This window comes from Eutrigla gurnardus, assembly GCF_963514095.1.
Source record: "Eutrigla gurnardus genome assembly, chromosome: 8".
NCBI classification, from domain to species: domain Eukaryota; kingdom Metazoa; phylum Chordata; class Actinopteri; order Perciformes; family Triglidae; genus Eutrigla; species Eutrigla gurnardus.
Window position 1 is genome coordinate 10,084,137 of NC_139922.1, and position 117,192 is coordinate 10,201,328.

Here is a 117,192-nt window from a genome sequence, read left to right on the forward strand (position 1 = left end):
AGAATACGTTGGGTCTACATGCTAAAGAATGCACTGTTTATCAGAGCCGGAAAGTGAAATCGCCCACAGCCGCTGCAGCTAACGTTAGCATGTCTGCAGCCAGCATCTAAACGATCTAACTTGACCCCTAATACACACAAAACTCAGTATTTGTAAATTGCAGACTATTAACAGGAAACATACAACAGTATGCAACTAATTTTTTTACAAAATAAATTGCATGTTTTGTTTTTACAGACAGAGTTAAGTACATTTACATTTACATTTAGGTCATTTAGCAGACGCTTTTGTCCAAAGCGACTTACAATAAGTACATTTGTCAAAAGAAGGAAACAAGGAAACCACAACGAATCATTGCCGATAAAGTAAGAGCTAAAAGTACAACAAGTGTTAGGTCCTCATCTGAGTAAACTAGTAGTTCAAGAGCAACAGTGCTACGATCAGAGTGCTATAGGTAAGGGTGTTTTTTTTTTTTTTGGGGGGGGGGGGGGGGGGGTCATGCTAGTCGAGGTGAAGTCTGAACAGGTGAGTCTTGAGCCTTTTTCGGAAAATGGCAAATGACTCAGCTGTCCTGACATTAGTCGGGAGTTCGTTCCACCACTGAGGCGCCAGAACAGAGAAGAGTCTGGACTTTGCTGAGCGACATTTGTTTGATTTCAGCGATGGTGGTACCAGCCGGCCAGCTGAAGTAGAGGAGCGAAGTGCTCGCTTCGGGGCATGAAGTTTGACCAGTGTTTGAAGGTAGATGGGTGCCGTTCCATTGATGGCCCTGAAGGCCAGTGTCATCGTCTTAAATTGGATGCATGCTGCAACAGGGAGCCAGTGGAGGTCACGGAGGAGGGGGGTCACATGGGAGAATTTGGGTAGATTGAAGATAAGACGTGCTTCAGCGTTCTGGATACGCTGCAATGGTTTAATCGCAGAGGCCGGGAGTCCGGCCAGGAGAGAGTTGCAGTAGTCAAGGCGGGAGATGACCAGTGCTTGGACCAAGAGTTGCGTTGCGTCCTTTGTGAGGAGGGTCCGAATCCTGCGGATGTTGTAGAGGGCAAATCTGCAGGATCGGGCCACAGCAGTGATGTTGGAGGTGCAGGATAGTTGGTCATCGAGGATTACACCCAGGTTCCTCGCAGTTGACGACGGCAATACTGTGATGCCCTCGACAGTGACCGACAGGTCCATGCGAGGGCAGTCTTTCCCTGGGATGAAGAGGAGTTCGGTTTTATTCAGGTTAAGCTTGAGGTGATGTGCAGTTGTCCAGACAGAGATGTCAGCCAGACAGTCCGAGATGCGAGTTGCAATGTGGGTGTCAGAGGACGGGGGAAAAGAGAGGAACAGCTGGGTGTCATCTGCGTAGCAATGGTAGGAGAATCCATGCGATATGATAACAGAACCTAGTGATCTGGTGTATAGTGAGAACAGAAGCGGTCCTAATACTGAGCCTTGAGGGACACCCGTGTCCAGAGAACAGGGTTTGGACATAGAGCCATTCCATGTGACCTGAAAGGTGCGATTTGTCAGGTATGATGTAAACCAGGCGAGAGCAGAGTCAGTTATGCCAAGTTCAGCCAGAGTGGAGAGGAGGATTTGGTGATTGACTGTGTCGAACGCAGCAGATAGGTCGAGGAGAACGAGAACGGAGGAGTGGGACGAGGCTCTGGCGTCTCGCAGGGACTCGGTCACTGTGAGGAGGGCCGTCTCAGTGGAGTGAGCAGTCCTGAATCCTGATTGATTAGGGTCTAGGAGGTTGTTCAGCGAGAGATAGGATGACGGTTGGTTGTAGGCGGCACGTTCCAAGGTTTTAGAGAGGAATGAAAGAAGAGATACAGGTCTGTAGCTTAGGATGTCAGTAGCGTCTAGGGTGGGTTTTTTAAGGAGAGGCTTCACGGTAGCTGTCTTAAAATCCGCTGGAATGACACCTGAGGTGAGGGAGGAGTTGATCAGGGTGATGAGGAAAGTACTGAAAAAAGTACCATTAGGTACCAGAAAAATAGGAAATGCTTTCACCTTTGTAGGTCCATATATTTCACTTTCTATAAACTGTATGAAATACTGATTCATGAATGAACTGCCATGAAATTAGTGTAATTTGCTACATTATAAGATTTTACAATTAAAATATCTTAAGATATGAGCACAATGTTTTGTTCTTGTAAGGGCATTTTGCAACATTTTACTCAAAAAATAAGTCAGGCTGTACTGTAGGCCTATATAGCCTGTTTTCCCTCCTTTTTGTCTGTACCTTTTTGTCACCTGTGTCTGATTATTCTTGTCAGCCTTGCCCCCCCTGAGTCTCCCTCCAATCACCCTTCAGCCTGCCTTCATGTCTGCCCACCTGTGTCTTGTTTCCCAATTAGTTCCTTGTGTATAGACTGTGTTTTCTCTGTCTTGTCAGCTCGTCCTGTGTTATTTATTTCATGACCCAGTCTATTTACCTGCTTTTATGGTTTCCCTTTGTACCTGATTGACAGTGGACTTTTTTGTTACCTGCCTCTGTTTTTGGACTGTTCTATGCATGTTTATTTTTTGGTATTAAATCATGGTTTCTAATACCTCCTCACCTGTTTCTGCATTTGGGTCCTCACCTGCATTCCGAAGCCTCGCGTCCATACTTTCAACAATCCTTTATTAAATCCTTCTTCCAAAACTTCATGGAACTTTGCTCCATGCTCTCAAAAGCAAAATCGAGCATGTTTAATTGTTCAGAGGGTGCAGAAATATAGTGAGCTTTACAGGCTTGGAAAGAAAACATGTCTATACTGTGATGCATTTAAGCTGCACCACTTCTGAAGGAAATATCAAAACATGTATGTGTCCCTGGAAATGGAAAAGACATAAGAATGACACCAACACCATGACTTTGGCGTTCAACAAACAGACAAAGAAATCTAATAGAAAACCAAATAATAACTCTATAAAGGGGAAAAATAGGAGCCATCACAAAGGATGTTTGTGTTTTATGTTCCCTAAAGTGGATTGTTGACTTCAGAGTCAGTGGGATATATAAAACAGCAGCACCATTACATCATACTAATGGGATAACTGTCCACCATCTTACCAGGGTATTGTTTACGATCACCACCAAAGGGCAGCAACTGGTTGGCGGCTGTTCTGTACCTAATTGCTTTACCAAAAGGACCAAAACGACAGGGAAGCTTGAATCACTGTGCACGTGTCAGTATACAGTAAATTAGACTTTAATTTTTTAAGTGTGGGTCAATGAAAACTACAAAAACGTATTAAACTAGCTAATGTTACAGTTAGCTACCAAGTAATGGACCAGCTGAGTTCTAAGTTATCTCTGATTGATCAAAGATATTGATATTACTCTAATTGACCACTAAGCAGCTGAGTCCATGCCAATCAAGTGTGAAGTAAACATGGAAAAAGGAGAAGAGCTTGCCTTCACTTTTAAATCACTTTAATATCTCATTACAAATCCAGCAAGCCATGGTTACAGTAAACCGAAAGTAAAGCCCAGGCAAATCAAAACCGATGGAAACCACATCCTTGACAGCAATACTATCCAACCGCACAATCAGCCAACATTGTTATTCGAAGCCGACGGGTCGCACTTAACATTAACACCTACTTCTTGACTCCTGCAATCAGTCATCATATATTAACATCACTTGATTGCAGCTGCCTTTACTCAATTTCACTTTTAGTGAAGCAAATAAAATAGGACCCATGGCTTGATCAGGAAAAGTAATCCAGTCAGAGAAAAGCGATTTGTACTTTCAACAGTTCAGCAGTTCAACTCAAGTTTTGCAATGTGTTGTTTGATCTGTTCTCTTGGGCCTTTAATGATCCAAATCATTTGTATCTGTGGTTACATTCATTACCTTGAATTAAAAAATAAAAATAAAAAGATGATAAAAACGTCACCAGTGGTTCCAATTACAGCAAATAAAATAAAAAATAAAATGGGACCCAGGTAAGATGGCCGCCACATGGTTTCATCCCGGAACGGCAAGCTATTAGAACACGTCACATCTACTGTTTTATATCCATGGTGGGATCTTGGTGGTCAAAGGTTTAAGATTTATTGTGCCATTGGGCTCTTGATTTAGAACTTCCTTTATGTGGCACGTTAGAATTCAGAGCGGCGTACAGAAGGGGGGCAGATTGTTGAAGGTGGTTTGTGACGTCTGCTGTGCATAAGCTGTAACTCCTTTAGGTATAGAATACATTAAAGTGAAATGATGCGTGCCAGTGTTTGACCTATGGAGTGATGGGGTATAGTAGGGTGCCTCTTTTATGTGAGGGGCTCTCTTATATGCCGTCTATGTTACATTCCTATTATATCCACATTCTTGGAACCCGTCCAACACGTTTTCTGCCTTTTTGATGTCTTCCCTTCTGCAAGAGCACATACAAGACAGAAGAGTTGAATAAGTAGAAGAATGTGTACAAGGGACATAGGATGGTATATTGAAGACATGGTGTTCTGCTCACTTTTACAGAGCACACATGTGGTCTTAAATACATTCAGTAGAAGTGAAAATGTATGATATTGTCCACAATGCTTGTGCTGTATTCTCCTTATTATGTGAGGTCACATCTGGTTCACCAATTTTGTGTTTTTCACAATATAAGGGATGAAGGGATACAATCATACACTATACAACTTGTTATTTCATGGAGTTCTCCTATAAATGTCACAAAACATACATGCCATCCATACTGGAAGACACCATATAATATGAAATCAACTGAAAACAGCGCTTACTGTGGGTTCAGCAGACTGTTTGCTGTCTTGCTGAACCCATGTTCCAGTTTTGCTCAGCTATCAAATTCCCTCATGTCCGATTGGAAAGAATGCAGCAAATATGTTGTGAATACGGGTCGAGTTTATTGATGTTGGAGGCCGATGATGACATTGTCAAGGAGTTAGAGGTCGAGGCAGAGCTGAGGGGTCTGAAATATTAAATGGCCTGTAAGTGACTGAGACAACTCCCTCCCCGGACTGTGTGATCCTCTGTGTGGCCGTAGCTGCCAAAATATCCCTGAGAAACTTGTGGCAGACGAGGGTGACAGTGCTACCAATCTTCTCGCCGCACACTGAGAAGTTGATCAAAGAGTGTGTTTGCCAACTGCTGCAGCATTCCTTTAGGTTTGTGCAATTGCACTGCTCCTTGTGCTTTCTGACTGCAGCTGAAAAATCAGTGTGAGGACTGCATTCATCCAAGTAAAGGTCCAGTCATGTGTGAGAGCCAGTGGGCCAGGGCTCGGCCTGCCTGCGACTATTTGCTTTTCCAGCTGTTTCCTAGACTCACCCTGTGAGTGGGAGAGAAAGCGGAGTGTACGTGCATGTGTGTTTGGAGGTGGGGAGTGGGGGCGTAGAAGTGAGATGGAGATATTCCTGAGTCCTAGAAAGGAAGATAGTGAGGAAGAGAGCGCTACAGAGAAAGTGTGTGTGTGTGTGTGTTCAATTTAAGTGAGAGTGTCTCCTGTTCCTATTACGCCGTAGTGTGTTTGTACAGTGGAAACACCCCAGGACAACCCAGGTACCTCATACAGCATATACACTCTCTCTCTCTCTCTCTCTCTCTCTCTCTCTCTCATACACACAAACACAGAGGAAGATGAAGCCCTGTGTGCGCATGCCCCCACGCAAACACGCCCATATGCCTGGCTGCCCCTCATATAGACTGATCCGCGTTTCAGACACAAAGCCACAAGGGATGGCCTAGATTCCAGCACATGCACACACAGGCAGGCTGCAAGGGAAAATATCACACACACACACACACACACTCACACACATAGCCTACACATTTGAATGTCATGCATATAAACTGTACACACATAGATACGGCTTCCTTTTTTATGTTTATGCTACAACAATTAAAGAAGTGGACATTTAGTTATGATCAGCTGTAAAATCCTTGTGTTTGATGTTCATTAACACTGGAGGCGTTGAAGAAAAGCAGGTGGGCAGGTGTGATCTGTACAGAACCATGCTGTTTTACATCTGATTTATATACTTATTGGACCAAAGGTTTCTTGAAGCTACAACGGCAAACCACATATTTACCATCGACTAAAACAAACTAGCCCACGGCTATTAAGCTTTTACACTTACACTTGGCCGACAGTTGTACAAGATTAGCATCATTATAATGGCAGAAGCTGAATGAGCATCAAGGAAGTTAGGGAGCTCTGACAATATTCCTGTAATGGATGTAATGTAAACCATGTATAGTATAGTATGGTATAGTATAGTATAGTATAGTATAGCATGGTGTAATACAGTACAGTATAGTTCTGTATAGTATAGCACTGACTGCGCTGTGTATAACAGTTTAGTATAATAGAATAGTAGATAGAATAGTATAGTATGGTGTATAGTGCAGCATGGTATAGTGTCGTATAGTATAGTATAGTACAGTATAGTTTAGTATAGAATAGCTGTAAAGCAATATAGTATATTATAGTAAAGTATACCACATAATTTAGTACAGGATAAATGCATAATGTGTGTATATATATATATATATATTGATATATATTAACAGTACAGTACACTATAGTGTAGCACACTGTACATTACTTTATAACATAATTATTGTTATATAATAAGTAGAATATATAATGTCATAGTATATAGAACAGCACACCCATCTATTCTAGCAATACACAGCATTTGAAGAAAATTGGATTACAACAACATTACAGCTGTTTGCCAGCATACATGTTCCATGCAGCCAACTGGGATAATCTTGTTGATCTAACTGTAACAACATCAAACTCCCTCCATGATGACTGCATCCCCACTGTCTTACAACAGCCAGCAAAACGGTATTCTGCCACGGACTAATTTCTGGAATCATTCACAATGTCTCAAAGAAAGTCCAGAGCTGGACTTCCATGAAGACATTTTTTTTTCTTCCAACATGTAACATGCCATATATCACACGGTGAATGTTTTCCTTTCACACAGCACAGAAAGCAAGCTTTGAAATACCTGAATCTGTTCACAGAGAACTCAAAGCCACTGATGAGCATGCTTCATGTCGGACAGGGCTTCATATTGCCTCTCATTTGTACCATTACATGAAACGTACGGAAAGTTATGGATTGGTCACTGGAATGTTGTCAACGTGGATCTCATTGTAAGGTCATAGGTTGGATTCCAGCAACACGGCCTCCATGTAAAGTCCAGTAGGTATGTGCTTGATAAAAAAGACACCATAGTCCAACTTCTCCAGGCTGGTGCTTTGCAATACGTAGTCCACCCAGAGAAATGAAAGAAGATGGATATAAGGAGAGAATTACTCCTAATTACAGAGTGGGTAATGTAGTGATTGAATTGCTTGAATAAAACCTCCCAGGGGTGACATTGTATCACACCAGAGGGCCCTATCATTCCCTCTGAATTCTTCAACCAAGTAGACACATTAGCACCTGTCCATATACACTATGGACACAGACCATGTTTGGTTAGTGGTTAAAATGCTTTTCACTGCTTGTGGGATGTGTATACTATCAGTTACCACCAGTTTCCAGGACAGAGAGATCAGAAAGAGAGAGAGCAGAGGCTGCTGGAACTTTCATATATTATGTATAGGTAAATCATAAATAATTCATAATGAGAAATCTGACGTTTCATAGGACCTTCAACATTCAAAATCTAACATTGCCAAAACACAAATTTGCACACACAAATGTAATGTATATCATTTTTTGGGTGATATTTCTCACCTTTTCTCCAAACTTTATAAATGAAGACACGTAAATGCCCTGGACATTACACAAATCCAGAGAGCAGATTTGATCTTTCTTGTATTGAACATGTTTTTACTTGTTTTATAAACTATTATTTTTGTTTTAACGAAATCGTTTACTACCTATCGGGCTGCCTGCTACGTCACGACACACCCCTATATGGTAAGGAGACAGCTGGGGACTAGGCTGGAGACTGATACGCTTCTCGACCAATGGGAGCAGACACTGCTCCAGAGTGAAGAGCTGTGATTGGACGCCAGAGGTATTATATATATGTATAGATATGCCTGACTGTTAAACCGCGAGGGGGCGGGGCTATGGAGAAGTGCTACCCGTCTATGTTGATACAGATCTAAAAAACTGGACTAACAGAGTGTTTGCTTACGTCGCCCTTCGCATGGACTAATGTAAGTTATTTTTGCACTTTCCTGTACCTTTGGGGAACTACTCGCTGGGGCGAAAGGCGGCGTAACATGAAATTGCCATTGTAGTTTTGCTCTTTCTCGTTTCGTTTGGGCGAGAAGTGCTTTCAGGCCGAGTGGCACACGCTCTTCCCAGGCCAGCGAAGTGTGCGTTGCCTGTTGTTATTGCTCTCTAACGGCCTGCAATATTTTGACATGCCGCTGACACAACGTACTTAGTGAGCCTGGGCGTACTGTCATCGTAGAGAGCCCGTTGTACACAGCACGTAACGCAGTGATATATGTTGCCACTTTTGCTAGCCAGCGTCCGAGCCCCGTTAACGTTCTTGTCCACTCATGTGTGGAGAAACGGGACAACGAGAGACGTTTTTTTTTTTTTAATGCGGCAGTTGAATATGGCCGTGCACGTTGGCAAATGTACAGAACCAGTAACGTACATTCGCGGACATTGACATATATTGATAAGAGCCACTCTTCAATTCTTTATAAACCATAACGAGCTCTCCCAACGACACGTTAAATGACGGCTTTGCCTCTCGTCCCGCGTCGGAGGCGAGCGCCAGAACAAACCGCAAAACTTTCAAGATGTTTGGATGACGTGCCGCATCGCGTCTAACTTTTGTGCCGAACAGACCAGAAAACTGTTTCGCGAAATGTCTAAAGTCCCGTTGTCAGGAGTGTTTACCACGAGATTACGCGAGGCATTAATTGCCAGATTTATTGAATGACGTTTAGCGTAACGGTGTGTCCGTGCATGAAAAAACGGGACGTCACCAGGGTCTCTAACGTCCCCCCCCCGGCTGACCGTTAGATAGCCCTGCCTAATCACTCCTCCTTTTTTCTCTGTTGACAGTTTTGTTTTATACGGAGGAAAAGTTTTCCAGCGTGGGGGGAAATTGTTAAAAAAGCTGCCTTCAACTCCACTGGCTCGGAACATTTGGCGACCTGGCTCGACATTTGGGGCCCCCCCTTTGCTTCTGCACAAAGTGAAGGTTGATATGCCACATCAGGTAAGGGAGCGTTCACAATACTGTTTATGTGTGTGTGTGGCAGAAACGCACCAAAAATAATCCGGTTAGCATGTTATGTTGTGGGCTAACCGCTGCACATAGGCTGACCAGAAAACAGCAGCTTTTCTCTTTGTTTCCTCGCTGTTGCCGCGTCTACGTGCGTCGAAGCCGCATGGCACCTCCGTGTCGCAGATTCATTTCGCATCTCTCAACTTCTCCCCGAAGCCTGGTCCTGGTTATGTTTTGTGTGTGGTGTTATTGTTATAGGCGGGTGCTTCCCTCCACATTCCACATGTGTGTGTGCCTGCCTGCCTGCAGCAGGGCCAGTGCGCAAATCCCTGCAAATACAAAAAAAAAAAAAAGAAAGAAAGAAAGAAAAAGGAAATGCCGATCGGAAAATCAACCGAATTGGATGTTATTGCACCGCGTTCGATGACTGTTCTGACTTTGTGCGTAAAGCGCACCGAGGTTGTGATGTGGTTTGGGGAGTGCTCTCGCCTGGAGGTTGTCAGCGTCTGATGTGCAGGAGGCTGCTGCTCCTCTTTGCAGGGAAGACAAAGGGACAGATCAGCATGGAGCAGAGAGGAGTAGAAGGGACTTCGGTCAGTTACTGCACTTGGAGAAAATGCTGCTGTGTGACTCTGAGGAGCCATAGACAGTACTGGAGGGTGTTGATGAGTTATCCAATTTTATTATATTCTTTATTGCATCCTTAAGGTGCATTATTAGACACAAGCAACTATAAGTCATGAGAAAATCTATCGTCTTAGTTGGCTTAACTGTCTTTTGGTTATTGAATTTTGTATCTGTGTATAATTCATGAAATCAACTAATTTCTCATCATCAACACTGATCATGATGTCATCTCTGAACGTTTTTTTAAACAAAACTTCCAGTCCTTTAAATGCAATTTGGTATTGATAGTAAATTTTATTGAAAGAGGAGTGTTATGTTTACTATGTAGAGTGGATTTCCCTCTCAGGCTTTGGCCCACTTGACTGAAGATAAATTATACTGCATTTCAATTATACTCCAAAGTCCGGGTTAAAATGTGATATTTGTTTCTTAACACATTGTACATGTTAGGAACATGTTGGCCTACGCCGTTGCTCCTGTTGCAGCTGGTAAACGGTCATCATCATTGAGCATCAAAACCCTCACAAAACGACTCGTTTCACTACCAGAATTGGATGAATTCCGTCTGATAACCTTTTATATAGTCTGGAAGAGCTGCAGGAAGTATTTTATCCCTATTCAAGTTAGCATAAGACTAACTGCTTATTTTTGTCATGATTTGTTTTTAAACCTTTTCATTATGGCTGGTTAATAGAACATTATCCTTTGTTATGACAGTCTCTGAATCCATATTTATTTTTGTATTACCCAGATTTTAAGAGGAATGTTATTTCATGAGATTAATTTTCCTTTTCTCTAGGATTTACTATTTGGACTTTCTTTTTTAAGCGTAGCATGTAAACACACTAGCTATTCTGCTCTGTGTGAAGTGCTCAGCTGAGCTTCCATTACATTTTTTTCTAGCAATGATCATGATAAAAAGACAATGTACCCATAAGTTCCCTGCAATGACAACTGTGATTGGAAAGTTAATGTTTTGTTTTGTCAGGAACATGTTGTGCTATTCTTAGAACGGCTCTCCTACATTGTGAGTAAATGCACCACATTGCAATAACATGATTCACTGACCACCTACCTCCCACTGCTGTTGGACCTCGTATCTCCAAGAGTGCATGGTATCATGTCGGAGTGATATGCTGATGTTTCTCAGCATCACCTGCTCCACGTTGCCAGCAGAGCAGTAGTTATTTCAGTTTTATGAACGTGGAAAAGGCTGAGCAGTTCACTCATGAAAGGAATGATCACTCAATCACTTGGTCGTGTTGATTCCTTCATCTAAAGGTTCCTCCCACCCACCTATTACCTCAGTGGTGTACAAAGGGTCTTTTTCTGTAATGAGGTGCTTAGTGGAGCACATTGTGCTCAGGAGGCTTTTACTCCGCTGGGTTTCAGGCAGGTTGTAAAATGAGAACAGATGCACAGGGGGCCTCAAGGTGCAGCACACTATTTTGAAACATAAGCTAGTTCCAGACAATATGGAATGCATGTGTGCATAAGTGCGCTTACACACGCACACACATACACACACACACACACACTCGTGCAAATACTGTACCTCCAGGTCCGCATACTCACACACTTTGTTGCTGTGAGTTTTCCAGTGACTTTGTTCAGTTCATGGAGTTTAAAGTCAGTGCCTCTTGTTTGCTTTTAAAGATTTTTGTACAGGGACGTCTCACTACAACACAAATACAGACTGTTTGTTCAAGTTTTTGCTACAAGTAGTTCTATCAAAACCTGAGAGAGTAGGAGGATGTTTTGATAATTTCAGAAAGCAGAGGGCTGCATCTAACAATTATTTTCCTGTTGAATTAATCTGGTGATCATTTTCTCCAGTAATTGATTATTAGTTTGGTCTTTTTTTTTTTCAACCAACAATCAAAACAACAACAAAATCTGACAAAATCAACAATTTGAGAAGTTAAACCATAGAATCAAAACAATTGTTAATGGATGAAATAACCTCACACTTTGAATGGGACTTTCACTTTACATTTTGTTAAGAAATAAATCTCTTTGTTGTGTTACAGATGAGCCGCATACAATATTAAAATAATCTCAAATAAGATTATCATAAATCATAAGGTCTCCCTGTATAAACAAGGGTACATGTATTTTTTCCCCTGTATTTTTAAAATCAGCCTCTATGTTTCACTTGTCAACCATGATAGCGAACTAGATAGCTGTTTCAAGTCATTCGTTATGATATTTACGTTTATCACAATGATGGAAATTCACCGCGATCAATTGTGAGTTTTTTTATGGAGATTCCTGATAAAATCCAGGCGTAACGGCGAGACTGTCTGTCAACTGTCTTAATTTGTCTGAGGGCATATTGGTGTCCATCAGGGATTTTTTTTTATATTTTGCAAACTGTGAAGCAGGTTTGCCTCGGTGTTGTCCTGAATGTACGCTGTAGTTGGGTTTTTCAACGTTAAAACAAATCTGTGCTGCTCTCAGATTTAGATGATCCCTTGTTACGACCCCTTGTCAGAGACGGAGGCTCAGGCTTAGTGGAAGAATGCTTTGAACTAACAGGAAATGTGTAAGGATGTCCAGATCAAGTTTTCTTTTGGAGTTCCTTCTGAATAATAATGATCATGATGCTTCTCTTCATTTAAATGTTGTCGATAGCTGACACTGGTAAACAGTGGTAAACAGTGGCATGTAATCATAACATGTTATCTAACTGAAGCATGTTGGCTTACAGGTAAGCAACACTATAGCATACAGCCTTCACTTATGTCAGTTTTCTTTCAATACTGTAGATAAACAAATATAGACAGTATGATAACCTTCAGTTTGAATACACCTGTATACCATTTTCAACCTTATTTATTTGCTAATCTCTTTATATGATGAAACTAAATTTTAGCTTGGCGAATGCAGCCCCTGGAATTCACTGTCATGCAAACACAGGAGATAAAATTAAAGTAGAGTGACAACAGCAATAATCTCACTCTTGGATAAAACACATAAACATATTATGTTTGTGTGTTTTTTTTTCTTTTTGCCTCCATCTTTTGTTGTAAGTTGCTGCAGTATTTCTGCTCTGCACCACTGTCTGTCATTCAAACAGCTCACTACTCACTACTACTGTTATCTTTTCTCTTGAATTTTCCCCATTGTCTGTCAAACCATGGTGTTCGTTCTAACCAGTTTCTCTTCTGCACATTTCAAACAAAACCCATCCCTCCCGTAGGAAAGACCCACCAGACACCAGGTGTTCGCTGTGGCAAAATGTGTAAGGCTTTCATGAGCAGGCCAGAGGTCGAATCACCGTTGTGAACAGTAAGTCGGTAACGGACAGGAGGAACTGTTTTACATTTGTCTGCTTTGTGACATTTACAGGGATTACTCCTTTTTTGTAATTATTCCTTCATTCCTACACCCCAGTCTCCTCCTCTCCTCCTCCCTCTTTATTGTGGACGTGCTAAACGGGGGCTAATGGATTCCTTATGAGGCGTAATTGTGTAGCTACAACAAATATAATAGAGGCTCTGGTGTGATTAGGTCTCATTTGAAGCCCCCTGAGGGGCTTGGTGAGATAAATGTCAAAAACAGCCACAACAGCTGGAAAAAAACCCTGATCTCTCTCTCTATGCCTATATCTTTGTGTACAGAGACATCAGGGTTCAACGTGTTTTTCTTTTTGTCACTTGCACAGTTGGGTCAGAAGTCGATTTTGACTTGCCCTTGTACACATTGCTTTATTTATTAGCGGTTATCAAATAACAAAGACCAGTGTTAATTATAGAGCCAGACTATAATATCTAAATCTGTGATACTGACCTATCCCAGATTTAGACGGCGAATATGCCGTCTGATATGCAGCGATACCAACGTGTTCATTTCAGAATGTAGTTCAATAACAATGCTTCTGTCGAGCGTACATGTTTACCCTGCTGCCGTTATGGCCTTCCCTCATAGTGAGTGCACATGCACTATGGTCACAAGTATGTGTTCATGACAAGGAATTCACAGCAATAATATCACTAATGGTGAAAACTATGTTACATTACAAACACTGATGAATGTAAAATGTATATTTTGGAACATAAATCAGCAAATTTAACAAACAAAGTGGTCCAGCACTCGGGCCTTGTTGGCATGATGGGAGATGTGGTCCGTCCCTATTGCAGCAATACTCATTCACTCACTGCAGCTGAGCAGACCCGGTGTCTTCAGTCTAAGATTCTATTGTGAAATACAATAGGAAGTTTAATGAACACTGAACAATGACCACATCATTTTCCTAATACAATCCTGTCCCTGACAACAGTCAGGTTACTCATGCTTATCACATCTGTTTGCTGTGTTGGAAAATGGCGAGGTAGTTGGCCAGCCAGTAACGTAGCAGATTGAACTCGACAGCGTGGTGGCGGTTGAGGCAGAAGGCTCAAACGCACTGAAAGATATTGATGCTCCTACGGCGCACTGCAGGCATCACATTTGAAATGGAAACCTCACAGAGACGGCAGTATTTTAGGATGAGGTTGCTATTCGAGTAACATTTGTATATTATAGATAGTCAGACACCCCTTAACGGCTCATCTTTTAAATGATTAAAATGAGTGATGTAGAATTGCTGACACGCTATCCACGAGTGTGTGAACCGGTGAAAGTGACAGAAATAGTTTATTTTATAAAACATCGTCCTCTGGGCAAATATCTGTAGCTTTTCATTCATTTGAGTTCTCTCCAAAGAGCTACGGCGGCTGCAGAAAGAACGGCTTTGGTCCTCATTTGACGCTCCAAAATCTGGACAAGGTCAAAGAGGAGGAATCAGAGCAGTTTGATAAAGTTTGTAGTTTGTGTTTAGTAATTAAAACAATAGCTCATAACCTAACTATAAAGATAAATTCATAATTTGTAAAGAAAATGGAGCTATTCAGAATTAAATGCAAGCTTTACAGAAATGTTACAGATAGACAGACTATGCAGATAAGCTGTGTTTCCTGCATTATAACTTACCCCTGATGGATTGGTAGTATTTAGGATTGTAGAACTGAGGGGGGCTTGTGAAGAAGAATGTGTTTTATGTTGTATAGACTTGCCCCACACCACCCATTACCACATTCTTTGCAGTTAAATCTGGCTTTATTGTTATTACATTACATCACTTCCAGCAAACGTCACAGAGAACAACTAGAATCTGTTTTAACTGAATACTCTCAGGTCTAACTCGGCTAAAAACACACAATCCATTGGCGCGTTAACGTGTCGTTGACTATCGAGTCTGTTTGTAAACAACATTAACCTTCACTTTACCTGTCTGTCCTCTGCTGCACTCTGTGTGTGTGTGTGTTTGTGTGTGTTTATGTGTGTGGAGAATCTCCAACGCACTCGGTGAAACACGAGAGCAGAGGATATTAATGATGTGTGAAATTTTAACAGCGGTGCATGAATATAGGGGAAACACTGGCCATACTTTAGATTACATGTTGATGGTGGTCTGGTTTTCTCTGCTTTTAAGGCAATAGCGCAACTACTGTAAAACGCAAACATACCGTTTAACGATACCCAGCCCTAACGGCTTTGAGCAATATGTTTATGATGCATTCATTCAGGGATAGCATCTATCCACGTTATACTGAAATATTAAAGTACAAATTGAATTGGCTGTTTATTGCACAGATCTGAGAGTCAGCCCTTCACATAATGCTCCTCAGCATCCATTTTGCCTGTCAGGTAGACTTGAGATAAAGCACGGGTCCACTTCTGATTTAGCACGGCCCGAGATCTGCTTAAATGCTGAACAAGTGACCAAAATCGCCATTAGTCTGTCTTTGCAGCTGTAACACTTAAAACTGTGTTTGTGTCTAAACCTTTTTTTTTTTTTTACTTTAAAGATATAGTGGATGGCTGAAAATGTATTTTTGTATGAACTATAGGACTTTGTGCTGGCACAGGGGCCGTGACAGAATCAATTGCAACATAGCCGTCCCCTTGCTACCCCTGATCCCACACAAATCACATTTTTTAGAGCTTTGTTATTTGCATCACATTTAATGGCTTGCATGCACAGTAGGCTGAAATATAATTTTGGATATTTAATGGATTCAGCCACTGATGTATTCACCCTATGGCTCCAACTGTACTCCACTAAGTAAATCTAAATATAGCCCAGTGAAATGAGACATTTGGCAAAAACAACCCGGTAACATTTAGTTCATGCAACCTGTGCTGTATGACGTGATGGAATAGTCTTGGGAAAAAGCTTTGAAATCTTACCGTCAAAAACATTTCCCATGTCATACAAGCGCAGGCCTTTTAACAAGAAGCAATCAAAGTCTGCCCGTGTTTTTGAAAATGCACAGCTCATTCATTGACTTTGATTTGGTTTAACTGGAATCAGACTACCAAACTCCAGGCTAAAGATATTTCCATAAGAAGCCAGAAGTGTATTGCAACAAACGGTGCCTTCTGTGTTTCCATTGATTTAAAGTGAGGCTTTTTAATTAGACTGATGTTAGGTGAGAGCTTACTTGGACGTGTTTTACTGCCACACCAAAAGCACGACTGGCTCATTAGTGCAGCACTCATTAAACCTGGGAGGGAGGGAGGGAGAGAGAGGGGGAGAGAGAGAGAGGGAGAATATGTATGAGGTTGGTTAATTTCAGTATTTCCACATGCTTGTTGTCCATGCTTTGTCTTGGCTGACAGTAGTCCAACACACCTACCGCCTCACACTTAGCTTCTGTAACACAAACTCCTTTAACTGCCTGTGACGTGAAATGTTCGATTCAATTTAAAGTTTTGTATTTTCAACCTTTAGAGTGAACCAGACAAGCTCTTTTCCTCCGTTTCAACACGGTGACAAATGGGAAAGAAATCACTTTTGCTCTTTTAATAATATTCTCCAAATAGGCAGTGTTCACATTTCTTGACATTGCAGAGAATAACGCCAGAGTGAGAAGGAAACATAAAACACAAGTAAATGAAATTCAGCTTCTGTCTCCTTCTAGCTCACTCTTTCTGCGTCTGTCTGTGGAGGCCCAGTTTAAGGGGCTCACACTGAGCTACTAACCCTTCACAACCTCTTTTTTTCCCTCTTTCATTCCTCATTCTCTCTTTCCCGATGCTACTGTAGCACAGAGAGGGAGAGACAAGCCCACACAGGGGGATTGGTTGTACCTCAACAGGCCCCCCACAGAAGGCTCCGCCCCTCTCATCCTGTCATCCTGTTTGTGGGACAATTAGTCATCCTAAAATGTGTGTGCAAGCAGCGTGTTCTGCTGCTTGCACACACACGCTCTAAATGCAGTCGATATCCTTTTATTACTATTGGCATAAATATTTCATGCCTCGCTCACTGTCCTTCTCTCACTTCTTCTCGCTGCCTGCATCCGTTTGACACGTGTACATATTACACACACCACGGATCCAGTGTAAATGCAGAACAGCAGGCCCAAGCCGACAGGACAGAGCATGTTTTAGCTTAGAGCTATAACATTTTCAGTCTCGCTCGCTCCCTCTTTCAGTGTTTGGACCTCAGACTTGGAAAGGAGTAAATGATATCTGACATTTACTCATTGTGTAAATGTCTCTCTTTTTTTATTATTTCTTTTGCACTTTTAAAAACTCCAAATTGTATCTAAAATGGATAAAGATGTGACAAAATGGTGGCAGCCTGGAGATCTGTTCACACATTTTCGCCTTTTTTCTCATGCTGTTTGTTTATGTTTCATCATTTACTGCAGATGAGCTAGATTTGACAGCTTTATGTCTGGTTTTGGATTCATAATAGGTCTTCAAGCCTGGCCAAATGTCCTCTTTGTCAATCTATTAAACCAGGAGAAGGCCTGGCTCAGTCTTAATGTCTCTTTTTGTGCTTTTATGTATTGCAGCTCTTCTACTCTGCTCGACCTACCAGTGCTTTAATTCGTTACAAATACAAAACAAAATGATTCATCCAGTTTACACCACAATATTCCCTCTTTCCCTCACTTTATCTTGTCTCTTTTCAACCGTGTGTGTGTGTGTGTGTGTGTGTGTGCTGTTACCTCCTCCTCTGCTTATTGGTTAACGTGTCATGTCTTTCTCCACTTTGCATTATCAGGAAACACAGGTACAGCATATGAAAAATGCAGGGAAATTCGGCTTTACTGACTTGATAATCCTGCTCAGATTCATGTCCTGGTTGATTTGAGGATTTGGTGCTGAGGGCACATGGCGAGTTTATTTCTGTGCAGAATGCAGTCTGTACATACTGTACATACTGTGGCATGTACAGTAGTGTTACATAAAGGTTCAGTTCAACAAGCTCTCCTATATTTACTAAAACCACAGTTTAGGTGATGTCAAAGTCCGTATCATTGATTATATTGTAACTTAATACAATGATGTATAAAAATGTGTAATATTTTTAGGTTTGTTGAAACGCTGAATCTACACTGCATTGTTAGCTATAAGCTGTATGATAACAGGTGAATATAAATTGCTTTGTCATGTAATAACACATCCTAATTTAGCTGAACGTTTTCATTTTTGAATGAAGTTTCTACGTTGAAAAATGCAGGAGGAGTAACATGATGAAAAAACTGCCGGATGAATAATATTAATAAATGGCATGTTTGAGCGAAGAAGAAGTATGTTGTGAATGCGTCCAGTATTCACCCCAATTCTATTGATGATACTGTTATTTCACGTCAAAGCCATGATTATATCTAGGTTATAATACCAGGTCTGTTTAAGACATAAATGGGATTATTGATTTAATTTAATCTTGATCAAAATACAACAAATTGCAGCATGGATATTTATTTGTAATTAAGTTCAAATGAAATGAGGCTGAATTTTCAGAAAAACATGAGAAATGGACATGCAGCAATGTTGGTCTTATTTTCTGACTTAGATTTATCTTGACATTCTTCTTGCCTTTATGACATAAGCCTCAGGTGGTCAAAGTAAGTGTTATTTGCATGCTCATCAAGATTTTAATTGATACACAATGGGTTTAATGCAACACAGATTTTCCTGGTTTTTCTTTTTTCGTTTGCTTTTTGTTACTAAATTGGTCTAAAATCTAATTCCTGGTAGCAGTAAAGCCTTAATTTGCCTTTAAACATTCTGTCTCGTTCTTCTTACGGTCTGTGTCTGCCTCATTTCCTTCTGTTGTCGTTCGCCCTTCTTCCTCTCCTCCACTGACAGCATTTTGCTCTTGTTATTCTCTTCCCCCTCCTTTTTTCTTTTTGCATACTAGGTTTTTTCCCTTGTTATGGTTTTTCTGTGTTTTTTTTAGTTTATTTTTTTACTTCTGCTGTGCGCGGTATTATGTAGCCTTTAAGACGGTTTGCTTTTGGCAGGAGCTGGAAACTGTTTGGGTCAGATTTGTTGTAGTGCTACACTGATCGTGGCTTGTGTATACCCCAGAGAAGGAAAAACACTGCGATACACATGCGCACACACACACACACACACACACACACACGGAGCCCATGACCATGCTTTCCTTTCTTTAGACTAGACATGGCATCTTTTACACACCAACGTAGTTTGCTAGGTTGCATGATGAATTTATGAATACTAATGAATAATTTTGCCGTGGCAAACCTTCAATCATCGTTATAAAGATAGACGATGTGGGCGAAATCTTTGTGGTCCCGGGAACCAGCTGTTTTCTGTTTATTTCCCACCACGAAACGTATGTCTTGTTCTTCAGTGTGCCGATTTTCACTTTGTTGCCATTTTAAGAGTTTAAGCATATTATAATGATTATCAGGGTAATATAAATGGTCATGTCGTCACATATCTAAATGCAACACTATCCGCTATACTATTCATTCATCCGTTCCTTCCAAATAATCCAGCCACGTAACCTTTCATGAAATGAAATCACACTCTTTAGCATCCTCCTTACCCCTGAATATAAAACATATTACAAAAGTGCCATTTAAAAATGTAGTGAGATGAACAACAGAAGTAATCCTGTCCAATTGTAAACCACAGGACAAATGTGCATATCACACTTCAGGATATTCTCTTCATAATGATAAATCATAGAGATACAAAATGGGGTATATTGATATTATGCAAAAGTAGCACATTTAAAGCCATATGTCATATCTCCTTTTAAAAAAACTTTACTTTATGCTTACTTTGATGTTCAGTGTCAGATGTATTTAATTACTTTGAGTTTGATTCATTTCCAGATTTATGCATTTATTTAAATATGTATGACTTAGACTCCGTTCTAAAGTTATCCCGTTCGTAATAATGTCAAAGGTTAATTTAGCATGAAGTAGAATTTTTGTTCCCTGTGATATGGACCCCCCCCCCCCCCCCCCCCCAAACTATCGTTATTGTATTTGGCTTTAAAAATCTGTTATCAATCAACTTCTAATCCAAAGATCAGATATGTTCATTCCACAGGCTATCAAACAACAAAAAATATCCCTATAATTTAAAAGGATTACCAAAGGTTTGAAAGATACAAATGTTGATCACAAGCGAGGCTTCAAAGGTAATCTGCACATCTAATCAACTAATCTAATTGAATCAAATCTGAAACAAGTGTGCTGTGGAGTTGTTTTGTTTCCGAAGCTGTTTGGCCGGGGTAACGAGGCTGGATAGAGAACAGAGCCACAGAAGCAAACACACACATGCACACGCAGGGTTTCCAGGGAGCGATGCACACCACTGTTAACACCAGGAGTTAAAGGAATCTCAGATCACCAAGGCTGATCCCATAAACTAAAATTCATACTGACCAAAATCCTAAAAGTCTAAGAAAACTCTGCAGACAAGCTGCCGGTGTGTAGCTGGCAGACTAGTGACTCCAGCCACATCCAAAGGAAATAAACTGTCATCATTTCTAATTACTTCTTAGTTGCGGCTGCGACTGAGCACTTTCATAAGCACCGGTCCTCTCCTGGCCCACACAAACAAAGACAAAAATGAACAGCAGGAAAAGAAACCAACTCCCAGAGAGAATTTAATCTTTCTTAACCTGGCCTCTACCTCACAGGGACGATTATTCGACCTACGCCCAGGGGCCCAACGGGTACAACCACAGGTTCTGCTATCGTTGAATCTCTGGCTAGAACAGTGGCAACACTGGTTTACTATTTAGGCTGCAAGGCAATGCAATTTAGGAAACTTCAATAAGTGTTTCGACGGTTGTTGTGACAGTGGAAACGTCTTATGTTCACGTCTGTCTGGATGAAGTTGAGAACTAAAGCAGATGATTATTAATACTTAGTTTTGCTTGATAGCTCATGCAGATTGACATCTAATTTACATTTGTGTTTATCATCAATCCACTTGATTCAATCGCACGTGCTTTCGTTTGTCATTGAGATAGAATGTCTCTCTTTTCCCCGTCATGATTTCAATATGCTTGCAGCACCAGCCTCAGTTATACAGCAGGAAAGCAGTATTACCTAAAATAAAGTTTAGAAAAAAATTGAATCAATTTAGCCTACTGTGGTTTCTCTACAGAAAACATATGGTTTTCCCATGTGACTGTAAGCAAATAATTCAGACAGCATTAGTTTGGGAACGATTCTGTCCAAGACCCTTATGAGCGGTTGACCACTGTAACCGGGATCACTATAAACGGTGTCCACTGTATTTGCCATATGTTAACAGTAATATATATTTATTTTTTCCACCTCATATTTTTGTCAGTTTATATTTCGGTGGGACAGACTAGCTCATCTCTCTGGCTACAAACAGGAGTTTTGACACCAGTCGTTTCAACGAATTCCCTGCCTTTCCAAAATTAGACCCGAGCAGTACAGATGGCCTATTTCCGGGGCTGGTACTCACAACACATACTTTGACCGGTCCATCCATTCATCCTTTGTTTATATGAACATTTCTGAGTTTTAGGTATGCTTTGGATGAATGTATTTTGCAGACTTGACGTTGACCTTGACGTGTGTGTGTGTGTGTGTGTGTGTGTGTGTGTGTGTGTGTGTGTGTGTGTGTGTGTGTGTGTGTGTGTGTGTGTGTGTGTGTGTGTGTGTGTGTGTGTGTGTGTGTGTGTGTGTGTGTGTGTGTGTGTGTGTGTGTGTGTGTGTGTGTGTGTGTGTGTGTGTGTGTGTGTGTGTGTGTGTGTGTGTGTGTGTGTGTGTGTGTGTGTGTGTGTGTGTGTGTGTGTAGTGTATGTGTGTAGTGTATGTGGACGACATTTATGTCAATGTTAGCGGCTGTGTGATTGTGAAAGATGTCACATGACTGGACTTGGCAGCCACCCTACATCGAGTGTCCGTGGATGTCAGTCACTCTATGTCCATAGCTGTACGAGATGGAATTGACTTCATCCATGCTCTTAGTGCGTGTGCGTGTGTGTGTGTGTGTGTGTGCGCTGAAAGCTGACACAGCTGTTTCACAGTAACCACACTGTGTTCTCCACACTATCTACTGTTTCACTCCATGGCTCTCCTCCAATCAGCCCCTGCCACTTCCCTCTACCATTAGTTTTTTCTCCATCTCACTTTCTCTCATTTTCTCTTCCTGTCCATCCTCCCAGTCCTCCACCTCTTACAATGTTTCCCATTAATTAACTGGAATGTGGCACACTGTCAAAGTTTTCCCCGTACCACACTTTCATAATGAACCGAGAATGTTTTTACACTTCTCAATGGGTGGGCACGTTTCCTACGCAGCGGTGCTCAGCGACAGGCTCTAGTTCGGCTCGGAAAGTGGAAGTGCTCCATCCGTGTCGGCTTCAGTACACCCCTCTGCTGGACTTTGCTGCTTCCCGGGGCCGTGAACACAGTGCTCCAGCACCCTGTTTCAAGTAAAGGCCCTGCATTCGAAATGTTGCACCAAAATATACTCATTATACAGAATGGCTTATTTTAAATAATACATTTGCAGAGGCTTATGCCATCGGATTATAATGATTAATGCAATGAATCTAAATCTAAATCTAAATCAATTTAATGTTGCAGCTGGTTCAGGTGGAGCTCCTTTGAACGACTTTATATACATATCATATTATCAGGCTATATACTACAAAATACATAGGCTATTATATAATTCATATTTCATATTAAGAATCTGAAGGTACAAGGTCTTGTCATTGTAGAACAGGGTTGTTGGTAGTCCCCTTTTTCTAGAAAAACAAACAACAACAAGACTATATGGTATGTATGTATGTATGAGAATGATTTTACAGTTTAGAGTCTCACAGATTGAGGAGAGAAGCTGCTCTAAAGTCTGGTGGTACGACAGCTGATACTGCTGTGTTTCTTGCCAGAGGGCAGTAGGGTGAACAGGCTGTTCCGTCTTTTAGTATCCTTTGGGCTCTTCGCAGGCACCTCTTCTCACCAATCTCACTGATGTAAGTGGATACCATTGAGTACTAACTAGTAAAAAATATTGTCAAATATATAAAGTGAACGTTTTTTTTAATTTTAAGTAAATTAAATACAACGTTATACAGTAAATTAAAGCACCCAACAGTATAAAAATAAAATGAGCTTTACCTCAATCAGCTACAACATTAAAATGCCTCTTACATTTTACTGCATCAATAAAAATAAATGAATGCAACTATGATATATAATGTGACAAACCCCTTATGGCCGGACAATGAGTACATTTATCCTTTAAGTAGACATTGTCTTGATGTACTGTAATACTTTAACCAAAGAAACATTTTGAATGCAGTAGTAGTTTTAATTAAGTAAAAGATCTCAGTAATTACTAACACCACTGGTATTAATCAATGGCACTAGGTCAGTCTACTCTCTCCCTGCTGTACTTTGATCATCCGTAGTGTTGAAACCTCTCGTTGTCTCTCCCTCCCCACCAACATGCTACTCTCTCTCTGTATTTTGCTTTTTTTTAAGCCCAGTTCAAAACAGCTAAGTGGATCGTTTTCGTAAAGTTTTCCGCCACTGCGTACATGTGAATCATGCATTTTGCGTTTACTTAGTCTAAGCTCCCGCGCAAACCAGGTGCGTGCCCGTGATACAAGTGAACGGAACGAGCAGAAAACCATCCTCATGAGGGAGCATTTCAGCACTGCATGTACACATATGGTCCAACGAGCACAGGGTTGCGACAAGTGCGACTCTCCTTACGCACTCACAGCTGCTCAACGCTCACTGGTCGAGTTCGCCTTTGAGGTGACGATGGATAGGCGGTGGGCGGCTGATGTCTCCATTCCATATGATGATCATGCACTCTCATGAATACGACCACGTGCAATTATAACTTGCATACTTTAAAAAAAACAGACTCATACCATGTGGTCGCAGTCTTTAACGTACTTTGTTACATTCTACCACTGCTTGAACAAGAACACAGCGTTCTTCATAGAACAAGCCCCTTGATTTTGCTCCCAAAGTGCATCAGTTCCATTCGTTTAACTACAAAATGCTACTCCTACTGCAAAAATTGTCTTGGTTGTAATGCTGTGCATTATAGCCCCGGGCTTAAATATCACCCTTGTCTGACACCTTGCTTTCAGGTGAGTCACCGAAATGGGTAACCTAAGCCACAGAAACACAAGAGCACGGTGACCCACATGAATTTCAAACATAGTGGCACAGTTTGCTCCAGTATTAGTTTCAATGGGTAGTTTGGTTGTGACAGGGATGGAAACATGAGGAGAAAAGCCCAGCATCTCACTGTGTGTTTCACTGCCCAGGAAGACGGCAGTCATTTGTAACCAAACCTTCCGTTTTCAATTCATCTACATCTTCGAGCTGAAGGCCTCCGGCTATCATCAGCTCCAGGGTGCCAGGAGACTGTGCTGCTGTTGATCCTCTGTGAAACATACTGTTGAGTATCTAGGCTATAAAACTGTCAACGACATTTCTGTCCAACTTTCTGTGGCAGACATTACAATTTGTTTGTCAGCCAGACATGAAAAAGAAATGTTTTTTGATTAGATAGGGCAGGTTTTGCTGTGTGATGGCATGTCTTTCATTGTTTTTGTCTATTTGCTCGAGCATATTAGTTTTGAATTGATATGGACTAATCAGCGTTATATCACAAACCGGGGTTGTGATATCACATCCATATTGGGTTAATGGTAAAGGACTTGTTATCCTTTAATTATGTATAGTTTTATGAATTTTATGACAATGCAGCAGGACAATGATACTCAACACACAGCAAAAACCAGCCAGTGACCTTTTATTTCTATTGTGGCCAAACAGTGGAATGTTTTTGACTGGTCAAGTTGGGTCACCTGACCTCAGTACAACAGAATGTGTTTTCACTCACTGCAAAGCAAAGCTGAAAAAACAGGGAGTTAAGGTACCTGGTAGAGTGTTACATGGAAGGATTAACACATTTCGGAGAGGATGCATTATACAGACTTATAAAAATACATTGACACAAAATGTCTGTGTCTATATATATATTCTTTATTCGTTACCTTTCTAAGGTACTGCACAAATCTTGTTGGAAGGAAACCCAGTGATATGCAGTCAGGGTAAGATAGTGGCTTTCAGCCGCCATCATCCAGGCTTAGAGGCCCCTTGGCTGGCTGGGAGCCAGGGGCAGCAGGGAGGTGAGTTATTTTAATTCACCTTAGCCGGGAAAGGAAATTGTTTGCACCAGAGTGGGGCAAACAATGGAAACAACTTTTGTGACTGTGCATATGCCATCGGACAGAACTAATCCAGCAGAGGACAACTAAAACAATCCGCGTTGTATCATAAAGCCTGTGTGGTCTGAGAAGCTGCAAAAAACACAGAAACAGAGTTGCAAATTAAAAGACGCTAAATGCTTTGGAGAAATTACAGTATTGTAAATGAAGTGCCTAATATTGACACAGGAAATTATGACTTGATGGCAAATGCATCACTATGACCAGTCCAAAAAAACCTTGATGGTACCTGGTATCCCCTTTCACTGTGATGTTTTCTGTCATTGACTCAGGGGCTTCTACATAGATATTTCCAAGCATTGATGGTTTCCCTTGTCACCACTTTCTTTTTAAAAAAGACTTCTCTAGTTCGTCCGGAGGCCTGTACTATGAAGCGAGTTCAACATACCCAGGGTATCTTTCAGTTATTCAGCTTAAGTAACCCTAACAAAGGCAATCGGAGATAAGCGGTCACATGATGCTGGTTATCAACTCGTTAAGTCAACCCAGGGTTTCCCTTTCCAACTATGAGCGCGTGCACATAAAAGAGGCGGGGTTTGCAGCATTTGACCAATCACAAACATGGATCAGCAGAGCGGCATATTTCACTTACGAGGAGCAAACCATAATCTTACAGAAATACAAAGTTAAACATATAATACAGGTAAAATGCAACAGTTTCATCTGCCAAATGCAGGAAAGACAGCTGGCAAAAACTCACCGACTGTGTGAATGCATTAATTAATAGACGTGTAATATGACTGCCCCATCATAAGGGAACTACTAGATCTGACTGATTAAATCAATGTTTTAAGTGCGCTGATAGCTCAGTGGTAGAGTTACCGCCCCGTGCACCGAGGCTCCCTGCAGCGGCCCAAGGTACTCTCTCTTGCCCTTTTCTCTCATGCTGTCCTCCCGCAATAAAAGGCCAAAAGGCTAAATGAATGTGTTGTTATGGCGTGGTGTCACAATATCAGCCTAATTCTTCAGGCTGTAATCCCGGCGGTGTAAAACGGACTTGGAAGCAAATAAAATAACTAGAAAAACATAATTCAAAGTGGTAAGTAGGCTGTATGCTGACACAGATAAGTCATTCCCTCCGATGAGAATCTGGATCTCTCATATAAACATCGGTTTCAACACTAGCTCTCCTAAGAGACCTCACGATTTGCGCATTAAGCGTTTTTTTTTTCTTCTTTTCTCCAAGCACAGAGCCCCATGGGATCTTTTACAAATGCTGATACCGTTTTCCAAGAGAGCTGATTGGTCAATAGGCGGTGCTTTTCTACACGTTGATCTCTTATCGGGAACATAACCTGCTCTGGAACAGGTTAGCTCTGCGGTGTAAATTTCCAATGCTGCTGTACCGCGGTAACGGTAAGGTACAGCCCTCCGATCACTCCATTTATATGATTCTAATGATTTTAGATTCTGCAATAAATAAATACTGAAAAAGTCAAATTAACAGCACCTACACCTTCTGAGTTTAAGTGTCCTCCAAGATGTTGAGATAACGGCGATTATAACAGACAGGTTATGTACCACTTTGGTGAAAAAGCAATTGGCAGTCACGATTCCACCATTTTCATTTCCTCGAAGATGTGCATTCAAATCCACAATGAAAAACGTAAAGTGTCTCAGTACTGATGCCATTAAATTGGTTTGGATGCTGTCTGGATTGTTGTCTCCCAACGGCTTAACATGTAACAGGCTTTCTTTTTGGTAATCTGACAATTAAAAATTAAGGTGTGCAGATAAATTGGGTTTCTAAGGTTTCCCTCTGATGCTGCTTTGCAACAGCTGTTCTGTTGAGTTTATGTGCCTAATATGGTGCTGACATTGGAGTCCATGCCAACATGAGGAATTTCTGATTAGATATGGAGCGGTTGAAACATGGTATTTCCTCAGTTCTGCTAAATGTGCAGGGTGTGTTAAAGTAAGCAATGTGGTTAGACATGTTAAGTTATAGTTTATGGAAATTATATTCACGTCAACAGCGTCGCTATATGCTAACAAGTGCTGAACTGATAAAGGTCCAGCTGTTCCGACTGTTGCTATGGGTGAGCTATGAAAAGTGTGCAGTATCACGCAAACCATTTTACTTTCCTATATTTTACTATACTATCATTTATAATGCCAATACTTTTTTGTTATTTATATATTTTTATCACAATGGAATTAGACTTTTTTTCATCCATGATCAGAAATGAAGGTAAAGGAAGTTAAATAAAATTTAAACCCTTTTTTTTGGAAATTAGTTTTCTATCCAGGCTCCCTGCTGGCAGCTTTTACTGGATTCAGCATCATTAAAATAACACTGTCAATCCACAAATAATATAACTATAATAATATATTACAAAAAACAAAGTGTGTGATGTATGTATGCAATTTGTTAGCTTGTAATATAGTCACTGACTACATCCCATGTAGCACAATCCGCAAAACAAATTATATTCAATTTATCGTTCTCTAACCGAGTACTGAATGAATTCAGCTGTAATGCAGATGTCATGCCTAAGACAACATGTCGTTTCATTCCAGTGAACATAATTCTGGGTGTGTATGTTTGTGTAAATGTGTGTATACGCAGCGGCCGAAACCAGGAGTGGAGTGGTTATGTTTTCCGAGGACGTATGCTTGTTACACAGAGAGGAGAAACCGAGCAACAAACAACAGCCACAACTCTAAACATAGATAATGATTTATACTCCTCCAGCATCCCCCCTCTTTTCTCCTCACCCTCTTTCTTTGCTCTCCATGTGGTGTCGGTTGGTTGTGGTTTTTGTTTTCTTTAACTCTGATTTGGCGAAGCCTGGCTGGGAAATCCTGAGCACTCAGTCTTTATTGTACGAGCACGCACACACGGCGCTCAGTCTTTATTGTACGAGCACACACACACACACACACACACACACACACACACACACACACACACACACACACACACACACACACACACACACACACACACACATAATTAAACCCATAAATCCATGAATTCAGGCACATTTGCAGAAGAAAAGTGGCTAAACGTCTGCACACTTAACTCAGCCTGATCCCTCCCTTATCCCACTTATATACAGCTGTGCAGGTCACTGCAGAGTTGAAACTGTCACTCGGAATCAGATTCTGCTTTCACATGTGTTTGAAAAAAAAGCAGCCATCATGTTTGACAATTGTACACTTTATAGCTGCACAAGATATTCACAAATCCTATTTTCACTGTTGCTTTTACTTGTGATTTTGTGTTTTGTGTTCTCATAGTGAATATGTGAACCTTTTTGTTGGTGAGGGTCTCATATTACTTTAAGGGTGAGTCATTCATCTACAGTAAAACCATTACTTGAAACACATTTTAAAATCTTCAATACCCAGAAACCCCACAATGTGGTATCAGTCAACCTACTGTGCTTTGCCAACCAGGCCCAAAACTTTGAACACGTTCCATACCATTTTTACTTTAATATTATATATATTAAATTCTATTACATTATATTACATATAAAGAGTCCGTGTAATTCTCAGCACCTAAACGCAGCAGTGCATGTAACCACTGACCGCGAGGCCCAATGTAATTGACATTTTCACCCGCTCTCACACCACGTCCATTTTCATGGCAGAGAAAACCATTTCTCACTGATAATGTTGAGGCGAGTTAAGAGGATGGTGAAAGTGCACTGAACGACAACACAGAGCAGCATAATGCAATGGCAGCACGTAAAGAATTCATCCATACGGTTATGGTAGCATCTCTCGGAGAGGCTAAGAAGGATTAAGAAAGACACATTTCAGAAATAATTTCTCATATTTTAGAGACCAAATAAAAGCATCATCAAATAATTCCTGATTGTAAATAACTGTTTCCTGAATAACTTTTGTGAGAAGCACATTGGTTTTCTCCTCAAAATGTCAATTTGAAGCAGTTTCATATATTAATACATTTTAATCTTTCACATCAATGCAGTCTTGTTGAGGATATTCGCTATAACCAGATTCTGTATCATATGCAACGGGACAGAAAGATTTAGGTATCGGAAGAGTTCTGGTTTCCTTTTGTAGTCTGGGCAGTATTGACGAAACACTTTCGAGCAGGCTGTCATTGAATGCAGGTAAATAGTTATTATGGAAATTAAAGAGTGGAATGCATTCGCCGAAATACAATCTGGAAAGCAACCGGTTTTCTTGTAACAATATCTTTCTATTGGTTTTGTTGGATTATCTTATAAACCGGCTACTTGTTGTCTCATAACCCCGGTTTTGTACTTTAGTTGCTAACCAGATTGTAAACAATGAGCAGATAATCCCAGAAATATAGTCCCTTGCCCCAAGAATCTTATCCATCATCAGACCAATAGTGTTCTGGATGACTATGATCATGAAACATTTGTTTACAGTGACATTTTTGAGATAATTAGTGGGGAAGTTGGCTCATGTAAAATCTGAAGTGATTTTATAATTTCACTCTAAACTAAATTGAAAAGTTGGCACCCCCGTGTAACTTTTTCCCAAGAATTTATTGAAGCCTGAAATAGGCCCTGGTCGTGGTGTTGCACAGTCAAACTGGAACTCAACTCCTAGGTTTTGCCTACAACCCCTGTGAAGAGGTTCCCAGACAATTCATGCGACATGATATAATCTTTTACATTAGTAAAACATCTGATACTCATCACACAATCTTTTAGAGCAGTGCACCTCTGAGAACATTTGTCACACAAATATTATCTTTTAGATTGGAAAACATTGGCTCTTATAACATGCTTGGAAACTTTTGCTCACATGGTGAAGGACAAATAGAACAAATGGTGCAGTAAAAAAAAAAAAAAAAGAAAAGAAGTTGGGTGCAGGTAAAAAACCATGTGATGCATGTAAATTTAAAAGATGTGCCAGTGCACAGAAAAACATATCTTGAGCCAAGCGTCTGTCATGTTCCTTTTAAAATTTTGCCCCACTCACATAGATGCTGATCCAAAATCTAGAAATCTGTGGAACAATTCCTGTTTCTTTCCCATTTTCCATCCAAGGACAAAGTGGAAGTTATCAAACCAGCCAAGGCTGGAGTCATGTCGCTGGGCTGCTTTCTCTACAGAGGCCTCTCACACATCCATGCGCTTGTAAACGCACACACGTCACACACACATTCAGCAATTTCCTGCTGCTTGCAATCTGCGGGAACTCCTCTAATCTAAGTGGTGTATCAAGGTCAACAAGCATCTCGCGAGTGTTGTGAAGAGGAAGAGGAGAGGGATATTTTTTTATTTATTAATGTCATATACAAATACTTTTTATAGCATTCCTCATACAACAGTAATTTGCCAAATAAGTCAGAATATTATTTATGAAAGTTACATGATATGCTTTTTCTCCTCTTATTAGCTGTTCAGTGCCGCTTGACTTTTTTTAAACACAATCTTTAATTAATACTAAAAAAGTGTCTTCTTAATTCAGAGCTAAGAAGTCCATGTAGACCCAGCCTTATAGAAATGTGCTGCCACCATGACTACCCGTACCAGTATGGTGCAAGGGATTCATGCAATCCCTTCTGATGAGCCCGGCGTGTTTACCTACTAAGCCTGCCTGAACTCATTTTCTTATTGAAAGCAGAGATTTCGGCTTCTCTATCAAGAGTGGAAATAAATGTGGCTGCTTTTGACAGACTGACTTGCCCTCGGCACTGATGTCAGCAATCACCTCCAGCAGAACTTGTGAAAATCACTGTAGCTTTGTGCTAGTAATGGAGCTCAAGCTTTATCAGCATAGCTAGGTTGGACAGAGCAGCCTGAGCCTCTCTTTGTATCAAGTCTTCACCGATGACAACTGGCAACAGGTATTATTGTCAGCATGTATCTGTTGTCTTTGTAGTTCAAAATGTGGTGGATCTTCAACAGGAGGCTGGGCTTCAATCGCTTCTGTGATAGAGAGGAAATTACTCTGTCAAACTCACCCTGTAGTTCTACACCATCGATTATTGACAACAGGAAGCAAACTAGGCTGCTGCAGCCACATAGAGATCTTTGGTAAATCTGACATGATAGAAATCCCACCCTTGTGATTTAATGCGTGGAACTAATTTCCTTTCTCTTATTCTATTTCTAAATTTGAAACTTTTGAAACAACTCATTTGTGTTTTGCCTGTCGTATGGGCACAGTGTTTATTTCCTTAACTTTTGTCAGCCTGCCCCACCAGTTCCTGGAACAGAGGGGTAAACGTGTTGTGCACAGTACTGGTGTCTATGTTCTCATTTAAGTTCAGCTATGTTTTTATGTACAGGATGTTCTGGAGCTGGTAACTAGAAAAGAGGAAGGCAGAGAGCGAGAGATGCAGCGATGAAGAGATGAGTCATTTTCTCTGTCAGACACTGTTGTTTTCCACTAAGCCCTGTTATTTTCGCTCATAAATGGATGCCAGGTAGTGGGTGGAAAGACTCTCTTTTTTTTTGTTTTCACATTTGGTGTAATTTTACAATGGGGTCCGACTGTGGTTAAACTTGAAACGTTTGCATGGACTTGTCCCAATGTAACCGTCTTCTCCCTTTTTTTGAAGACCAAAAATGGTATTGTGAAATGACTTGGCATAAGATGAAAATGTGTTCATAGTTTTTATAATGCTTCAGTGATTAGTGACTCACTAAGAGTTTGTTGTCTTACAATAAAAAAGGAGACAAAGTCCCTGTCTCTTGCCGTTTTGGCCATTTTCTGTCTACTAAAACAGTTCAGTTGAGGGCTGTCTAACCAAAACGATGACCTGAAAGATGCTACTGTGGTCCACTGAGCTGGGGATAATTCTCTGAGATCATTCCTATAAGTGGCCCCTTTCACTTGCAATTTAGTTAAAAACATTACTAAGTACTTGACTAATTATGGTATTTTTCAGGCTTATTATAGCATTATACCAACTGCAGCATTTGTCACTCTGGATTAAGCCGTCAGTTGGGTATCTACAAGGTAAAGTCATGAGTAAAGTTAGAGATGCACAGAGTGCTGTTATTCTTGTTCTTTTGCCAATATGATATCCTTTAACTTTGTTATTATCATCTATAGTTGATATTTGCATTAAAAACAGAATTCAGATGACATGGTTGTATTTCTATTTAAATACTTGGTTTGGTAAAAAAAAAGAGCAGAATTCTTGGCATTAGTAGTTTTAATAATTTATGATAAGCTGCTTGGAGCTGGTGTTGGGAAGTTAACAGGTCATAATTCCCTGTCTCCGATATCATTGTTATATTGCTGTGAAAACATCCCCTTCCAATAACTGTATTGAGGCTATTTAAATTTTCTAGTGGCTAAGAGTGCTGACAGCGCAAACAAAGGCAGCGATTAGATGTTGAAAATTACACAAATGCACAGGCTCAAGTTGATGTCATGTACGGAAAGTCAAAACAGATTTTTACTCTAAAGGCCCTACAAATAACGCTGAATCTCAACCAGCTGATAATCAAAGGCAGCAGTCAGTGGAGATGCTGTGTTAAACTTCATAGGTTTTAAGTGTTGGCAGGGACACAGTATTGTCATTTTCTTTAATGTTTACAATACTGCATGTGACGTTGCTGGACAGAGCCATTGATCCACCTTTATATAAGCACCATGTGCTATGCGTGTGCCAAATTGAATTGGAGTAGAAATCACACCCTAAGCACGCCCTAAGGTAATCAAAATCCATCATAGTCCCGATAAGGTGCAAGTTGCCCTACAGGTGCAACGGCAGAGTGAGGGCAGGTGACATGAACGAGGCACCAACTGCTCACACCCACACAGTCTGGAAGTAAGTAAAAATTCTGACTTTCGGTTTTTCCATCTTGTATTTTATGATGTGCACCTCATTTGGAAGTTAACTTGGAAAGGTATCACTTACACCAGTGGTTGTATGTGAATATGCAAGTACAGATGAGAAGTCAGGGATGAATTTGTCGGAAAGAGATCATCATTATCATGTCAACATAACAGATGGATCAAGTTTCATGAGCCCTCAGTCCATAAAACCCATTCATAATATATGTAGTGACATGTCGTCATACAGGATACTCTCACATTTGTTATTTCACAGTAATAAGTTAAAACGGAGCTCTGGGTTAACACCAGAAAAGTAAACTACATGATGTCATGGAAGAAGTGAATAATTAATTTACAAAGGACCTGCAGGTTTGTGCTTGATTGACAGACTATGGCACTGAAGATGCCAGCCCTGAAAACTCTTTCTCATACTTCTCTGACAGTGAATAGGAAAGAATTGAGTAGTATTAGATCAGTGGCACAATGTATTAAACTGAGTGAAAAGACAGACGGGATGGAATAGAATTGGATAATAGGCGTTTGAATGGAAGCTTATGTCTGTGTTTTGGATCTGAAGGATCTCTTTCAAGAGGCCATTTGCACTCTGTTAATCTGCCTGTGAGAGTTTCTCCTTTTATCACAGTGGCTAATCTCTGCCCTGGCCGCTGCACTATAACCACTTCTTTCCCGCCATGACTCGTCTAAGATTATTTGCCAGCCTTTTTACAGTGGACTCCATTGTAGAGAAGGGCATTGGTCCTTTTCGTGTAGTACTACGTCCCTGTTGGCAGCACACTACTGCTGTCAGTTATTCTGCATTTGCCAGGCAAAAGCACACATTTAAAGAACCACACATGTCGAGGCTCACAGTCATGAATGACATTCTCTAATGTGTATACGGTATGTACACTACACAAAAAACAGGCTATACTTTATGGGGCTGATCTTTGATGTTTCTCCAACATACAGCCATGCTCACCACACACACACACGCACACACACACACACACACACACACACACACACACACACACAATGTATAGCGTCATTTTTGTACTTTTATTGTAGCAATTGTTACTTGTTTTCACAAATATAAAGCAGCTGGCATCAAATTTAGCAATCCTAAATCATGTTTTAATGTCCTTGTATTTGTCTCTTCCCAGTCAACTAATGAGTCATGTTAGTCTCACTATTAAAGGGGCAAGATACGGGATGGGGAGAATGACAGAGTGATGAAGTAATGACAGACCTAGGATATGAAAAATCTGATTGGTTGCCGTCATGCCTCTTATGCTGTCAGCGTACGCTCACAGCGTCATGCAGCGCAACTCATGCAGCTCATTAACATTCAACAAGCATGATTGAAACCAAACATGGCTGAAAGCAATACTTCAGAAGAAATAATTCCCAAAAAAGGAGCTACTTCAAAACCCTCTGAGACCCGTTGTAGCGTATACACTACAAAAGACGACACTGTTCCAGCGTCATTACTCTTTAATGGTTTGTGCTAGAAACATGCGTTTTTTCCCTTTTAAACTAGAAAAACGTGGCTAAACAACGGTACCCTGCTTGTCCATGTGAGCCATTTATTTCCGACAACAAAATGAATGCGCAAAGTTGTAAAAGATGTGACTAGATGTCTCCTCGTCTCCGTGGCGCATTTCTCCATTTTGTATACATATATCGATCAGTTCTAATCCACCATCTTGCTAGTGACGTATAGAGTTACGTTTATGCATCGGACAGTCGTATTGGCTCCCGTAGGAGCTTTTACTGCCAATCGGAGCCTAATTTACTCTTGGCCGTGAGTTGTTGTGTTTGCGCAAACGGGAGACACGGAGGAGTTCAAAGCAGAGAAAATGACAGTCAAAGAGTTATTGTAGTGAAAGAGAAAGTTAAAAACATAAATGGCACAGAAGAAGTACACTGAGTACACTATAAAAACACCCATGGACACTACCCAAAAGACTGTCCATATTTCATAAACAGAAGGAGCTTGAAGCTTCAAATAACTTAAGCGCAATCCAAACAAGTGTGTGCAACTTTCTATGTTGAGCTTTTCTTTCGTTATAATGGTTTGCAGTGCTTTTTTTAATAAAATGTGTAAAAGTTCAAGGTCCGTTTTTTATTTATTTTTAATTTATGGGCTAAAATCCCTCATTATAGTGTATAGAAGTATGAAATGAATAACAACCTGTTTTGCAGTATTTTGTCATATCGTCAAATGTATCATTATCGCCTAAATACCCTGAAATATCGTGATTTTCTTTTATATTGCCCACCCCTAGTCTTGATTAGTGATGATTATACGATTATAACATTGTATAAAGAATATAACAAAATGCCTTACATAGTTTTACTTCAGATAGATGTAAACTATAAGCAAAGGGGGAAATTCAGTTTAAAAGATTTCAACAGAGGTTTTCACATTCAGGAGATAAACATCGACCCAGTTCAAATGAAGGTACAGTGCATACATTCTCTTCCTGTATTGTTTTTCTTTGAGAAAGAAGCTACTCGGGTGTCCATGTGCTTAGCTGTGATACCTTGCTTGATTGAGAGGCATTACAAATGGAGGCCCTTGTGGTTACACATCAGTGTTGTTGTGACACCTGACACTTGCCGAACGTGACTGCAGTCTTTTATTTCCAGAACTAGTTAAGAAGTTTCCTGTAACACATGAAAGTAGCACGTCTTCATAGCGCTCACCCTCTGCAGTACACCTCCATCTGAACTACGTCATAGAACCTATATTCTGTGTCCCACATTCCTGCGTCCCATTTAAAGCATCCATTGTCCACGTCCCTGTCCTACATTCTATTAAAGGCTTCATTATGTGTTTTGCACTTGCCAGCTGATGGTTGGACCGCAAACGTTCTTTTGAGACTATTATTCATCCTTCCTTAACCCACTGCATCACAGAGTCCGTGATGACAAACATGCAGACAAACTGTAGGTAATACTGACAAATCTCTGAAATTATGGCAAAGTGTGGCTGAATTTTGAACACTTAACTTGAAAAAGTCACTCTCTCCTCGTTTAATAAGAGGGCCCTTCTGCTTCACTGAGTGCAGGCCGTTCTCCTTCAGAGCTCTTCTTCCTTTAACAGCTTGCCAAGCCACATCAGGGAATGTGAAGGAGCCAGTTTTCAAGTACAAGTCTCCAGATCCATTTGATGGGTGATGTATTGATTTACACCTGCATACTTGGCAGTCTAGACGACCTGGAAAGATTCCCCCGCACAATACTGCAGAGAAGATAAACTGATACTTGGCTTAATGTTGTTGTTCTAACTAATGTTACCTGCTCGACAAAGGCGCTGGCAGCTGTACGCTGTGCCCAGTCTGCCAACTCCCAGAGTGACAGGAAACTGGAATCAGACGTGGGTAGTATGTTTTGGTTTAGCATACACGTCATGTGTGTGAACGAAGGTGAGGCTGTTACGGAGGATTGTACCGAGTTTGACACCATTTGGGTGTATCTCTTTCTCCTCGAACCACTGCCGGCTCCTGTTTAACACGTGGGAATGATACACAAAGCAATTCACCTTTCTGCCTTCTAGAGAGGATGAAGGCAGCTATGAATTAGAGTTGCATACCAGGCAGGCTTATCCTGTTCTTTTGGCTGTTAGTGATGCCAGCCCCCCCCCCCCCCCCCCCCCCCCCCCCCCCCCCCCCCACACACACACACACACACACACACACACACACACACACACACACACACACACACACACACACACACACACAAGCACAGCACACTAAGCTTTCAACTTAGGAAAGAACAGTGTTGGATTTCCCTCCAAAGTCCAAGTTAAAAACAGAAAATAAAATCTCCCTTCTAGTAAGTCCTTCAAGTTATCCAAAGCTTGCAAATAGTGCTCCATAGAGATAGCATTGTTTTGATTCCAAGAGCAGAGCAATATTTTTCTTTCTCTGCTTCCTCGCTGTGGTTCTTAATGGTGGTTTTAACGTATCCCATCACAGCAGAGAACATTTAGGAATGTAAAATACAACCTCTGAGAGCTTTGCAATGTTTTTTCTTATGGCAGTTATCACCACCTTGTTATTTAAAGTCAAGCTGAAATGGTATTTCAAGAGTATCTAGCTACTCTAGCTCTAGCTCTAGCTAGTATGGTGAAACAGGATCGACAGGCGGGATGCAGCGTTGGTAAGGAATTTGATTTGATTGCTGAAAAGATTAGCTCACAACCTTCTCTAGCTCTGCTGAGCTGTAGTTGCAGATTAATTGGTGAATAGATGTCATGATATTATTGGATGAAATTGGTTGGTACTAGCTGATGTAAGAAATTGATTTTATATTTGAAATTGGTTAGTACTAGCTGATGTAAGCAATTGATTTTATACACACACACACACACACACACACACACACACACACACACACACACACACACACACACAGATATACACACTACCGTTCAAAAGTTTGGGGTCACCCAGACAATTTCATGTTTTCCATGAAAACGTACACTTTTATTCACCAAATGAGTAACAAATTAATACAAAATATAGTCAAAACATTGACGAGGTTAGAAATCATGATTTTTCCTTCAAACTTTGCTTTCATCAAAGTATTCTCCATTTGCAGCAATTACAGCCTTGCAGGCCTTTGGCATTCTAGCTGTCACCCCATGCTTCCTGAAGCACCTCCCACAAGTTGGATTGGCTTGTTGGGCACTTCTCACATACCATACGGTCAACCTGCTCCCACAACAGCTTAATAGGGTTGAGATCTGGTGACTGCGCTGGCCACTCCATTACAGACAGGATACCAGCTGATTGCTTCTTCCCTAAATAATTCTTGTATAGTTTGGAGGTACTTGGAGGAAATTGTCTCCAATCAAGCGGTGTCCACAGGGTATGGCATGGCGTTGCAAAATGGAGAGATAGCCTTCCTTATTCAAAATCCCTTTTACCGTGTACAAATCTCCCACTTTACCAGCACCAAAGCAGCCCCAGAACATCACATTTCCTCCACCATGCTTGACAGATGGCGTCAGGCACTCCTCCAGCATCTTTTCACTTGTTCTGCGTCTCACAAATGTTCTTCTGTGTGATCCAGACACCTCAAACTTAGATTCTTCTGTCCATAACACTTTTTTCCAATCTTCCTCTGTCCAATGCATGGTTCTTTTACACATCTAAACCTTTTCCTTTTATTGGCCAGTCACAGATATGGCTTTTTCTTTGCCACTCTGCCTATAAGGCCAGCATCCCGGAGTCGCCTCTTCACTGTGGACACTGAGACTGGTGTTTTGCGGGTACCGTTTAATGAAACCGCCAGTTTCTATTTCACAAACTAGAGACTCTAATGTACTTGTCCTCTTGTTTAGTTGTGCACCGGGGCCTCCCACTCCTTGGTTTTTATTTTGGCGCCTGTTTAGTGCTGTTCTCTGAAGGGAGTAGTACACACCGTTGTAGGAAATCTTCAGTTTCTTGGCAATTTCTCGTATGGAATAGCCTTCATTTCTCACAACAATAATAATAGACTGTCGAGTTTCAGAAGAAAGTTCTCTTTTTCTGGCTATTTTGAGACTAAAATCGAACCCACAAATGGTGATGCTCAACGAGCTCAAAGGAAGGCCAGTTTTATAGCTTCTCTAATCAGCACATTTTTCAGCTGTGCTAACATAATTGCACAAGGGTTTTCTAATCATCAATTAGCCTTTTAACACGATAAGCTAACACAATGTACCATTAGAACACAGGAGTCATGGTTGCTGGAAATGGGCCTCTGTACATCTATGTAGATATTCCATTGAAAATCAGCCATTTGCAGCTAGAATAGTCATTTACCAAATTAACAATGTTTAGACTGTATTCGTGATTCATTTAATGGTATCTTCATTGAACTAAACAGTGCTTCTCTTTCAAAAATAGGGACATTTCTAAGTGACCCCAAACTTTTGAACGGTAGTATATATACAGTATATATATATATATATATATATATATATATATATATATATATATATATATATATTGTTAAACAGGTGCACAAAAGGGTGATGTGATCTAAAATGGCATTTTTCATTTCAACTCGACTTTAACATTGTCACTGTTTTTATGTTGACAGATAGACTTATTAAAAACATGTTTTCTAGGGCTATTGAATAAATAAATTAATGTAAAACAAGCCTGCATAGTATCTGTCCTAGCCAAAGTGAACATAACTAAGCATACGATGCTCATGCGTTGTCACTATAGGTCATCAAGATAACTGGTTCTAGCGCTACAATGCTGCCACATCTCTTAACAGAGCGCATAATCTGGTAATTTATTGAACTGTCAAACACGAGTAAACCTTTTTCCAGTTTTGTTTCTAAAAGGAGATTAACAGAAGATACAATTGCAGACATTTTGGGTATGCCACACTAACCTCAGTGAATGGAGTAATAAAGATTTGATATTACTGAAAGGAAACTTATTTCTGATGAGTTTGTTTCAGATGCTCGAAAGAGGGTTGTTTTGCCGGTAAAGTGAGAGAAATTTCCTTCAGAGTTCTGTCTGACCACATTAAGCACCTTACATTTCAGTGAGCTAATATGTTAGTCTTGGCCTGATGCCTTTTTCCTGTGACATGGAGATTTTGGCAGAGGGCAAAGAAGGCCTCACATTTTTCTTTTTTCCTTTTTTTCTCCTCCTCTTTTTTTGGCCACTTCAATGAGGTGATGAAATCACAGGGACTCTGGCTTTGTGGACTTTGTTGCAAATTTGATCAGCTAATGTGGTTTGATTTTGCAGCGCCATACTTTTATCAGTGTAAGGGGGTCTGGGTATTGTTTGAATTATGATGCCAATACCAATATCTCTACACTTAAATTCATACCAATACCACTCGAGTACAATTAAATGATTATCATGTGAGATGTGGGTGTTTTTTTTGGTGTGGGCAAGGATTGATTGAAGGTATTTTTGGAATGGATACGTTTCGATACTAACTAAAACTGGGATATTTTGCTGGATACTTAGAAAGGTATCGAGTGCATATTATAGGTTTTATTGAATATGAATATTTTCATCCTCTTAAACGTGAGCACCTTGAAAGCAAATGTGTTTGTAAACTCAATAAAGAAATTACCTTTTAGATAGATTTGTCAGGTTTTCTTTAATAAAACGTAATCTTCCATGCAGTCTCTCTCCGTCAAAAGCCACTTTGATGTATAATGTATAGTACATTAGCTTTCCTAAAAAAGCAACACACTTAAGTTTCTACTGACTTCGCTGTCATGTCAACTGTCATCATGTCAGGTTTTGGCATACTTAACCCTTCCATTAACCAAATCAGTGTAAACTCATTTAATATACAGTCGTCACTGTATTATAATGCAGTATTTTTAGACATACATTTCTCTTGAGGGTATCTTTTATCAGACTGACCTCTAGCTTAGTGCATCACTGCATCTGAATGAATTCATCCCATAATTCACTACGGCAGGTCTTGGACAAGCTGTTCAAATAAATATTACTATAATATGTGCTCAAATGCTGCTTAAAGCACTGTGAAATGGATGGTTGGATTTTGACGACCACACAGTAGTGAAATGTTTGAATTTAAACCAGTCAATTAGGGAGTTGTTTAATTATTCAAATCCGATTTCTTCTTAAGTAGAGAAAGATGCACCAGAGCATTCTGTTGGAATCTGTCCATTGCCCCGAGATAAAGCCAGAAGTATAACTCTGTTATGTTATCCCCCACATGCCTTTTGTCATCAGTACATCTTAATTAAAAATGTATAATCTTAGCTTGGACTTCCTTAGGCTACTTGAGGCTTAAGACATTCACCAAAATTCCATCGCCCTAAAGCATTCCAATGTCATGTGGCTTGCACCCTTAGCTTAGGCCACTTAACCTAAACGAGTCACCAGACCTGTCATCCACCTCATTGAGGTTATATGGCTCTAAAGACGTGTTGCCACAGCAACCCAGCTTGTAGTGTTGCGAGTATTTATGACTTATTATTGCTGAGAATTAGGGGTGTGAATATTTGGCTTCACTTCGATTCAGATTCAGTAGTTGTCGATTCGATTCAGTAACTTTTAACCAGAATTCTATATCCATGAATTAAACATGCAATAGTGCAATTGAGACTGATCTGTATTCTTCTGAAAGGTGAACAAATAAACGGACAACAGAATTACTTTTTAAACATATTTATTCAATAATAAGAAGTATTCCTGCATAATATTTTATGCTGAATAAAAAATGTAATTAAATGTTGCTCAGTTATTTTGAACATTTTTCAACAGGCTACATGCTGGCAGGGTGGGTGAATGAGTGAGTTAAGAGTGAGTGGGTGGCATTTTCTACCACGCCGTAAGTACGTAAGTCCGTGCAAATAAATTTTGCAATTGACGCGCTTTCGCTTAAAAAGGTTAACAGCAAGGTTACCGCTAGCAGAAGGGTTAACTGTGCTAGCTGCAGCTACTGACGCTTCTGTGATACCGTGTCGCCTTAAAAGGTGGCTGGCTAGATGTGTAGTGTACCCGTGGTATTTCATTGCACTTTTACAAATTCAACACACTGTAGACGTTTTGTCAATTTCACCATTTTTCTTTGCGTGGTGTATGCTTATTTCCGAGCTGCACCAAAAAATGTGTAAACTCAGTCTTAAAACATCAATCATAATAAGAATTGCGATTCATAAGATTTAATGCATCTATATCGATTATTCGTGAAGCCAAAGCGATTCATTCTATTTATTTTTTTTATCAGATCAATTTAGTTCAATCGGTAGGACTGACAATCGATTCATTGATGCATCGCATGAATCGTTACACTACTACTGAGAATCATATAGTCTACTAATATTGTATCCTGTTATGCGTGTTATCCAACCCACAATGGAGTGTTATATATATATATATGTGTATATATATATATATATATATATATATATATATATATATGTATGTATGTATCAGAAGAAATACCAACAAAGATTATGCTAACCCAAATACTTGAACTTGAAATGAGAATTTGTTACATCATATATTTACCTGTTGGACCAGGCTACATACCAGATTGTTTTGAAGTTGGTTTATGTGCGGCAGAGATGAAAGCAAGAGATGAGTGCTGTTTTATTACCGGTCATTATAAACTGGCATGTATTTCTTGCTTCAATCAATGTGGTGTGGTATTGCCAAGATGCAGCAGTTGTTTATTTCTTATTTATCTAAATGAAATGAAATAAAAATGGCTGTAATAAATGAAACATCAAAGACCTTCAGCTAAGCATCTGAATTATATTAAATTAAAACCATTATATTGATGTCTCACACATTTTTGTAATTTGACATTCTTGGAAAATTAACCAAATTATGGGTTACAAAGCAGATTGCCAACAGTCTCATTTAACTTTTAGAACCTTTCTTTTATCACACTCCTTCGATTTAATGGCATCATGCAGAGTCCCTTTCCTTTCCCTTTAAACTATTTCCTCATGTCAGTGATGGCTTGTGCTATATTTGTGGAGTTTGCCCTCACCCTGCTGACCCCAATTATCAGGTTATCCATTAACTTTAAGGCTTCACCTTGTTGGCCCTTTGCCCCTCACTCTTCGTCAACACTGACATAGCTTCAGGCTAGTGTGTTTTATTTTTGCCGCATCAAATGAACACGCTTCAGGCAGAAAGAGAGAGGCAGAGAAATAAGAGGAGGAGGCGTTATTGGTGTGGTGGCAGTAGCAGGAGGAAATCGTCAAGTTGGCAATGAAGAGACCAAGCATGGGAGTGTCAATAAATATCCAAATCATTATACCAGCTAGAGAGTTAAGCGAGAGGACGCTAGGAAGAGGGAGAGCCTGAAGTGGGAGTTATCGCTCTGGACCTAGGGAGGTTTTGTCTGTAGGAGTGTCGGCTGTAAGCTACCGTGTTTGGCTGCTGGGAGGAAAATGGAGTAAAAGGTCAGTGGTAGCTGCAAATGCTGCCTGGTGTCCTTTTTATGAATCTTTATTTATTCCTGGCTTGTCTGTTCATTCAACTAAAAGGCAACTGGACGTTTGATCACAGTCATTGTCGATGTTATTTTGCATTAATATTTTGGTTCATATTAACATCGACCCTGTGTACTTGCCAGATAAGACAGAGCGGGTGAAGTAAAAGGGTAATGGTCTGTGAAGAGAAACTCATTTCTTCACTGATAGTTTTGTTGAACGATGTCTGCTTTAATGCCCATGTTCTGTTATGTTATGAAATGATTAAATATGCATGCATTTTGAAGAAATAAATTGAATTCATCAAAGAAAATAGAGGTGGGTAGAAACCAACAAACACACAGACAGCATTTACTTTGGTTTGGACTTCATTTTGACAGGTAGTAGTCATATCTGTTTAATTTTATTTGTTTTTTTTATTTTATATATATATATATATATATATATATATATATATATATATATATATATATATATATAATACATTTCTTTTGATAATACGAAATAAGCAGTTTGACCCCCTCCTTTTAATTCAACCGGCATTTGCCTTTTAGTCATTAGCATATTTGTTATGGAGTCACCTATGAATTTATTATTTGATCAATAGCCTGACGAGGAAAGCACTAGGCATGGGATGACACGAAAATGTCATGGCATGATTATCCTGGCAAAAATAATAGCAATTTATGATATCCTGATAATCATAATATGCTTAAACCTCTTAATCATACTAGAATCACTGTATGCGTTGTTAAGAAACATAATATTTTTCTATGGGATCACATACCAATATAATGAGCTAGGCAGCTGTTTCAAGTTACTCCAGATGATATTTATGATCAACTTATTGTGAGTGTTGTTTTTTTTGTCCCAATCCCATATATTCCAATTCCCTAAAGACCACCTTTGTAAACCTTTTACATGATACTGTATGTATTAATAGGAGAAAAACAATGTTTAAAAAAACAAACACAACAAGAACAGTGTAATGTTATCGTGGTATTCAACAGCTATACTCCTCAAAGCAAGCATCAGAGGGTTTCAGCAGAAAACGCTGTCTGATCCAGCCAATGAGGTCCATGATGGCCTTCTTTTTATTCAGGATTACTATACCAGACTTCCTTCAGTCACCCCGTCACCAGGGCCTCTCCTAGTCCACAGGTCTGGCAGGTTGGAGACTTGGCGTTCCAAGTCATTACCTTCATGGAATTTGTCATTCTGTAAACAGAGTAAGCATTAAATCATTAAAATTTCTAGTGGCTAATGATGGTATTCTTAAATGTTATTAGAATCAATAAAACAACAACAATAATAATAATAACATAATAAAACACCTCCTTTGAAGCTATCATTGCATGTTGAGCAAACAACACAAACGTCTATAAAACAAACAGATGAGCTCCAACCGATTTGTTTCACCAGTTAAAATGCAGCATTTTTCTATGCGGGTAAGTGTTGCTCCTGAGACTGATGCCAGACTTTGGGTGTGACATTGTAGAAAACAAGCTTTTCTCTTTCCCTCATTTGGTTATCCTTCAGTGTAATTAGAGCAGGCCAATAGTGCATACTAGTTAGAGTAATACACATTACTTTGTGTGGTTTGTTATTTAGTTGTCCCTCCTGAAGTGAATGAACACACACAGAGACCACACAGAAACTCCCTGTCCTGACAGCTGGATGAATGCTCAGGCAGCTTTTTCTCTTGCCTGAATAAGGCTGCCACGACCGTCGCCTTTCCCTTCGGTTGTTAACAAGTTGAAGCAGGAAATGGGGAAACCTTTAGGGGAAAAAAACGTACAATTTATCTTTATGTTGTCAGAGAATATTAAGCTTGGAGTTTTTTGGAGCTTGGTCCTGTTTCTCTGGAAATATTGAGTGGCCATCTAAGGAAGGAGGACAAGGTCATAGTTGGTGTTGTTTTGTAATATATTTAAAAGATCAATATACACAATTCAGAGCATCAATGTAGCAGCAAATCACTATTGTCTATGTAAAGATGTAGTGGAGTGATGTCTACCTGAGTGGAGAATGAAGCCACACTCCCTCTGTGTGTGTTGTTATCTGATCTTCTTCTTGGTTTGTTGGCTGGCCACGCAAGCTTTTAGTGCATGTTTATGTGAGCGAGCCCCACTGGCTAGCTCATGGCTGCCTCTCTGCACTGCTCTCCTTTGGCGACAGCATTGTGGCAGAAGCATAGCACCCACCCTGCAAGCAGGTTTGCACAAATGTTGTACATTTAGTACTGTTAGCACAGTTGGCAACGAGCCATTGGGCTCAGGCATCACTGTGTGGAGAACAGTTGATGAGCAATTTAAATGCTGCTTCTTCTTTTAACTAGAAACAGAAAAAAATAATTAATTGTATAATTGTATTTGAATTAGCTCAGAAACGTGTACAAATCTGACATCAGAATTATGAGTGTCATTACAAACCTGCCTGTACAGTCTGATTTCATGAGTAATTTCTTGTACTTGAGCTGTCTGAGTAGTCATTTAACGTTTTAGCCTTGTCAACAAGCAAAAGTAATGTGCTATATACTTTTCTTAAACCTTTATTCATAGGAAAACACATATGTTTAGTTGCTGTATTGTTGGATTGGAGGAAAAGTAAATCGGCCATGTTGTAGTAAGGTTTCTAGTGATGTAGCATTGTGAGATACATCTCAATGAATAACGCGTTGGCAGTGAACACAAGATATAGTATAGGAAAAGTTGAACTTTGACTGAAATCTGAAAATCATGAATCTCTTACTTTTCAGCCTGGAGCAAACATATTTTTCAACTTGTGTTGAATCATCATCAGCATGTTTTGTGTGGTTCAGTTGCAGCAGCTGAGGCTGTTTTCATGTTTTAACGCTGCATGACATGATTTTCAGTCAATCTGCTGGTGCCCTTTTGCCCTTATTCACATATTCTAGGTCACATATTGATCACCCATGATGAGTGAGCCTCAGCTCATCTGATTTGGCCCTCAGTCTTGTCAAGCTATTGATTTTTTTGTTTTCCTTACAATTAGAATAACAAAAGATAATGTAAACATGTTCTACAAATAATGTATAAACAGGGGGCGGCCAGTAGCGCAGTGGTTAGGTCAGCCGCCCCATGTACGGAGTCAACGTCAACGTCGTCGACGCGGCGATCCCGGGTTCGACTCCCGGCCCGGGATCAGTTTCCCACAATGTCTTCTCCCTCTCTCTCCCTGTTTCCACACTGTCTGTATAAAAATATTAAAAGGCTTGAAAGACGCTCTAGACGAAAAAATAATCGTAAAAAAAAACAGGTAGGCCTGTTGGCTTTCTAGCCTGTTGTACACATTAATAAACTCTCCCGTGGTTGGGCTTCTGCCCAGAACACTTCAGTGTACACCTCACATGCTTCTAGTAACACTGAAAAACCAAAACAAAATGAAACACACTTAGAAGATGAATCAGCTTGCTGGGAATACGCTGTCTGTCTCTCAGTGTGTATACTTTGTACTCCATACATTACAGCCTTTGTTCTTAAGGCATCGTATTTAAGCTGTCAGCAACACGCTGTGCAGATCACGTGACACCCTAGGGCCCAAAAAAGACTTCTTCCACGTCCATCACAAAGAAAACCCTGTAAATCATGACATTTGAAAACGTGTAAATTGTCTGCAAGTTTCTCATATTTGGCCCAAGGGAGGCAATAGAAGGAAAAAGCCCTGTAGTGTATAATTATAATCTTCATAATGTTCTTCCCTTTTATTCTCATTTACTTGGCTTTTTATTTTGTTATGCCTGCATTTCTTCAACCGTGTTTCCCTTTTTGGTTTCCTCCAGCAGTGTCCCCCCCCCCCCCCCCCCCCCCCCCTCCCTTGCCTCTTTTTCTTTCCTCCTTCTTCCTCTTCAATCTCTCTGTCATTCAATTTCTCCTTTCATTCCTCAGTTCCCGTCTTATTTTCTTCATTACTTTCTTTACAAGCTATTCTCTCTCTCTCTCTCTCTCTCTCTCTCTCTCTCTCTCTCTCTCTCTCTCTCTGTCTGTCTCTCTCTCTCTCTCTCTCTCTCTCTCTCTCTCTCTTCCTTTCCGCTCCTCCCTCTCCTGTCTCCTTGTCAGTCTGCCAACAAGCCGACGGCCTGTTATTTTTCATCCTCTGCCTAGAAAACAAGGTCTAAAGTTCAAAGCTGCTGTTGTGGATTGGCGGCAGGAGAGGGAACACAGAAGGAGGCCAGGCCTGCTGGGTCAAAACAACTGAATATCATCTAAAATGGAAGGAATTTTAATCTAATCAGACACCACATTTCATTTTCAGTACAGGCAATCACTTGTGAATTAGCTGGATAAAATAGATTGATTACTCATACTTTTACCTGTTTCATGACTGAAACGATCGAAAAAACTGTGCAGGTGGTTTTTGTTTGTATGACGACCTTTGGACTGTCATGGCACACTGATTATTATTATTTTATTCTATTTTAGTGTAATCTTGATTAATGCTCTTATTTATTACCATATAGTTTTGTAGTCTTCTGTCGTGCACTGAATTACTGATTGGTGGATGTGTGAAACACGTTTCATTTTTATGTGGGGCATAAACATGATATCAAGAAATCTGATCTGATATTGATAATTTACACAACTTATTTTATTGCCAACCAGTGTGTCCTACAACAATGCAGTTGTCAGGGAAATAAAACCTCTTCAGGACACCTTGTCCGGTGATTGTAATGCATTCAGAAGTTGTTAAAATGCAACACTAAGCTGGGGGGAAAAGACGCTTGGAGAAGTCAAGGTGATATTGAAGGGGATAGGGAGCACAAATCAAGTGTGTTCTGACATGTTTTTTGGCCTAAAGCCTTAAAAGAGGACACTTGTGGTATGCCAGAAATATAACCTGTGTGTGTGTGTGTGTGTGTGTGTGTGTGTGTGTGTGTGTGTGTGTGTGTGTGTGTGTGTGTGTGTGTGTGTGTGTGTGTGTGTGTGTGTGTGTGTGTGTGTGTGTGTGTGTGTTGCTTTTAATCTGATTAGCAAGAGAAATGCAGCACACTTTGACGGGCTAGTTTTCATACTCTCTTGTGCTGCCATTACTGACTGTACACCCACAGTGCTTGTGTATATGTTTGAGATACAATGCCATTAACACATTATTCATTTGCACAGCTGGGCTCTTCCCATGTTGGGAATTGCTTGAGCTTGAGACAGAGGTGTGTGTGCCTCCACCTGCCAGAGAGAGAGACAGAGACAGAGAGAGAGAGAGAGCCCACCTGCATTTATCCCAGCTCAGCTTTCTTCAGCCCCTGTTATTAGAGTGCCTGTATAAAACACACCACCACACACACACACACACACACACACACACACACACACACACACACACACACACACACACACACACATTTGTAGATACATCATACAAGCAATTAGCAGCACCTTCAGCAGTTTTCCTGCTGGTCTGGTTGAAAAGATAAAAACCTGTTTTAGTTTAGTTTAGTTTAGTTTAGTTTAGTTTAGTGTGTGTGTGTGTGTGTGTGTGTGTGTGTGTGTGTGTGTGTGTGTGTGTGTGTGTGTTGTGTGTGTGTGTGTGTGTGTGTGTGTGTGTGTGTGTGTTAGGGCTGAACGATTTATCGTTTTCTGACCGAAATTGCGATTTCAGACAACGCGATCATGTGATCGCCAAAGCTGCGGTTTTTGCAGCGCTCCTGACTCACCCAGGATCTGTTGTCAACTGTTTTACACATGCCGTCTCCCGACCATCCTGCCAAGCTCACCAATCAGACTACTCGTGAACAGGTCACGCTAACCAATCAGTATTAACCTGCTCCGTATTCGTAATTAGTCAGAAATTACTTCAACTGGACCAGAAGCGGAGTTAGGGGATTTAATCGCCAAGAAAAACAGCACGTCCGTCATTTGGGAGTATTTCGGGTTTGAGGCTGCAGACGTGCACCAGAAACGGGTACTGTGCAAAACCTGTCGCGCTAAAGTTGCAACATCCAGCGGAAACACAACCAATATATACCGGTGATATAATCTCCCGCGAGAGGGTGCATTTCACGGCAGGGGCGCTGATTACGGCACAACACCGACACTTGAAAAATCACCACAGACATTTGCATGACGCGTGCATGACGAAAAAGTCCGGTAAAAAGTCCGGTGACTATGATGATCAGGCCCACTGTAGCAAACAGACTACAATTACAGCATCTTTTGCCAGTGTAACTCCGTACGCTAAGAGCAGCGGAAGACACCGGAAAGACGGATTTAAAAACCTCCTCCGCACGCTGGACAGATATACAATTCCCTCCCGCACCGACTTCTAACAGGTTGCCGTCCCACAGCTATACGCGGAGTGTAAAGAAAAAGTGGTAAGCCATAAATGAATGACCCACCTATTTTAATGTCTGACATATTTTTTAGAAGGGTCATTTTATTTCAATAACAGTTTTTGTATTTGATTTACAATTAAATTATTACAGTTAAGGATTTTTGCACATTTTAAGACAGTCAAAGATGGCTCTTTTAGTTCATTTGTAATAACTGCCATTGGTCAAGGACTTTAAAGAATGAACATGCATGTTTCTTGTTAATAAATTCATTTGGAAGCAATTTTTAACTTTAGTCCTTGCATTAGAGTAATAGCATTCAATGTTTTAATGTTACTGTACATTGTGAATATTGCACTCAAGCTTGATTTGAAGGAAATCGTGAATCAAATCGAAATCGCAATATCTGTCAGAAAAATCGCAATTAGATCTTTTCCCAAAATCGTTCAGCCCTAGTGTGTGTGTGTGTGGTGAGCATGGCTGTATGTTGGAGAAACATTAAAGATCAGCCCCATAAAAAGCCTGTTTTTTCTACTAATGCAACGTATGCCACATGTGCATTAGAGCAGGGGTTTCCCAAACATTGCCATGCCAAGGACCTCTGTACAGCATTATCTTCTGGCAGGGACAAATGACATTTACATTATGATACCAAAAATCAAATGTACCACTTCTTAATATATTGTTTTTTTATTTAACTTGATCTATTAAATTAAGTCGTTCTTCTGTTAAAACATTCCATGTCAATATTATAATATGATATTTAATATATAATATTAATGGTAAACAAAAAAATGTCAACCTTTTTCTGCCTATTTATTCATCACATTAAATTTCTTCAGTTAAACATCGTGTCATTTTTGTCTAAACAATATCAAACAGTAAACATTTTTTCGGCAGATGCTGCTGGGACGATTAAAACACTTCACATTCGCCCCACTACAGTAGTAGCCTAATGCCCATACAGCATTTGTTACACAATTTAACAACAGATTTATTTAATATTGCACCAACAGAAAAAGCCAAGAATAAGGGCGACATAAAGAGGTCAGGTTTCGCCAGACAATTATGACCTAAGGCAGTGATTAATACCCCCATTATGAAAAACTCTAATGCTCAGTGCATTAGAGAATGTTAGGAATTTTAATAATTGAATGACCATTGATTACACACTGTTAAGATTCAGATAGATTGGAAGTATATTAGGAACTGTCATGACCTGGCTCAAAGGTAGGACAAAATATGGAGACCACGCATGACTTTTAAAGTTGTAAACATAAATGTATTTAAATAAACTAAATTAACTATGTCAATCAGTTCATTAGTAATGCTTGTAGTGTGTGGGTGTGTGTAGGTATAAGAGAACAAAAAAGCTAAATAACCCAAGATCAAACCAAACCAGCAACTCAGAGAAGAGAGAGCGAGAATGAATGCTCAGGCATCCAAAGATGTAGGTGAGCATTCACACCAACTCAGGTGTTAGCCATCTCTCCTAATTAGCCACTCCCAAGATCCCAAGTAGGGTTGGGTATCGTTTGAATTTGAACGATTCTGATTCCGATTCCTTGTTTCGATTCCGGTTCAAAACGATTCTCGATTCCAATTCTTTTAAGAGGCAGGGTAAAAACAGTTTAGGATATTTTAAATGAGCTAGCTAACCAATGGTCTTTCTGAATGAAATAGTCTGACCTTCTCCATCAATTTTAATTCTATGAACTTTTTACTTTGAATTTCTCACAGGGCTGTTTTCAACTACAATATAAATATAAAATCTATGAACTTGAATATAAATATTATAAATTATGAATACATTTTCACAGGGGTACACTTTCCTCAAGAGAGCTTTATTTTTGAAAACCTCATGAAAACACATTTACACGAGTGTGTGATGCTGCAGGTACTTTAACATGTGCTCCCACTGATGGGCTAACCTGGTGCACAATAGCAAACAAACAATAAGAAACAACTTGTAAAACCTTCCTTTTGTTGCACAACATCTTCCCCTTTGCTGCTAAGATGAACGGAGTAGGCTCAGCACATCGCGGAGTCATGGAACATTAGCAATCTCAGGTCGTAAATTGTCTATGAAAAAATATGTGGGCTAATTTGTTAGCTGCCTCAATGTTGGCGCAAGACATTATATATTGTTTCACTTTCCGGATTCGGAATGCAGTACAGTCACTGCGGTGCCACACTTGGGGTCGGACCCGGATCCAGAGCCAGAGGAAGACGCAGCGGTGTTGCATTTTGCCAAGATTTAGTTGTTTTTAGAAAAATTAAGCCACACTTTGGACCGTCGACACACACTATCCATGCTTGACTCGCTTGCTTACGCAAACACTTCTGTTGGACCCTTGTTAGTTGGTGTTCAGCGGCTTCTTCTCCCGGTCGGCGGACTGGGTATCGCAACTAGGAATCGAAATTTAAACTTTTGAACCAATCGATACTCGATTCTCGATATCCAACCCTAATCCGAGGCAACCAAATGGAAGATAGGTCAGAGGCCAAGGAGCTGTCACATCCCCCTCCTCAAGAGCGAGGACCCACCTCAGACACTTTTCTCTCCTAGTTCTCATGACTCAGCAACCTGGATCCGAGGGAAGCACTTTTACAGTAAAGAAAACTGGGACAGAAGAAATACAAAAGAGGAAGGGGCAACTTTATCAAAGGCAAATCTTAAGTCCAAGGCACACGTGACAATGCATCAGCAACTACATTTTTTTTGCCCTTAATATGACGCATGTCCAAATGATAGGGTTGCAACAACAAGGCCCATCGCATCAATCATTGATTTTAATTTTGAAGCGAACGCAAAAAGGTTAACCGGTTGTGGTCAGTATACCTCCAGAATAAAACCTGACCGAACATAAACATTGAAATGTTGGAGGGTCCAAACAAGAGCAAGTGCTTCTTTTTCTATGACAACGTAAGGTCACTTTGATACACTTTGGTACACTTTGAACTTCTTAGAGAAATAACTAATGGGCCTTTCTTCCCCCTTTTCATCCATCTCTAACAAAACTGCCCCAGCCCCAACATCACTTGTATCTACTTGCAACTGGAAAGGCAAAACCAGCCGGGGAGCTGCGAGCACGAGAGCGGACGACAACAGACTCTTCACTTGGTCAAATGCCTGCTGACAAAGGGGAGACTAAACATATTTAATGTCGGCCTTCAACAACTCAAAAACCCAGATAATAGCCCGCCATCCCCAAGAAATGCAACAACTCCCGCTTTGTGGACGGACCAGGAAATGCTTGTATTGCTAAAACTTTTGAATGGGATGAATTTCCCCTTGCTAACCAAGAGACAAGGAAAGGCCCAGCTAGATGAGGAGGGTTCGGCAATACCATTGTTCAACATGTATGACACTTCTGAGTCTAATATTTTCCGCTTTACTGGGGAAACCCGATAGAACCGCTGAGTGATGGGCAACGTCATGTTCAATTAAAAGTTTGAGTAGTAGTATCCGAAAACAGACCTGGGTTACTTTGAATAAGCTCAACCAGCTGTTTATGGTCAAGGCAAAATGGCCTCCCTTACCATCGTGTGCTTCAGCATTTTTTCTGGCCGCATGTAAAACTTGATGTTTCTGCATACTTAAAGACGTGTCACACCTGCCAGGTTACAAACAAACCCAATCAGACCATAAAAACCTGATGGCTCCATTTCAAATGCAGGTTAAGCCAATAGACACCTCTGACATTGACTTGGGTTATGCTCCATTCATGTCTGATGGTTTTGTACTGTTAACTGGGAGTGATGAGACAGTTCCAGTCAAAATATTGAGGGAGTCAGGAGTTTTGCACACCTTTGTGAGGGAGGCCATTTTGCTCTTTTCTCCAAGTTCCGACACAGGGAGCTGTGTTCCTGTTAGAGGGATGGGTATGTAAACCATTTTTGTGCCTGTGCATAAAATGTTCTTGTCCTGTGATTTGGTACAGGGGGATGCCGAGGTTGATGTTCACCCTGAACTTCCAGTTGAAGGAGTTGACATCATTCTGGGAAATGACCTGGCAGGGGGTCGGGTATGGCCAGATATTGTAAGACCAGACCAAATACCTGATGTGTCAATGCAACCAAATAATACATGTGTTACATTTCTTGAACCTCCAGAGTTCCCTGAACCAGAGCACGCAGTTTCTGCAGCCTGTGCTCTGGTTCAGGGACCTCTTGAGGTTACAATATCTGGCCATACCCGACCCCCTGCCAGGTCATTTTGTTCCCAAAAGTGGGAGAATGAATAGTTGCATCCAAACCAGCTGACTTCACATGGTATCCTTTGCTTTTGTCTTTTAACAAAGGACATTCTTTTTTCCAATGACCCTTTAGATGGCAATAATACAGAATACAGAACAGAACTTATACATGTTTTTCCTTTTGTATTATACTTACTATAATATATATCTTAAAGCTATGGTCTACGATTTGAAAGGTTTGAAAAAAGCATCCTCCCCCCCCCCACACACACACACCCCTCCCCTCCGAGCTCGTATCGTCCTCCCCTTGGAGCCTCCCACGAAGCACTTACCCCCTCCAGGCTAACGTCTCCGTCGAACAAATTAACAATACTGCAGAGACCGAAATAGTCTCGACACCAGGGCTCTCAAACACACGCATTTCAACCTGTTCACACGCTCACATGCCACGTCTAGTATTTCTCACGCAGACTTATTAGCGAAAATAGTTCACCGAAATGAGTTTTTGAAGACATTTTATGCAAGAAATAAGCTATGCAGAATCTGTCTTTATTTTAGATCGACAACGGTCAGTTTAAAAGATTTTCGAAGGTTGCGGGAGGCAGTGCGCTCTCGAAACTCGCCGCAACGTGAAGGCATTGCACGGCTTCTTACATAGAAAATGAATGGGAACGTCCCCCTCCGGGTAAAGGTATGTACTCAGACAGGACGCCATTTTATTTCCCGGTGTGTCTGGGACTTCCACAACATGTACAAAGCAGTAATAGTGTTTATTACGGCCATGAATGATGACACATTATTAGCGTGCCGGATGGCTACTATTGGATCAATTTTGGCTCAATTGACAAATCTTTCAAATCGTAGACCAGAGCTTTAATAGCTTCAAAGCCTGGCATTATCAGAGTGTTTTTAATATATTGATTATTTCATAATGGCATTGTTGTAAAACATCCATAAATTACACTATCAGTGTGTTGATAAATGCGGACGAATCAGCTGATATACAGCAGCTACAGTTATCGACCAGTCACGCCCACGCTGAGCCACTGAAGTTCACAAACAGCATCTGGACATTTTATGGAGCACACACTGAATCTGAGAACCATTCATGCGTCTATTAATAGACAGTATAAGACTTCCTGGATAACTAAAGATGTTTCTGTTTTATTTGAAGAGACTAGGGGAAAAAAGTAGAACGGCATGGAATTGAAATATTTTGTGTAGATTGCAGACTATAATCGAGGGCTACTTCATTGTTATGTGCATGTGTCGGGGGTGCGCCACATACCGACCAATCACATTAGTCCCTCTGTGCAGCATACCTCTGCAGCCAATTGGGACTCTCCATTTGTGTCTTTCAAACAGACATGGCATTCACACACACACATGCGCGCGCACACACACACATGCGCGCACGCACACACACACATACACACACACACACACACACACACACACACACACACACACACACACACACACACACACACACACACACACAGGCTCAGAGCTCCCCTTTCTTTAATGGCCTCAGGCTCATTTGTTAGATGTGTTTGGATAAAGCTCCTTCTCTCTCCATGTTTCATGTCTTTAGACTCCACTGTCTCACGTGGTACTGTACTGACACTCACATTGTAGCCTATTGATACTGACCTTCATTTCGTGTTTTGCTGCCTGCTTGATAATGAGTTTACATCCAGCAAACATATGTTTTAGATTGAAATACATTTTTCTATATGCACCAAAACCACATTACTGTATGTTTATTTTAGTTTACTTAATGATTCCATTAGCGCATAAATATCTTAATGTGTCCATATATTCCTAATATGTTCCAGTCCTTATAATGTTGTGTATAATGTAAACACATTGGCCAGTTTATATAGTTTTCACCATGTCGTTTGCAGAGACACCAGCACACATGCACACACATTTGGTTAAAGTGTTTTAGAGAGTTGTTGGGGGATGTGGTTTATCTTACCTTATGTAGAGAGGTTTTCTGTTCCGGTGGATCCATTTTAATTTGTTTCTCAATAACTTTCTGTAAAATAAACTGAAAAATACCCTCTGTCTTTGATCTTTGTGTCCCAAATTGAAGTCTGAACCAAAAGTAGATTGTTTGGGTGCAGTTTTTCCCCTGTGATTTCTTAACTTACCTTAAATGATGATTTAAGGAGCCAAACAGGAATCAAATACCAGACCTTTTTTTATGTTGAATTTGACTCATTGTACTGTCTACATCAGTAAACAAGTCCAACCCAAAGATGACAGAGCTAGAAGCCTCTGTGTAAGATCATCGTGAGGAAACATAAGAAGTGGCCGCTGGGCTTTCGAGGTGTGGATCGAGTGGATTTCTAGTTTTTGTGTGTGTGTTAATCTCCGGCCCGGCTGGCGTTTTGTTGTATTGTACTGGCCTGGAGTTTATGGCAGTTAGCTGTTAGGGAGGCCCACTATGAGGCAGCTGGTGGTAAAAGTAGGCCATGCGCCCTGTTGTGCCGCCTATAGAGTGAACCTCTCTATACGAAACAGATTCCATTTCCTATGGTACCCTCCTATACTGAGCCTTATACAGGACTGGGCTGTACTGGGTTACTGCTGAGCTTTGAAGAGAAACTATGTGGAAGGAGAGAGTATCACAGCTCTTTGTAGGAAATGTAAGATATTGTGTGGGACTACTCGGCTTGGCATATTTAGTGTATGTGAAACAAAAGTCAAAAGGTTCCTTTTTATAAGCTGGCCGCAATTTAAACAAAGGGGGTCCTATTTCAGAAAGTGGTGTGACTTAATTGATCCCTGTGGGGAAATTGTCTTTTCTCTTGCCACCTCCACTTGGGGGTCAGAGGTCAGGGTCAACCACAGAGCAGCAGTCAGGGTTGGCAGGGACACTTTAGCAGTGTTGATGCTTGTGAACCCAGGTCCTCAGTTTAGGGACAATCTCTTTAACCTTTTATGCTTCCCTGTCGCCAAGTTCAAATCACTTCAGCAGCACTTGGTCACTCTGTAAACATGTGATCTGAAAGGTGGGAGTCAAACAAGAATGCTAAATGCTGCACTTATGATGGAGTCTAAAGATCTTGACAAACACCCTTCGACATGTTTAACTTTTCCCCTCTGCTGTAGATCAGCAAATAACACTTTTCTTCTACTTCCCATACCATTTTGACAGTACTGAAATACAGGTAAATCCAAAACAAATAGAAATGTTTCCATACAGGGTAGATTTGAAAAGGAGTTGTGGCACTGGACACAAACCTCCCTTCTACATCCACGGCCAATTTCTCTAGATATTGAGACACAATTGTAATTATTTTATTCACCCAAATATTGCTTACACCATGCTGGTTTGACCTTATTTGTTGTTCAGAAACGTCAAGCTTTTCTCCTCAACAAAATCCCCAATGATCAGTTTTATCAGCCTGTGGTTTCTGAAAGCATTTCTCAGTGTGTGCGTTAACCCAGGTAAAGGCCACCAGATGCTCATTAATTATCAGGCTCGACCTCAGAGTTGTAGTGATAGAATGCTCAATCATTGTGATGATATTTGAAGGTACTGCTGCTGGTTAATCAATACATTGAGTCCATGTCATGCTCAATTTAACAGAAAGCCTAACACTAGCTGGAAGTCCAAACATACACAAAGTTTATTACATAACATATAGAGTACATACTGTTTATTATAAAGCATGGGGCATTCCTCTTTCCTCCTACACAGTCAGGTGGCCTTGTTGTTTTAGAGGCTTGTGGGCTGTACAGGTTCTGTAAACTGGAACATCAGATTTATGATAGGAGGGAAGCCAAACAAACGCAGCTCAGTAGTTTGACTGGCCTCCGAGGGGCACAGAAGGGGCTGGAGTGAAAGAGAAAAGAAAAGCAGACAGAAAGTCACCAGAGAGCAACATGAAGCTTTTGAAGGAGGTACAACTATTTCTGCACTTTTATAAATTGGCATGTGGTGGGATTTGTCTATGTTGAGAGGGTACTCTGGATGTGGTAGATATTGATATAATACTAATTGATATTTTTGCTTTTTAGTACACATTTTAACAGTTCTACCAGTCCTGATGGTGTCAGTCTGTATGTGCTTCAAAACAGAGTGTGGTTTTGAGATACCTATAGTGGGAACTACCACAGAGGCCGGATTGAGCAGCCAGGTGTTTATCTCTCTGTGCGTTGATCGATTTTGCCATCAGGATATTGTCAAAGATGCAAAGATGCTGTCGGAAAACGTTACGCTAAGATTTAAAATGAAGGTCAAGTTTGAGGATGGGTGTAGTTGGAGAAATGGTGCTGGAAGTAGGTGAATAGGAAGATCAAAAGAGGCCATTTACCACCCATCCCACTTCTTATCACTGGCCCGATCGGGTGTTGTGACTTGTATGATCCATTTGCAAGATTGTGTTTCTTTTGATCTGTTGTTTTTTGGTTGGGCTGAGGTGGTGTCTAAACAGTCTGCATCATGGGACCAAGTGTTTACATGCTATGAGGGATTTTATGAATTTAAACACGACTGAATGGCACTCAGCTGCCGCACTGCTCAGTGTTCACTGCTTCGGAGGGGAAATAACATCAGCATCAGCAAAAACAGACAGAGCAAGCTCCGCTGTAATTTGACCTGATTATCCCTCTCACTAAATTTTTCATCTGTTGACTTTAGATGGCACGTATAGCCGACTATGCATTGCTCTCAGAAGCAACATGGACAAATGTGTTTACAGCTACAGGGGATTTAGCAAGACATTAATGAAAAGGGAGGGAGAAAGACAAGCAAAACAGTAGAAAGAATGAAAGATGAAATGGATATTTGGGATGGGAAGACAGGCAAGGACGCAAGGACTGTTGTTGCCATGGCACCAGAAATTTGTCATGGGTACCAGGCATGTCACAATAACCAATTCTGTCTGATGCTATATTGTCCCAGAGATAATTTAAATAAATCATATTATTTGTTTTGACCACCATTTCTTGTGTTTAACCTTCTTGCTGTGTTCTACATACAACCCTCTGTGTGATTGGTACCCAGATGCCTAATCTCTTTCCCTCTTCATTGTTCCATCCCATCTCTAAAAGATACAAGAAGCCCTACTGCATCCGGTCTCATTCTGCCGTATACAAGCATGCTTTTCTGGATATTCTGACTCTCAATCCTTTGCATAGCAGATATGAGCAAGATAGTCGAAGTTCAAGGTGCCCTGTTATTGAATGAATATTGCATACAACTGTTCTTACTTCATAACGGCAGCTGCAGTTTGTCATTTGGAATTCAGCCCATGTCTAACCTTTTGCGTCAAGCCTATTGGATATATTAGGGATTTGCTTTTGCTTTAGATTAAGTTAGTGTAGTAGGGCTTTTTTTTAAAGAGTCCTCTTTTGTTTATATTAGTTTATTGGATTTCAACCCACTGAGCCTTTTTCTCCTTTGTAGATTAACTCTTTATTTGTGTTTTGTGGCAGTATTAGTTCCTTGTCAACAAATAACTTAATGTAACCAATGTCAACTGGTTTAATGTTGTTTCCCCTTCCCTCTTGTGAGCTGGATCATAACAGACCATTTGATGCACTAATATAATCGGCTAATTATTCAAATACACCCTTTACAGGAGCAATGAACTTTTAATTCTTATGAATATTCAGACATTATTCAGACATCAAATTAGCAACTGGACTTGCTTTTGGTTTTCGAAGACATTATGCCTCTCATCCAAGAGGCTTCTTCAGTTCTTACTGAGCAGTGGAGAGTGTACAGACATTGCGTATCAAAAAATATGCAATACCCAGAACTTATATTGTACGGAGAACTCTGTTGTTAGTCAGGGCATCTTGTTGGCTAAATTGTATGTGATATTCTTATGTTAACAATCACAGATGTTGACAACATAAAAGTTATTGAGCGCATGTCCAAATATCGTATGATAAGTCTAAAGTTTGTGACATTGTCCATTATTGTGACTGAGTACCATGGTTTCATAGCTAAATGTCAATACTACTGCAGTACAATGGTTAACAAGTAAAAAATTTGGCACTGCAGTCAAAAATTGGGAGTGTTTGACGCTTTTGTTATGTTTTTTCAAGATCCAGACTGTGTGTATTGAAGCCTTTTCTGTTTTACTTCCTGTACCAGTCTGCACAACACACCCTCAGGACATGGATTTGAAGTGGGAATTAATCTTGTACATTTAATTAAGGCAAAGTTAATAAAACTCTGAAAGTTTGTTGTTTATCTGTTATCAGTGTTCAGTCTTTCGCAACACTATTGACGTGGCATTGGATTTTGTTATTGTGTCAATACCAGCAAGGACTGTTGGTGCAGTGAGTGATGGGAGCACAAGGCTGTAACGGGCTATGAGGTGAACGGCGGTTTGGCAGAAGCAACAAAAACAACACAGTTCCACTTCTATGTTGTTAAGAAACCATCCTGGGACGGTCAGCTGGCTAACTATTGGAGGTTCTGTATGAAGGATGGCTTCTGTAATGTTGGGACCCATTAAATGGATTTGTACAACCTTAATTTAGTTCAGGTAGTTCTTTAAATTAAACATAAATATCATCTTAAGTGTAGGCTATATAAGAATAGTAAAATAGAATATTTCCCCCACTGTATCTTGTTGTCTGACAGCCTGTTTCTACGGGAACTGAAGCCATTCTTTCAAAGCCACCAGAATCCTTTGACAAAAGCAGTAATTTGAACTCGCACAACAAGGAAGTTGCTGGTCTACCACTTGATCACAGGCTGGCCTGATCAGGCCGGAGGGTAGTGGCAGGAAATATTGGCCCGTGGGTCGGGCCAGGCTAGGGTCGGGCTCGGGCAGAGATTCTAAACTCTACCAGTGGCAGCATATACAGAATAACAAACCCAAAATCCAATACTACGGTTATGCAGATGACACAAATATTTGTTGCATTAAAAACCGGTGAATAAGGCAAATTTAATTATCTTTTATCTTGTTTGTCAGATAGAAAGTCGTGGATGGCCCCAAACCTTCTCTACCTAAATGAAAATAAATCAGAAATAATTAAATTATGTTCTCATCCCTATTTTACAGAACCATCTTGGGTCCTTGTCTTCAAATATCAAACCTGCAGACAGAAACATGGGTGTGACATTTTATTTGACAGTGACCTTTCTTTTCAAAAACAAATTAAAATGTTTTTCATTTAAGGAGCATCTCAAAGATCAGGTCTTTTCTCTGCCTGATATCCAGAAGGTCATCCCTGCTATTATCTCTGTTTAAATTGTAACTCGTACTCGGGGTTGAGCCAAAAAGGTATCTTGTGCGTCCAGCTGGTACAAAATGCAGCTGCTCGGCTTTTAACAAATGCTCGAAGACATGATCATGTCAGCCCCATTTTAGTCCATTTTAATGGTTACCAGAAAGTTTTAGAATATATTTTACTGATCACCTTTAGAGCAGTTTATGGCTCTGCCTCTTGCTGCATTCCTGCTCCCTGGACGCAGACTCAGATCCTCAGACCGGGCTGTTTCTGAGGCCTGACTCGAGACCAAAGAAAACTTAACTTTACTGTCAAAGGCCCTCTGGTCTGGAGCTCCCTGCCTGAGGGTCTGAGGCCTGCACAATCTTTTTAAATACATTTTCAAAAAAGCCAAAATGAATTTTAGCTCAGTTTTTCTGTTTATTTGCCTGCTTCTATTTGAAATGTTGTTTGTTACTTTGTTTTGATAAAGTTAATAAAGTTATTATTATTGATACGGATGAATATGGATAAGTAGCCTGTCTAATGCAACACCACTTCAAAACGATCCCTATTTAAGGGCAGACCTGACAATAATAAAACACGTTTTTTGTATTTTCTAACCCATGATGTTTGCATTTAAAAAGCAAAGGATGTCCTGTGTTATTATTATTATTATAAATAACTGGCAACCATTAATGTTTGTGCTTTTAATTTTGCCAAAGGGGAAAGAAAACTTACAAGTAATACTACAAACGTAATACAGCTCTGCGTGTGCGTGTGCGTGTGTGTGTGCGCGTGTGTGTGTGTGTGTGTGTGTGTGCGCGCGCGGACAGTATAAATTGTTGTCTTCCTCAGACATGATCTGACCGTAGCTGTGTAACACATTTAATAAATCAGTTCTCCAGTGTCGACACAAACGCTGACGCTGAGAATGGATCCATGAAGAATGCATTATACATAGCTGAGATCTGATGTCTTGCAACATTACCTCTCTCCTATCTGCCAATTTGTTCGGTTGGCATGGATGTCATATTAACTGGTACACAAGCATCTACATAAGCTTGAAAATGGAAGAAACTAATAGAAATGAACAGCACAACACAGGATTGGCTCCAATGCCAATTTTAGGACTGACTTGGGACATCCCTAGTTCTAGCGCTTGTGTGAATTAATTTTATCATCTCTATAACCTCTTTAGAGATTACTTTTCTACATCAGTATCACCAAGTAATGAAAACAAACTTATCAAAGTATGTGAAATAATTTCATCATTAACCAGGTTGACGCGCTCTTTTATTGTGAGTACACCGTATATCCACACCTGAGTGCTGCCTATTAAAGAGGGGGAAAAAGATGGTGATGAGTTGCTAATTGATTTGTTCATTTAAGGCCTTATTTTTGACTTAACACATTGGCGTACCGGAAAGATCTGGTCCGCTTTATTGAGACCTCTGTTGAAAGCCGCGCCCCCCAGAACGCGTGAACGCGCACTGCCCTACTACAACATGAATGATCGGTCGGAAGAGGAGCACAACATGTAAGAAAACATAAAATATTATCATAATGAACGTAAACAACATGGTTGTTTTTGCTAGGCACATATGTCAAGCTAGCATGTTAGTTTTAGGAAATGTCTTTGAAAAGGGAGTTAGGATGCAGCAACTTATTGCTGGCTAGTTAGCAACAGCTGGTGATGCTAACCGCTAATGAGGCAATGCTAAAATAGCAAAAAGGTTAGCAATACTACACAGCTAATGTTTTCTTTTTTAGTTTTATTTACTTCAGTGCATCTCAGCCATATCATCTGCAACAGCTGCAGAACCTCCATGGCTTTCTGCTGATATACTGATCAGTGGTCCTCTGTGTAGTCTACCTGACATGTACAGTGGATGAAAGGCCTTGTTCAGGACAATAAAGCTCTCTTCAATAAAAACGTCTTATCAAGTCTGTTCCTTTACAGACTAGAATTCCAGGACTGAGCTTGGAGCAGTCACATCAGCTGTTGGACCTCTGGCTGACACACAAACACCAAGCCAACTTACTCTGTGGCAGCATGGAGCACTAGGACAGGCTCACAGTTATGATATCTGTGTCTGGAAGATAAGTGGTCACTACCCACAGATCCACAATGACAATATAAAGGGTTCATCCCTAGGAGTATAGCAGTGAGTGTAGTGTGTTAAGCAATAGCAATGTTTATTTCTTTACCATTTATGTTCTGCATAACCTGTTCTAAATTGTTTGAATAAAAGCCATGGAATTACCTTCGTCTGGCAGCTAAAAAGTCTCCCCCCTTTTCTTTACACACTAATCATGCCGACTATAAATAAATAACAAAGCTAATTATCAAGTCAGCGTTACAAATGAGAAACAAGTGAGAGAAAGCACATAATGGGTAGAGAAGTGATTAAATGAGAAATAACACTGGAGTTGTTAATTACAGAGCCGACTCCTACTGTTGTTTATCATCACAACTAATGAAACGGCGGGTTGTTTTTGGTGTTGTTTTGGCAGATCCGTTCGGCTGTTTGACATGCCATCTCATTTCACCCGCTCCATCTTTTTCATTATTCAAGCTGTTCTCGTGACATGATGACTAATGGCGCGTGTCTTGTTTTTGTGTCCGTCAGTGTGGTCCTCGTCCGCCACAGCGCACTTACAGGTGCACAAAAAATGTTAGAGCGTGTCCTGCTTCTCCCGTGTCTGGTGCATTCTGGGTAATGGGACTGATGCTTCACGGCCAGTAGTTCGTATGCGTGCTCGTGTTTTGAAACTTCCACGAACTAAGACGTAATGCGAGCTAATGGAGTCCGACTATGTTTGTCTCCATCATTCACTTTCACCTGCCTCAACCTCTTTCATCATTTCTCTCCCGCCATGCACCACTCCTCCGCGTCCAATTCCTCCTATCCCTTTGTCCTCATTTAACACTGTCCAAGTCCCACTTCTCTGCATGTCAACTCCCCACAGGGCATACAACCACCACGTGACTGTTCTTTCACGCTGGGCCTAAGTTCATTGCATGCACCCCCTCCTCTCTTTGTCCTCGTTTTGCTGTCTTCGCCTCATATGACCTTTTCCTCTCTCACATAGGGATTTCTCTGTAGTGTTCGTCCACAAGCTGAGATCTTTCTGCTTAAGCATAAGCATATGTTAAGCCCTAGCATAACGAAAGCAAAAACCTTCTAATCATGTGTTTGACGCAATGGACACTTCCCTCCCTTTGTTACATTTTGAGTCTTTTCTTTGTATTTTCAAGTACATGGACGTACGTGCATTCACCCCCTTTCAGATGTTAGTATTTACTTGTATTATAATAAATTGTGTTTACTAGTCCCTGGTGTTGCATATGTCAGAAAAGATATGCAACATTTGTTTTTCAGCTGACAGCTTTGGCTGCGTCTGGTTGCTATGATTCTGAATATCCGCGCAAGTAAAAATGTTGGAACGCGGTCGAGTACTTGCTCCGGATGAAGGGGAGGCCGAAGCTCGTAGAGACAGACCCACCGATCGATGTAGGTTCTTGAGATATTGGTTCAGTGCTCTGCGTCTCGTCATGCTGCTGGCATTCCCATTGTGAAGAATAAAAAAATACACTGGCTCAAACTCTACCGGTGCTATCTTCAGAACCTGCAACACATTGTGTTCTTTTCATTCTGCATCATGTATCTCCTCTCTTTTCATGAAGTATCCTCGTCCCTTCAATAAGACTTCAAACAGATTATCTTTCTGTACAGATTGATTTGGATTAGTTTGTTCAAAGTTGGCCCGCCGGTGTGTGTTACTCTACTGCTGTTTATTTCATAGGGGACGGCCAGATGGTGCGAGTGTGGAAAAATGAGCCCTTCCATCTTGGCTGTATTAAATGTATCAGTCATGTCTTAGCCTTTGGCAAATACCCTTCTTTCTGTCATTAATTCTCTTTTCTATTAACATTGCAATTTCATCGTGATTCTTAATATTTTGTGTGTGTGTGTGTGTGTGTGTGTGTGACTGCTGAGTCATTCAGCCAATAGCTGTGAGAGTTTGAGCGTGGCTGTCAATGCCTTTTGCTGAATATGCTAATAGCCCGACACCTGTTTGTATAAGAAGAGGAAAACACACACCTCCCATCAAACACACTCTAACACTCCCACACAACACACGAGCAGAGGACACAAACTGATTTTACAGCTTTCGGGCGAGGTTTGTGAAATTCTCATATGCACACAGCCAGTACCTCGCCTATTTAAAAATCGTTTTGTCTTTGAGTGTTTCACTCGTAAACAAATAGCAGGCGAGCTCTAACGCCTTCTCCTTCTTTTTTTTTTGTTCTTGTCTCAGCAGTGATGGAGCCCATGACGGTCACCACGTCTGTGGTCGGACCAGATGAGTTCGACCGCAATGCCCCGCGGATCTGTGGCGTGTGCGGGGACAAGGCCACCGGCTTCCACTTTAACGCGATGACGTGCGAGGGCTGCAAGGGATTCTTCAGGTGGGTGCTGTCCCTGAGTTGAGCCTTGTGTTCACCTTGTGAATTTTGTTCTCTGTGCTGTGTGAGTGTTTAAGTGCGTCAGATGATGGGGTGATGGCAAGTGCATGGGTCTCTGTTTGGGAAGTTATTGTGAGCTGGCTTTCCATGTGGAGGAGGTGTTCTCAGTGTGCATCCTATTTGCTTTGTAGTGGGCATCATGATGAGGTAAATATTTTAGTTGAACATTCAATTATGCAGTTGTTTTAGCACACCGGCTGCTGTATGACAGTCTGATGTTGGTATACACTGTCTTTGATGTTATGGTACAATACATGCTTTTATGTATGGTTGCATAAACTCTATATATTATTCATGAGAGTCCACAATAGCTTTTTTTTTTTCTTCTTTCGCTTGCTCTCTCACGTTCCCTTACACAAGGATGCACACAACACATGCATACTTTTTCTTCTTACATCAAGGGTTCTAAGTAGGATTCACTAACGGAGTACTGTAATTAATTTTTAATCCCACCGCCTTAAGGGAAAGACGCAATCTCTTCAAAGCTTCTTTTTTTTCATCATGACTTTAATGAGCTAGTTCAGGTAGGAATTAACTGTTGTAATCGTTATAAACGCATGTCATTGTCAAGTATATGTACAATGTATATACATTTGGCAGTGCATAACTTGCTTTTTTTCTTAAATCATGTATCACTCTCTATAAAATATTCCTTCAAAGGAGCATCCATGTTGACTTGACTGCTTATTTTGGTATAGTTTGCAGGCCACTTTTTGGTTTTAAAATACATTTGTTGCACCTATAAGTGTTAAAAGTCCTTTAAATGAAAGTTGCATTCACATCAGTATAAGAACCACCACAGAGAATAAACAATGCTTAATGAGTAATCGATTCGCTCTCCTATAGGCGCAGCATGAAGCGCAAAGCCGCCTTCACCTGTCCATTCAACGGGAGCTGCACCATCACCAAGGACAACCGGCGCCACTGCCAGGCCTGTCGTCTCAAACGCTGCATTGACATCGGCATGATGAAAGAGTGTGAGTAGACTTTTTCTCACGTCTGACGTTCCAGCAATGGTGCATTGATTTTGAGGTCATAGCTTGAGATGGAGCTGTGAAGTTAAGCTGCACTATTCTAGTTCCAACAGTTTTTCACTGTTTGGATCTCATATTGGTCATTAGCTGTACACTAAACACAAATTTAGTTCAAACATAGACTGAAGAGATGATCTGACTTATTTGTAGTGCAGTTCCAGTTTTTTTTTACGCAAATGACGAGACGGTTCTAGCATTTTCTCGGTTACATCAAATTCACATCTTACCCTGTAGAAGGATGTTTTAAATTGTTTATTGAAATCTTAGATCTAAAGACTACTAACCAGATTACATGACTACATAAAAACTGCTAATGACAGTTGCAACGTTCAGTAAGTAAGATTCCTATATTTCTAAATTGAGTAATAATTAAGCAGGATGTTGCATCTTTGACTTTAATGTAATATTCATTAAGGCATCTGGATCTGCTCCTGGTGCTTTTTCAGGATCAGTGCTTAGCGTTAAACTAATGGTGTGTTTCATTGCTAATTTTCTATTTTGTTGCACTTGAGCAGACGTTTTAGTTTAGCCATTGCCATATTTTCCGATCTTATTATAACGCCAGTGAGAGCAAGGCAGCCTACAGTCCTATTTAATGAGTTGTTGTGACTGGCTCACCGAATAGCTGCCTTTTTCACCCATGTCTCAACATATCTGCTTGCAATTAGACAGAATTAGACAAGATTCAAAACCAAGAATTAAACCTCATAACTCTAATTTAAATACTGTATTGCAAACAATGTTTTGTTTTTATTTTTCTCATTATATTTTACAGTTATTGTTTAATTGGTGCTCTGCATTATGCTATCATTATCCATTATTTCAATCCTATGTAGTATTCAGTGATTATGGCTGTGTACGAATTCACTCACTACAAGTTATTAAGTATATAAATTACATTGTAGTGCTGTCTGAATGTATAGTGAGAATTATTATACTCTATATTTTAACCTATATAGTGGACTTTAAAGTAGTGTACAACCCATGGTCACCCATGGATGGCTCAGCCCAGAGGGAAAAGGATAAAAAAAAATGTTGTATGCTCTATTGCGCATGCATGTAGACTACAGAAGAAAATAATGAATATAGTAGCAGACTTAATGCCTCTGATAACATTACTACAGTCACTAACGTTAGCTAACTAGCTAACATTGTAACAGCAGACAAAGTTCATGATGTACATTAACAATGCATTATATATATTTACATTAGTACATTTAGTAAGTGAGGGTTTCAAAACATTAACAGACGTTTGAATTAAGACAGTGTAATCTAGAGCTTGTGCTCACTACTAACCTGTTGTAAACACTTAATCCAACTGCTGAAGTGTACTTACTCACCTGTTGCTCTGTTGTCGAGCAGTAAACGAGGGGCGTCCAAGGACCGTCTGAAATGAAACAATGATTTTTTTTTTTTTTTTTTTTTAACAAAAAATTATATTTGGGGCTAATTAAAAAAGTATCTGGGACTTTAGCCCCGAATAAAACAGCCTAGTGACGCCACTGGATGAGAGTATAGAGAGCAGAGCGATTGAGACAAATCCATGAGTTGGGGCACTAACATAATATATTTAATGTGAGTAGAGCAGTGCATCACAACACAGACTGTCTGAAAGTACTTTGTATTTATTTATTAATTTGGGAAAATAAGCTTATTACATTACAACGGGAGATTATACTGCTCCTTTTGTTCTTATCTTTCACAATAAAAGCCCTGGACATGTCCCCAGCATCACTGCTTGCCAGGGGAACATTTGCTGACAATATGTATTTATTACAAAAAAAAATGTCTTCATTTATTCTGGATGGCCCACCAGCTGCCGTTAATCTGACAGAAAGTGTTTTTTCATTTAGCAGATGAGCTCACTAGAGAGTCCTCTACATAGTTTTCATAGAAACCCTGGATAGTGAATAGGGAGTAGTGAATGACTGAGTGATTTTGAACACAACTGATATTGTCTTTATTTGCTTTGTTATACTCTGTAACACAATAAATGCATTTTTAGATGTACCTGGAGACATGAAGTGCCAGGTTGGCTGGTGCAAGCAGAAAACAGGTTTCCTGCTTGCATGACATTTAATTCAATATTAGGAGACATTCAGGAAGAACAGCAGCCAATAGAATCAATGGCGGTGTGTAAATTGATCTGATGTGAAACAAGAAGACAGTCAATAGTGGATATACATAAGACAGGTTGTACCATATGGCAAAGTCAGGCTTGGGTCGAATACAAGCTGTAATGAATAGTTTTTGTATTTAATGGTGCTTTTCTAAGAAGCCGATGGGCTTTCCTATCATCAGTGAGTTTTTGATGGTATCAATCAAAGTGTGGTAATTTATCTTAACTGATGGAAATTGCATGCTTGTTATGTTTGAAAGGCTGTATGCCACGCTTCTGCTCTCAACCATGTTGCTTATGCATAAAGTACCAGGATGTAATACGTAATAAGTAGATAAGTAGAAGGCGTTGTGAAGAGAGACAGAGACGTCAGCTCAGCCCCATGTTCACACAAAATGACACCTTGTCACAGCTGAATCATAATTACTAATTCTTTATTTTGCATACAAATGATCATATTATCCGCTAGTTATTATGCCTTTGGCCCTGTGTCACACCTATTTAAATGTTAAAGAGGGCTTTTCTTCATAACAAGGCCTGCAAGACAGTGTGCAGTGTGAATTTCAACAAACGAATAGGAAGTAGCACCAACAGCACTGTATCAGCATAACCATGACAAGTAGTAGATGACAAGAGGAGAATGAAAGAGAGAGGGGGGGGAACGGAAGGAAGCCAGGGGGGGGGTTAAGTCCTGGACAACAATGGTTCTCTTTCTTCAAAGAGACACACGATGGTCTTGCCCACATTTCTGTGTGTGTGTGTGTGTGTGTGTGTGTGTGTGTGTGTGTGTGTGTGTGTGTGTGTGTGTGTGTGTGTGTGTGTGTGTGTGTGTGTGTGTGTGTGTGTGTGTGTGTGTGTGTGTGCGCGTGCGTGCGTGCGTGCGTGTAACAGATGATGCAGGGCAGGGTTCAGCCTTCTGATAACCACTGTGTTGACCACAAATAGCCACATGACATTGGAGTGTCTGTATTGTGAGTAGAGTGAGTGGGAGGAGCCTGGCTTATCAGTATAAAATGGTCTCTTTGTCTCAGACAGTTAGCATTCAGGTTCATGGGGCGAAGGAAGTCCACTGTACTTACAGCTGCTCCGCATGTCTGTGCTGTGTCTGTGGACTGTACTGTCTGTGGACTGCCTGTAGAAAAGCTGACCTTCGGCAGTAATAAACCGGTTTCAAGAATTCTGCCTTAATGCCAACTGCAAAGGCAGAATCGCTCCAGGGTGATGCTGAAAAGATTTGGGATGGCTGGCTAGTGATTTGTGCTTGGCATTAAAAGAGCAAATTCATATTATTGACTCTGGTTGATTCCCATCACATTCTTCTAAAGACTACAGGTATGTGTTCGTCTGCAGTCTGATTGAAGTGATAGTCAATCGGCAAAATGGTATCATACACTACAGATCCACAAGTTACGTTTATTAAAGGTCCCATATTATGAAAAACATGTTTTCTCTGGTCTCTACACCTATAAATTGGTCCTCCCTGAGGCTGTCAACTCCCAGGATGAGGAAAACAAGCGACTCCTGTATGGTCTCTGCAGCCCCCCCCCCCCCCCCCCCCCCACTGGTACAACGGCACTCCTACAGGCTGTTCAGATTCAGCTCCCGTCGTTACGTAATGAAGGGATTAATTTGCATAGGTCGACCTCCTCTGCACGATGATAGGAGATATCAGAGAGGAGGCGTTCATCACCGAGGTGAAGTTCGGTGTGTCCTGCAGTGAAATAGCAGAGAGATAGCGGCGTTTCACAATGTTGTCGCTCAGAGCTAGACATGCAAATTGCTCTGTTGTTGGTTGTACAAATCAACATAAGTGCTTATATTCTGTCCCAGCTACAGATGAACAGAAGAGACAGTTGTTGCGTTTCATTTTTAATGACAATGTGCCGGCCACGGTCCGTGTTAGCTTCTATGTGTGTGCTAACCACTTCACATCGGACTGCTTCAGTAACGAGGGTCAGTACAAAGCTGGCTTTGCCTCGAAACTGACCCTCGTAAAAGGATCTGTCCCAACCATACGGGACCCAGCAACTTCACCTGAGCCACACAGGCGAGCCATAGCGATACATCCACCATTAACATGCGCATGTTTCCACTAGCGTAAGCGGCATCGTCTCCGTCTCTCTCCAAATAGGCAATGACAGACGGAGCTCATTAGCATTTAAAGGTGCAGACACAGAAACAACCTGTTCTCAGCAGAGCTCATTTGAGCAACTTTTAGACAGCTGAAATTCAGGACCATGGATGGGTTTGGGGAAATGCATATCGAAAACAGTGTTGTTGGACGTCTGACAGCTGTGTGGAATTGAGGAAAAACAGTATAATATGGCCACCGTTTAATTGTAGTGCAACAAGCACCAGGAAGCAGCAAAATAAGCTCACATACTTGTGCACATGTTTATTATTTATTTGAAATGATTCATGTCCTGTTGTTGAACTAAATAATGAATTTAAATTCTAAAGAAGTATCGCTCAGTCTATTGCAGAAATGTGCTGGCATGGCTGAGGTGAAGTTGGTTCACTGATTCATTAAATGTGGCTTTGTGCTGATGTAAAATGGATTTACTTTACTCCATACTAACTGTAAAGATCTCCTTCTGTCCAGCATTGGTGGATGTACGCATACATAACAGCATGTACAGTTGTAAAAGAGACATGCATGTAAACAACACAGAGATGAAATATGACCAGACACAAGCTCATCTGACCAGACTAGCCACGAAGAGGGAAACATGACTTGTTTGTGCGTATCTGCATGTTGGTCTTATTAGCACGTTCCTAAACAGCCGTTACATGTTTGTGCATTTCAACGGTCCTTCTTGTTACAGCGCCGACAAATATGAGGGGCCCCGGCAGAGTCTTTATCCTTAAGAAATGAATATTGTCATTACATTTCCCTGTCTTGCTTCACTGGCAAAGAAGTGTGCTTGTACTGAAGTAATTAATCTTTCATAGGATAACCTAAACATTGTTTTGTGGCTTCTTGAAAGACATTTTGAACAAGATTTCCTAATATGAAGTTTCAGGATGTATTCATGCATTGTTTTCTCAATATGACTCTCATTTTAATGCAAGATGGTGTATTTTGTTCATAAATGCATATTTGAGGATTGATTATAAACCAGTTACCCCTTGTCTTGTGGGCAAGCATTTGCCTGCCTTTATGATATTCTCTCCTTTATGTTTGCAGCTTTATCTAAGCTTGACCAACAAGCAGTTAGAAGTGTGTGTGTGTGTGTGTGTGTGCCCTCTGTGAGCTGTGCCAGCTGAGTTTGTAGTAAACACCTCTACGCTGTCCTTGTTTGACTGAGGTTAGAGACATGCCAGGAGAAGACCTCCCCCTCTCCCCTTCCCTCCCCGAGTGAGTGAGTGAGTGAGTGAGTGTGTGCATGTGTGTGTGTGTATTTGCATGCTGTTTGCCTGTTTTTGCAGGTGTTTATTCCTCACAAGATTGGAATCACAGGAGAATTTCTGAAACGTTTTAGCCTTTCAATATTTGAATAATCACCCTCAGTGTCTTCTCCTGCAGTGCCGTCCTCTATTTGCATCTCTACTTTGTATTCTTCACCCTCTCTCTCAGTCTTTTGTATTCTGTCTCTTTGACAAGCTTTACACCTGCATTGCCATAAGTGCCAGATGCTTAATTCATTGTTGGCTCGACATGTCAAATGGAGGTGTGTTTGGCAGCTAAGTAAAATAAAAATGTCTATTTCCCCCAGTTGCTCAGCTTATCTCGGACCATTTGAAAACAGTTTTATTTGATCTCAAATACCGTGTTTTCTGCATTCTCATTGGCTGTAGCTCCCCAACAGGTCAGCTATTTAGCCGACGAGGTGATGCATCAGCGACGGCGAGCCAGTACCAAATTTACCATGTAGTTTATTTTTCTGTTCTACCTGGTTTAGGTGCTTTGAAAAGAAAAGACAAAAATGAACACCCATATTGGTAGGGAAAAACCCTGATTGTCTTAAATAGTATCAATTATTTAGTATAATAATAAAATATGATGATGATGATGATGATATTTTTCAAATATAATATATTTTGACAAATTCCACAGGATAACGTTTTACAGCTGATTCAATTTCAATAAGATCCACAATTTTGTCAGTGTTCTCCATATAGAATAAATCATAGGGCCTTAAGCGATTTTTTCAAACTTGAATCTTTGTTTTCATATTTGTAAGAAACCAGAAAGTTCATAAGCTCATGCATTCCTTGCTTACTGCACCGTTGAAATATAGCACATCTGTTTCAGCAATAAGTCAACCAAAACAAGTCAACAGGGACTAAACTGGACTAAAGCCCACATGAAGGCATTTTATAAAAATGGCTAAGTAGTATCTGCTGCTTATAGCCCATGTCTTCCTGTCACCATGCACATGTCCACTGAGAGTTATTGGTAAGCCATTAAGCATGACACCCTGCATGTGTGGCTGCCTGACCTGAATTTACCTCTCGGAGCATCACGCTCCCAGGGCAGCTGTAGAACAAATATCGGCCACACACTAAATCCAGCTTGGCGTATATAACACCAAACCTGAGCAGCATCCACAGTGTTTAACTGGTCACTCAGCTGGTTAATGAGTAAACCCGCTGAGAACCTCTGGCCTCCACTACAAGGAGACTTTGCCATTCTCTCTTTGTCAGGGTCTCTGGCATTACTGGTGTTGACTAAACACCCCCTTCTCTGCCTCACTGTTTGCCTTTCTTTCTGCCTTTCTTTTCTTTGCCAAGCAGAGCACCACATCACCGCATCTAATCAGTCACTTTTTCAAACAGCCAACTTTCTTTTGGTTTCTTTTGGTGTGTCTGCCAAGCGCAGTGGGGTGGTCAAGATGTTCCTTTGATGGTCCGTTGTTTTTTTTTTGTAAACTCCTGCCTTAATGATGCCATCTGGGGCTCAAACTTGGCTGGAGACTGACTAGTTCAATCATGTCCCAGGCCTTAGTATAGCTGTTTTGACAGCCTGTGCCAAAACTTTGACCAAACTGTGCCTATTCATGATCGGGCTTCTAGCAGCATACTTGGATGTCCTCACCACGAGAGGTTGTTCTCGGCAATGCGCTGCTGGCTTGGTACTGGTTGGACACTGGAGCGCAGCCAACGCCTAATTAATGACGGTGGGTAAAAGGAGATGAAAGCCAAGAAAATCCTTTGGTTAGCTAAGCAGTCGTAGTCATTCAGTTGCCTTTTTAAGCCTGTGTAGCCAAACTGTTGTTGTTGTCTGCATCGCCACATTTTGTGGTTACGTAACGCCGCTTCTCTGGTTGCAATTCAGGGTGCAATCACTGAAAATCCACTTCAAATATAGTTGTTTGCAGCTTCCAGGAAAACAACCAGTATTTAGTGTGAGGTGCATGACCTGAGCACCATTTATTTTCGAGTCATCCATGCCATCTCATTAGTCTCTTAAACGAGCAGTTACTGTTAAAATGTGCATTTATTTGGTGTATTTATACCTTTGATTCCAATATGTACAATTGTCAAGGCCAAAACATATTTCACTGACATTTTAATAACAGGTTACAGATAAACACTTTTAGGCATGGTTGTATTAACAGGGGAGGGCATTAAAAAATAAACATGTTAAGCGCAAATTTAGTTGTTTGTAGTAGTTTGCAGCAGACAAACAGAATAGTGTATGGAGCTTTTGTCTCCGTCTCTTAAAAATTCTCCCTGCCTATAAACCTAAACAAATGGCATCATATGATGGAGCTAAATTTAATGTCAAGTTAAGTATAAATAGTGAGACGCTGTCTGTGTTGCTGCCAGACCGTCGGAGCGTATGTGCGCCTGTTGTGACCTCATGGCTCTGGGCCTGTCTCTCTTTGGCAGTCATGATGTCTGTCTGTCTGCACAGTTGAGCGCTTCATGAGTAATCGGTCACTGTGGCAGAGAGTCAAAAGGATAATATGGGCCGAGGCATTCAGGGGTCAGTGCATTACTCCAGCAGTGGCCCACAGAGCTTCAGACCTGCACCACGTGGATAATAGCTGCAAATGTTGTGTATTTTTTTAGTTCAGTGGTAAATATTTTCTCTGGGTATATACAACTGCACAGTTCTAGTGTGTTGTTGGCTCTGCAATCATGGCACACTGTCCTGTATGTGCTGGAAGTTTCTTGCCATGAGCAACATTAAACACTGTCTACTAGGGGAATGCCCCCACACGGTCCTCAACACTTGAGTCAGCAGCTAGCTGCTAACAGTGCAAACAATGGCAACGATATTAAAATGTGTTTCAATTCAAGCAAAAAAGAAAACAACAGCTTTTGCTAAGTAGTTTAACAACAAATGTAACACAGAAGGATTTTTTCAGACAACCTCATTACACATGTCTCATCCACGCAGGGAACATTTCAGCCGCCTGTTTTTCATCTTTATAAAATCTCTTTAGGCACAGCTTGTATTCCAGGGTTTCCTGTTTCACACCATGAGTGACCACTCTGCAGCACACATCCAGATGTTGGTCATTCCGACTGTGCTGAGAGGCGTCTTTTAAAAGCAAATATTCTCGTGCAGGATTTGTGTGTTGGGCAAGGGTAAAGGGGATTCTGAATTCATTGAATGTTTAAAATAAACGTTCCACAACAACGGTTAAAACTGTAGCAGCGGCAGCTGGTGGAGAGTGTGTAGGTCTCAGAGGGCTGGGAGATACCAGCCACAGAAAGACCTCCAGAGATTCGGCTCTGTGAGTTAAAATTACAATTTTAGAAAGCCAATCGACCGAGGTGCTGTTGGTAGTGTGACTAACTGAGCCTTTCCACGATATCCATCCACCACAGCTGAATTTACTGTTTCTATTCTGTCATTTACCCGGTATTTTCACAGCAGCCACACAGCCAATGTTATCAGTTCTGTTCATTTATGTTCTGCAATAAGCTGATGTTGACTGATCTAACCAGATGGCTAACATTGACACAAGTTGACTGTACTTTTTTTTTTAAGTTAATGAAACTTAATTTCAAAGTATTCATTATTTATGTCTTGGAGGACGTTGGGTTTTTAAATCCAACAGAGATGGATGTAAATCTGTTGTGATTTGTATTAAAGGATGAGTGTTGTGAATGTAAGATCACAAACTAATGTAATTCTCTTAGACATGTGGAAGTGGCGTGCAAACCCAGAAATTCCCAAAAGATCCCCTTCATCCCGTCCAACCAGAGAGAGCCACTCTGAACAGTGTCTCATCCATTCTGCACCACCGTTCCACTCTGCTTGCAGTCTCTGCTCCTGCAGCATGAATAAGGCAAAAGGCACTTAAACATCCAACACCCACCGCATCAGCCGCATAAAAAGGCAGCAGACGTGACAGGCCTTTTCTCCTGGCCAAGGAGATGTATGGTTCATGTAACCTGGGATGGAAATATTTGGATCTTAAATTACAGCTTAGTTTTGAAGGCTAACTTTGTTTAACTGCTGACAAGTAGCTATTTTTTTAAACACAGTCCTGCAGCAAGACAGTTAGTTCATTTGTGTGTGGAATTGTAATGCAGATAATGTAAAGTGTTTAAAGTTTAAGGCAGGAAATGAGAAGGTGTGTTGAATGGTACTCTTCAATGATTTGGCTTTTCCCCCCCTTTGTTTCTTTAATCAGCATTGTCATCAGTATTTGTAAATGTATGTGAGTTTTTTTGTCTGATCAATGCAAGATATTTAAAAATATCCTCCATTCCATATTCTATTGCAGTCATACTGACAGACGAGGAGGTTCAGAGGAAGAAGGACATGATATTGAAGAGGAAAGAGGAGGAGGCAGCCCGAGAGGCGATGAGGCCACGTCTGAATGAGGAGCAGGCCCGGATCATCTCCAGTCTGGTGGAAGCTCACCACAAGACCTACGATGCCTCCTATTCTGACTTCTCCCGCTTCAGGGTTAGTCCTGTACAAAGATTTGTCCTTTACCAAGACCACATTCACTTTTCATTTATCCTCTCTGCCGCCAAAAGCACTTTGTTGTCCACCATAAATATGGGTGGAGCATGTCATGTCATGCAACAAAAGGGAGGGTTCCCTTAAGCATGGAATGAGGCCATAATACTTAATTTTACAGTACAAAGATATAGAAGCAAATGTTCTTTTTTCATCACGTTAGATACAGCACAATGTGCCTGATGCATTTTCAAGTTAGCAGCCTGCCATCATAGATACTCCATTCTCAAGAGGTTAAAGAGTGGCTGTACACCGGTATGTCTTTTGGAAGGTTTAAACTAAATTAAATAAGTGGTACTTTACTGCGACATGTCAATGCTTCTGACCTAATTTATATACATTTTCTGTTTGAAGATTTATATAAATAAATAAATGTGTGTCGTTACTGATTTATCTAGTAGATGAAGCTTCTTGCAAGTTGTTTCATTTTACTTAATTAGCGGCTGGCTAGCTAACATTAGCTTGCAAATTCCACCATGTTTCCATGCCAACGGACGTACTGTAATCAGCTTAACCAGGAGAGAACAGCAGACAGTCTCTCTGGAGATGGAGGCGCTTTGTGCTGGCCGAATGAAAGCGGCTACAGCCTCGGCGGTCCGTCTCCTGGCGCCCGTTCTCCTTCTGGGAAAGTAGTCTCCCAGCGGTGTGGAGTGAGCACGGGGTGTAATTATTATCCCATTTGTGGTCTGATAAACAGTAAATCCATCAAATTAAGTGCCCCGTGCCATATTGCTATTTTCCAAGATATTGAAGCTGTCATGTTGTCGACGCTGCGTCAAGACTTTTGTCATAGGGAAGAGGGCGTGGTTTCATCTCTCTTTTTGGCATTTAAAAAAAATATGCAGTGGGTGGACTAAGATGGATACGAGAGTGAAGGCTGGATTATGCTTCCGCGTAGTGATCACGCAATGGCTACGCAACGGCCACGCAGTTGCTTGGAGACCGTGATGGTTCTGCGTTGGGTTTACGTGTCGAAATGCAATTCAATGCCACACCGGTAAAGGGCGCTATGTTTTTTGTAAAGACTGACCGACCGACCGAGACTCTTGACGTATATCGTCGTTAGCCTCGTTATAGCCTATTTGTTTACTTTCCGGCTTTAAACGTCCACATTTTTTCAGAACTTGGTGTTTTATTTCTTTGTGCAAAAGCGAGAAGGTGCAAACAATAAAACGAGGTGAAAACAATAAAAGTAGCCTTTTAAAAGTTTAAATGGCGGTGTTTATGAGTGGAAACCGGATAGCGGTCTCCAGCGGATGTAGTTAGCGGACCAATCACAGCCAATGCCGCTGTGTTGGTGTTGCGTTGGTGTTGCGTCGCCTCGACGCGCGTCTAGGATTTTTGGGAGGTGCACGTCAGGCCCTTGCGTTGGACGTAAGTGGTCCGCAAGCCCCCTTGCGTTGTGTCGACGCGGAAGCATAACTCAGCCTTTACACGTTCCAAACACACACACACACACAAAAAACTAATAATAGCATATGGAGGTCATCTGGTCGGCTTCACCATAACATGACAGAGCGTTTTCTTTACGTTTTTATCCATAACTATAATTGGCAAAAGGAGTCAAAAGGAAATGTACTTGAAGCATAAAAATCTGCTTCAAAGTCGATTAACAATTCACATTTTACTTGAGATGCAGGTCAGAGCTGTTTCATGGGCTTTCTAGACGGTAGTAACACCATGCGGTATCTCCTTGGCAACGGCAGCATGTGGATTAGGGTTGTGCTGATACACATGATCTCAGGGACTGATTATTATTATTATTAGAAATTGAATTTTCAGCAGCCCGTCACTCACATGACATCGACACACAGGACCATGCACACACCTCCACTCTGGTTGTTAATATAATTTAGCCCTACAGAACATTTCACAGCTTCATTCTTTACTTAATAACTTTGGAAATATGATAAATAATGATACTGTCACAGTGAGAATCCCAGAAAAACAGGCAGAAATATAAACATCTGGCAAAGTGCTCACTACGGTCTCTCTGTAGCTCCTGTTCCAACAGGTGTCTCCAGGACCACATTATGCAACGATGACACACACGCACAAGTTGAAAACAATACTAGTGTGGCTGGTTTTATTGCATTTCTGTGCACTTGCCTGTGCTTTTATAATTTATCGCCTCTGGTCTTCATATCAGTTAAGATCACACGAGGCATAAACACATGTGAGGTGGTAGTGACAGCCAGATTTATTATTGAGCGGTTTAAATGTCTGCTGTATATGAAAGGCATTCAGCACCACTCCTGTGATCTTGACATAGCTGTAAATAGTGTCTCCAACCACAGACATATATACTTCAGGGCAACATGTCAGTCACCGTCGCTCGCCTGTGTGTGTTTTCAATTTACTCAACACACGTAACAAGAGTCACCAAAGGCGCTTAACCACCCGACGGAGGCGTCATAATTTCTTCCTCCACGTTCCGAACTTGATACTTTCAGGGGATATTCGCTCTGGCGACCGCAACAATCGGGTCGTCAAGAGTAAATGCGACAGAGGATGCAGATCGGACGGAACGTCTGAGAAAGTCTCAAAACACTTTTCTCTTCGTCTGTGATTTATTGACATCCAGTGTGCTTCCAGCACACACTGTGCAGACAGCCACAACCAACCAGATATTAAGTTGTGGGTGTCTCTTTGAACTCAGTGTGAACCTTTCAAGACCACTAAACCACCTCCAATTAGTCTAAAATGTGTGTTTTTCCAGAAGTGATGAGCAATTGTTTTCCTTAAGATAATGTGGATGCGTATTTAATAAAAACATGATGTCATGTGGCAACAAACTGATGCTTTTCAAGAAAAACATATTGTATTGCTTTTTAGAGAACTTGAATCTTCGTGTAAACATGGAAATAAGCCGGTTCTGGTTGGGTGCCTGCAGTGCATTGTGTCGTGTATTACATAGTGATATATTAATAGTGATATGACTATCTGTGTTTCTCTGTGTGTATTCACAGCCTCCTGTGCGCGAAGGCCCAGTAACACGCAGTGCCAGCAGAGCCGCCTCCCTTCATTCTTTGTCTGATGCCTCCTCTGACTCATTCAACCACTCACCTGGTGAGAGTCCTTCTACTTCTGTCCTTTTTCTTTTCATCTTCTTTTTTCTCTTCCATGCTTCAGGGTTAACTTTACAAAGGATGCAGTCATGAAGAGCTCTTACTAAGGTCTTTGCCATTGAAAGCCCATTCAACATCTACCTATTGCTATCTCACTTATCAAGGCCTCTCACCAGAGTGACAAGCACACAGGCTCCACATGCGTCAGTATTTTCAGGATTTTGTGAGACTGTGGTGGGTTGGCCTCGAACTCCCTAGGATCCCCCAGCAATAATTTATTTTTAATATGGTGAACTTTGAGAGTAAAATTAAGAGGCTAGATCTATGAAGAACTCCTGTGCTCTTGTAAACTTTGATCACCATTCATGAATATGAACAAAGCAATGGTATACGAGATGGGGTCCGTGATTGACAGGTTGAGTAGGTTAAACATTGCCACAGACCTCTGCGGGCGACCTTGACCCTGGGCCTTTCAAAGCCGACAATTGAGCATCGAGTTAAATTCCTTCTCGTTCCGGTGTAAAAATATTTTCAGTCTTGATAAAACTGTGGTGGGCCTATGCCACCGTCTTGGTAATTAATGGGAAACACTGATGCATACTTCTTCAACTAAAACTAAGTCGTTTAATATTATATTCATTGCAAAGATTGTTGTGTATTTATCTATATACAATAGCGTAATGTCCTTGATCCTCTCAAAGTTATTGTTAACTAGTTCACAGTCAGTTAGTGTGTTACTTTGCACCAAAATGCCAGGATGGGGAGTAATGCAATTTTGCAAATAGGGAAGGATTTTGTTCCAATTTATGTTGTTTACTGTCAATGTAACAGCATATCCACACGTCTGAACAGGTCTGCAATTACCAAAACAAAGGCAGTTTTGAATTTCATCAAAAGAAAAATCATATTTTATATGTTTTGTATATTTGTACTCATCTAAGTTTGGCTTTAATGTAGATTTTCCTTTTTTGCATTTTGCTAATTGTACCTTTAAAACTGTAGCTTCATTAGTCGTCCCGAGGTAAATATGAATGGGAATGCTTTAATTTGCCAGCTTTTTGTTTATATGTTTTTATTTATTTTTAGTGTTTCGTCACAATCCAAATATAGGAAAGAAAGCATCTTCTTAAAGTACTATAAAAATGATAACAGTTTACGACTAACCGTATTCAATACTCCTCATGGCTGTGGATTCCCTTGTGATATCTTTGTTTTAGTGCCACTTAATCTCTTCCTTCTTCCTTACTCATCTTGTGTCCTAATCCCCTCCTCAAACAGAGTCTCTGGACACCAAGATGAACTTCAGCAACCTGTTAATGATGTACCAGGATGGCGCCGGCAGTCCAGACTCCAGTGAGGAGGACACAAAGCTCTCTATGCTGCCCCACCTGGCTGACCTGGTCTCCTACAGCATCCAAAAGGTCATAGGCTTCGCCAAGATGATCCCAGGCTTCAGGTACAAACGGACACGTGGGAACGTAGGGGAGGGGGGTGTTGTGGAGATTTGCATACACACCATAAGTTATCACTTTTATTAGAAACAACAGATATTATCCAGTACACATCCATAGTTGAAACTTAACTGAATATTACTGAAATAAAAAAACCTTGCTGCAGCGTAGTGGCTCTAAAGCAGTGGCTGTCAGCAACACTGCAACAACCCCCAGCAGACTGGCTGCTATAAGCCACACACAAAGCATGAAGCAGTAATGGAAGTTTTATTACCATGTTTTATGCACACATACTCTTTGAAGGATGATCTTTATATTTGAAATTCCATTAAAAGCTTTTTAAAAAACATGTGTCCTTGGTGCTGAAGATTTGCTCTCAGTCTATCCAATAAAAGTTCAAACTAAGTGTTTCAAATAATTGTAATCCCTGCACACAAATCAGTACTAATGAATGCACACTGTATGTTTAATACACACAAACCTATTGCAGGATAAGCTGTCCAAGGTGTATATTTGAGGCTCCTTCCTTGAGGCTTACCATGGTAACAGTGGCCTCAGCACTGTCCTTGGTGCTGCAGATTTTCACTGAGTCATTCTATGCTTCATATCTTTCAACACAAATGAAGCATGAAACTTGATGACCTCTCTCACAAATAAGAAAATCCCTAATTTCAATGGAATGATTGGATTGATTTTTTTTATTTTTATTAATCAATAAACATGATTTTCTTAGTGCATGCCTTCCTAAGAGAGGCAAGCACAAGAGCAAACATTTAAACCACAGTGAACATGTTGAAAAGACAAATATGGATTTGAGTAGAATATTTGTGTAACCCGGTCTTTATCTGCAACCATGCAGAAATACAGGGTTTAAAAACAATGAATGGGCATGAGAACAAAGACAGGAAGTTGCACAGCATTCAAGTGTTGACATCCAATTTGAATGTCAGCATTATGAATGAAGCATGACTTCCTGTGCTGACGGATAAAGACTTTTACCTTTAACTATTGTGATGAAAGACAGAAAGACATTTGCATTTTGTCTGTTTTAAATCATTAGAATGATATGTCATTTTGGCTCTGGAAAATTGTGATGGGCACTTACTGTTTTATGACATTCACAAGACAAAAAGATGAAGCGAATTGAAGCATTAAATAAAGAAAAAATTGTCAGATTAACTGATATAAAATAACAAAGAAAGACATTGCTAGTTGCAACCCTAATCAAGACTGCTGAAGCTGACCTGTACTTTGATTGGCTCAGAAGGGCTCTGATATTGATTTGCAGTATATGCTGTTATCCTCTGGTGCCATGCGTCTGATTCTGGTCAAAATTAAACATTAGTACCCTTGCAGCTTTCTGCTGCTTTACTGGCTTCTGGTAATGATTTGTTGACTAGTAAAATTCTGCTGAATCCAACCAGAAGCACGCACAGTCAGACACGAAGGCTAGCAGGCCGAGCGAGCTCATCGCCCACACGCAGAGCACACTGATTCGCTGGCTACACGTTTGTGGGAAATTATCGGGTAAGGTGAGGTCCTATTATAACACCTTAAAAACAAGCTCTTCCAAGAATACGCTGGAACAGGCTGTAGCTTTTATCATGCTGTGCTGAGCCGTAAGTTTATAAATGTATGCACATACAGTGACCATGGGATAAAAGAATGGAGCAGAAGCATATGTAGATGCATAATGCATGTGTGTTTGCTTGTTATGAAACAGAAGAGTAATTGTTGATGTTCTAGCTTCATATTTACCTCCATTTATTCCCGCTGCTTGCCTCGTTGTTGAGCCGAGTCTCAGCTGTGTGCAGTTAGGGGGATTTCCTTTGGGAATATCGAAGAGTCTGGGATTTCTTTCTTTTCTTAGAAGATACCGCAGAACTACGATATCCGGGAGCTCTGTGCAGCTATAAGCGTTGACTCAAGGTGTTCAGACATGTTCTCGTCCTGGACCTCCGGATTATCTCCAATTAGACTCTTCAACCTCCTTCAACCTAATCCTGAGTCTTGATTTAGGAAGCACTTGCTGAATATTGTCCACCTTACCTTCTCTGATAAGAAATTATTGTAAATTCACAAAACCGTTATATATTTAATGCTCAACATTTAATAAAAAATGGTTTGAAAAGACTTAAATACTTTGTATATATGCCTCATACGCTGTAACACTGCTTCTATTGGGTTCTTCTCTGGAAAAGCTCTGCTGCAAGTTTTACAATTTCTTTAGAAGAAATACAAGAAAAAGTCATGAGTATTAGGAATCATTTTCTCCCATAGTAATGGTGAAGGTTTTTGGTCTTCCTCAAGTTACACCTGTAGTACTGTTTAAACAGTCAATATTGAATGTAACTTAGGAGTGTATGGAGTGTTGAGGACGGGGTTTTGCCAAAGACTCACTGAGTCTGCACGAGCACTTTTATGTGTGTGTGCTTTTATGGCCCCATCAAGCCTGGGGGTGGAAACTGTTGCTACAGTAACCATATAATACATGCATTGTGCTTGTTTTCCTTATACGTTTCCCAGATACACACAGACATGCACACACGTCGAGTAGAACTTCCTGACTGTTATCTGTTAGATGGAACTTGCCACATGAACAATTGCAATCAGACAAAACATGGTAAATTGCACTCATCTTTTGCGTAACGGACGTTGAGATGGAGTGATGCTTTATTATGGTGCAATCATTCTTTTTGAATTCGCTCTTGAGTGTTTATTTCCCACACACTACCAGTGGACATAACCATACATACATACATTAGCTCTGTCTACCCAAGAGCACCATGGATGTATGAAGATTTCCTTTAACCCTGCCTCCATGCTCTTGGTCCAGGCTGGCTGTCGGGCTCATTCACATGACTGGAGGAAGGACAATAACTCTGGATTCAGCTATTACTGTAGTTAACATGTTTTAGGACCTAATGGTTTAAATAAGGTCTATTCAAGTATTCATACTGTGAAGTTGATTTACCTCAAATGAAAAAAATATCTGCTTTCCCAATTTAAGTCAACAGGGAAAGTCTTTTTGGGCCCAGTGGTTGTCATTCCATCATTTAGCCACGATGTAAATTGGAGGCTTGAATGGCACAACTCCATACATTTATCATTTATTAACAATCACAAAACATACCGTTTATATTATATGTGTATTTTGCATTTGTTGAAGATGACCAAGCTTTATATTTAGTGACACATTTTACAGTTTAAAAATGTGTTTGTCAGTTCTCTCTGGTGGAGAGACAGTGTAATGGTGATTATTTTATTTTTTTTCATTTTCATATTTGTACATTTTCTTCCATGGAATATTACACTTAAAACCTCCCTCAATTATATATTTGCATTTCTGTGCTGCAATTTATTGTTATTTCTTGGCAATGTCTACAGAATACAGTGTGATACGCTGAAATTGGTCAATGAATCTGTTTACCGAAAACATTTGCACTGACTATGCAGTTTCTGTACAACTGAGGTTAAAATGAATATGAGGGTTTTTTTGAGAAGTAGATACGGTACGAAGACAGCTATTGACTGTGAAGGTTTCTGCATCTGTGACTGTTCCAGAGATCTGACGGCCGAAGACCAGATCGCTCTATTAAAGTCGAGTGCCATCGAGATCATCATGCTGCGTTCAAACCAGTCCTTCAGTCTGGAAGACATGTCCTGGAGCTGCGGAGGACCTGACTTCAAATACTGCATCAACGACGTTACAAAGGGTTCGTTGACATCTCACCGTCGTTTTGTAACTAAAGAAACAGGATCATCTGTGGAATCAGTACATAAACACTTGAGCGGCATGTTTGGATTGTGCACACATAGGGTGTTGGAGTCCTTGCTTGTTAATCACACATCGTCTCAACACACACACACACACACACACACACACACTCCTCTTCTTCCTTGTGTACCCAATGCCCTGGAAGCTTCCATCAAGGCCACAACATCGAGCGCTGCATTGGTAATGATGATTTTTTTTTTATGTTTTTATATTGTTTTTCTCCCACCTTATATAACGGAGCCTTGCATGATCACCCACATACTGCTTTTCTACGCACATTGCAAAGTTTTCAGGTATTTTCATGGAAGCAATAAAGCAGCCACAAACACACACTCAGTTTTTATTCACTCACACATGCAGAGCAGGAAGCAATTCTGTCCGCAATGTATAAATATACATAGAGAGCACTGAAGCCAACGGCTGTGAGAAGTGTGTTTTCTTCTATAAATCATTGGGAAAGCACAATACACATTCCCCCTGTCGCAGTGCCAAAGCTGACGGTGTGTTTGTGTCGTCCTCCATAGCGGGTCACACTCTGGATCTGCTGGAGCCGCTGGTGAAGTTCCAAGTCGGTCTGAAGAAACTCAACCTGCACGAGGAGGAACACGTGCTGCTCATGGCCATCTGCCTGCTCTCCCCAGGTACTGCTTGTGTATGTTCACAGTGTAGGTGTATTCCCAGCTGAGGTTGTTTTTTTTTCCTTTTTTTTCCCCTTTTCTTTACGAACAAGCCCTTGTAGGGGAAAGTACAAATAGCGTAGCACGGGGTCCGTGTTGCTCGCTGCACAACCAAGATTTAGTGTGTTTGTGACGCTGCCAGGAACATGTGAAGAATGTTTGTGAGCTTTCAGTGACAGATTGAAAATAGTGAATGAATGCAGTCATCAAGCAGCAAGGCTCACTTCCAGAATGGATGATGCAAACTCATCTAAAACATGTCAAAGGCTGTTGTGAGATTATGAGCCAATGAGCTTTAATGCATGCTTTCCAAATTTCTTATTGTGACCTTCATTTGAAATGTAAATGAATAGGCAAAGAAAATCTATGAGGGAAAGCATATAAAGAGCAGTGATGGAGTCATGAAATTTTGAAATAGTATAGTCAGTTTTTAATAGTAAGTCTCAGCATGGCCTTGTAGTCTAGGTTAATGTAAGGGTGCAAGATTAGTGACAGACCATTGGAGTATGGTAGTAACATTTTCAGTTCATTAACACACGGATGTGCCATTTCCTGCAATATAGAGCAGTAAACCTGATCTCAGTTTATACGGCACTATAAATTAAAATTGAATTATATTAAAATGTTAGTTTTTCATTACAGATGAAATCTTGTCTCAGAGTGTGCAACACATATTTTGTAGTTTGTCAAGACAAATTCCAAAGTTACGCAACCAGACAGATATTCAGAATGCTGTATCTCCGGCTATAAGAGACTGCATTGTTTTGACTGGGCGTGAACGTTGTGCTGGAAAGCTGGTGTTTATGCGAGAGAGGACTTCTTGTGATTTCTTGAAAAAAAAAAAAGTATTTTTGTGGAAGATATAAACGCAGTGCATTGTCTGAAGTTAATATGTTGTACCACTCACATGTCATTTCTGAGTCTCTTAACTTACGTAAAAAAAATACAACAACACACGTCTTTCAGCTTGTGAGTCTCTGTGTAAGTCATCATGTAGTTCTGGAGACACCTACTGTAGCAGGAAATACCACAGGACTGGTTTGGAGTACTTTGCCAGGTGTTAGTATTTCTGTCTGTCAGTTTTTGGATGGATTATGTAGTCAGCCAATATGATAACAAAGTATGATCTGTGTTACAGTAATTATTTTGTAATAAGTGTAAGAATAAGCTCCTGAGAGGGTCTGACTGATGATCTCTTTCTCTTTCCATCCATCCATCCATCCATCTCTCTCTCTCTCTCTCTCTCTCTCTCTCTCTCTCTCTCTCTCTCTCTCTCTCTCTCTCCCCACACCGCTGCCTCTCCTTTCCCTGCTGGCAGATCGTCCTGGTGTCCAAGACCACGGCCGCATCGAGCAGCTCCAGGACCACATGTCAGAGACGCTGCAGGCCTACATCCGGGTCAACCACCCGGGCGGACGCCTCCTCTACGCCAAGATGATCCAGAAGCTGGCCGACCTGCGCAGCCTGAACGAGGAGCACTCCAAGCAGTACCGCTCGCTGTCCTTCCAGCCCGAGCACAGCATGCAGCTCACCCCGCTGGTGCTGGAAGTGTTCGGCAGCGAGGTGTCATAGCAGAGGAGGAGGCGCGTTGGCATACGTACACACACTCATCACACATCACAGGATGATTAACCAACCCTTTCTGCCTTTCCCCCAAGAGAACCCCCGCCCTGATATACCTGGACACGAGGGAGAAACATGGATAATCACATAGGTAGACACTTACCTTCCCTCTCTTCATCATCTGCCCATCCTCCTCCTCCTCCCGACCTCAAGATGCCTGGACCTCTGGATTCATGGATTCAAGACACCCGATTCTGCTGTGGATTTCCTGCAGCATTTGGATCACCAGATTGTATTTTAACCTCTGGATTCGCAAACAGAGTAGCGCATTAAATGTTATTACATCAGACCGATATCCCGACTCACGCACATCTGCAACAGATGGGTATCCTGATCCTCTCCAAATCCACAAACTCACTTTTTCGCATCACCACCTTTCCCCCAGACATCACTGCTAGATTCCTGCCATTTATTTTTACAGTGAAGACAGCTTGACGGATGTGGCAGTCGCATCCCTTTTTACCATCATCCTCATAACATTGTTCCAGTGATCACATCACCGCGATGACAGACAGGAATAGATGCACGGATTTACATCTATTAGCTGGCTCTCGTGAGGTACAGATAAGTTGCTAGCAATGTTACTACTCTCGTGTTAGATAGCTATAAACTATTGTTGATTTACAGTTTGTTGACAGCAAAGACATCCAAATATATTAAACATCAACATGGCCAGCAAGCTTACAATATTGCAATATTGCAACAACAAAAAACGTTACTGGTTTAAAAATCCTTGGTTAAGTTGGGCTGCTTGGCCCTGTGTATCAGTGTATGTGCAAAGAGAGGTCTCAGACTGTCTGCTGAAGCGAAGCAAGCAGGTTTAAGTGGGAATGTTTCAGTGTGGGAATGGTGAGAAGAAAGGTGAGATTTGGAGGAACGAGTAAAGGAGGTTGGATAGATGGAGGCTGGTTGGAATTCCCTGTTCACAAGACAAAAGGGAATTTCACAAAACAAGAATGTATGTATAATGCTATAAAATATAAATGATATGTATAAGCTGATATATATATATATATATATATATATATATATATATATATATATATATATATATATATAGATAGATATATAGATATATATGTATATATATATAATTTTTTTTTCTTTTTCCCATGGAAGCAAATTGTTCTGAGTGTTGTATAATGTAGAGGACTTGAAGGCCCCTACTCAGTTGTATGTGTACGTGTCGTCTTTCAAAAGACAGATGTACACACCCATAAGGAAGCGCTGAGAAGTGTGTGGAGTCCTTCTATTGTTGTGATGTGTGTACAGTAAATGAGAATATAGATGGACCACAAGGGGGTGTATGCAGGCTCCGGCTGAGGGTTCGGTGCAGGGAAGCGCTTCTCTGTTGGATTTTGTCGTCTTTTTGGACCTGTGAAGTTTATAGACTGACATTCGCAAACATAACGTCACGTTTTTTCGTGGATAGTGATTATCCAAAAACTATTTGTACGGCTGGTTAGATTGCTGCTAAGACAGTTAGAGCTCGATAGTTGGACAGAAACCAACTACGGGCTGTCTGCCTCAGGGAAAAGTTTGTCTGATGATGTTGTGTCCTTGGTGTTTATGGTGTGTGTGGCGTAAGCTTACAATCATAAGACAGAGATTGTTTTTGAAGCTCCAGGCATCACTGTGATTTCTAATCGTACTAAATAACAGTATCAGTAAGCTAGAAGTGAAACTTTTTTGAAATAATGATTACTACAAGATTATCATTCCTAAACTTATGTTTAATATAAAAAAAACTCCTTATGGGACGGTTTGCATGAACATTAGAGATCATTGTTACACCTTAAATGGCTACATTTTAAAATCACCTCTGTTTGAACATAGTTATTAATATCAGCATTAAGTTTGTTTTTTAGGGCAAAATAATTAATCTACAAAAGGTATAGTACATATAGTACGTATCTAAACAATGGAGTGTTTTTGGAATTAAATCCTTCAGATGTTCTTAACAGCTGGGCAGAGTTATAAAACACGTTTTATATTTAATATAAAATCAAGCCTCATACTTTTTTACTTCTTTTTTTGGGTCACATTTATATCATTTCAACACCAGCCACATAAGCGAGGTTTAGGATGTTTCTTTACGACATCACTACATATCATATCACGTTTGAGTCGACAGGGTGCATGCTCACCCCTCATGCAGGCCTGGATCACCCCCTTGTGGACAAACTTTGTAAATACCACTTGCTAAGTCTGTACATAGTTAGAGATTAATGTAGGCAAAATACTAAGAATTCAATTGTTGATGGCAAAGACGCTCTGGAGATACAGCACTATATGCAATTAGGAGATGGACTCTCATGTTGTGTTGAACTGGAATGGGCAGAGGTGGCAATCCTGGTCAAGTTGCTGAGTTGTTTCAGTGTGTGCTGAAGACGACTGGCCACAGCGGCTAAATAAAAGCTGCCTGTTTATTTTTAAACCTTTTTGGCACCCAGCAAATTCAACCATTTAACCTCAAAATACTGATATTAGGTGTTTCACTTCAGGAAAGAGCCTGTTTTCATACCAAAATAGTCCCTAAAAAATGGCGGGACTTAGAAAATCTGATGTGTTATGATAAAAAAAAAAAAAAAACTTAATGTGACTGAACATTCCCAGTGGTGGCTGTGTTCAGACACTCAGCATCACTGTGAGCATCCTTTCAAAGGCTCCCGACAACTCGGCGTGTTTTCACCAGGAAGTGTCCCCTCTGTCCTTTCTAAGCTTATGGATGTACATCTTTTCTCTTTCTAAAGTCTATCGATAAGCTTTTGACAATTATACAGTATATTCATAATATTTTAATTTTGGTGAAAATCTGTTGTTTTTTTCCCCTCTATTTTTCTTTTGTTCTTTTCAAGATTGTCAATTTTAATGTGTGTCAGAGTTTGCTGTTTGGAGCTAGCGCTTGGCTTGTTGCGCTGGGCCGTCGTTTCAATGACGCAGAGAAGAGCCTGGTGGACTCCTGGAGCCTTCTCAGAGAGCAAACGGCTCCACTTTCCCTCGCTCCCTTCATTTCCAGTGAGTGAATACGGAATAGCCCTTTTCAACTAAAGATGTGGCTTCACTTCCTTGTTTGGACGGGGAAGGGACACCGGTTCCTCTTCCTTTTTCTAATGGAATAAAAAAGGACTCGTGGGAGCAGCCGTGTTGCACCTGGAGCTGCACCCTGAGGGGAAGGAACGCAGTGGAGCGAAAACCTCTTCATTGTCAGTGGAAAGGCCAGTCCCCAGGAAGCTACATCTGCTTTTCCAGAAGCAGGATGTCAAACACAGTCAAGAGATCATGAAATAACTCTGCCTCAACTGACTGACAACAGGATTTAGCCAACGGCCAGCCATCGCAGCAGCAGCATGGGCGTGCCTCTTCATCCGCCACCCATCTAACCGCCTCTTCTTCTGCAATAGCCTCTTTCAGCAGGATTACTCTTCATAGCTTTAACTCAGCAGCCCGTCAGGCTCTGCTTTTTCGGAAAACCATGGTGCACCAAGGGCTGATGGGAGCCTGAAATTTAGTGAAACCGCTGCTGTGGAATTGGACGTGTCACTTTACTGTGAAAGAAAAGAGAGGAAAAAAAAAAAAGACAACACAGAAATTGGCTCCTTTTGTCCTGTTTGACCCAGACGACTTTTGGATCGGACCTCCAGAAGACTGTGTAGAATCTGTATAGAAGATCTTAGGAGATTTAAGTATTTTTAAAATGAGAATTGCCACAGGCAGATGTAGTGACGTGCTCTACAGGCAGAGTGTGCAGTGACTGACGAGATGTCGCCTCCTGAACCCAAAGTGTGACATTACCTTACTATGTCTCGCATCGCAGCTCGTGGAATTTTAGACTTTTTTTTTTAAAAGAATAGTTGTTGAAATACATAACAAAAAAAAAAATGGACTTTTTACATTCAACATCTACATCTGTTTAAAAAGGAATGCAGGGCAGGGCGATGACGGGGGAGGGCGTCCCGAGCGTGAAACAGCAGGTTTTGACTTTGCGACGCTCTCCCCCCTCTCAGCCCTCCTCCCCTCAACCAGGTCAGCAGCTCCACCTCAGTAGCCTTACGTACAGAAACCTCACTCAGCTGGAAACATTTAACAGATACCTCAATGTTTTACAGGATGACTTTTCACAATAGCCTTTAAGGGAACCAAACATAAACTCATACACACACACACACACACACACACACCACTCTCTACTCAGCCAACCTTGCAGTGTTTTTACAGCCAATGTACAGTAAACTAGTTGCCAGTCAGTATATCAGTGGATCCCAATGTTCCTATGTGTTAACTGTCACCGTCGCTTTACTCCCGTGATCCTCATCTCTGCCTCATTCTGTGTTTTCTGTCGTTTCTCCGTCTCGTCTCTCCATGCGGATATGACATGCCGCTAAACTTTGGCGCTGCGTTTGACATAACATACTACCTCTCCCTTCCGCACATTTTATATATGTGTATGTATATATACATATATATATATATATATATATACATACATACATATACACACATACATACATACATACATACAGCATGATTGTGTTTATGGCAAAGCATCCATTTTTATTTTAACAAGTCAGGAGGGTTTTTTGTGTTTATGTAAAGTAAATTCCTTTTTATCTCCTTTTTTTCAAATGCTGGATGAGTTTTTACCTCAGATCTCAATACAAGCCTATAAAGTCAGTAACTCAGAGGCCTCTTTAGCATCACGTCACCACTGAAATGTGTAAATGCATGTCAAGAACTTAAAGGAAGCGAGCAACGTATTTTCCCAAAATGTCAAATAATTCCTAGAAATAGCCCGGCTATCAAAACAACACCGTAACTGAAGTTGTAGTCTGAAGCGTAGCAGATTTGAAATATATATAGTATTTTATTAATGGAAGCAAGTAACCTTTATTTCAGTGGTCATGAACTCGTCTTAGCATTAGGAGCAGCATGGCGGCTTGGTGTCTCGCTTAAGGACACTCCGGTGTGCAGACAGCGGAGCCGGGGATCAAACCACCAACCTTGTGGTGACGGGACGACCCGTCCTACCCGCTGAGCCACAGCTGCCTCGCCATTTGATCAAAACAGCCTTCTAGTCTGAGCATATCATGCAGGCTTCCTTGGAGGATCCACGGTCCACAGACTTCAGATATGATCAGCCAATAGGAGCCGGGCCTGAAAGCCTGCTGTGGGAATGAAGCGTTCACCCACAGGCGACGAGTGGATGAGGGTCCGCTCATCAGTGAAACGGGAGGCAGCAGTCCTGCTTGAGTTTAGCAACGCCTTCAGAATACTTTTATGCTATTAAAAGTGCTGTTTCCACCTGATTTGGCCCAAAGACTTGTTTGTCTGCCAGGACTCTGCCAGTTGTACCTTTTTTCTTTCATACTTAAAAGTGCTGGATCGGCATTTGAAAACCTCTATCAGGCTTCTGCGAGTGATTTCAGTTTTATACAAGTGTTCAGAGGCCCTTTTGGAGACGGGTTGATTTAAACCGTCTCCATACGGGCCTCGTAGTTTGACTCATAACTGAAATGTAGTGGTGGCCAGGACCTTCACTCCGCTTCGCTTTGGCACTGCAGGTTTCCTGTGCGTTTGTCTCCAGCTTTCTGATGAGGGTTTGTAACATTGGGATCCCAAATTAGATATTCTAGATACAAACAGTGTATTTAAATGTTGTTTCTCTAGTCAGCAACCAGCCAAGTTTCACACAGCCGCTGCAGGCTGACACTCTGCCTTCTTCTAACTCCCCCCTAACTCTGGTTCTGGATCCTTCCTTCATGTGCTGCATTCACTCCGCTTTCAGGAAACCAGGCCGTCTAAATGTATGCTGGAAAGCGGCGACGCACCACGCCTTTTAGCGATCACTGCTCACTGCATGGACTAATGAATCACTGCTTCAGCTCCGCGGCACGTGGGAGCGAAACGGCTCCGGGCGGACGTGGAAATTCACAGATCGAGTTTATTCAGTTCTTGAAAGTATTTTGACATTTAGGGGTGCAATTATTTTACTGCATCGACGTGTAATCTGTTTCCTGGCCTTCTGGCGGAAAAAAGGATCAAATGATAGGTTTTTAGTTCCGCACAGAAAGAGAGACGCTTTATATTTGTTGACTGAAAAAACAAAACAAAAAAAACAACACAGAAGCTTGTTTGTTGATTACATGTTTCCACTGAAGTTAGCAGCACCCTGGAAAACGAAATGGAAAATCAACAGACTCTTGGACAGGATTCTGAGCAGATCTGTGACCCGTACTGAAGTACTGATGCCCGTGTTTTGAACCCGAGGAGACCGAAGGCCGGCTTTTCTCCGGTTCTAACAAACTAATTCAAGACCGACGGTTATCTGTTGCTCTGATTGCATTTCTCTGCTACCTCTTTAAATATGCGCTTGCTCACACACACACACACACACACACTGAAACAGCTGCACTCACAGGCAAACATACACTCATGCTGACTGAAAATGACAAACACTGAACACACACACACACACACTGCACATTTTGTGTGCACTACTTTATCCTTCACCAGCAGTTTTTGCCAATGATGCACTTGTGTTTTTGTCTCTAAATGCTCTTCGAAACATGTGACGTCTAAAAATGATTAGTTGTCATCTTTGTTGTTTCTTCTTTAAAAAAAAACCAACAACTCTAATATCTATAGCAAATCCTGGGCTAGCCAGGTGGTTAGAAATGAACATTAATTCATCCAGTACATACAGAAAGCTTCATGTCTTTATAAAATGAAAAAAAAAAAAAAAATCTAAATGCACATATTGCTCAGCTCAGTTGTACCTTGGTGTGCCTAGAACCCACAGCCTTATTTTGGGACAATATCAGGGGTTAAAAAAACAGAATACAGGACGATCTGTCTTCGTATTGCTGACAGTTCCGGTTAGTTTCAGTAGCTGATTTTTAAGCTCTTCATATCCACATTTGTTAGTTTCTTCGATGGCTGTTTATGAGTCGACGGTAACTTGCTCGTGGGAGCAGCGTGTCCTAAACCAGGATGTGCTGCGTCCATGTTTTCTGCTGGTTCTTCTTTTGTTTCATTCAGTACATTAATTTATTCCCATTGGCTGGTTTGTCAGTGACAGATGCTTCTTGTAAAGCTTAGAAAACATAATTTGGTTGTCAAGATCGTATTTGTTGAGTCCTTGATTTTATTTAATTTGACTTAATTTAAGCTTTTTTTTTTTTTTTTTTGAGGAATGTCCAGCAGACTGTGGCCTCCCATAGCATGGACCTTTAGGAAAACAAAAGAGATATTTCAATTTGTCGTTGATCTCAGCCGAGTCCCAAGATAAGTACTTTTACTTTCACACATGCACACCACCATGCAGTAAAACTCACCATACCTCATTGCTTCTGGCAGAAATTTGTCCTTTCAACATGTACCGTTGCCATGGCATCGCTGCTGATGGCACCATCAATAATTCATTGATATCAGAAATAGTGTTATACATCCAGTACCTTAACCGATGTCTCTCTTCGTGGTCAAAATCACCGCCTGTTTTTTGTGTTGGTTTTCTTCTTTGCTCTTCTTGTCTTTGAAGTTGATCCATTGTACTTTGATTACATGCATTGTATGTAGTAAAATACTGATAATGTTTTTGGGAAATCACAAATAAAACAGCTGTACATAATGATGCAAAACATCAGCTGTGTTGATCCGTCTGTCTTTTTTTAAGGTCTGCTGTGTTTCTATGCTGTAAGCACCAACAAGTGACATTGTTAAAGTTCAAAGTGAGGATTTTATTTTTTTAAAGTCAGTGAGGAAAAGACACAAAACACACATGTAATACATACATGTATATTCAGACCCTCATGCTTTGTTTAATTATATAGGTAATTATAGTGACTATACATTCATACTCAGCGAAGTATGTTTAAACATGGTGTGCATACATAGCTTTAATCAGTAGAGGGCGCCAAGTTGCTGCTGTAGTCATGAGCATCGCCCTGTGTGTGTGTGTGTCTGTGTGTGTCTGTGTGTCCGTCTGGGGACATATATCTGATATCACATATCTGGGGACTCACCTTTTTTTAGACCAAGTTGAGCACTCTTTGTTTTTCAAGTTTAAACCGATGAAGTTAGATTTCTAGAGACACGTTATTCATAGTTGATGACAAAAGTGTTCAATAATACACCATTTAGTAGAAATGAATCATGGATTATTCATATTTATTATTTTCCCTCTTACCTCTGCTTTTTATCAATCTAGATTGATTTGGTATGAGTTGCCGAGTATTGGAGATATCAGCCATCGCTGCACTTAATGTCTCTGCTTGTGCTTCTCAGAACACACCAACACTGTTGGTGAAACTCGACAGCAATTTCTCTTGCCAGAAATGATGACAAGCTCCTGTTGATGCGTAAAAGCAATACAAACATTGAAGAGTGAGTCCGTAGTATAAAGAGCTCAAACAAACACAGGACTTGGATACAGGAGACAGCCCTTCATGTCATGTGCAAAACTAAAAGTCTACATTTTTGTCCCTTGTGATGTGAGACGTTAGTCAAGTTAACGGCGACCACACTCTTCTCCTAAACCTAACTAAGCCTAAATGATACGAGACTTGTAACTAGAGCCGAGTACCATCTAGTCCCATTATAGTGAGAGAAGGCAGCTCTATGGCCGACATCTCCAAAACAAGGCAACTCCAACCAAAACAATACATTGATAAATAGCACTAGAGGTAAGAGGAAAATATATACATGTATTTATTTTAGGTCTGTCCCATTTTAATGAGAGAAGAAAGTCAAAACAAAACATAGATTTGCTGCAGGTGACGTTTAGATAGTTTAGATTATATATTTTTTTTCTTCTTCTTCCCCCTTTTCCCCTTTATTTTTTCTATTATTATTATTATTACAGACCCATTTGCAGAGTATCAGTACTTGAGATTGGACAGATAAAACTTTCATTTGTCTACTTCTACATAAAACATTCCATTACTTCTTGACAATCTTTTATTGAGGTCAACTATTGTCACTTTTTTTTATGAAATATAACATTTCATTCGCAATAGTTTCTTTGATAGATGATTCACCAAAACTCAAAATCATCCACAGCTGTTTGCAGAGCCAGCAGAAATGGACAAATCCCTGCTGTCTGACTTTGAACAGCAGACGGAGAGAGACAGAAGAATTCCACAAGAGCAGGAAAGCTCAGACGACTGAACATGTAATAATCCTCTTACCTCTCCTTGATTGCAGACAAATCTGACACTTTGGGTTGTTGGTGTTACAATAAATAATGAACCCCGCCCGACCGGCCCTTCCAGCGGGATGAAACAAATGCCTGAGAGTTATTTGCAAACCCCTGCATGACCCAGGTCTGCTGAGCAGGAGGATGACAGCGTGCTTGGCCTGTCTGCGTTCAGAGTCATCCAAACATCATTAGGACAATTTCCTCCATGTGACCCCGTGAGAGGCGCCTCGCATGCAGAACTGTGGACTTCCTGTAAAGAGACGAAGCGGAGACAGTGAAAGAGGAGAGGATGGAGAGAAGACGGAGGGTTAGAGGAGGCGAAAAGGCCTCAGAGCTTTAAGTTTGACCACGACAGAAAGGCTTTGACTGCGATCTGTTTCAGCGAACGTGTTCCTCGTGTTCTCAGGCCTGGAATAAACGACGGCGAAGTGCCATCAACACTTTCACTACACTGCACTCATTGTGGTTTTCATAATAACTGCTTCTCCCGTATTAGGTTCCCTCGCCGACCGCCAACCAGATGCTAATGGCTCACGCTGCAGAGTGTTGATTGGCGATTATCTCACGGCTCATATAAAGAGTTACGGATGAGACAGAAAAGCCACACGTCTGAAGTGTTTCTGCGGCCACGTTCCTGCATAATTACTGCATGCGGCCGCGTCGGGAAACAGCTCTGACGGTGATCTTACAGTGTGTCCTAACAATGCAGCGAATCCGGACTCTGGTGAACCGCCCACACGCCCCTGAGATCATTTTTAAAAATCACATGAGAAACACGAGGGCTGTTTTCTTCCAGCAATTACTGTAGAAGTTATGCATTTTTTACAAACCCAAACTTAAAAACAAAAACATTTTGGTTTTTGAATGCCATCGATATATTATCCAGAGATTCATAAACCTTTAAATTTTACCATCTGTTCTCCCAAACCACAGCATTTCCTCCAGGATGTCTTTTGTCAGGATTGAAAAGCCTCTGGAAAGACAACTAAACTATGCACTAAAATAAAAATGTAGTTCTATATGTTATTCTGTAGCCTACGTTAATATAGCAGCAATCAGCTATTTGCAATAGCAATATAGTGGAGTAAAGTCTACTTGAGCAGAGGATTAGGTTGCTCTTGTTGTAACCTGAGCTCCTCTGTGCTTTGTTGTGTCTGTTGTTTGCACTATTGATGCTCGAGCACAGTTAGCTGCTAACCGCCAGCTCAGTCTTTGCCATGTGAGTGCTGTGTGGAGGCAATAGCTTTGGATAGATATCCTCCATAGTGAGCACCCTTAAATGACCACACCAGTGTTAAGTCATTGTCCATCGACCGCTTACATAAACCTCTACCATGTTTGACAAGATTGCGTGATTTTTGAGATTGTTTGTTTACGTTTTGTCCATATTCAATAAAGGTTACAGAATGTACCTGAAGATGTTTGTCACGGTTAGTTTAAACTCACCTCCTCATTTAAATTCTCCTTCTAGCTCAAATTCCTAGTTTGAAAATCAGTTCATGTCAGAAACTTTTTTTCAGGCATAATAAAAATCAGCCCAACTGTCTTGGTTTTGTTGTGATTGCTCAGAGGGCAGAACCGAAGTAAGACCAATGATTTTTCGTCAACTAATCCAGGAAAGCCAGTGACATATTTGTTCTTCTCTCTAGCTGTCTCTCTGTCTGTGGCACTTAGCCCAAACCTTTAAAAACTAGTTTCATTTTCAAGGTTAAATCATTTCCTTAAAAAGCTGGTCAATGTAGTTTTGAGTCACCCAGAGAATTAAAAGTACATTGGCTTTGGGACTATTTTCAGCAGTGGGTCAATACACATATGGTGCACAAGTATTTCTGGGCCCAGAACGATGTATGTAGAGAAGGGAGTCACCTCTCGAGTTTCTAACTTCTCTCATCTTCACATCCCCATTTCCCAGTGCTGAGCAGCTTTTCCCAGCGGAGGAGGAGTGTTTTACTGAATAAGATTCTTGTTTCTCCAGCCAAGCGTCTGACATCCACAGCTGTTGCGGCAGACAAATGGAGAAGGAGTTGAGTCTTCAATATTGCATTTATATTTATGCCTCCTGTTTCTCACAGTTAATCAGGCTTGTTCTCAAATAGCCTGCCATCCCGACACAATAAATGTAACGTGGTGTAAGAAACGGCGACCGCCCTGCTTCACACACACACAGCGCTCCACTCAGGACTCTCCCTCGCCGGCTCTCATTCCTCACGTTTCTCTGCTGGTGTAGTTTCAAACGGGCCGTTCGCTGAAGTTCTGTTACTGTGTGTGTTAATAATGATCACAAAGCTCTTGAAATGTTGGCAAATAGAAGAGAGCCTTTCAATGTTTCTGTCAAATTCTAACCACAAGTACAACCAGCTGAGCAGATGTCGGGTGTTATCTGCTGCAGATGCTGCCGGGTTTTGATTTTCATGAATTAAGTAGAAACGTTGATCTTTATCCGCAGCAGTAGAAACGTGATACGTTTCAGTCATTCCCAATTCCATTGGAATAGTTTCAACGTCACCTTATTAAGGTGGTTTTAGAAGTCCAATAGCCAGTATCTTTTTAGCTCTGTTTTGGTCTCCACCAACTGTTATATTTAGCCCTTTAGCCATTACATTCCCCACCAGCTAGTTGCTAAATTTCTTCAGTCTGTTGTTTCGGCAGGTAGTGTACATTGCATTTGTCGGTACTTTTTTGCTGATAACTAAATGCTCTGAAGGGGACCCACTGTTAACATAAAAATAGCCAATAGTGCAGCTTCAAGTAGTTAAAAAAAAAAAAATCATTTTTCCACACTGTATGACAATATCATGTTCTGCATGCTTTTTCCAACCTCGGATTCCAGCCCTGATACAATGTTATTATGGCTGCTGCACTAGAACGAATTGAAATATTTAGTGTTTCAACGTGACAGATTTGGGCAACTCAAATAAAGTGCTGTGGGTTTGAACTGTCATTGGCTGTACAGCGTGTACTGGGTTTGATGGACCCACTGCTGGGTTTATGATGCTTTAAACATCTTATTTGTTTTTCTGTACATGCCTGTGAAGACTTGCTCCACTTCTGAACTCATTTGTAAGTCTGAATAAGAGCTTCGGCCAAATGTTCTGAATATGAAACTGAAAGTTCAGGAGATGGGGAGGGGGACGAGGAAGAAGAGGGGGATCACAGAGGGGAAAACAAAGAGAGAGATGGAGAGGACTGAAAACAAGAGGGTGGGGTGTTTAAAACAAGAGATCATGGGGCTATAGAGAGGGAGGGAGGACGAGAGAGGCTGCGGTAACATTGCTGACGCACATGTGAAACATGGAGGGGAGGGAGAGATGGAAAGGAATCTCTGGCAGGGATCACCAAACCTCGAGACGAGGTCAGAAAGCCACTGGCGACATGACGAACGCACACACGCACACATTACACACACACACACACACACACACACACACACACACACACACACAGACTAGAGTCGTGGTAGCAATGATAACAGCAAATAGCAGTTTAATAGGTGATAATCATCGATGGGGTTGTGATTGTGAAAGCCGCGAGGGGAACGGGGCGGCGAACCCAAAACCTCTCCTAAGCCTCTCTCACACACACACACACACACACACACACACACCTTTCCACTGCGAACACGTGATTTTAACAAGTCCAGTTTCTCTACCGGGGACAGCCCCGTGTCACCATTCCTTTCCGCTGTGTGTGTGTGTGTGTGTGTGTGTGTGTGTGTTTGTGTGTTCATGCATTTTGAAATTAGCCAGTGTGTTGAATGGTTTATGTTTTGGTTGTTTGTGTAGCTGTGTTTGACAGTTTCCCTGAGCCTTTTCTGTTGTGCAGCTTTTGGCTATAAATGTCTCACACACACACACACACACACACACACACACACACACACACACACACACACACACACACACACACACAGCTTTATGTTGTATATGTTTTCTGATTTGTGTGTATACCCGTGCGGGTGTCTCTCTCTGTCTGCGAAGGCTTGCGTGACCCCGCGAGTGTTTTCATTTAGCGGGTATGTGAGTACATGCATCCGTGTGTCTGTGTGTGCTAGTATTCGTGCAAGTGAGACAGATAGAGAGTCTCGTCGGTATGTATACGGGGTACATATGTGTGTGTGTGTGTGTGTGTGGTTGCATGCTTATGTGTTCTGGCCGGTCGGAGCGTGGGAATGTGGTGAAGGATTTCTGTGGTATTTTTAATGTTTGTTATTAAATATTACCACAAGGGACCGCGACCAAACCCCAGACACTCCTCCTCCTCTCCTCCACCTCCCCCTCCTCCGGTAACAATATAAACAAAAAGACTAGCCACTTGGTTTAAATAAATCTGACACTTAAGGAAAAGGCCAAACAAATTAAGACCCAAACCATGGCAGGGGGGGTAAAAATGTAAAAATAACCAGGGTCACACAAGAAGTAGAGCAAAACTATGGAGTGCCACACAGCAGCAGCAGGTGGAGACGGTCATAGGGGACCAGAGGGCAACCTGGTAATGAAAAGTGCTATTGCAGCATCTATCTAGCATCTATCATCATCTCCGTGTCGTCTCACACACAACTAAACCCGTAGCTGCTCGTAGCTCCTGGCAGGAAGCTGATTGGTTCATGCTTTGGTTCACTGGACACAAATGCATTACTTGAAGCCTGACGAGATGGATTTTCCTGTGACGTCTTGTGATTCGGAGAATCCAGCCGCCTGCAAAGTAACCCAGTGACTACTACTATCAGTTTCATAACCCGAGTTGAAATGAAAAATCTTCATGTTTTATACCAAAATCCAATAAATTTTCTTCTGAAAAAAATGTGCATGTCTGGAACATCAGCTTGTACCAACCAATTTCAACCAACAACATCATGACATCCATCCATCAATCAATCTGCAACTGCACAGAGCTAGAGACATTTCAACCATCAAATCAAATTCCTCCCAAGGTAACGTCCCCGTAAAATACGTCAACGTACAGAAGATAATCTGGAAATGCCGTTTCAGCTCCACTTTAAATTCCTCAAAGTATAGTTTAACGAAGATATTTGGAACCAAAATTATGTGCGGCTAACATTAACCCACCTAATATGCAAAAAAAACATTCTATAAATCTCTTTCCTGCTGTCAATAGTTTAGGTTTTCTGATTGATTTCTCACATAATTTCATCCTACATTTCATCAAGTGATGGTCTACTAGCTTCAGTCCCGTGAATCACAAAGGGAGTAAAAGCCGGTTGAGAAACCAAACGCCCTGCCAATGTGTTGGTCCAGTCACGGTCATAAAAACACAAACGGGAGTACTGAGAACAGTCAGAGTGGTTTTCACAGCGATAAGCAGAGTAAACACGGAGAGTGTTTATCTGATCCTCCCTCCTCGACGCGGTCGACGCGTCCAGATACCAGCCATGTTGTAGGATCCAGTTGTTGAGTCTCTCCAGCTGAGAGTCACATCATCATCTTCTTCGTCCATCTATCCCAAATGTGAACCCATAGTCCCATAGCGGCCCTCGGTTTCCCAGAAGTTCACCAGTAATATGAAATATGACTGAAAATGACGATGAGTTATTTCTTACCGTATGTCCCACCTACTCTGGAGTCGAATCTAAAAACGAAGCAATGCTCCCCGTGGGGGTAAGCATCCTATCAACTCGGGCCTTCTGCTGAATTTAGGCTTGATATGAAATAAAGTTTATGTAAACCATAGATTTCAACTGTAGTTCTTTTGCTCCGCTGCCTCTACAGCGCTTCATTCCTCTGCAGTTTGAGTTGTCTGGCATTAAGCTCCATTATGCTCTTTTTAGGGGAGAGAAGTTCAAGTTTTGGGTGGAGCTCAGCTGACAAATGGAGGGATTCATAGCATACAGTAAACATCTTTTTCCACTTACCAAATGTCATTATTTTTCCCTTTTCCTCAGCGGAGTGCTTCTATCCTTAAACTCTCACACCATCTATATTCGGTTTGCAAAGCTTTTTTGTTTTTCCGACTGAACATTTTGAGTCACAAATTCACCCCAGCTCTTCCTCTCGGTCCCAACCGGGTTGATATGTGTGTCATTGTGGTAGAACGTGGGGTTGATTTCCTGCCAACAAACTGTATATACAGCAGTTCAGAGGCCATTTAAACAGGAATTCCGAAACACAGCAGGAGGGCTTATTCTTGGTTATATATGAAGACTTTATTTTGTTTTTGTTTTCCAGAAACAGGCGATGGAAATCTTCCAATGACACTAGGTAACCTCTGATGTTTTGGCACAATTATTGAAAGATGTATTTTTAGCTTTGGCAGGGTCTTTCCATTCCAATGTCACATTTTGTTTTGTTTTTTTACTGAATCAAGACTCTTAAAACATGTTTCATGTGATGTTCAGGACGTGTGTCAGCCTTGGGTTAGTTTCTGTTGATTATTTTCATATTGCAGTCCAAAGTGTACTTTTCCAGTCTTCTTCCCGGATATGTTTACAGTGAAGAATTGCAAACTTTCGACAGGAGTCCTCGCGTTCCCCCACCAGCCCGTTTTCCTTTTTATGTCATCCATCTGTTCCCAACTTTCTCAATTCCTGTGTTTCTTCCCCGCATCTCTGCCTCTCAGCTATCTTTCTTCATCTTCTTCTTCTTCTTTTTTAAAGAAGTATGTGAGAGCGCAATCACAGAGACTCCAAGCTTTTCCGCACAAGCAGCCAAATTTATCCTCATGGTTTTCCGCATGTTTATTTTGGGTTTTCTTGAGGGACGACATATCTGCGGGAAAACCAAACAGCCCGGAGCGGGTGCTTTCCCTCTGGGGATCATCACGGCGCAGCATAAAAATAGGAAAGTCTTTTTTGGGAAATGGAATTAAGGATTGGTGAGAGACTCCCGAGGGTCCCGTTTTCTCAAAGTTGGGACGGGCCGGGAGAGATCATCACTCATTTATTCCTTTGTATGTTTTTTATTTTTATTCTTCTCTCTCCAATCCACAGAGCATGTGAAAACAACAATTTGGGTCTTGTTTTAGACACAATAAAAAAGTACCACAGGCAGTCGTTCTCCATTTGTAATATCGCTGTAATTTCTCCGAACAATTAGCGCCAAAACATCACATAATTACTTCACACAAAACAAATTAAAATAAATCACTCCCTGTCTCCACTCTTCTTCCCTCTTCGTTCCTCTTTCTGCCACTCTGTGTAAATCTCCCCCCGTCAGCTGAGCACGATGTCTATCACTGCAGGATGTGTGTGTGGGTTGAGAGGAATTCTGGGATAGGAAAAAACCTCCTCCGCTTTGACTTCTTGGTTTGACCTGTGTTTAACATGAAGTCTGCTACTGCAATCTACTACTACTACTACTACTGATGCTGCCTTCATGGAAATCATTCTTCTGCAGGGTGGGCGACCTGCTCAGATTGCACCGAGAGGGATGGTGGCTAATTCAATTATTTTGTTCACCCGGATTTTTACTGCAGCCAACCGGCGAAAGTATTTATAATATCTCCCTTTGCTGATATTGGCCTTCCTCCAGCATCGGTGATGGAGGTTCTCCCTGCAACACATTTGACCTTCCATGATATTCCCTTTTACACTTTGTAAACCACGATGATATACATGTTAGCGCGGCAACGAAGTGCGATATCTTGTCGAGCTATGGCAGGGCATTAACCACCAAAGATGTACCGTAACAAATGGAGTTGCCAGATCTGTCTGCTATTAGTGAGTGGGTAGAATACTTTAGCAAGTGAGCCAGTATTTAGTGGCCTGATATAAATATGCATTTTGGCAGAGAACTGTAGCATTTCACGTTACACCAGCAATAAATTACAGGCATAGAAATCAATAGAATCTCTAATAACAACACACAGAGGGAGCATGATTTCATTATCTACTCAGTTACTCCACCACAGAGACAATAGTTGTTTGCTGACACCTTAATGCTCTGAATGTTAAAATCATAGACTCGATAGAACTCGAGTTTCAATTCTGACAACCAGACATTTTGATGCAGCTTTAATTGAATGTTTTAAAGCTTGCTTACTCGTCTGAATGGCTGGGACAAAACGGCACTTCCGTAGGCAACATTAGCACGCATATTTTTGATGACGGCGGCTGTAAAAGGGTTCATTCTTTCTTTAGTAAAAGGCGGTGAATGAGTATGCAAACTAAATAACTAACTATCCCTTAAATGTTCCGCTTCACGGGTGAATATGTCACAGTACAATACTATTGCTTCTCAAAGCCTCTTAACATGGCGACGGCTGAGCCGATTGCTGGAAGCTAACTGTGCTAACAACATTAACAGTGCAAACTATGGCAACAGTGCTGAAAGAGCTTATAGTGTTGAGTAGGTGATTCTTTTCAGAAGCACTTTCTGTTAAATTGCTTGAAATTCTCGTAACATACCAATAGCAATGAATTATTTAAATGCTGACAATAAATAAAAAAAAAACGTGTTATGCGTGGCCGTAAAAAGCATGTCCAAACAGAAATCCGGTCCGGAGAAAATAATTGGACGGCCCTCCTGTTATGACCAACCTGCTTACTTCCTGCTTGCGCCCACTCTGCCGATGCCAAGCACTCTTTGGATGCGTGACCCGTCTTCTACTACAAGGCAAAGTAGGCAAAGGCATGAGCTACAGCTAGCAACTAAAGAAGAAGAGTTACAGAATGGCAGAGAAAGCGTCTATAGAAGCTTTCAGGCGCCAAAGAAAGACAGCATTTGAGAAGACTAAGAACTAAAAGAGCTGTGTGGCGATGGAGGCAACATGGTGGCCTATTGTTTTTGGACAGGTAGGCTAATTATCTGCTTTGTTTTGGTGAAAGGGGTTAATTTTCTTGTAAAAAAAAAATTTACAAGAAAATTTTCTTGTAAAAAAAAAAACAGTTGTTATCCTAACTTTTGGATAGCTTATATATGTATTAGCCAACACCAAGTTAGCTACACTGTAGGATACTTTCTATGTAAGTTAATGTTACGTTAACTTGTATGTAATCTATAGCTAACGCTATAGCTAATGCAGTTTGATGGTATTTATGTGATTTATCTTGTCTTTGAATGGACGTTTTACAAATGTAGTGTGATGTAGCTTACATGTGTATTTTGTAGTCATGGATTGACGGATTGTTTCTACCATTTTGTTGCAGTCTCCCTCTGACCGATGAGTACAACTGGATTCAGATAATGGCTTTGACCACCGTTATCTTATTCATACGCTTCTTCCTTTCGTGTAGCTCATTTGTTGTCGGCCTGGGCTACAGTCGAGCCAATCACAGACCAGCCAAGAGAAAGGATGATGGCTCAGTTCACTAAGGACAACTATCGTGTTAGGTAATACACTTCTAGGTAATACAGAGAGTATATACAATGAGAAGAAAATGCATGTTGGGGATTTAGTGTGATGATGGCATTTCATATGGAAATACAAAGTGCTGTCAACATGTGGTTCTATCAGGTGTTCCTCCCCAAAACCACCCGGGACCTGTTGGAGAAACAAGTCAGCAGAGGACTCGGTGAGTCGGCTTATGATAATGTAGGTTGATCATGAAATGGTAACATACTTGTGTCTAAAAGGTAGTTTAAAATCCATATGTTGTGAATAATCCCAAAGTTAAACATGTTTGCCAGGTGTTTTTTATAACAGATTCTGAACCTCAGAACTAGTTGTTATAATCTACAATAGTTCTCTAAACAAAATCATGGCTCAGACATAGTAAAGGGAGGCTTTGTCCACCAACACAAATGCTCTAAAACAATTAGACTTGGCTCACACAATAGGTGACATAGAAAACTGTTATACATGTTTGTCACTGCATAAAACGCTGTAATCGTTGTAGTATTGTCAGTCATGTGTTCAAGTCTCTGTGGTTTTTCCAAAGTGACCAACTCTGCCTTTAACTTGAGGGCGAACCGGTGGATGGGTGCTACACTTTCACAACGCTATCAGCTGTAACCACCTCATGAGCGCAGTGAAGAGACTTGGCTGTTAGCTGGCCAGTGGGGCATGCATGAACATGCAGCCAGCCTGGCCATGTCAACGAAGCACAGAAAAGCTCGCAATACAACACATACAGAGGGAGAGTGACTTGAGTATTAAATTGTTGGAATATTCCTTTAAAACAAGTGAAATAGTCAGGCTTTATGTCTGGTGGGTGGGTATACACACAAATCTGAATGTGTGAGTCTCTATTGCAGTCTCTTTCTTTTACAGATAAATATTTTGAATCTCAATGGACAAATGATCCTTAAAGTGTGAAGGTCAGACAGCCATATCCAGTGACAACTACTGATAATTTCCTGTTTTATCCTGCCTTCCTACTCATAAGTGGTTGGGCAGATGTGTAAGAACTGTGAACAAACATTGAGTTGGAAACTGAAAAAGGGGACGTCAGTGGTTGACTGAGCTGTTGGCATCAGCAGATATTAGTATGATGCAGAGCAGACGTGTGTGAACTAAGGCAGAAATGTGGTGCAGTAAATACTGCAGTTTGAATGCAAACCCCCCCAGAGACAGAACTTTACTCGTAGGGCCAACAACATGCAACTTGACCTTTAAGCCAAGGACCGTCTAGCACTAATTACTGATACGATGACTGCTTCTGCTCACTTTTTTAAAGTTTGTTGCCTGCAAGCAACGTTTTGTCTACGTCAGCACTGACCACAGCTTTCATCACTCAGCCGGTCACTTGGGTGCGGTTGGGTCTCTCTCTCTCTGACTAATGGGACAAATGGGCATGCATGTAAACAATGTCATACTGCACAACGAACGCTCATTGTAGCATTCGCACACACAAAAGCTCCTTTAAAAGGAGGCTGCATTTGTGAGTGTTTGCAGGGGAAATTCATATTCAAAACATAGTTTGGATTCTGTTTGATATACAAAGTGGTTGTGTGAAGGCTGCAGCGGTGATTGGAACCAGAAAGCAGGGGAACATAGAATCGAAACACCTAGAATGAAGACACTGAGCTAACAGAGTGCATTGAAGACTTAAGGTGCTGATTGTGAGTTATTATAAGGGCTTGTTGATGTCAACTTATTATGCTGACAGTAAGGTTAGGTCTGATGTTTCTTCATGACTTTAAAATAATCTACTTTTGTTGTTGTTTTTTTTTATCACACTGCACCTGAAGTAACTTCTTTTTGATTATGAAGCTGGAGCAGGGCGCAGATTAGCTTAGCTTAGCATAATGACTGGAAACGGCAGAAACAACTAGCCTATCTCACACTCAAAACATCTTTTCCTTAAGTCATGTCAGTAATGTGTCAACTAAGAGGTCTAGCCAGGCTAGCTGTTTCCCCTTGTTTACAGTCTTTATGCTAAGCTAAGCTAACCAGACATGAATAGACATGTGAGTGGTATAAACAAACGTACTAAATCTTGGATCCAGCCAGACTTTCTTTTCTGAAACTATTATGAAAGACATTAATTATGACATCCAATATATGGCAGCCAGGTTCAAGTTATGACCAAACATATCAGTAAGTATATGAGAAAAGAAACAAATAGTTAATGTAGAAATAACAGATGAAAATGCGGGGATGAGAGGATTAAGACGGAAATTGGCCGATCCATCATGTCGTCAGGTATTTAATCCAAATTTAAGAAATATGTCAGACAGTATTTTTTCATCTTAAGAAAAACATGAAAATCAATATAATGTGTATCGATAGTTTCTCTAATCACTGAATTATCTGTTCAGCTGTTTTCACCATCATTGATTGGAGTGCATTCTTGGAGTTCTTTTTTTGCAGGTCAGGATAAAGGTCTCTGGCCTCCGACCTGGTCTGACGGGGGAATGCGTTTTTAAAAGCACCTTGTCACTTCAGATACTTCAGTCAGAACTGTGTCAGGACTGATTTTTTCTTTTTTGGGAGGATTTATATATAACCAGTTGGGATTGAGAGAGGCAGATGCAAACATCTATAGAATCACTCAATTCTGCAAGTTTACTTTTAGCAATCTAACAACTTAAAATCTATCATTTCAGAGACGGCAACTGGTCCAGATGGGCTGAAACTAGTCAGTGAGTCCTGGTTTAGAGGACTGTAATTCTGTGTGCAGCCACAGTCAAGGTCCCTCCATCAAAGAGGAAATGACTTCATGAGACTCAGAGGCCTCTGCAGTGCCCGGGGGGGAAGGGCTGGTATGTGACACACACACACACACACAAACACACGAGCACACACACCAACACCTGCAAACCTGTGTGCACAGCAGGCCGACACACACAAATGCACAATTGCAAGACACAAGCAAACACAACACTGCAGGATCGCACACAGAGACACATACAAATAAGCACTTTAAATAGACACGCACACTCAGGCCTGTCACCTCCCAGGTCGCATGCTGAGCGTGTTATTTATTTGAGCTAGCCTGTGTGAGAGTTAAAAATGGAATGTTTCAGCTACATAAAACACTTCCTGTTTTGACGACTCCCTCGCCGAGCTGTTCCTTCAGCTAAATAGTCCCAGAGCACCACGTAATGACACACAGGGAAAGTGTGTGTGTGTGTGTGTGTGTGTGTGTGTGTGTGAGACTTAAACATAGACTCATGGTTATCCTCCTCTTGTGTGTGTGTTATTGCACATTTCCCCCAGCAGTCTGCTCATGTTGTTCTTGTTTGGGTTGTTCGTCTGCTCGTTACCACGAGAACAGGAAGAAGGGGAGACACTGTTATGGTGCTGGGCTCTCATTTACACTCAGCAAACGATCTTAAGGCAATACCTTCAGTACTTCCAGTGTTTTATTTTTAGTACTCTGTACCTTCAGTACTTCCTCAAACCACAGGTCAGGACCTACATGTGGACTGCAGGTCCCACTCCTGCTGGGCCCCCAGGACTGTTTCTGAGTCAATAAAACAAGTTCTGAGAGACGCTGGAATCTTTCATCAGACCCTCCTTGCCTCCTGAAAGGCATCTTTCTGTTGAAGGTTTCAAGTCCAAACCGAGATAATTCCATCATGTGGGCTATTTTTCCAAACTTTGGAAATCTCCCTGCAGAGAGACAGAAGAAATGATGATGAAGCTGCTGTCACAGTTGTTCTCCTCGTGATGAGTGAACGTGCTCCGCATGCGGTTCAACAGTAAAAGAACACCATTGTTTCTTCTTCCCATTTCAACTAACAGTATTTCAAATAAAAAACATCGGACCTAATGGTGCAACAATTAATCTTGATAAATAAAGTGAAGTATTCAGATAATCCTTTAATATTTTTTTGTTCACGCAAAAAAAATGTGCTCAAATGTGAGGATTTGAGGCTTTTCTTTGTCCTGTAGTGCACGTAAGTACTAGATAGTAAATAGTAAATGTTGGGTTTTGAACCATTTGAAACAAACAAGCAATCTGAATACATTACTTTGTGAAAACACATTTTAAAAAAAGGCATTTTTTCTATTTGCCAATATATTATTGGTTAATCAATTAAATAAAAACTGGCAGATTGATCTTTAATGAAAATAACCATTAGCTGCAGCACAAAGCCGCCCCACGAGGTCATTTGATCATATCACATGATCTTCATCATATACTCATCATCGGATGGGTTTCCTTTTAGCACTTCAAGGACGTCTCTATATTCAGCGATGAAGCAGATGACCAGAGTTCATTCTGGACCTTGAAAGCATCACAAGGTCTATTTCTGAGCTGTTCTGGAGCTTTCGATCATGTTACATGATCTTCATCAGTTGTGGAAGCTTTGGTTTTTCTCAGCTAACATAGATGTTAAGTCCCATGATTCATCTGCTGATGACCATCATACAATATGCTCCAAAATGCCACTAAATGGACCCCGTTGTGAGATTAGTTCCTGAACGTATCAGGTGTTGCTCTAAAATATGACAAAAGATATCGTTCCTCTCACTCAGATTTATTAACCATGCAAACCTCCTTCATGTTAAATTTGTCATCATTCCGTCGTTATGATTAAAAACCGATAATCATGAGATCCAGATTTCTAATAATCATTTTTGGACCCTATCCCAACTGATCTGGTTTATCAGCCGACAAAGCAAAGAAAACCCCTGCAGAGATCACATCTCCACACAACATGTGACATCGTTGACTTCTGGCTCCGTGAACATACAAAGTATACACACCCACTGCCTTTAAACCACGAGCCCACCACGGAGACAAACTGACATGTGGACGTTGACTATACAGCTGTGGGATGTATATTGTGTGCGGTGCTGCCGCTGACTGCTCTCATTATCTGTGCACTCACTATGCATGAAGACATTGAAAGGCACAGACGTTCTTTTTCTGCCTTTCCGTCACTTGACACATTTGTCTTTCCCGCCCACAACTCTTGTCTTTGTCCTCACACACCCACACACCTCACTTTGCTAAATGTTCACTTTCTTCAGCCCCCCCCCCCCCCCCCACACACACACACACTCCTCCCTTTCCCTCCCTTGCCTGTAATCCATGCAGCTGTTGCTCTTACTCACATTGCTGCCCCCTCTAGCCAAAAATGTGTGTGTGTGTGTGTGTGTGTGTGTGTGTGTGTGTGTGTGTGTGTGTGTGTGTTGATTCTGAATGGAGGGAGGTGGGAGGGAGAGATGGGGGTGAGATGTGAATGAGAGGATGGGAGATGGAGAGATGGAAGAAAATTCCCCCTCCACGTTCCCCCTGAGAGAGCCTCCGTCTTCCCTTTCTTCCAGACCCATTGTGTTCCCTCCTCACCTCCTTCCTCCGTCCATCTCCACATCCTCGGCCAATAACGGGCTCCGCATTCGGATATCACAAATCTATCAGCCACATCTGGCTTCATCGGGAATGTCGAGTGGAGTTTGGCTGTGTGCGAGCAGCGGCTAAATATATAACAGGGATATGATGTGTCTAAAGACGGCTGTGGCTTGGATACGGTTCATTTCTTTCTCGTTCGAAGAGAACAGTCTGATAAAGTACATATGTTTCCAAATGAATGTGGTGACACAGGAAATCTCTTGTTTTTAGCTCACTTTTCCAGTTTTGTTTCTTTTCTCTGCTCTATGTGTTGTGTGTAAAAAAAAAAAGAAAAAAAAAAGAAGAAAAGCCCCAACTTAAAGTAACCGTTTTCATTCAGCCTGGACGTTTAGTAACAGCTTTCGGAAACCCCCTTCCACCCACACCTTTCTTACTTCACACAGCGATCGCCCAGCTGTTCTCTTTTTTTTCACTCGGTCCAACGATTTCTGTCACTTTTTTTGTGTTTACAACCAAGCATACCACTAGTCTGTAAATGTGTGCCATTATCGCTATATTTAAACATGCCTTCCCTCTCGCCATGAAGGAACACGTTTCAGCCGGCCTTCCAGTGAGGCCATTTTAGAAAAAACTGAGAATTAAGTGGTACATTTCCAGCAGAAAATATGAATATTCTCTGAGATTGTAAAGTAATACATTTAACTTGCATAATCAAGCTAAGGAGGATATTTAAAATACCAAGTGTGACCAATGTGTTCCACCTCTTTTGCTCTCCACATGGACTGACTGTATCCTGCATACAACCAAAGCCTCCTCGTCGTGATTGGACAATACTACTACAAAAAGACTACAAACCAGAACACTTCCATACAAAAATCACATCACGTTGCCTTCCGATTCTGCATATGCATGCAGACTGTGATGATAGTGATTATACCAGGTGTAAATGGGAGCTAGTATCCAGTGATGACTCTGCTGCAGTAAGTAAGCACTAAGTTGCTGGAGTGCCCTTCAGCAGCTGGTCTTCAGCCACTATTCTAACAATCCTGTGAATCACAAGAATTTATCCCCCAAAACCACCTACGCACCAACTCCAGTCAACCAGGCAGAAGAGATCATATATCTCAACGGGACCTTCCTCATAAACTAAAGGATGAATAAAAATGAATGAAGCCACCAAGTTCTGGTATCTGGGCCTCCATAGATTCTTCACCACCTCGGATTCCAGCTGGTAAAACCGACCAAAAACTACAAGAAAATGATTACGAGGCTTGGCGTGTCTTTGCATAATTCTCTGTATAAAACAGGTGGCGTGACTGTAGCGACAGAGCTTCTATATAAGCCTGTGTCATTTTAATAGACTGTATCAAATGTTCATGTCATATCCAGATGTCTAAATTCACACATGCTATCGCACGGCAGATCCTAAATTACTAACACACACACACACACTTGAATGTTCATTTCTCCTCCAGAGGATTTCAGACGCTATCTTTGGTTCATAAATACAGTGATATTTATTTACTATCTCTGCATGCTGTATGTGATGGAAGGATACGAGCTTCCTGTTTTTGTTGCAGTGAACAAATTAATTTCATCCACTCTTGTTCATCTTTTCTGAGCACAGAGAACTGTTTGGTGTGTTCATTGAGTCATTTCCGACTTTATGACTCTGTGGCTGCTGTAAACAGATTTAATGTGCTGGAGCAGAACGAAGCGTCTACGCTGCCTCCACGAAGCTTGTATACAGCACTGGCAGCGCCGCGTACACACCGGTGTTTGGATGAAACCAGGTTTTATTTACATTCGACTCCGGCCGCAACAACACACTGAAATATGACTGTTAGTGCAGGCTGTGCTCTCCCAACGGTGATTAGTGGCTTCATTCTGTTTGGATCAGATTGGTTCATAATGTTGCTTTGCTTTAAAGCTTCACATTCGTGAATGTCAACCATGTTTCCTGAGAGACGGCCTTTTCTTCATGATGTCACCAATGATAAATCCCAGATATGCCTCACTAGAGGTGTATGGCAGGTTTGTTGCCACAGCGACGGCACCCATGGGCGATTTGGACGAATCCTCTGCTTCATAATTCACACGGTCAGTCAAACAGTTACTGTCAGCGGTGCAGCTCTACATTCTTAATGATCTCATATGTGCTGTGGGTGTGCGTGTGCGTGTGCGTGTGCGTGTGCGTGTGCGTGTGTGTGTGTGTGTGTGTGTGTGTGTGTGTACATGCGTGTCCTATGTGGTTCACTTGCAGTGACGAAAAAGAAATGACCCATGTTGGAAGGCAGCTTCTTGAGATGCCAGAACCACACCACTTAACCTCTGCAGCACACACACACACACACACACACACCCTCACCACATCCAACATATGGATGCTATAAATTCAAACTGGTCTATAAATTCTTCAGCGAAGCACTTCAATTTTTCAGTAGAATTATTCGAACTCCTTTGGGTTCGATGCTGTTTTTTTAAAGCAAAGTTATAACTATAATTCTTTCCTAACAGACAGCTGGCACGTTAAATCGGCCGTGATATTGACGAGCTGTACACTCTGACTCCGGGGATTCATGCATTTTTGTTACTATTCTTTTTTTTATAAGAAATGTGAGGTGTTAGAGTTTTGTTAAAGAGCAAATTTAGCTGTGAAATGTTATTTTCATAAATAAATATGTTGACATTTACATTCTTTACTAATAACAGTAATGAATTGTGCAGATAAACTCAGTGTACAAAAAACATTAGTACCCTGAAAGTGAACTCAAAACCGTTATAAATTAAGGTTAAAAAAAACCCTCAAACTGCCGATGTCTGATAATAAAAGTTTATTTTCCTGTTTGGAAAAAGATTAAGGAAACTCTAAACAATTCATCCAGCCAGAGTTTCAGGGGCAGGACATTTTCATTTTCAGACTCTGCTTCCTTAGTTATGTAGTCTTTCAGCAACTGCTAATAAAACAATGAAAAAACAGTGTTGTTCTGCACCACTGGTAGGAAGTGAGTGAGTGAGTGAGTGAGTGAGTGAGTGAGTGAGTGAGTGAGTGAGTGAGTGAGTGAGTGAGTGAGTGAGTGAGTGAGTGAGTTGGGGAGGCGGGGAGTATTGCATGTCATCTAACACTAACATTCTTTAAGTAGGTCAAGTAGAGAAGTGATTCTCAGCCTTTTCCATAAACCTCCTGATGTAATGCTGACCGACAAAACAGCAGCAGCTGCTGGGATCAGGGGTCTGGACCCCATCTTATCCCCTCCTTCCTCCTCCTCCTCCTCCTCCTCCTCCTCTTTGTCCCCCTGCTCTGCTCTTTCCTTCTCCTTAAATTCGCTCACGTAGTTGCATCCTTCTTTGTCTGTATCATCCGAACCGTAACCAAATAGTTTGGAGTCCCCTAATCTTAATCCTAACCAACCACAGCTGATCACTTGTCTTAACGTTAACTTTACAACTTTCTCTGGAAGCAAACATGGATTTGTTTAGCTTCACTATTTCACTCATGCAGACTGTGTAATTAGACTGGACTGAAGTTATTCCCTTTAAAGGTCTAGCTTTACATAAGTGGGCCGCAATGTTTACATCTGGTTTTCATTGCAGTGACTTTGCAGAGGAAGCTCCCATCCCTTCGTTTGATCGATGGATTGAGTCACAGGTGTTCCAGGCGATAATAACTGTTGACTTTTTTTTTTTTGCCCGGGGTTTCGCCTCATAGACGATACACAGCCGACCTGACCAAGAAAGCTAAAAGGAGGAGAGTCACAGTGTCAACACATGACCACAGAACATGTGGATGATTGATTTGTTTCACTGAGGTGTCCATAGTCGGTCTAGAGGCGGAGCATGGATCATGTCATTAAGTTTATCTAATTGTATTTGACCAAAAGTGCACCTGAGTGGATCTCTTCATTTCTAGTGTCGTCTGACTTGTCAATCACAAGATAGCCCCGCCCCAAAGCATACCCTGCTAAGGTCTGTTTGACTCTAAATGGACCATAATTTACTTAATGAACATCATGTTGTATTGAAGAAGATGTAACTAGCTGAGACAATATACTTTTTTTTACACCATGTTTACTGAGATAATAAATCAAGTAAGAAGTAGGGTTATTTTCTCATAGTCTTCTTGCAACCAGAGGAGTCGCCCCCTGATGGCCAGTAGAGAGAATGCAAGTTTAATGCACTTCAGCAGCTTTTCAGAAGTGGAGGTTGCTGCCTCATACCGACGCACAACGGACACTTTAGTCTGTATGAGACGCACCAGGCTTTCAAGTAACTACAATGTAAATGCATCATAATTAGACGCTCAGAGGAAACGCTCCGGGAGTGTGATTGTCGTCCCACGCAAGGCAGGTGTTTTTTTTCCTAAATCTAATCACATGGTTGTGTTTTCCCAACTCTAAGTGTTTACTGCCAGCGTAGTGGATCATCATTCCATGAGCTGTGCATTAGAAAGTGATGCTGTCGGCTCCTGACAAAGTGTCAGCATTAATTTATAACCTCTATCTTAAGTTATTGCTGGAGGTTGTTGGGGGCCTATGGAGGCTGAAGGGAAGACCTGCAGACTACGGCAGGTACAGTAGCCACTTTCATCATCAGTTCTTATTCGGCTTTTATTCATGAGATAGAAGTTTGTACGTCAGGCTTCACATGCTTTCGATTAATAAAATTAGGCATGTCTGTCCTGAATTAAGCCCTGACTTTGGCTGAACTTGTCCTCTTGTGCCAGCTTTAACCACAGATTAGATCTGATCTTTTTCCCAGAAAATGTCATCAGCATGTGTAGGCCCACAGTAACGGACGGACCGATATACAACGAATATCTTTACCTGCGTGTGAACATGCATTTCTTCCTGTATCTGCTTTGGTTTACTGGAATCTCCTGGCAAACCCGTATCCTGAATAGCAGCTCATGAAAAATCAGTTTACACGCAGTTCATTTCCCCCCAAACAGAAGATTACCGACAAATCCTCCTTATGAATGCGCATAAATAATATAAAAGGCTGCGAGTTTACTGAATGAAGATAATAATGGTGTGTGGGGGGAATTCTGTTATTCACAAGCCTGTCCATTGTATGTGAGCTGTCCTGAACGCTCAGGCCTTGGTCTTGTGTTTCTTCCCCTGACAGCGGGACTGATTAGCGAGCTTTAGCAGACAAGGCTGGTAACCAAAACAGAGGAGGGGAGATGGATACACACAACACAGCTAATCACTGTGTTCATGCATCACACCCACATCTGGAGGCATATTTTCACGAGTGTGTGAGTGTGAACGGGAGTTTAGTCCGAGAGGCTGACAGGTACAAAAGGTGTGTGGCCAAAGATTTATGGTTTGTTGAAGTTGCTGGTTTGATTCCTAGTAGCAACATAGTCAAAGAGCAGAAGTGGATAACATCTTCCAATGAGAGGAAACTGGAAAGTAACATTTTCAAAAGTACAAATCTCCATGTAGATCTGGAGCGAGCCATTCCTTCAGACCTCGCCCTTATATTCAATCATGTTAATGATAAACACATTTGCTGCCTTTTCTTAACACGCATCTCCACACACACACACACACACACACCCTCCTTATGTTTGCCATGCATTTGGACAGCGACGCACGACATTGTTTTATTTGGCCAGAATGAGACTCAGATGTGTTGAGCGTGTCTGATAAACAACATGCAGCGAGCCAGCCGCCTCATCAGGCTGCAGCGCACAGAATCAGTGGGAAAGCCTGCAGATCTGACCTCTTGCATCAAAATAAAGCAAAGGATTTTAATTAAAATATTTCATCCCCGGATCCAAGTGAGAATTTAGTGTCTTACCGTGGGACAAAGGATTTCATATTGCTTGCTTGTGTGCTGGTGGAACCTGCCAGAAGGCCTGTAACCTATTTTGGGTTTTTCCTGTAACCCCACTTTAAGCAACCTGGGAGGGGAACATGACATAGTCCGACAAACAACTGATTCTCATCATATTAACCGATGCATTCTACATCTCCACCCTGATTTGAGCGATTTTGACTCATGGCATGTCGTTTTCTTTGGAGGCTAGAAGAGAAGCCTCCACTGAGACCGCCAAACCTCCAAAAAAAAGTTCCACTTTAATTTGTGTTTAATGCATTCACAACTGGACTGTAAAGTCTTAAATAAAATGTGTTGACGTCATTTAAAAACATTCAGTTTTCATACCTAGCTCGTATGGCTTTTCAATGCCCTCCAGCGCTTGCTTAACACCGAAAGCTCATTCAGCTTAACACTAAGTGATCTGTCAAAAATCTCAAACACCAAACCAAAACATTGTCAGTGTTTATCCATTCAAGCAACAACAACAAAAAAGACAAAATGTGTACTGTATGAGTGCTGTTATAGTAATATTTATAGACTTTAAGTCTTTTTGGCAACACCG

The 117,192-nt window shown here is 41.1% G+C and overlaps 1 protein-coding gene across 3 annotated transcripts; it reads left to right on the forward strand.

The window, feature by feature from the left end:
- The first annotated feature begins 8,046 nt into the window (after positions 1-8,046).
- Positions 8,047-94,607, forward strand: vdra (vitamin D receptor a). Of its 3 annotated transcripts, none has more exons than XM_084014805.1 (10): positions 8,047-8,135; positions 9,004-9,160; positions 65,080-65,230; positions 66,134-66,264; positions 76,129-76,313; positions 79,340-79,439; positions 80,717-80,894; positions 84,454-84,605; positions 85,192-85,308; positions 86,663-94,607. In XM_084014805.1, exons 3-10 carry the CDS (start codon positions 65,085-65,087, stop codon positions 86,914-86,916), a joined length of 1,263 nt encoding a protein of 420 aa, XP_083870931.1. In that variant the 5' UTR covers positions 8,047-8,135; positions 9,004-9,160; positions 65,080-65,084; the 3' UTR covers positions 86,917-94,607. The 3 variants fall into 3 exon arrangements, with proteins under 3 accessions (XP_083870931.1, XP_083870930.1, XP_083870932.1); XM_084014804.1 differs by having other exon boundaries at positions 65,083-65,230; XM_084014806.1 differs by lacking the exons at positions 8,047-8,135; positions 9,004-9,160 and adding an exon at positions 42,946-43,050 and having other exon boundaries at positions 65,083-65,230.
- The last annotated feature ends 22,585 nt before the right edge of the window (positions 94,608-117,192 follow it).

Coding starts and splice junctions, on each gene's coding strand:
- vdra (XM_084014805.1), top strand. CDS start 65,085: ATGGAGCCCATGACGGTCACCACGTCTGTGGTCGGACCAGATGAGTTC. Junction 65,231..66,133: donor GGCTGCAAGGGATTCTTCAG/GTGGGTGCTGTC, acceptor GCTCTCCTATAG/GCGCAGCATGAAGCGCAAAG. Junction 76,314..79,339: donor CTGACTTCTCCCGCTTCAGG/GTTAGTCCTGTA, acceptor GTGTATTCACAG/CCTCCTGTGCGCGAAGGCCC.